The sequence below is a fragment of the Piliocolobus tephrosceles genome, chromosome 3 (assembly GCF_002776525.5).
Source record: "Piliocolobus tephrosceles isolate RC106 chromosome 3, ASM277652v3, whole genome shotgun sequence".
Classification (NCBI taxonomy): domain Eukaryota; kingdom Metazoa; phylum Chordata; class Mammalia; order Primates; family Cercopithecidae; genus Piliocolobus; species Piliocolobus tephrosceles.
Window position 1 is genome coordinate 82934285 of NC_045436.1, and position 130727 is coordinate 83065011.

A 130727-nucleotide genomic window follows, 5' to 3' on the forward strand; every position below is an offset into this window, starting at 1 on the left:
TTGAATGCCTGAAAAATAAAACAAGAGGCACTATTCCTAAAAGTATTTAGCCTCGAAGGTTTAGCTCTTTTGAAGTGTGAAGTGTGAAGATTGCAATATCTATCCAGCTAGGCTTCATAGATTGCTGACCTTCTTACTAGGGTCTTAAGAATCTTCAGAGTCTCATTAGTGAACATAAAGTCCCATCTGGACTCCTCCAATAACCCATCCATCCCTCTTCCTTCCTCTCTGTCCATTTTCCAAGTTGAATAATAATGGTCCTTTCTGAGTAAAGGCTTTATAGTAAAGTATGACTGGTGTACATTAGATATTTCTCAGTAAGCCAGCAGTAATAACTGAAAGTGGGCTCGTTTGAGCCTATCCTTCCCCTGCCAGAGACTAGGTTGCTGGTACCTATACAGTAATGCAGAATTTTGTCTGAGTGAGGGGTAGGGAAGAGCAAGGGTTCTGGAATAAGAGACTGTTTCTATTTGTGAGCTTCCCCTTTATATCATTTCCATTATTTATTAGAAATGACTCTGTTATTCAAAGGTATCCAGTCAAATACATGTATTTCTGGACTAAACTGCAAGGAGAAGAAATGAGGGAGTCAGAAGAAGGGATGACACACTTGAAGGCTAGACATGAGAAATCTGGCATGGCTGGAGCCTGAGAGATACACACTCTACTAGTTACTGAGAAACTCCAAAGAATGTCTAACAAAAGCAGCAGTCATCATTATAAATATATACACATATTATTTATAATGTGCATAATATATTATAATATATAGTAATATAATTTATAATATATACGATGTGTTAATATGTATACGTATAATATGTAATATATGTATAATATGTATATATAATTATTTATAATTTGTATTATATTTTATAATTTATAACATATATTATAAATAATATGTATATGGTTTATTTTATTTTGGGGGAATATAGAAAGAAAAGATTAATAAAGAAAGGGAAGATTGAAATTTTGTTTCAGAAACACTTCCTTATCTCTGTGCTTTCCCAGTGCAGCGGCTTTACTTTGACTTGTTGGGATTATAATTCAACATATTCCAATTCAATTAACTAATTCAGGGAACTAATTGCTGTTTGATTATGTAACCTGTTGTATTTTGCTGGAAGGGTTAACTTTCAAATAGGTTCTCTGTTCTGATGTCTTTGGATAAGTAAACTGTAATTAAAATCCCTTGATGTTGGAGTTTGGTTTAGTGGGGTGAAGAAGTGGTGGTGCATACCTAATAATCTGGGGAATCTCTTAGGATTTCTCATGATGATGTGTGATTTTAGGGCTGAGCTTTCTCCAGTACGGTAGCTACCAGCCACATGTGGCTACTGAACACTTGAAATGCAGCCAGTCTGAAATGAACTGTGCTGCAAGTATAAAATACACATGAATTTTAAAGATTTAGTATGAAAATATTGAGATGTTGGTCAAAGGGTACACTCTTGCAGTTATAAGACTTAATGTACAGTACAGTGACTATAGTGATTAAGAATGTACTGTATACTCAAAATTTGCTAAGAGGGTAGATCCTACGTATTCTCAGCACACACACACACAGAGGTAACTAAATGAGGTAATGGCTATGTTAATTAGATTGACTGTAATAATCATTTCACAAGGTATTTTACAACATATATGAAAACATGTTGAACATCTTGAATATATGCAATTTTTATTTCTCAATTATACCTCAAAGAAGAGAAAATTAAGAGAAAAGCTGCAAAGAAAACTAATGATTGAAGTTTGTAAGAAACTTCTAATAATTTAAATAAAAAATTTAGTAAGAAAAAATTAAAATGTTCCATTAATTTTTTAACTTGAGTGCATGTTGAGATTATATTTTAGATATATTGGATAAAATAAAATATAATATTAAATTAACTTTCACTTGTTTCTTTTTACTTTTTTAATGTGGATACTAGAAAATTTAAAATTACACATGCGGCTCACGTCATGTTACTATTGGACAGGGCTGTCCTAGAGGAGGAGGGCACAGAAGTGAAAAGCTTCATCAAAAGTTCACCTAACAACTAGTAAATTTTCACAATTTTCACATGTAAGTTTGTAATTAGGAACTGAATCCCTCAATGTGTTGGCTAAATAAAGGATTTTTAAATTATTCGTCCTCAAATTTTTTTTATGCATGTAAGTACACAGATTTTTGTCTGTAGGTTCACAAAATATAGATTTCATATCAGAGTGTGCAAATCTAAAAAGCAGGGCAGTGGAGCTCAGTAGCTAAGGAATTTTCTTTCAACATGTGAGTGCCATGCTTTATAATACCTTGCAGACAATGAATCCCAAGTTCAAGCTGCTGAGTTGCTTACCCGGGTACTTTTCCAGTTCCTGAAGCTTGGACTCATTAATGTCTGTGGCTATGACTTTGGCACCTTCTCTTGCAAAAGCCTAGTAGACACAAAGTACAAATACATCCTTTGTTTACTTGAATAAACTATGCTAGTGAATGGAACATCATGTGGTCTTTTTCTCCCTTATCTTATTTTCATTGTTCTTTTCCCCATAAGATAGCTAGAATTTCAAACTATCTAGTCTTATCCCTTCTCCATTGTTATTATTTTTATCATTAATTAGAACAATGTGACATACATTGTACCTGTCATCTGACTTAGTTCCTTTAAGTAGTATGAAACAAAACAACGTTTTTTAAAAAATGACAACTGTTTTTAATACTCTCAAACTACTGATCTTCTATAATGAGACTATATCATTTCTGAGTTTGAGTTACTAAACTCCAGATAATAAGATAAGAATTGGTTGTTTCAACACTTTTCCTACCAAGAGTATGATAGTGGTTTTATAAATGTCAAACGATACCCTGCCATTATACTTAAGGTACAATATTAGCTCAAGAGGGGTACATAATGTAACAGAAATTGATATAAATCAGGAGACAAAGGTAACCTGTCTTATAACTCTGGAGTCACATATCTAAACTGACACAATTTCAGAAAGCTGTGTAACCCTGTTGGCTGTCTGTAGCAAATTTATTATGATGCAGAGAAACTGAAGTAGACAAATTTCTCAGAGTCAATGGTTATCAGTGATGTCATGTACTAAACATGAGGTATTCATTCCTTTATCTGCCTGGGGTCAGGAGTAGGGAACTATTTATTTATTTGTTTATTTCACAAAAGTAAAACAAAAAGCAGAGCAGAAGTAAACAACCATAGCATCAGTCCACATAATTCAGTATGTCAAGAGTTAGCAGGCAAACAACAAAGATAGTAACTTATAACTTACTAAGGCAGCTGCTCGGCCAATCCCCTGAGCAGCAGCTGTCAGGATGATGACTTTCCCATCAAGTCGACCCATAATGGAACCTGTAGTTTAATCTAAAGACATGTGTGTTTAATGGGTTATACTGTAGAACATGGTCTTGAGCAGGCAGTAACATCTAGAATGAATAGTTCAGTGTGTTCTTTTAAGAATAATTTAGTGAGTTCCTTCAGGAACTTGAAGATAGCACCTCTGTGCAAGTAGTCTCATCATCTGAATTCTCCCAGAATGTTTCCTCTACATACATAGCTTTGTATATCAAACACATTTAGCATAACGCACTGAAGTGATGACTGGTGACAGACATTGGCCTTTTTGTTTTGAGATGGAGTTTCGCTCTTGTCACCCAGGCTGGAGTGTAATGGCGGGATCTCGGCTCACTGCAACCTCTGCCTCTCAGGTTCAAGCAATTCTCCTGCCTCAGCCTCCTGAGTAGCTGGGATTACGGATGCCTGCCACAACGCCCAGCCAATTTCTGTATTTTTGATAAAGACGGGGTTTCACTATGTTGGTCAGACTGGTGTCAAACTCCTGACCCCAGGCGATCCACCCACCTCGGCCTTCCAGAGTGCTGGGATTCCAGGCGTGAGCCACCGCACCCAGCCCAGACATTGCACTTTAACCTACCTCACCCTTCAGTACCTGGAGAGGACAGCCTCTGGTGCTGACATTATTCACTACCACCATCATTCTCTCCATGACCCCTGCACACATTACTCTGGCATTATTTGTGTCCTTACTACTCAGGGCTGCTTTTTGATTTCTCTTCCATAAACTTGTTGAGGTTTGCACTATCAATTGCTTACGGTTTTTTCTTGTCTCTTGAAAAGATTTCATAGTTGGTCTCAGATATTCATCGAACAAAAAGGATGGAAAAATCAAATCACATCCAATACTCCCATTTTACAGAAGGGGAAACTGCTGAAACCTGCCCAATGTCACAGAGCCAGTCAATGGGAAAGCCAGAACTAAGATTTCCTGACTCTTTTGCTATGGGAACAGTCCAGCCCACAATGCTGCTGATCCTCGTATAAAGTTTAAGCTTGCAGTAGTAACACATTAACAGGCATAATCAGTAATTTCTAAAAGATTGAGAAACACTGACACAGGGGCTTATGTGCATGAGATATTTCGCTAGTGCTTGGATTGTAGATCACAAGGTGACAGAAAGAGCTAGTGGTGAGGCTGGGAGTGGAGAAGAGTCAAATGACCATCAAAAGAGGCTGTCTTCAAGGACACAAGCTCAAAGTCTTGCCGGGTTCTGTCATTAATGTGTGCCTCTGACCTCATATGAACTCACAAAGTGGCTGCTTTGGCCAAGGCATCATATCCACATTTCAGGCAAAAAGAAAGGGAGGAACAAAAGTCAAAAGGCTTTCAGAGAGGGCTCACCTTGCTACTTAAGAAGGAAACCGCCTTAGAAATTCCCACCTGCAGTTCATTTGCCAGATCTATGCTACTTGGCCACTCCTGGCTGCAAAGAGGTTGGGAAGTTGGGACTTTTGTTTTCAGCTTCGATAAAGTGAGGAACAGGGCAAAGTGAGTTGGATGGTGTTGATGAACCAACTTACAATACATGCACAACTAGCCTACACAAACACTCTGCTCCATTATCTGCCTGATTTTGTACAGGTTGATAGCCTTGCCTGGAGGGCTTCTATTATCTAGTCCATTCTCTTTGAACTTATCACAGTTCTCTCTTTAGCCAAACTTTTTTTCTTTTCTTTTCTTTTTTAATACCCAATATGCTCTTCCATTTCAAACCTCCACACTTGGTCCAATGTGCACATGGTGAAGGGCAGGTTACTCCTTGCCTACTCCTATAGGCAACAGCCACTGAAGGATTTATGGAAAGGGTGTGACGCAATCAGATTCGTATTTTGGAAGGACTGCTGTGGAGAACATACCTGGGCAGGAGCATGGTGTGCCATTAGGAGGCTTCTAGGGTTATCTAGGGGGTCGCTGGTGAAATAGCAGGCTGGAGAAAATAGCAGGGATGGAGAGAGATGTGGATTGCAGAAGTGTTTCAGAGATAAGAGATAGGCAGGGCCTGATCACCAATGGGGCTAATTTCAAAGAAAGGAGATTTGCCCAGTGTTTTACAGCTATAAATTCAAACCTAGGCCTTCTTGTTGCAGGTCCAAGGGAAGATCTCATGGAATTGTCTCATGGTACTCAAAGCCCTGAGGGCCTCTCTAAATCCTCACTGTGGCACCATAAGCCTGTGCCTTGCAGACTGCTGACCCCAGGAAGTAATGGACAATGAGGCGCAGCTGCTGCGGCATCTCTGCGCTTGTGCTTAGGCCACTTTCTTGGGCCCGTTACAGGGCAGTGGCTGAGCATGCAGGCTTACTAAGGCAGACCCATTTCTGGGAGACATAGAGCTCCTCCCCAATGGATGACTGGCTGGAGAAGCTCCTTACTACCTTGCTGAAGTTCTCTTAGACTGCACAGCTGTCTGGGATGCTTCCACTCAACCTGGCTTCCTGCTCTTCCTCCCTCGCAGGTGGACTTGCATCGAGGTCTGATGGCTCTCACAGCCTTACCTAGTTCTCTATTCATTCTCCCTCACACCAGCATTTCCCCTAATAAAATCCACGCATATTTAATTTTATCTTGGAGTCTGCTTCTTGGAAGAGCAGACTAACACAATTATGTAAGAACTGGCTCCAGGGATCAGCTTACAACTCACTGACTTCCTCTGAGTTTGTCCACATTTTTTTAGGCGATGGGGAAGCTGGGCTTTAACAGTGCCTGACCTACTTTGATGCAATGAATTTTTGCTTTTTTTCTTCTTACACAAAAGAGAAACTTTTGCTTTCAACATGGAATGATATACTTCAGAAAGATATACTTTATCTTTACCCTCCTTGAATCCTAAGCATGGTGTACAAAAAACTATTTTACAACACTGTCATTAGTGATATTGGGTGTATGGCCCTGTAAAACCTCCAGTCAAAGGTTTTGCTAGGAATCTTTGACACCGGAAGAAGCATTTCCAGAACCATTGCTGAAGCACAGAGCAGCCTTTCTACGCACTCTGAAAACCTCCTCTTAGCTGGCCTTCCTGTCTTTCTGGGACCAGATTTTGGGGTCAAAGCCTTAACATTTAATAAACTGTAATCTCAAACTAAAACAGATTTATTTAAGAAAACGAGTGCAAACATGGCCTGAAATGGTAAATCAAGGCATCTCTCAATAAATCCAATGTGAAAACCATACACGTTGGCTTCCTTAGTCCAAAAGTTGGAATTAAAATGTTGATTTTTGATTAGCAGATACATAAACAGCATATTCAGGAAGTCATTGTTTTCAAGAGCCAGGAAGAAAAATGTTCACTTAGGATACCGTAAGAATCCTTTTTTCTTGGGCTACTTTATAAAACATACATACGACAGAGTTTCAGGCTCATTAAAAACCCATCTTTACACTGATCCAGCTGCTCAGATTAATTTTGAAATAGGCAACATGCAGAACAAAACAACATCTAAAAATTAAACCTCCCCTCTTTCCTTTCTAAAGTTTCATTTCAAAAGTATTAGGAAATCTTACTTTAAGCAGCGAGGTGATGGCGTTCTCCAGAACCCGGTGGGAGCAACAAGCTTGGGACCTTTGTAAAGAAGAAAGTCAAGTGCTTAATAAAGCATGCTGGGATTTGTAGTTTCCCTGCTTTCAGCGTTTAGTGGCGCCATCCGTGCACTTTATAAATGTGTGTGCTGCCATCTAGTGGAGTTTAGGTAGAACTGTAAATTCCAAGTAGAAGGTGAAAAGTGGAAAAGCACCTTATAGCTTACTTAGGATGTGGAAATCATTTCCCTCACTTCCGTCTCTCCACTTCTCTGTTTTGTTTATGCCTACTATGTGCGGTGCCAGGGCAGACAAGATTGGCTAAGCTGGAAACTGCGTGTGGAAGATAGCAGAGCAACAAAATAGAGGGACCCCAGGTCACTGAAAATCCTGGAGCCTTCTTGGCACTTGGCCTGGACTGCTTTAAGGGAGAGAAATAAAAAAAATTCCTTTGTGTTTAAGATACAGTTGTGATTTTTATTTTTTTCATGCTCAGACTATTCTAACACTAATACACATTTAGTGGCAGAATGCCAGGAGCCTTACTACACTGGGAATGGGGTCGGGGAGAACGTGAAACTTGGATGACAGGGTGAAGGCTTAAAAGGGAACATGTTGAGTTAACAGCAAAAAACCCCAGTTTGGCTGAAGAGAACAGAGATATAAGGCCAAAAAGAAAGGACTAGATCTCATGAGCCCTCTAGGTTAGGAGAGTAACATGTGCTTTATCTGTAGTGCCACTGAGCAAAGTGATTGTGTAGGCTACTTGTATGTACTGTATAAATTGGTTTCCTCAGCACCCCTCCAACTCACTTTCCCCCTTTTCCACTTGTCAAAGTTGGAAAACAAAAGTCTCGACTTCATAGCCTTGTTTGTCGCTAAGGGTGGCCAAGCAGCATAGATCTGGCCAATGAAATGCAGGTGGGAATTTCTGAGGGGGGCTTCCTTCTTAAATAGAAAAGTAAGCCCTTCTGAAAGGCTTTTAGCTTTTGCTCCTCCCTTTCTTTTTGCCTGGAATGAAGATAGGATGTGTGGGACAGAGCAGCCTTTTAGTGAGTTCGTCTGAGGACAGAGGCACACATTAACGACACGGCCCAGCAAGACAAGGAGCCTGTGTCCTCCATGACAGCCTCAAGGTAACAACTCCTCTGGACTTCTTATGTGAGGACAATAAACTTTAGACTAGTGTTTTTCAGGTTTTTTGTTACATGGAGCTAAGTGATTTCTAACAGTCACAGTGGATAAGAACAAAGACTGTGGCGTCAGAAAGACTAGAGCAAGTCCCATATCTTTTTCTCACTAGCTCAGTGAGTAAATCACTTAAATCTCTGAACCTCTCATGTTTCTCATCTGTAAAATGAAGGTAAAATAGCACGTACCTCAGGGGTGTGGTGAGGAGGAACGACTAAGCCTATGAATCCATCAGCACAATGTTTGCCACACAGGTACTTAATATATGTTAGTGATTATTATGATGAATACATTTTTGGAGAAATTTAATTATAATGGATGGTAAAAGTTGCCCTTTTTAGTTCTTTAACAAACTGGACTTTCTGCATGTGTCCATACAAGGTCTTTGGTAAAATTGTCCCTCCTTGTTCCTTGTTTCAGCAACTTCTAACGCTGGCTCTAACAATCTGTAATCACATCTAGCTTTGCTCTTGCTTTACTAATAATGCCCTTTGACTTTTGAGGCTTTTGGAACAGACTATTCATGAGTATGAGAGTTCTCTAATCAAAGCCAACTCCAATGCTTTTTTTTTTTTTGAGACGGAGTCTGGCTCTGTCGCCCAGGCTGGAGTGCAGTGGCGCCATCTCCACTCACTGCAAGCTCCGCCTCCCGCGTTCACGCCGTTCTCCTGCCTCAGCCTCCCTTGTACCATGCCCGGCTAATTTTTGTATTTTTAGTAGAGAGGGGGTTTCACCGTGTTAGCCAGGATGGTCTCGATCTCCTGACCTCGTGATCCGCCCGTCTTGGCCTCCCAAAGTGCTGGGATTACAGGCCTGAGCCACCGCCCCCAGCGAATGCTTGTTGATGTAGCTTTCTTCAGCCTCCCTCTGTAATATTCAGCAATAATGCTTACTTGATGATAACAGCCTAAGTCACATGATATTGCACATACTTGCTTACCCATTTGTACTGTCAGCAGACTAAATTTCTTCAAGGGTGGGGACTATATGTTTTACTCCTTTACATTGTGATTAGGTCATATTAAAAGAATATTAGTGTTTGGACAAACGGAGGCAGGATGGTGCACTTCCGGGTTCTTCTTCACCACCAACTCTTCCCGTGTGTGCGAGAATGCAGCTGACGCCCGGGAAGGTGCAGATTAATCAGGCATGCACCAGGTGATGTCAATCCGAGGAGACCAAGATTTACCTGGTGGCACCTGCGGAGCCCCCCCCCCCTCCCCCGACATGCCTGTGCCCCGCCTATTGCCCTTCCACTCCTAGAAAAGTCGCTCCCAGCAGATGCTCCGGGGGTGGGCTTTCTCAGCCCCCACTCTTGTCGGGACTGTATTAGAAACTCCACCCGCCCCCCAGCTCCTGTCCCTGAAGCTAGATGACCAAAGAATAAATTTGCAGTTTTGCTTTTAGCCTTGCCTACTCGCTGGTTCTTTTGTGCCCACTCTGGTGGTCTTAGAAAAACAAATCAATTAGTTGCTTGTTTTCTTATCTACAATATGAGTTCCACATTGGTAGTGCCTTTCAGTGCCTAAAACAGTAATTGGCAGAGAGTAGATGCTCATTAAATATTTGCTGAGTGAATGGCAGTTTCATAGTAAGTTTCCTGAATATAATTCTGCCAGGCTCTCAAGACAATGTTTGTGATAGTTAATTTTAGGTGTCAACTTGACTGGATTTACGGATCCCCAGAGAGCTGGTAAGCATTATTTCTGGGACATCCGTGAGTGATTCTGGAAGAGATCGGCATTGGAATCAGTGAACTGGGTAAGGATCTTCACCCAATGTGGGCAGGCACTATCCAATTGGCTGAGGGCCCGGATAAAAAGGCAGAGAAAAGGTGAATTCTCTCTCTTCCAGAACTGGGACATCCATCTTCTCCTACCCTTGGATACCTGAACTCCAACCAGATTCTCAGGCCTTCGGACTTGGACTGAGCCACACTCCTAGTTTCCCTGGCTCTCCGGCTTGCAGACAGCCTATGGTGGGACTTCTTAGCCTCCCCAATTGTGTAAGCCAATTCCTCTAATAAACATCCTCTCTCTCTCTCTCTCTCTCTCTCTAAATATATATATATATATATTCCTCAACCTTCAATGGAGTTATATCCCAAAAGCCCATTAGAAATGGAAAATACTGTCAGTTGAAAAATGTATTTAATATACCTAATTCACTGAACATAGAGCTTAGCTGAGCCTACTTAAATGTGCTCAGAACCCTTGTTAGCCTACAGTTAATACAAAGCCTATTTTATAACAAAGTATTGACTGACTCTTGGAATTTATTGAACAGAGTACACTGAACAGTGACAGTTGTTTACTCGTGATCCCATGGCTGACTGAGAGCTGTGTCGTGACGCCACTGCCCATGATCACAGCAGAGTATTGCTAACTTGTGAAGAGCTCAGAATTCAAAGTATTCACTGAGTGCGTATTGTTCTCACATCGTCCTAAAGTCGAAACATCGCAAGTTGAACCATGATAAGTTGGGGACCATCTGTATATATTCTATTGGTTCTGTCTCTCTGGAAAATCCTAAGACAGATTTTGGTACCAGAAGAGGTTCTAGAGGAACGAATTTTTTTTTTTTTTTGAGACGGAGTCTTGCTCTGTCGCCCGGGCTGGAGTGCAGTGGCCGGATCTCAGCTCACTGCAAGCTCCGCCTCCCGGGTTTACGCCATTCTCCTGCCTCAGCCTCCTGAGGAGCTGGGTCTACAGGCGCCCGCCACCTCGCCCGGCTAGTTGTTCTGTATTTTTTAGTAGAGACGGGGTTTCACAGTGTTAGCCAGGATGGTCTCGATCTCCTGACCTCGTGATCCGCCCGTCTCGGCCTCCCAAAGTGCTGGGATTACAGGCTTGAGCCACCGTGCCCGGCCAAGGAACAAAATTTTAAGGATGAGTTTCCTGAGTTGGTTTTGGAGTTCCTGGAATTGGCTCTCTAGTCTGATTAGATTTGAAAATGCTAAAGGCTCTACTTTTTATTTTTGAGAAGGGGTCCCACTCTTGCACAGGTTGGAGTGCAGTGGCACCATCATAGCTGACTGCAGCCTTGAATACCTGGGCTCAGGCCTTCCTCCTGCCTCAGCCCTACAAATTATTACTTTTTTTGGTAGAGACGAGGTCTATGTTGCCCAGGCTGGTCTCAAACTCCTGGTCTCAAGTGCGCCTCCTGCCTCAGTTTCCCAAAGTGTTGGGATTACAGGGATGAGTGACTGTGCTCAGTCTGGCTCTCCTTTCAATAGTAGAGAGCACTGATTGTCCAAGAAATGAACTGTTCATAGAGGTATGCAAAATATCTGCATTGGATACTCCTAATCAACCACTTCTTAGAGGTGAGGCACTTAACTGACTCTGTATATATAATACCTTTTTTTTTTTTTTCGAGGCAGAATCTTGCTCTGTCACCCAGGCTGGAGTGCAGTGGCATGATCTTGGCTCACTGCAACTTCTGCCTCCTGGGTTCAAGCGATTCGTCTGCCTCAGCCTCTCGAGTAGCTGGGATTACAAGCATGCACCACCATGCCCGGCTAATTTTTGTTTTCTTAGTAGAGATGGGGTTTCACCATGTGGGCCAGGCTGGTCTCGAACTCTTGACCTCATGATCCACCCGCCTTGGCCTCCCTATGTGCTGGGATTACAGGCGTGAACCACTGTGCCCAGCCCTGTAATACTTTCAAATATTTATGGAAAACTAAGAAATATACCAATGTTGGTTGGCTGCTCCTAATATTGTTGGGCAAAGTTATTTAAAAAAAAAAAAAAAAAAAAAAAAAGAATGACTTCAGGGATTCAAATTCCTGGCTCAAGCTCCACATAAGTAACCTAAGAACTTCTAGGTGTGCCCTGAAAGAGGATCTTCTCTCCTGTAGACATGAGGCTAAAATTGCTGAAAATCAAACACGGTCTTCATCATTTGATTGATGCAATTGCAAAAGGTGAACTCTGCCTTAGTGTATCTACTGGTAAAATGAGCCACAGTGACTGGGAGAGTGAGATTCTGTAAGTTGGGATGGGGACGTGTGGGAAGACCCTGTAGCCAGGAACACTGAGCTCCATTTTTTTTTTTTTCTTTTCTTTTTTTCAGTTTCACCCTGCAGGCCAGGCTGGAGTGCAATGGCACAGTCTTGGCTCACTACAATGTTGACTTCCTAGGCTCAAGTGATCCACCTCAGCACCCCCGAGTAGCTGAGACTATTGGCATATGCTACCATGCCAGGCTAATTTTTGTATTTTTTGTGGAGACGGCGTTTCACTATATTGCACAGACTGGTCACGAACTGCTAGGTTCAAGAGTCCCACACAACTCGGCCTCCCAAAGTGCTGGGATGACAGGCGTGAGCCACCACGCCTGGCTGGTTCCTACATTCTGATTTTTTTTTTCTTTTTTTTTTGAGACGGAGTCTCGCTCTGTACCCCAGGCTGGAGTGCTGTGGCACAATCTCAGCTCACTGCAAGCTCCGCCTCCTGGGTTCACGCCATTCTCCTGCCTCAACCTCCTGAGTAGCTGGGACTACAGGCGCCCGCCACCACGCCCGGCTAATTTTTGTATTTTTAGTAGAGACGGGGTTTCACCGTGTTAGCCAGGATGGTCTCAATCTGCTGACCTTGTGATCTGCCCGCCTTGGCCTCCCAAAGTGCTGGGATTACAGGCTCACCGCGCCTGGCCCTGATGAGTTTTTTTTTTTTACCAGCTGAAGTGGCCTCTCCAACCTCGTTGGGGTTGGTAATGACCTTTCCTCCTCTGAGGGTTAACCCTGCATTGCCTGAGGAAATAATAATGGCCTCCCCTGAGGCAGCTGCCAAGCAAGACAATGCTGATTCTCCTCAGGACCTACCCCCACCAGCCCTCTATGCTCCTAGACCTGACTAGACTCAAGTCCCAGCAGATCCCTAATGTGAGGTACAAAGTGTGGCCCATGAGGAGCTGCATCACAATCAAAAGAACCACTTGAGTTTTCTAACTTATACCAGCCAAAAAATCTGAGAAAAATGTGTGGGAATAGATATTAAGGGTGTGGGATAATGGTGGCAGCAAAAGGGACATAGCTTATTTGAAGAAATAATGGTCACAAACTTCCCAAATTTGAGGAATAAAATGGACACCCAAATTCAAAAGTTAAAAATATCCTACTAGGCTGGCTACCTGACAACTAGTAGATTTTTAATGACTTTAATGTAGTTTTATCATCCAGGTGAACTTAACCACTACTTTGGGTTACTTTTGTTCGGTGGAGAAGCAGACATAAAGAATCAAACCTACAGGTGTGTTAGTGTTTTGTTTGGATAAGGGTGGAAAGCAGAAGACAGACTCTTAAGGTACAGGTCTAGGGGAAAAGATTTTAGGAAGGGATAGTTTCCCCTTAGTCCTAGTTGATTCCTTTGGTGGTATGTTAAGATATGGGAAAACATGCACTCCACAGACTTTAAAATACTAGATATGATGCAATCAATAATCTCTCCCTTTGACTGAATCTTACCAAAGAGCCGAGAGCCGAGAATGTATTGAAATCACTTTACCTCTGTTCTATAACCTAATGCAACTTAAGTGTTTTTTCAAAGTCATATGGTATAAAAGTAATATCAAATATCCTCTAAAGCCATAGTTCTTAGATTTTTACAGGATCGTGGGCCCCTGTAAGAATTTGATAAAACAAAGTATAAACCCTAGTATCCCCTCCCCCAAAATAAATCCACACAAAAAAGTTCACAAAAAATTTCAAAAGTTTTACAGAATACAAGAAGCCCATCCATATATGCTTCATCTATCTGTGGGGACTCCAGGTTTAGAAAACTTTACTTTGATAAAAACTCTGGTACTGTTTCCTTATGTCTACAATGAAGAGGTAGAATAAATGAGCTATAGGTTCCTCCAGGCTGGGAGTGAGGGGCAACCAATTTAGAGAGTTTGCATAGGGATTGGGATAGGTAGGTTACCAGGAATATGAGAAAGAACTTCAGTGGTTATTACAGCGAAAGGAATATTAGAACTGGAAAGTTAAGAGGACATAGCCTCTGCTATCCTTTAAGAATTTAAATCCAGAAAGCTTGTGTGTATTTTCATAGCAAAATATTGAGCCAACAAGAGAGATTACCTCACCAAGAAACCATTAATATTACATAGAATAGTGGTGATTCAGAACTACTAAACATTTATTGAATGTGTAAGGTATTAAAAATGTTTACAATTTTGTTAATAAAATGATGTTTTATATTAATGTAAGTATTATGCTTTGGAATATGCTAAGTCATGAAGATAACTTTACATTTCTTTCAATAACTTTATTCTTTACAAAATATACAAATAAATAAAACAATCCAACTTTTAAAAGTATTACCATATGCAAGAAGAAGGAGGTATTGCTATCACCATTCTAAATTACCACAATACATTCATTTCCTGTTCCCTTATCTTTCAACTCTAGTGGCAAAGTAAAGACTGAATTGAAATTAAGCTGCACTACAACATCATTACCAGGGACAGACACATAAACAAAGTCATTTCCAAACAAGGAATGCTGGACCTCCAGAGAAGTGACGAAGAGGAGTCTACTGAGTTTTGCACTCAGGCACATCTTTTCCTGAGGAGGCATGCCAAGGACCTGGCTGAGAATCCACGCTCTCTGCTCCTGCATTTTGTACCTCTGAGAAAGAAAATGGAAACATTAATGCTATTATAAAAATACACAAGAACCAAGCACAGCTGGAAGTGGAAAGGACGTTAAGGCAGGAGAGATGTGAAGAATGAAAAAGGGCAACATGGTTCATCATGTTTGGTCATGAAGATGGTGTATTTCACCTTAGAGTTGGAGAATTTGACTCCCCATTTTGTCCTAAAATGAACTATTAGACAAACCATAGCCAAACTGAGAATAAAGTTTTATTTGGAATTCTTCAATTTGAAATTCAAAGTGAATCAAACATGGACTGATTGAGTTTTCTTTCATCCTGTTTCTCAAAATAAATGGTGTGCTAAATAGTATTTTAGAGAATGTTTAGTCATCTTTGGAAAGCTTTCTGTGAGCCTTTAAAGAGGACTTTAGCTGCATCTATTTGCTTATAAACAATATTTATTTTACAATTATTATATTTATAAAAGTAAATCTAGTATAACTGGTCTTAGCAATTACCTTAGTTTGTTAAGGTAATTTAGATTACTTTTTATAATTAAAAGTAAAAACTCACTTTTTAAAAGACTGGTATTAATTCAAGCTGGGACTACCTCATTTAATTCTGAATTGGTCAGTTTTTGATTTATGTATTCTTCTAGGCTACTCTTTTATTTATCTAAAAACAGTACCAGAGAGATCCATATATTAAAAAAGGACTCAAACATTTTTATTTGCAGTTTGATGAATTCACATTATGCATATACCTCTGGCACCAGTAGACAAAACCAAAAGGTGATTACAGCTGGGTGCGGTAGCAGGCACCTGTAGTCCTTGATGCTTAGGATTGCTTGAACCTAGGAGTTCAAGGACAGCCTGGGCAACATAGCGAGACAGTTCCATGCAAGTGTTAGCTAGCTAATAGAAGGTCCTTAAATGTTTGTTAAATACTATTTAATGAAGAGAATATTTCAAACTTTTCTTATTCCAAATGTTTCTGTGCCTACCTATCTCCCTAAGAACACTTTTAGACTGTCAACTTGATCTAATTTTGATATAGTTGATGAGAATGGATAGATTTTTTCTTAATCACAAAGTAGAAGTTTATAAACTCTGGCAAATATTGCTAAAGGTTTTAAATGATTTGGCAACTGCCTTTCTTAGTGTACAATTTTGTTGCTTTAGATTCCTACAGTTGCATAACAGGGTACCTCTGGTAGGGTAGGCAGATACACTGTCACAAAGGGCTATGCACAATAGATGCTATGTGGTAAGAAAGACTACAAGAAATGCCATGTTACAGTTTCTCCTGCAAGTCCCCCCACTTCTGTGGACAACCTCCATGCAGAGTTGGGGTAATCTTTGATACCTCCCCACTCCTTTGTTCAATCAGGTGCCTGGTGTTGCTGATTTTACTCCAAAATCTCTCCTGTCGGTCTACTTCTCTCCATCTCTACTCCAAGTCCACACTACCATCATGTCTTGTTTAGACAACTGTCAAACTCCTGCTACTATTTGCTGGTCACCTTAGAGACGAGGTGATGTTTTCAAAATGTGTGACTCACGTTCTCCTGCCATTGCTTAAGATATTTCAAAGTCTTCCTCTACACAATAAATGAAAAAATTCCTTTATATGATTTATAAAAGTCCAGCATTTCTGGCTCTTAATTCTCTCTTTGGCCTCACTGACTTCACCTACACAAGCTTGTACTCACTGTGCTCTGACCACACCATATTTCTTTCAACTCTCCCCTTGTCATGTTCCCACCTACCCTAATGCTGTTGCTGTTCCATCTGCCTGAGATGCTTTTCCCTCTGCTCTTTGTTAAGATAACTCATGTTAACCTTTTATATCTGATCTCAGTTTCCTTCCTCAATATTCCTCAAATACTTATTATATTCCTCATAGTCTTTATATGAGACTGTATATGTACTTTATGAGACTGTATATGTGTGTGTATATATACTTATGAGTATATATAAGTATGCATATATATAAGTATATATTAGAAAATCCTTGTAGTTTGTAGTTGCACGGCTTGAATTTCACTTTTTTTTTTTTTTAACCACTTGATTACTGTCTGTATCTTCCATCAGAATTAAGCTCTATGAAGGCAGGGACCACGTCTGGTTTTGCTTATCAATGTGCCATCAGGATCTAATCCTTAACACATAGAAGGGGCTCAAAACAATTTTGCTGATTGAATAAATGAATAAGTAAATGGTTCGTCTATTATCTGGCTTGGGTAAAGTAAATATAATGCTATTGGATATTCTGGTCCATTGAATTGATAAGACTTTTCAGTAAAAGTTGCTTTTTAGGGTAGTATCTTCATGTCCTTGAGAAAGTTGCTTGTCTCTCTTTGGACAAAACTAAGGGCTTAAAGGGTAGACTGAAGACTTCACTTGGGGTAAAAGTGAATTGCACTTCATTGCTATGCCCTGGAGAAACCAACTTTCTTACACAGAATCAGCAAATGAAGCCTGACATTGTAGCTTACTTGACTAAATCACTAATCGACTAATAAGTTCCAACTGTTACCTTCTGATTTTAAAGTAACCAGTATATTTACTTACCTGGACAAAGACCTAAATTTGAGTTATCAAAATAGCGAACTGGATGAGGTGATGGTAAAGACTTTGATCGGCTATCAAAAAACCAAGATTTTGGTGATTCCTTTGGCGTAGGATCTTGTAAATTCCGTTCCTTGCATTGAGAGGGTGTAATTTGTTTCTTTTTAGAGGCTGTTCCAGTCACTTTAGGAGACTTCAGAGAATTCTCACAAGTTACTTGTTTGTAAGCCTCTCTTTTAAGGGTTCTTTCCTTCCAAGTTTTGACCTCATTGGAAAGATGCTGATTATTGCTTAAATGTGGGGGAAAAAAAGAGACACTGTAAGATTTCTTGATTCTTAAGATGTATTCACATTTATATTTAAAAATTAAATTGTGATGAAATATGTATAACATAAAATATACCATTTTATCACATTTACATTTTAATTTCAACCTCATGCTTCCTGTTTTGACTATTTCCAAAGTTCAGAAAACAAAATGGATCTATATCAATTGAATACTGTAGTAAGTTTCCATGATCATGGAGTCTTGAAAAGAAAGCTCTAAGTACATTAGGTTTTCAAATAAATCAATTTGATTATATCAAATCCAGAGTGGCTTATCTATTGATGCTTTGCCACAATAATTTGCTAAATTAGTCTCCTGCATAGATGAATCTTTGATGTACCTTTCTTACTGTAAAAGAAAGATTACACTGTGCTTTTCTAGTTACAGTGCTGCTTCTTACAGGAGATGCCACCAGCATTTATCCAGTTCCTCCAGAGAGAAAGCTGGGAAGCAATCCTAGAGACCTCACTCTCTTTCATTTTAACAGTCATCCAAGTCTCTTGATACAATCTCATCCTATCTATCAAATTCACTTCCTTGTTTTTATCCCTATTGGAGCCAAGCTAGTCCATGCTAAAATTATGTTTTGCCTGAATTACCATAAACACATTCTAAGATTGGGTCCCTCCATAATGCTCTAGCAGCCAAAGATGCTATAAGATCTCATCAGGCCACTAGCTTAAAACCCTCCAGTGCAGGTAATCCTGCCATTACATTTAGGATACCACTCCATATTCTTCAAAATGAACTATAAGGGCCTATGTAATCTGAATCCATTTACCTCTGGCACCTTGTCTTGCACTTTATTCTGTCTCATTCTCTACACCCTGGCCACACTGGATGTCTTTCAGTTCCACCAATTAGTTACTCTTCTTCACTCAAAGACCATGAACATGTTGTCCCCTGGCCTGGAAAACTTACCCTTCTTCTTTCATCTAGCCTAATTCCTATTCATTTTTCACATGTATTCTGATATAGGCATACCTTGGAGATATTGTAGGTTTGGTTACAGATCACTGTAATAAAGCAAATTGCAGAAATCTTTTGGGTTCCCAGTGTATACAGTAGAAAGATTAGTGCAATAAAACGAGGTATGCCTGTTTGTTGGCTTCTTGATCAACCAACCCTCTACCCTTAACACCTAGATAATGTTGGATTTCTCTTTCATAATATAACCCTTTTATAACCTCCTTTTTTTGTTTATTTTTTAATAGCTTTCATGGCAAAGAGTCATTCGTAAAATTATTTAACCCTTTTTTTCCCTACTGTATCATAGTAGAGTGCTTGGGGAAAAGATTCTAATCTTCCACTGTGCTAGAAGCCAAATAATTTGTTAGATCTGTTTATAAAGTAAAAAGCCTACAATAATGGACGTAAGGAGTTCCTAAGTAAAGTCTCACTGGCTTGGGTATATGGACTTGTAGTGTATTTCAGCTGCCCCCTCAAAGGTCTTTGTTTCTTCCCTGTTTCTTGGCTTGGTTAGGAATTGTCAGTTGATAGACAGCAAACACTGGAATAGTGTACCCATATTCTCATTTTTTAAAAAAGACACTTATTACATGAGCTCTAAAAATTACTTTCCCCATAATGACTGAAGTGTTACCACCTGCAAAAAATATGTGCATATACCATGTCCCTACATATATGTAATAGCCATAAGCATAATAATATCTGTATCATGTAAGCAGATCTTACCTTAACAAGTCATTCTTTTGCTTTATTAGCTGTTCATTTTGCTGCTTTAACTTAGAAATTTCCTTTTCTAGTCTTACATGTTCACTTTTCAAAATAAGAGCTTTTGTGTTTTGTACAATGCCGCTGCCACCTCCACAAGTTAAGGGTTTATTTGAAGGCTGAGAATCAGTATGTTCTGATATCACTGTAGGAGGAAAATACACAAATAGGTGATAATTTTAACTGTCTCCAAAGTTCAAAATAAAGGAAATACTATTAAGTACAATAAGTCATTATAGAGACCAAAACACCTCAAGTCTTGTTTCCCTGGAAGTCACCCTTGACTTCAGCCTTCTACCGTACTCCCTCTGTTTATCTGACCAAAAGTGCATATATAAGTGTATATGTACTTATAGTATATAAGTGTGTATATATACTTAAGTATATGTAAGTGTATATATATGCTTATAAGCATATATAGGTGTATATATAAGTATATACGTATATGTGTGTGTATATATACTTATGAGTATATGTAAGTATGCATATATATAAGTATATATTAGAAAATCCTTCACAGCAGTTCTGTTTATTCTGTTTATTCTCCTGTAAAAAAGTATATATAAGGAGGCATTAGTATATACCTAATGTAAATGACGAGTTAATGGGTGCAGCACACCAACATGGCACACATATACATATGTAACCTGCACGTTGTGCCCATGTACCCTAGAACATAAAGTATAACAATAACAAAGAAAGAAAGTGAAAAGACAACCACAGAAATTAGATAAAATATTGTCACATCATATATCTTGTATGTGACCTGCATCCAAAATACGTAAAGAATTCTTACTATTCAATAATAAAAAGACAGCTAAATACAAAAAGTATGGTTATAAGTATACTCACATATACATTTAAGTATATATATACACTCACATATACATATAAGTATACTCACATATACATATAAGTATATAATATATATACTCACATATACTTGTAAATATATAGTATAAGTATATATACTTCTTATATATAAAGTATATATGTATATATACTTATAAGTATATACATAAACATATGTTTGTATATGCCTATAAGTTAGAAGATCAGGCGCTAACCCCACGATTTCACACAGCCATTGAGATCTGCACCTTAGTTCAGTACTTGTTCTACTGCACAGCTATCTCAAGTACTGTTCAAGCATTCTTTCTTTTCAAACAGGACAGACATAATATGAAAAAAGGTAGTTTGAGGAATGCATATATATTGAGAAATTTGACCAACAGATCTAAAAAGCATATCTCAGATAAATTTCAAAGACCTTTGCAAGTAAATATTAACTTGGTATTTTTAGTTTCAAGAACAAACAGAATAGTATTTTTACTGCACACCAATTATAACTTATGAAATGTATACAATTAAAATCTATGAAGACGTGTTTCATTTTATTGGGAAGCATAATTCTACATTGATATAGTATAAGTCATTCCTTTATTGCCTGAAGGTATCTTCACTAATAGGTAAAGATTTGACAATACAAAAGCAGAGTTCATATTTTTCAAGAATCTATAATGGATAAGCATCTAAGATTACAACAAACTAAGATGTCACAAGATATCTGGAAATACGGTTCCAATAAATTCATTTAAAAATACATTGGTGGTCAACTTCTGTTTACTCTCGACTGTCACATACTACATAATATTAGTCTTCAAAGTCTGTTGTGTGTTGAGAAGTAAAATTTAAAGGATCTGAAAATATATGCATTTTCTACTTACTTGAGGTATCCTGGGCCTGTTGACTTCTTCTGAGATTTTCTCTCAATAGCCTTATAACTTCCTTTTGATATTCTACAGTGGCTTTTGTAGCACTGATTCTAACAAAAACAATAAAAAGATGTAAAAAGTTCAGCAACTAATTTTTTACAGGAGAATAAACAGAGCTGCTGTGAAGGATTTTCTAATACATCACATTGACATAATGCCCATAAGTGGCAGTCGATAAGCCCTCATGATACCTCTCTGGTGCCATGTGCCTTATGGCATTAATGTCATCAAACTAGAAGCATTCTGCTTGGGTGCAGGAACAGTCTGGTTTTCTTATATTGAGAAACCCCAGTTCTTTTGAAGCTTCTGGAGGCCTAATTCATTGGATATTGAACAAAATTATAACTACCTAATTATTTTTTACCATGGGGTTCTAGAAATATCTTGAAGGTATAAGGAGCATGAAAGAGAAAGTGCAGCTTTATTGCTATACGGTCAGGAAAGCAAATCCTGACTGCAGCTCTGGTCTAAGATACTACAAAGGTCAAATTCTGATCACTGTTCTCTGGTAGAAAGAGACATTTTATGAGAGTTGCTAGTTTAGGCATTAATCAGCAATGATAAATTATGACTTTCTGCCTTTTGTAATGACTATGAATGTATCTGTATCTGCTAACCCTATTCTTTTTTTTTTTGAGATGAAGTCTCGCTCTTGTTCCCCAGGCTGGAGTGCAATAGCGTGATCTCAGCTCACTGCAACCTCTGCCTCCCAAGTTCAAGCAATTCTCCTGCCTCAGCCTGCCGAGTAGCTGCGATTACAGGCACCTGCCACCATGCCCGACTAAGTTTTGTATTTTTAGTAGAGACAGGGTTTCACCATGTTGGCCAGGCTGGTCTCAAACTCCTGACCTCAGGTGATCTGCCTGCCTTGGCCTCCCAAAGTACTGAGACTACAGGCGTGAGCCACTGCACCCGGCCCTGCTGACCCTATTCTACAAGTAAATTTGTTTTTATAATTGAGAATCTAATAGATTTATGTTTCACTAAAACCAACAGGCTGCTTAGAGAGCATGAAAATTCCGAGAGTTATTTCCTGGGCAAAATAAGAGATCATTAAATATTTATTCAGGATCCTTAGGAAGAATGAAAAGTGTTAAAAGCCAGGAAGCATCTTAACAAATCCTCTAATATAAACCTTTCTTTACTGATTATGAGTACGAGGACCAGACAGAATAAACAGTATAAGGTGATGCATTAGTAAGTGAGAACGTATTTCATTTTTTTTTTGAGATGGAGTCTTGCTCTGTTGCCCAGGCTGGAGTGCAATGGTGTGATATCGGCTCACTGCAAGCTCTGCCTCCCGGGTTCACGCCATTCTCCTGCCTCAGTCTCCCAAGTAGCTGGGACTACAGGTGCCTGCCACTAAGCCCGGCTAATTTTTTTTGTATTTTTAGTAGAGCCGGGGTTTCACTGTGTTAGCCAAAATGGTCTGGATCTCCTGACCTTGTGATCCGCCTGCCTCGGCCTCCCAAAAGTGCTGGGATTGAGAACGTATCTCTAATTCAGTTTCCTTGACTCTCTGTTTAGTATTCTTTTCATTATGCTACACCACAAAGAATTTAGGCATGCTGTTATGTATAATGCTACCTATAAATAAATCACTAAAAAGAGGATTTGCTCTTGGGCCCTAGGGAACTATAAACTAAAAGGAAATATAATCTTAACACAAAAACACAGTAAGACCAACAAATGAAATTAAGAGAAACAACAGAAACCTTAGTAAAACTGCTACACACACACACACACACACTCTCTCTCTTAATGTTCACTTTCAGGCATAAAAAAGCCACTTAAAATTGTTTATATTATGTATGACTAAGAAGTGTTCAAAGACATAGTGTGTTAATTGATCAGAATTGTGCTTAGTTTTAAAAACTTTGCATATGTAATGAGACCAGTATATTTAAAATCTATGGATGTTTATATTTTTTAAAGAAGAGCAGTAACAACGTTTTCATAGATTTTATTTTAAAAATTTAACTAATGAAAAGTATATGTAGTTTAGGAAGAAAAGCTATTAAAATCACATTAAATTAAGACAAATACGTACTCCTTTTCAAATTCTTTGGCATTTTTCATTTTCTCTAGGTCTATTTTCACAATTTTCGTTTTGAGATCTTCGATTTCTTCTTTATATGGCTTAGCTCCTAAAGCAACTTTGTCCTAATTTTTTTTAGAGAAAAATAATTATTAGAGGAGCTTCAATTTCTCCAATTTTAAAGAATGGTTAGCTGTCTTTGCTCTAATTAAGGACATTTTAAAATAGCAAACAATTCCAAACATATGAAAAAGCATCAATTTTAACTGAATAGATATTGATATGAAGTCTATTCGAAGCTAATATGCAATTAGAAACACGATTTTCGCAATTAGAAACATGATTTTTATTTCTTAAAATATATTTTTTTCCAATTGAAAATACCTACAAAATGAAAAAAGTTGGAAATAATGAAAAGGGTGGAAAAAGGTAAATCAGAAAACGAAACAAAAAGATGTTGGAGTAGTGATGTAAACATCAAACTAGAACTAAATTCAGGCCACAAAATAGAGCATTACTAGGCATATTTTGTACTGAAACATAGTTCCATCCAGTGATACAAAACACTGTATTTTACAGCAGTAGTTTTAGTTTCCAGAAAAATGGAATGGAAAATACTGGGAGTTCCTACATACCCAGTGTCCCCTATTCCTTTTTCCCCATATTAACATCATGTATTAGTATGGCACATTTGTTTTAAGTGATGAATATTGATACATTATTAAGATCTATAATTTCCATGATAGTTTATTTGTATTGTACATTCGGTGGGTTTTGACAAATGTAAAATGGTACATGTCCATCATTACAGTATCATACAGAATAGTTTCACTGTCCTAAAAAACCCTGTGCTCTACCTATTCATCCCTCTCTTCTGCATTATCCCCGGCAACTGTTTATTTTTTTTTACTGTCTCTTAGTTTTGTCTTTCTAAATATGTCATATACTTGAAATCATACAGTATGTAGCCTTTTCAGATTGGCTTCTTCCACTAAGCAATGTGTACTAAAGGTCCTCTCATTCCTTTCTTTTTTCTTTTTTTAAGACAAAGTTTCGCTCTTGTCATCTAGGCTGGGGTGCAGTGGTGCGATCTCGGCTCACTGCAACCTTCGCCTCCTGGGTTCAAGCGATTCTCCTGCCTCAGCTCCCCGAATAGGTGGGATTACAGGCACTCACCACCATGCCTGGCTACTTTTTTGTATTTTTAGTAGAGACAGGGTTTGCCATGTCGGGGAGGCTGGTCTTGAAATCCTGATCTCAGGTGATCTGCCCGCCTTGGCCTCCCAAAGTGCTGGGATTACAGGCGTGAGTCACTGCACCCGGCCCTCTCATTTAATTGCTGAAAACTATTCCATTGTATGAATGTACCAGTTTATCCATTTACCCACTGAAAGACAGCTTGGGTGTGTCTAAGTCTTAGCAATTATGAACACAGCTGCTATTAACATACACATGCAGCCTTTTGTATGTACATACATTCTCAGCTCATCTGAGTAAATACCAAGGAATACAACTGCTCAATCATACAAGTATGCTTAGTTTTGTAAGAAACTGCCAAACTATCTTCCACAGTGGCTGTAGCATTTTGCATGTCCACCAGCAATTAGTAAGAATTCCTTTTGCTCCATACACCAGCATTTGGTGTTCTCGGTGTTTTGGATTTTGGCTATTCTGGTAGGTTTGTAATTGTCTATTATTTTAATTTGTGATTCTCTAATGACATATGATATGAAGTATCTTTTCATATGGTAATTTGTCATCTGGGTCTTTTGCCAATTTTAAGATTGACTGGTTATTTCTTATCGTTGGTTTTAAGAGTTGTTTGTCTATTTTGTATAACATTCCTTCACCAGATTCATCTTTTGTATATAGTTTCTGCCAGTCTGTGGCTTCTCTTTATTCTCCGGACAGCGTCTTTTGCAAAGCAGAAGTTTGTCTCAATAAAATCCAACTTACCAGTTTTTTTCTTTATGGATTGTACTTCTTGTATCTAAAAATATCGCGAAATCCAAGGTCACTTAGAACTGCTATGTCATCTTCTTTGAGTTTTCTAGTTTTGCATTTTACATTTATGTCTATGATCTGAGTTAATTTTTGTGAAAAGTATAAGTTCTTTTTCTTTTGCTTGTGGATGGATATTTAGTTGTCTAGCATCATTAGTTGATCAGACTAACCTTTTCCCATTGAGAAGCCTTTGTTTCCATCTCTCCCAGAATAGAAATGAGAGTTCTGAAAATAGCTTACAGGGCCTTTATGATCTGGTCCTTGGCTACTTCTCACCTTATTTTCTACCTCTATCCTCTTGCTCATTCTGCTCTGGATGCACTACCTTGCTTGTTGTTTTCAGTTTGCTATTTCCTTTGCCTGGAACATTTCTCCCTGGCCACACAGTTTGCCCTATCACTTCCTTCAGATCATCTTACTGGTGTGACATTCCTCAACTCCCCTATATACAATCATCTCTCTTCCCACACATGTCCACCTTCACCCAGAACCATGTACCCCCTTGTCTGCCTTAATTTTTTTCCATTTCACTTTTCACCACTTGAGATATAATATACCTCTTAATATATATAACATATATAAAACTATACCTTCTATATTTTACATTTTAAGTTAATATTCTGTCTCCTTCAACTAGAATGTAAGTTCTTTGCTGGCATAGGCTTTGTTTTTTAACTGGCCTCTAGAACAGTGAGTGACACATAGCTGGTGCTCAGCAAATATTTGTTGAATGAATAAAAATTGTGATCAATTATTTGTAATATTAAAAAATTACAACATTTTAAAACTTTATAGTTGAATTTTTTAGTTTCCAGCTGTAACAACAATTGTCAAAAAAATTAATTTTTTCTTTTGCCTCTCTACTCATGTATCACTGAACAGACCAGAATTTTTAGAACAATGTTAAATATGAATAAAGCAGGTATTCTTGACGTGTTCCTAATTTTAACTGGAGTGAAAAGACACTGGAGCAGAACAGCAAATTTAAATATGCCAATTCGGATCAGACTCCAGTAGAAGAAATGTGAGAAGTGGCTGGAACTAAAACAAAAGAGAGTAGTGATTAATGAGTGTGTGATTTGTCTAATGACATTCAAGTTGAAAAACATTTAAATTACGGTTTTTTCCCCCCAAAACAGGTCAGATTCAGCCCATGGGACATCAGGTGGGACTCAGTAACAGGAGCAGTAAGTAGAAAGAAAAGAATTTAAAAAATATACTTATCTAACAGTATTATGTATTTTGATATGCAATTTTTTTGAAAAATGAAAAAAATATACACTTTAAACTATAAACATGTATGTCTTTTAAAAATTATTTTTCCAACATAATAAAAATAACATTTTACATGACAATACGCTCCTACATTTAACTTATAAGTTAAGTTGCTTCTGCATGAGTACTGAACTGCAGACACACATAGGTAAACGGAAGTTGTCGTGAGAGGGAAGAACAGAGCACCAAGAGATTTGCTGAATTCAATATGCTAAACAAACAAACAAACAACTTTTATTTTTATGTTTAAGTTACCTGAAGTACTTGAATTGTCTCTTTTGTTGTTTCAAGGCATTTATTTGATTCATTAACTTTGGCTTGAAGTTTTGCTATTATGTCATTAGTCACCTCAAGTTCTTTCTGCATCTTTATAATCTTGCTTTCCTTATGCATAGCACTTTCTTTAGCTTCATGTAGTGAATTTTCCAGTTCTCGAATTTTCTATTAGAAAAAGCACACATTCATAAGCTCTATCATCAAGACAGAATCACAGTATATAAATTTGAGACAGAGATGATCATATTTAGGTATTGTTAACTTTTCACAGATTATATTAACAAAGAGAAGCCAAACATCATTCAATCTATAGACATGTTATTTCCCTCATTTAGATGATGATTTTTGGATTGAAAATGTCAAAGGTTTATATTATAATCTGTCAGCAAATTCTTAAAACATGCAGTTAAAAACAGCACAGTGGTTATGTGATTTATTAGTCAGCATAGTGCTGAGCATATTAAACAGGCACTCATATTTTAAATGAACACTACTTAAACAAACGACATTTGTTAATTGACTCTCTAAAGTAATATATATAACTTATCTTTCCCTTTACTTTTATTAATTTTTATTTATGTTTTTGGAGATGGAGTTTTGCGCCGTTGCCCAGGCTGGAATGCAGTGGCACAATCTTGGCTCTCTGCACTCCACCTCCTGGATTCCAGTGATTATCCTGCCTCAGCCTTCCAAGTAGCTGGGACTGCAGGTCCCAAATCACGCCTGGCTGATTTTTGTACTTTTAGTAGAGATTGGGTTTCACCACGTTGGCCAGGCCAGTATTGAATTCCTGACCTCAGGTGATCTGCCCGCCTTGGCCTCCCAAAGTGCTGGGATTACAGGCATGAACCACCATGCCCACCCTTATTAATCTTAAATAGAAAAACACAAATATGTGGAAAAAAATTCAAAGACATATAATGAAGATTAAGTCTCCCCTTTTCAGACCCCAAGTTGACCCTGAAGCAATCACTACTAAACTTTTTCAAGTGTATTCTTCCAGAAATTTTCTATCTATAACCAAATATACATGAATATAGTTTCTAAAAAGTGTACACACGATATACTAAATATAGTTCTGCTTTATTTTAAAACTTGAGAACATATCTTTCCATTATCAACACATAGATCTCTCCTATTTTTTGTCTTCATGGACATATAGAATCTCACTTCATAGAGGTATCACATTATTCACACGTACACACTCTTTTTTTTTTTTTTTTTGGCAAAATGTCTGGATTTTTGGGGGCCCATTTAGAATTCATTTTTGTTTAATGAGTGAAACAGGAATCTAGTCTTATTTTTTTCCAGTTGGCTATCCTGTTGTATCAAAATCATGCATTAAGCAAACCATCTTTTCTTTTTTTTTTTTGAGACAGTGTCTCACTCTGTTGCCTAGGCTGGTGTGCAGTGGCATGATCATGGTTCACTGCAGTTTCGATCTCCCAGGCTCAAGTAATCCTCCCAGCTAAGCCTCCCAAGTAGCTGAGACTACAGGTGGACGCCACTGCACCTGGATAACATATTTAAAAAACACTTTTTTTTTTTTAGAGACAGGGTCTTACTATGTTGTCCAAGCTCATCTTAAACTCCTAGGCTCAAGTAATCCCCAAACCTCAGCCTCCCAAAGTACTGGGATTACAGACTCACACATCTGGCCAAGTAAACCATCTTTTTTTCCACTGAATTGAATGTTACTGTTATCATACACCTGTACTACATTCTGATACTTAATTGGGTATATTTCTGAACTCTCTATTCTGTTCCACTGCTCTACTTGTCCATTCTTGCATCAAACTTGCCTAATGATAGTAGCATGTATTTTATTATCTGCTAGACTATTTTCTTGGGTCACTGAAGACTGACCGACTTTCCTTTTGTTTCTTTAAATTATTATTTTGGTAGATGGATTTCATCTTTCCTCTATTTTATCTGTACCAGCTGACTGAGGTCTGTAATGCCCTACAAATCAAAACACTGTATACTAGTGATCTAGTTTTCATTAAGCTGGTGGTTGATGTTTTATCATAAGTTTTTGGTAAAAAATGATAAATTTTAATTTACCATTGGGATCCCTACAAAGTCGTTTTGTGTGCTAACAAAATATAACATTTTGCACATGTTGTTAGACTCCCGAGTAAGGGTAGTTAATAAGGTAATTTGTTTATTCAAATAATGTACTGGTTCTTAGATACAAGTTAATCTGCATAACAATGTTGTTATATTTTTAACCTCATATTTTTATTGTGATTACAACATGAAGCTATATTAAATATGCTGGTGATAATAACAGAAAAGTTAAATTGCTATTTCTCTCCAAGCTAATATTTGTTCTGCATACAGACATAGATCACAGTTCAATAAAAAGTCACATGATTTGGAAAACTTTTATGGTAATTGTACCTTAAGCAGTAGTAACTTAAACTATATTTTATGAATTTAATAATCAAATGAAGTTACAATTTATGTTTTATAATAATATCTTACATAATGTCTAGCTTTATAATTAGTTTAGTTAAATGATAGCCAGAGTAGAACTACTAGTAAAAATCAAGCCCATCACTTACAAAAATAAATGTATTCATGTTCGGTAATAAGTAAATACTATAATTTTGCTCTAAACGCTGTGGCAAAGCTGCAAATTGAAGAAAATTTTATAAGAAATTATATACCTCTGTGGTTAACTGTGTAGCTCTTGATGTAACAGGAGGATTCTTATTGTCTTGTGTGGTAGGATTAACCTGGGCACCAGATGCCAAGGAGGTCTTTAATGTTTGGTAGTTTTTAAATAGTTTTTCATTTTTCTCTTTCAATGATTTCAGGTCCTGTTCCCACTCTTTGGATATGGTAGCACTTCTTTCCTCAAACTCTGTTGATTCATTCATTATGGCCTATTGAACAGTAAAATACCATTATAGCTCTAAAACGATTTATAGTAGTCCCCACTTACCTGCAATTTTATTTTCCATGGTTTCAGTTACTCTCAGTCAAAAATGGTCTGAAAATATTAAATGGGAAATTCCAGAAATAAACAATTCACAGGTTTTGAATTGCACACCATTCTGAGTAGCACAGTGAAATTTTGAGTCATTCTGCTCAGTCCTGCCTGGGATGTAAATCATCCTCTTGTCCAGCATACACTACTTGTTCACTTGATAGTCACCCTGATTATCTGATTGCTGCTGTATTGCAGTACTTGTGTCCAAGTAACCCTTATTTTAATTACTAATGGCCCCAAAGCACAAGAGTAGTAATGCTGGTAATTTAGACATGCCACAGTGAAGCTGTCAGTGCTTCTTTTAAGTGAAAAGGTAAAAGTTCTCAACTTAATAAGAAAAAATCATCATATGTTGAGGTTGCTAAGATCTATGGTTAGAATAATCTTTTATCCGTGAAATTGTGAAGAAGGAAAGAGATATTTATGCTATTTTTGCTGTAGCACTTCAACCTGCAACAGTGTGTGATAAGTGCTTAGTTAAGCTAGAAAAGGCATTAAATTTGTGGTGGAAGACACAAACAGAAATGTGTTCTAGTTGATGACAGTGTGATGACCAGCAAGCACTGAGCATCTATGAAGACTTCAGCAAGGGATCCCCTGAAAAAGTGACATCAAGCCTTTTACTGCAAGCAAGAATTATTCATGGATTCAGGAATACAGTAGGTCAATAGCAGTCTAAGACTAAATCAAAATGTCTAGGTCATTCATATTTCTTCATCTTATCAGGTACGCACTTATCATCTCACATCGTAAGAAAGGAGAGTGCAGTAAAATGACATATTTTGAGAGTCCACATTCATATAACTTTTACTATAGTATATTGTTAAAATTCTTCTATTTTATTAGTTGTTGTTATTAATCTCTTACTGTGTCTAATTTATAAATTAAACTTTATCATAGGTATGTATGTATAGAAAAAAACAGAATACATAGGGTTTAGTACCACCCATGGCATCCACTCGGGGGTAGGGGGTCTTGATATATATATTTTAAAAAAACTTTAAAACACCCTAGAATTCTAGGACAGTATATAGGCTGAGGTTCATTATTTAGAACATTCTAAAACAGTACTTTAAAAGAATGTGAATATTCTTTGTAGTTTGCATCAGTTTCTGAAATTTCAGATGTTGGATGTGGATGATGACAATAAAATAAATAATGACTAGAGAGGATTCATATTGATCTGCAAGATGATAATCTCACTTTATTAGATTGTACTAACATATGAAAAGAACATGAAGAATTATGCAGGTTAAAATCATTATATATGCTATGGCTGATAATGAAACACTAACCGATATCTAACAGCAGAGCACAGCTAGAAACTTAACAATTATCTATTTTTCTGCTTCGTTACAAACCTCAATGTTAGCCTGGCATGGTGGCTCATGCCTATAATCCCAGCACTTTGGGAGGCCAACACAGGCGATCACAAGGTCAGGAGTTTGAGAACAACCTGGCCAATATGGTGAAACCCCGTCTCTACTAAAAACACAAAAATTAGCCAGGCCTGGTGGCGGGCACCTGTAATCCCAGCTACTTGGGAGGCTGAGGCAGGAGAATTGCTTGAACTTGGGGGCAGAGGTTGCAGTGAACCAAGATTGCGCCACTGCACTCCAGCCTGGGTGACAGAGCGAGACTGTCTGAAAACAAAAACAAAAACAAAACAAACCTCAATGTTAAAAAGGAAAACAACTCACTGCTTGTTGGCAATTGACCTGAGTATCCTGTATTTCTGTACAGGGAATAACAAACAATACTCTTTTATATTTAAGGCTAACTAACTTTGAAATTACTGATATCTTTTTTACTTCCTAATTCCTACCGATTGTACTTTCTGTTCTCATCATGAATGTCCCATTGGTATCACCTCATTTGTGGCTTTGTGGTCATTCTACCAGGCTCAGATCTTAAATTCGTTGTCTTCCTGACACCCTGGACACTCCTTGGCTCTGGACTACAGACCTCACACCATACCAAGTTATTAATGCCTACTCTTATGTACTGGAAGAAGCCACATATACATGCTGATCCACACAGTAGAAATCCCTACTCTCTAATCACAACTGGGTCCTCAATATTACAAGAAAAACATCAAATTACAAATAGAGATAATCTTATCCAAACATCGGTTTTGTGCCTTTCTCTACTGATTGTGGACTTTTTTGTTTTTTCTTGAAATAGCAAACTGCTATTTTGCTAGCTCTGGCTAATCAATAAATAGGATGAACTCTCCATGGGAAAACTTTTTAAAAAGGGCATTCATTATTCCTTATTTCAACATGATTCCAATATAATTTGCAGATGAAATTAAATTGTCAGAAAAGAACTACCCAAACATATGAACTATAAAATATATTTTGGAAACGATAGTATTAATCTAGCTACCATTGCTCCAATTTAATAAAAAGAAGCAATCTTTTGACTATTACATGTTTTACCAATGAAACAGAGAAGGGATTACTTCTGAAAGCAGGATGAATACTGCAATTACTTTTGGACTCACCAAATACCAATCAGTGAAATGTAAAACAAGTTATTAAACTGGTCTTAAGGAATGTTAGTCCTTATGACTCAGTACATTTGGGCTGATCACCTTGGAAACAATGACAAAAAAAAATCACAATTTTGAAGTTTCTAGTTTAGCATTTTAGGTGTTTAGAAGTTGCCAGTCCAGGACATGTGCAGTGGCTCACGCCTGTAATCCCAGCGCTTTGGGAGGCTGAGGCAGGTGGATCACAAGGTCTAGAGATCGAGACTATTCTGGCCAACATGGTGAAACCCCGTCTCTACTAAAAAATATACAAAAATTAGCTGGTCCTGGTGGTGTGCGCCTGTAGTCCCAGTTACTCGGGAGGCTGAGGCAAGAGAATCGCTTGAACCCAGGAGGTGGAGGTTGCAGTAAGCTGAGATTGAGCCACTGTACTCCAGCCTAGGTGAGAGTGAGACTCCGTCTCAAAAAAAAAAAAAAAAAAAAAAAAAAAAAAAAAAAAAAAAGAAGTTACCAGTCCATCCTAACAACAAGGAAAAAGCAAAACAAATGAAAAAAAATCTACAAGTCTGCTGAGATCCACCAGAGAAGTGAGGTTGCAGGCAAAGGGATGCTCCCAAACTGGAGAGGCAGAGAGGCATACACAGAGAATCGTAACAGAGCAGAAACCTTTGCAGGAACCAGTTATGGGGTAGGAAAACCTGAATTGCAATGATGAACTATTGGAGCTCAGTGTTAACTCTGAAAGTTAAAAACTTTGGGGGACCTAGTCACACAGTGGCCGCCCCACTTTTGTGTTTTACCTTCAGGAGATCTACCAAGTCAGCACAGTTAACATTGGAGAAATCCCTTTGTGAGTCTGGCAGGAGGGGAGAAAAGGAACCATTTTGAAATAAAATACAGCATTTTTATTTTTTCTTAAGGTCTGCCCTCAGCAGAAACTATTTTACCAGAGCCTAACATACTGGGGTTTTATCAGGGCCTAATATATCTGGAAGAGGGGGAAATACTAAGTTTCAGCTGGCTCTTGCCTTCCATGTGAAGGCAGGGAAATATACTCCACCTGCCACACACCACACATACCTTGCCACTACACTACTAAAGGCCTGTTTGCTACAGTTACTTTTACCCAGTAAATCATGCCTGCTTTTCAGCAAAAAAAAATTACAGGACATACTACAGGGCAAAAAACACAGTGTGAAGACACTGAATAAGCATCAGAACCAGAGTCAGAAATGCCAGGAACATCAGAGTTACCAGACCAGAAATTTTTAAAAAATTGATTAATATGCTAGGGGCTTTAGTGGAAAAAGTAGACGACATGCAAGAACAAATAAACAATATAAAAAGAGACATAGAAATTTTGAGAAAAAAATAAAGAGATGCTAGAGATTAAAAATGCTGTTAACAGAAATGAAGAACGCCCTTGAAGAGTTCATCAGTAGACTGGCAGAAGAAAGAAACTCAACTTGGAAATATGACAGTGGAAACTTCCAAAACTGAAAAGCAAAGAGTAAAAATACTGAAAAAAACCCTAAACAACATTCTAGAACTGTGGGGTAATTAGAAAAGGTGTAATGTGTACATAATGGGAATACTAGAAGGTGAACAGAAAAAGAAAGAGCTGGAATACGTGAAGTAATAATTATTAAGAATTTCCACAGATTAACAATGTACACCAAACCAGGAATCGAGGAAACTCATAATGCTAAACGGGACAAATACCAAAAAGAAAAAACAAAACAAAAACTACATCTAAACATATCACATTCAAACTTCAGAAAAATCAAAGTTTTAATATTTGAAGAAGCTGGAAGGGAAAAAACACCTTACCTATAGGGGAGTGAAGGTAAGAATTACATCTGACTTTTCTGAAGCTATTCAAGCTAGAAGACAATGGAGTGAGAAAACATACCAACCTATAATTCTATACTATGTAAAATTATTCTTCAAAAGTGAAGTAGACATAAAGACTTTCTGAGACAAACAAAAATTGAGGGAATTTGTTGTCAGTAGACTGGCCTTGCAAGAAATGTTAAAAAGAAGTTCTTCAGAGGAAAGGAAAATGATATAGTCAGAAACTCAGATCTACATATAGAAAGGATGAGCACAAGAGAAGGAATAAGCGAAGGTAAAACAAAAACTTACTTTCTTATGCCTAACTGAGCTAACTTATGTATGCTTACCAATAAGTGAGATGAATGATGGCAATGATACAATGGATGGGAGGGAGAAATGATAAATATGTTGTTATTATAAGGTACTTATATTATCTGTGAGGTGGAAAGTGTTATTTGAAATTGGACTCAGATTAGTTGTAAATGGATATATTGCAAACTCTAGAGCAACCACTAAAACAAGATAGAAGTATACTTGTATGCTAAGCGGAGAAAATGGAATCATAAAATAATTAAAATCATAATAGGCAGAAAAAATGTGGAAGACAAAAATAGGTACAAAGAATAAGGACAAAAAATAGAAAACAGAAACAATATGGCAGATATTAATCCAATTATATCAATAAACACCTTAAATGTCAATGGTCTAAATACACCAATTAAAAGACTGTCAAACCAGATCAAAAAACAAGAGCTGACTGTATGCTGTCTACAAGAAACCCATCTTCAATATAAGGACACATAGGTTAGAAAGTAAGGGATGGAGAAAGATACACTACATTAAAACTAGTCAAAAGAGATGAAGTAGCGATATAATTTCACACATAGCAGAGTTCAGAGCAAGGAAAACTATCAGGGATAAAGGGACATAGTGATAAAGACATCAATACCCCAAGAAGACATAGCAATTTTTATTTTGCATGCACCTAGCAAAAATGCATTAAAATACTTGAGGCAAAAAATGATAAAACTATAAGGAGAAATAGATCAATCTATTATAGTTGGAGACTTTAATGCCTCTCCATCAGAAGTGAACAGATCCACCAGGCAGAAAAATCAGTAAGGACATAGTTGAATTTAACAGTACCATCTATCAGCTGGATGCAATTGACATTTATTGACTAGTTCATCCAACAACAGCATATTATATATTCTTCTCAAACTCACATTGAATATTTGTGAAGACAGACCACATTCTGGACCCATCATACCATGTCTGCTCTCAGACTACAATGAAATTAAACTAGAAATCCAAAACAGCTGAAAAATCCCCAGATAATTAGATATTTAAACAATACACTTCTAAACAACATATGGGTCACAGGAGAAATAAAGAGAAATTAAAATGTATTTTGAACTAAATGAAAATGAAAATATGACTTACCAGTATCTGTCGAATGCAGTAAAAGCACTACTTAAAGGAAAATTTGTAGCATTGAATACATGTATTAGAAAAGAGGAAAGACCTAAAAATCAATAAATGAGGCTTTAACCTTAGGAAACTAAAAATGAGCAGCAAATTAAATCCAAAGTAAACAGAAGAAATAATAAAAGTTAAAGTAGAAATCAATGAAACTGAAATGGAAAAATTAATAGAGAAAATAAATATCCTAAAAACTGGTTCTTTGAAAAGATCAATAAAGTTAAAAAACCTCTAGCTAGGCAAACTAAGAAAAAGAAAAATAATACAAATTACTAATATCAGAAATGGATGAGAGGGCATCACTATAGAGCCCATGAACATTAAAAAATATTATGAACAACTCAATTACTACAACCCACAATTATGAACAACCCACAAATTTGATAATTTAAATGAAATGGATCAATTCTTTGAAAGATACAATCTACCAATACACAAGAAAGGCAGTTTGATTAGGCCTTTATCTATCAAAGAAATGGCGTCAGTAATTAAAAACTTTCTAAAACAGAACCAGGTCTAGATGAGTTCAATAGTGAATTCTACCAAATATTTAAGAAATTTAAGGAAAAACTACACCCATTCTCTACAATCTACAATCTCTTCCAGAAGATAGAAACAGAAACTCATTCTATGATGTCAGCATTATTCTAATATTAAAACCAGATGATGGATGACATTATACAAGAAAACTACAGACCAATATCGCTCATAAAAATAGATGTAAAAGCTGGGGGCAGTGGTTCATTCATACCTGTAATCCCAGCACTTTGGGAGGCTGAGGTGGGTGGATCACGAGGTCAGGAGTTCGAGACCAGCCTGACCAACATGGTGAAACCCTGTCTCTACTAAAAATATGAAAATTAGTCAGGCATGGTGATGCGTGCCTGTAATCCCAGCTACTCAGGAGGCTGAGGCAGGAGAATCGCTTGAACCTGGGAGGCGGAGGTTGCAGTGAGCCGAGATCGCGCCATTGCACTCCAGCCTGGGAGACAGAGTGAGACTCCATCTCAAAAAAAAAAAAAAAAAAAAAAAACATGTAAAAAAAGATGTGAAAACCACAACAAAATATTAGGAAGTCAAATCCAATCATGTGTAAAAAAGATTATACATGACCAAATGGGATTTATCCCGGGTATGAAAGGCTGGTTTAACATTCAAAAATCAATTAATGTATTCCATCATAGGCTAAAGAAGAAAAATCACATGATCATATCAATAGATGCAGAAAAAATATTTGTCAAAATCCAATACCCATTAATAATTTAAAACTCTCAGCAATAGAGATAAACCTCTACAACTTGATAAAGAATGTCTACAAAAAACTACAGCTAACATCACGGTTAATCATGAGAAACTAGAAGTCTTCCTGCTGTGATCAGAAACAAGGCAAGGATGTCCCCTCTCACCTCTGGTTTTCAACACTGTACTATAAGTCCAAACTAATGCCATAAAACAAGTAAAGGAAATACAAGGTACACAAATCTGTAAAGAAGAAATAAAATAAAACTCTCTTTGTTTACACATGACATGATCATCTGCATAGAAAATCTGAAGGCATCAACAAAAATACTCCTGGAACTAACATGCAACTATAGCAAAGTTGTAGGATAATAAGTCAATATACAAAAGTTAATAGCTTTCCCGTATACCAGCAATTTACAAGTGTAATTTGAAATTAAAAATACATTATCATTTTACTAGCACCCCCCAAAATAAAATACATAGGCAAATCTAACAAATATATACAAGATCTATATGGAAAAAACTACTACCAAACTCTGATAAAAAAGTAGAAGAATCAAATAAATGGAGAAATATTCCATATTCATGGATAAAAAGACACGATATTGTTAAGATGTCAGTTCTTTCCATCTATAAATTAGAAGTAATCCCAGCAAAACCATAGGAAGTCATTTTGTGAATAGGGACAAACTAATTCCAAAGTTTATATGGAGAGGCAAAGGACACAGAATAACCAATACAATGTTGAAGAACGTCAGAGAACTGACATTACTTGACTCCCAGATTTACTATAAAAATCAGCAGTTTCCAGATTTGCTATCAATGAAAGAACAAATAGATCAATGGAATAGAATAGAGAGCTCAGAAATAGATCCCACGTGGTCAAATGATCACTGACAAAGGAGCAAAGACAATATAATGGTGCTGAATCTGGACATCCACAAGCAAAAAAAAAAAAAAAAAAAAAAAAACCTTAAGCACGTCAAAAAAAAAAACACAAAAAGGAACAAAAAAAAAAAAAAAGATGCGAAATCGGGAAAAACAACAAAAAAAAAAAAAAAAAAAAAAAAAAAAACCTTAAGCACTTCAGAAAAATTAACTCAAGATGGATCATAGGTTTAAATGTAAAACAAAAACTATGGAAGACAGCATAGGAGAAAATCTAGATGATCTTGGGTTTGGTGATATTTTAGATACAAACGCAAAGGCATAATCTATGAAAGAAATAATTGATAAGCTAGACTTTTTTTTTTAACATTAAAAATCTGCACTATGAAATACAATGCCACGAGAATGAGAAGACAAGCCACAGACTGGAAGAATATATTTCCAAGACACATCAGATAAAGGACCAATATTCAAAGTATACAAACAATTCTTAAACCTTAACAATGAGAAAACAAATAACCTGACTAAAATAGGGGCAACAGACCTGAAGAGACATTTCACCAGAAAAGATACAGATGACAAATAACTATAAAAAATGTTCAACATATGTTATTAGAGAATTGGAGATTGAATGAGATACTACTACACACTTACTAGAATGGTCAAAATCCCAAACTGACAACACCAAATGCTGATGAGAATGTGGAGCAACAGTAATTTTATTCGTTGCTGGTGGGAGTGCAAAATGGTACAGCCCCTTTGGAAGACTGTCTGGCAGTTTCTTACAAAACTAAACAAATTTTTACTATATGATCTAGAAATTGCATTCCTTGGTATTTACTCAAGTGAGTTGAAAATGTATGTCCACACAAAAATATATACATGTATGTTTATAGCAGCTGAACTCATCATTGCCAAAACATACAAGCCACCAAAATATCCTTTGGTAGGTGAGTAGATAAACAAACAAGTACATACAGACAATGGAATATTATTCAGCATTAAAAAGAAATAAGCTATGAAGCCATGAAAAGACATGGAGAAAATGTAAATAAATATTACTAAGTGACAGTTGTCAACCTGAAAAGGCTATATATACTGTACAATTCCAACATATGACATTCTGGAAAAGGTGATACTATGGAGACGGTAAAAAGATTAGCAGCTGCCAGGGTTTAGGAAGGTGAAGTGATGAATATAGGTGGAACACGGGATTTTTATGGCAGGATAGTAAAATTACTCTGTATGATACTGTAATGATGGATACATGTCATTTTACACTTGTAACTCATAGAACGTACTATGCCAAGTGTGAACCCTAATGTAAGCTACAGACTTTGGGTAATAATGATGTATCAATGTAGGTTTATTGATTGTGCCAAATGTGTCACTCTGATGTGGGCTGTTGATAGGGGAGATTGTTTGTGGAGATGGGATATAAGGGAACTCTCTGTACTTTCTGCTCAATTTTGCTGTGAACCTAAAACTGCTCTTAAAAAAAAAGTTTATTAAAGCACATGAGGCCCAACTAAAGTAGCTGAGCAGGCTTGTCTATGACTTTACCATAGTTGCTGCCCATAGCCTTGAAACAGACTCATGTCTTATGATCTCTAAGGCTACTTGTGTAAAAGGCTCAGTTCTTTCAGAAGCAGTGAGAAGGAGAAGAAAAAGAGAATAGTAAGAGGATTCAAGATTTCACAAGTGGAAACTAAATATTATACAACAAGATTTCGTTACCTTGATCAGTATGAATTGGTAAGGATACATTAGAGGAAGAACACGTTTTACCAAATCAATTTTTTTAAAGCATATACAAATAAAGAAAATATACATAAGTTGCCCTTTTAAGAATGAGTTAGGACAATTAAAGCAAACAGCAACAAAAAAGAAGTAGTACAGCAAAAAGTAATACTTACAATTATTCTGTTATTAAAGAAGTTATTCATTTGACAAATCCTATCATTTTCTTTCTGGATGCCATTTTTAAGCTTTTCTATATCAAAACGAGTATTTAACCACTCTTCCAAAAACTGTGTCATTTCTTTCCTATTACTTAGTATTTGCTGAAATTCAGTCTTTATGGTAGGGAACTCACTTTCTGAGAAATCTTTGAGAATTTCCTGTGTGAAAAATAAGTGTCAAATTGTTTAAACACTAGGAAAGTTTTGATCCAAATATCATATATATATGTATACACACACACACACACACACACACACCATAAAAAGAGGGCAATACGTACTGGACTCTTGCTTTTCTTCCTTTTTACATCACTTCTTAATATTTTAAAGTAAACTAAGAAATATAATTGTAAGTTAAAACTTTATTCTAGTTATTTGCATAATATAATTTTGGCAGTATATGTGATGTAACAGATTGTACCTATTAGAATAAAAACTTGCAAAAATGACAATTTTGTGACTAATTGTACAATACCTGAAGTGTATCTTAATTTTTATTTTTTGAGATGGTCTCACTATGTTGCCCAGGCTGGTCTTGAATTCTTGGAGACAAGTGATCCTCCTGCCTGAGCCTCTTAAGTGGCTGGAATTATAGGCATGCCACAGGGGCTGGCTTCATGAAGTGTTTCTAAATGTAGCTTTTTAATACATTTAGCAGACCTTACATACATGTTGGGAATTGGATGCCAGCCTCACACAGATGAATAAAAGTAACACATTCCATGTGGAGTTGTTGCAATAAAGAGGTTTCTGACTCCCAGCACAGACGTAAGAAGTTTCCTGTATCTGTGGAGGTCTGAAGGGAGGCTAGTCCATTATTTGCCAGTCTTTATGTCTGGTCAGGTATCACTCTGCAACTTATTTTCAATTTCTGGTAAATGAAAATAGCTCCAAGCACATGAAAAAGTACCTTTCTACTTGGTAAAAAGGCTTACAATCTAATTGAATCAATTTAAAATAAATTATACCTCAATATGTAGATCCATATTCTGGTTCAATTTGAGATCCCTTAACTCTCTGGACGGTACATCACAATCTTGTTGAAGGTGCTGTATTTTAATTAGCAATTCCTTTTGCTTTTCCGCTTCATCAATAAAATCCATTTCAAATTTATTGATGGACTCATGTTGTTCTTCTTTTATTTTTGTAACATAGCTTAACACATACTTGCAGAAAAAATTAAACAAATTGGAAAATGAAAATTTTCTCACATTTACAGGAAGTTTTAATCCTTGAGACTGAGGTAGGATGACATCTCTTATTTACCTATATCCTTTCACAAGTGATGAAAAGAGAAAGAGCTTCTCTCTATCCTCATTTTCTTCCTCTTAGTATCTTAGGAGAATAACTAACTCCCAGACCTATACTTCCTTATTTCTCACTTCTTATTAGATATACTTCTTGGATGTCTTACAAGTACTTCAAATTCAACATGTTTAAAATGTAACATGATCCCTTTTTCTACAAGTCCTCCTTTTTCTATTTCCCCGTTTTTGGCTAATTACATTGGCAATCACCTGGGTTTCCCAGTTAAACTCATGAGACTCATTTTCAACATCCTATCCTGCCAACCCTGATTGGGTAACCCCGACTGGGTAACCAACAAGATGATGTTACATGTCTCAAGATTTCCTTGTTGGCCGGACACGGTGGCTCATGCCTGTAATCCCAGCACTTTGGGAGGCCGAGGCGGGCGAATCACAAGGTCAGGAGATGGAGACCATCCTGGCTAACATGGTGAAGAGACCCCGTCTCTACTAAAAATACAAAAAATTAGCTGGGTATGGTGGTGGGCACCTGTAGTCCCAGCTACTTGGGAGGCTGAGGCAGGAGAATGGCGTGAACTCAGGAGGCGTAGCTTGCAGTGAGCTGAGATCGCACCACTGCACTCCAGCCTGGGCAACACAGCAAGACTCCATCTCAAAAAAAAAAAAAAAAAAAGACTTCCTTGTCAAGCATATTTAGGTATTTGGCTTCAACGAGACAATAATTTGAATGCCATATGTCTCATGGACTTCATGAATAATTCTAGATGTCTGATTACCAGGATTTGTGGAAGAATTACCAGGGCCTGAAGGGCAATCTACCCATATAGGGCAGATAACAGCTTCCTTATTCCTCAACTTTCACCATTCCTTAACCTATTATAATCTGGTCTCTTCCTTAACTACTCAATTGAAACTGTTCTGACAATGATCACTGATGAGCTCTATTATCACCACATTGAGAGAACATCTTCAGTCCATATTCTGACTCTCTGAAGTATTTGCCACTCATAACTTCATCTCTGACATGGTTTTCTCCACTGATTTGGGTAGCAGCACTTTTGCTAGGTTCTCTCCTGTATCTTTGACTTTTCCAACCTTTAACCCATGTGTTGCTCACTTTTCTGCTACTGACTCTTAGACATTTATCTTTTCCACAGTTCTGTTTCTATCCTAAGGCTCTTACTCTTCATTATGCTTTCTGGATGATCTTACAAATGTATTATCTATCACTTGTATACTGATCAGTCTCAAATGTTAGTCCTTATTTTCCTCCTGCCAAACCTCAAATTCACATCTAAATGTCTACTTGGTTTCTCTTCTTGGATGTTCCATCATACGTATTTCAGCCCCCAAACATCTCAAATTAAACAATCTCCTGCCTCATCTACCTTGTTTCTCTTTCTATTTTTGAATCTTAGTTAATGGTACCACTATCCACAAACGTCACTAAGCCCAAATCCAAGAACTCCATCTAAACTTCTTTCCTTTATGTCCACTATCAATTATGTAGACCTGCTATTTTAAGCTGCTAAATATTTCTTTAACCTTGTTTGTCCTCTCTAGCCCTATGAAACCTTCCCTAGTAGTACAGTTACATCTAAAATCTCATCTGGACCACTGTAACTGCCTCTTAGTGCTTTCTGCCACTAGGCTTATCTCCCTCAAACTCATTTCTTCTTTATTCTTTAGCTTAGTACCTAAATGGTAATCAGATCCTGTTACCACCACCACTTAAAATAACTGTCTAATGATTCCCCATCTACAAAAAGGACTCCAAGCTTTGTTATTGAGTCTGGCTTCCACTACAGTTTCATCTTCTGTAACTTTATTTAGTACGTCATATAACTTGCATGCACTTCTATCATTGCACTTAATACCTGTTTGTATGTCTGTCTCACCCCAGACTATGAGATCTTTGAGATGTTAACTCTCATCTGCCTCCTGAGCACCCTGACATAATGTCTAGGCCCACAGGCAGAGTTCAGGTGTTGTTGAATGACCAGGTGATAGGTGTATTGATTATCCTACATATTACTGTGCTCAGACTCACATAATCTTTAATTTGGTAGTAAGAATACTAAATAGCAAATATGCCAGCACCTGAAGCAGGACTTAAATACATTGATGTTTATACTGAAATTTACAGCAATATTTACAAGGATATTACTAAAAAAGATGGTACCTTAAGTTTCTTCATGATTCTGTGGAATTCCATGGAACATCTCTGGTTTGCAGTAAAAAGTTTTTCAATGTGTTTGGTTTGTAAATAGGGAAGTGAGAGGTTTGCTTTAACTCTCATTGAAAGCTCTTTTTGGATTTCAATTTCCTTCTCTAAGTCAAGAGACAATCTATTCAAGCACTCATAATGATCATCCATCTCTGAGTATCTCTTCAAAAGCTCCTAAAGGAAATGAGAATTCACTCAATTTATAACAATTCATTCTAATATAACAATAAGTATTTACAACTCTAGAATTGTAACAAAACTCACACTTTAACATTTTCTGTAGGACAGAAATACAGATCTTTGTATTTAAAAACAAAAGGAAACTCTTGTTGTCATTTTGGATTACAGAAATAATAGATAATTATTATGGCAATTTAAAAAATTTAAGCAAATATAACAAAGAAAGCCAGGACCAACCATTCTTAACATTTTGATGCATTTTCTTTTAGTTTTTTGAATATCCATGATTTGAATCAACATTGACAAAGTCTGATGAGAAATTTGAGTAAATTCAATTAAGTATGTATTGTAGTTCATGGTTGAGTGCTGGTTTATGTTTACAATAGGCAGTCGGAGTTAGCAGATAAAACAAGTGATTAAGAATCAAACTACCTATTTGTCAGCTTGGTATAGATACTTCACACAATCCTACTCTCTGCTTAGAGTCTGTTTTCTATCACTTTATCAGATGTAGAGTTCAGGTTCCAGCTGTGCCACTTCTTGACTGGGGAAGTCACTGAGCCATTTTCACAACAGGAAGACCACAATAATTACCACAAATTTTTCTGGGGTCAAGTAAAATATATGATCTATACCTATATATCTATATAATCTATAAAACAGACACAGTCATTTAGCTTGAAGGAGACAAAATTATATTTATAAAAGTGTTTCTATACCCAAGTTTTGAAATAAGTCAAATACAAGTCTGACTTAGTTTAAAATTGAGATTCTACCAATTTACTAGCTGTGTAACCTTGGGCAACTGCTAAATTTCCTTTCTGAGAAGCAGTTTCCTTGTGTATGAATGGAGCAATAAAGCCTATATCATGAGGTAAAACACCCAGTATGGTACGCGGCATGCAGTAGACATGAAATAAACCTGGGCCCATAGACTCAAGTGACTTGAGGCTATGCAGGTGACACACTGGTCAGAACACAGGTAGAGAAACATGTAAAATTCAAGTTGCTGTAATCATGTAGTGGGTAACATGTTTAGTTCAGGGTGCTAAACAATAAAACAAGGCGTTCTCACAAGAATGAGCCCTTTATTTTTAATAATTTAAGAAAAGCTAGATGTTAATCAATCTGGAGTGTTGGAGAGGGGATTCCTGTTTTTGGTTTTAGGATGAATCAGTTACGGTATATGGCAGCATATTGAACACTGACTTATGTCAGGAATGTGCTAAACGATACAGTCATAAACAAAACAAAAATGTCCTTAGAGATCTTGCATTCCAACAGGTGTGACTGCAAATCCTGTTGGCTTTCCCTTCAATGTATATTCAGAATCTCAAGACTTCTCACTACCTCTATTGCTCCCTCTCTGGGACAGGCCAGGATGATCTCTGCCTGGGTGACTGAAATTAGTCTTTATAATGGTCTTCCTGCTTCCACTCTATTTTCAATATAACAATTAAGAGTCATTCCTTTAAAATATAAGTCAGATTATGTTTCTCTTGCAGTAAAAATTCACCAATGGATCTCCATCTCACTTAATAAAACTCAAAGTCTTTTTTCGTGTCCCACAGCTTGCCTCTTCCCTGATAACTCTCTGAACTCATTTGTTAGCAGCTTGCCCCTTTTCGATGTTCCTTGAACTACCACGGAGTCTTCTGCCTCAGGAACTTTGTACTCGCTGTTCCCTTGCCTATAAGGGTCTTTTCAGACATCTGTACGGCCTGACCCTTTACTTCCTTCAGGTATTTGCTCAAGTATTACTTTTCTGGTGAGGACTTAAATTCACAAGGTCCCATTGTTGTTTGTGTATGTGTGCATTACACATACATACCTATACTAGGTTACAATGTTTAGAAAAATACTGAGCACTATCGATTCATTCCAGAGGTTCCTTCAATTCCACTTTAGGTTTCGGTAAGCCTTTGGAAGGGAACCAATAATGATTTGAAGTTTTAACAGGAGGTACTTACTTTTATTCTAGAGCACTTTTCTCTCAGGCTTTCTGTAAGGCGCTGTTGTCCATCACTTAGTAACCTTTTTTCAGGTTTTACTTGGTGGTTCTGTTGGTCCTGCTTTGGTAAAAAGAAAATAAAATAAACAGGGCTTTTGTCATGACTATATTTACATATAATGTCTAACTGGACACTTAAATTACCCGACATTTTAATAATGGAATTAAGTATTACACTTGTAACTCAAAGCAATGTTAAAATGATTAGAAAATAAATAACAGTACCAGTAAGTTTTATAGGGAGTGACTTCAACTCATTGGGAAAAAAGTAGAAAAACCATATAATTTTTGGAGATAGGATTTGTTTTCACAGCTACAAATTAGGTTTTAGGGCCAGGCATGGTAGCTCACTCCTGTAATCCTAGCACTCTGGGAGGCCGAGGCAGGAGGATCACTTGAGTTCAGGAGCCCAAAACCAGCCTGGGATACATAGTGAGACCCTGTCTCTATAAAAATAAATACATAAATAAATAAATGAACAAATAACCAGGAAAACAAACAAATTAGATTTTAATTTCTGATTCCTACCCTTCCAAATCTCTGCATTATTCACTTGTAGTTTTAACAGGGACACTTACTTTTATCCTAAAGCACCTTATTGCCACCAACCAAATATACTTAAAATCACCTGTACTGTCTATTGTGTTTCAAACCCTAGTCATATATTCTTCCCAGCCCCTTGGAAAAGTTCATATTCTGTGTACATTTTGCATTTCTGATTAAAAAGTATAAAGTGAAACAAAAACATTTTCTCCCACTTATTTATCTTGTTCACTACAGTACCTAGAAGAATATTTGTTGAATCAATTAAATCTCTTTATAAACTTAGTTAAGGCCCATATAAAGAAATGAGAATAAAAAATATTTTTACAGATTTTAATCAACTTATTTGTCTGAACTTTGTTACTTTTAAAAAGAGGATTTAATTAGATATTTTAAGATATATGATTCTGAATATCTATAAATAGTCATACCAGAATAACTTAATTTTTATATTTATCTTGCCTTTTTTTCCTTTTAACTTCACCAATAAGAGCCCAACTCTAGAACTCCAGCATGTATAGGTAGAGAAATGGGACTATTTGCTCTTTTACAAATCTAATCCTTCAAATATTTCTTCATTTAGAATAATGCTATCTCTTGATTTAAAAAAAACTTTAAAATGTTATATTAAGGGAAATAGTCTGCTTTAACACACTTTATAAAAATAAAGAATTAAATGTTATTTTCTGAAAATATTTTTGCTTCTTTTAAAACTGTTTTCTATTGTGTGAAAATTATAGTAACCATTTCCCACTATCCTTTACTGTTCATAGAAATTTCCAGAAAGAGAAATAAAAACATTGTAATTCTTTTCAAAAAAGCTTAATTCTTATTGATAGTTACTACACAGGGTAAGATTCTGAACTCACTCTAGCTATCATTTTCCTTAAGGTTGCTACGAATTGGTCCCTTTCCATTTTGAGAGATTCTTTTATCCTCCTTAGCTCATCTCTTTCTTTAGCTAGAATTCTAATTTCTTCAAGGCTTTCATGAAGTTTCTTAGTCAACTGGAAGTTATCCATTCTCACATTTTGCATAGATAAGTTTTGGGCCTCAAATTGCTTCTTCAACTGTTCCATCTCATTAATTTTTTTATGACTCATATTGACATCTTCTTTCATTCTAAGCAGATGAAGTTCTTTTTTCCGAAGTTCTTGGATCTTGAGATAATTGTAAAACAAGTTAGAATGTAAGCAGTTTCTTCAAGGAAGGAAAATAGTGTCTACTTGTGTTCTATACGCACATGTATATCTACATATCTGTATCTATATCTTTTTAATTCCACGAATAATACGGACAAAGTTACTTCCAAAAGAAGAACAAAACAACACATACCTTTTTCTGTAATTCATCTTTTGATTTATCTAAATCCTTTTGAATGTTTGAAATTCGAGTTGTCTTTTCTAAAATTTTTTCTCTAAGTTTATCAATAGTTTCCTTGTGTTCTTTTGATAGCATATGAGCAGTTTTTAGTTCCTGTTGTATTTCCAGATCCTTTATTGTTAGAAGAAATCAAGAAATGTAATGACATAAAAGCACATTACCTTTACTTAATAATTAATAAGTTTAAACAAAATCTTAAAAACTATATACTCATAGTTAAAAACAAGCATTATACAACCTTCCAAATTAGAACAGTAAAGTAAAATTTCCTGCTGGTAGCCTCCTCCATAGCCTTCTCCTTTCACACCACTTGGACATCTTTCTAAATCAGTATCACATAAAGAGTACACCATTCTTATGCTTAGTTTTCCATTCTTATGCTTAGTTATCCATTATACAGATAGTCCCTTATTGGTGGACAGTTAGATTACTTCTAGGTTTTGGTCACCACACACAATGCTGCAGTGAAGACTGTATTTTTGCCCAAATATGTGAATATAATGGTAGGGTAAAGAGAGAACACAACTCACTCTAGCTTTGGTTTCTTGTAGGCTTTCCATGAGTTGGTCTCTCTCCAGTTTGAGTGTTTCCTCTACTCTTCTTAGATTATCTCTTTCTTTCATTACAGATTTCATTTCTTCAAGGTTTTCATGAAGTTTCTGAGCCAAATTTAAGTTCTCCGTTTCTATTTTACTCAGAGTTAAGCTTTGGTCTTTTATTTGTTTCTTTAGTTGCTCCATTTCGGACACTTTTTTCTGTGTCTCATTGACATCTTTTTTTAACTTAAAAAGTTGATGTTCATTTGCCTTAAGTTCTTGAATCTTAAGATAATCATAAAATAATATGTTAGGTGGCTTTTTAGGGACAGATAAATAATAGTTTCTAAATTGATTAAGACAACTGTCTACCCCTGTTACTCTCACTGATATCTTGCACAATTCCACATAGAATTTTACTTTCTTTTGAGGTATAACATATATAAAGCATGCTAATCTTCAATGTATAACTTAATTTATTCTTGACACAGGAATAAATCTATGAAACTACAACCCAGAGTAAAACAGAGAATATTTCCAGCACTTCATAAAGTTTCTGCGTGTCCCTTCCTAGAGACAGCCACTATTCTGACCTTTATCATCCTGGTTCAGTTTTGCCTGCTTTTGAACTTATATATCAAAATGTATGTATCCATTTTCCTGCTGATGAACATTTGAGTTTTCAGTTTTTTGCTAGTTTGAATAAGGCTGCTATAAACATTCTTGTGTCTTTTTATAGAAGTATGTATGTACTCTTTTCTCTGAGGTACATACCCAACAAGTGGAAATGTGGGCCTCAGGCAGGCTACGTCCAGCATTAGTAAATACTGCCAATGTGTCTTCCAATGTGGTTGAACCATTTTATATCCCCAACAATTTTAGGCACAGATACATCAGATATCCAATCAAACAATCCCCCCACAAAAATACCTTTTCTTGTAATTTAGCATTTGAATTTTCTAAATCTTTTTGTATATTTGATATTTTATCTGTCTTCTCAGAAACAATTCCTCTGAGTTTGTCAATAGTTTCCTGGTGCTCTTTCAGATGCATGTGAGCAATTCTTAGTTCCTCTTGTTTTTTCAGATCCTTTATCATTAGAAAAATTTTACAAACAGTGACATATCTTAATATTAGTTTTCTAAAAATAAAGTGATATATTTTCTTAGTAAAAATAATAACAGTGTTACTCTATATCTTTGCTATTGTTTTTAAGTTACAGGTTTTCTCTTCCGCGTCCTCATGTCTTTACACTCTACTTCTGCTTTTCAGAGGCAAACACATTACACATATATTACTTTTTTTAAGTGTTGCATAGTATTTTGACATACTGTTTATATTTACTGTTTCCTTCCGAGGAACATTTAAGATTGTTTCACATTTTTAATTTTAAAATCACTATAATAAATAACCTGTGGTATATGTATATGTTGTGTTTTTATATACACACACACAGTCCTTTAACAGTACATATGTAGGCTAAAGTCCATAAAGAAAATGCTAATTGCAGACTTGAACATTTTCAAGAGCAGTACCAAATTAAAAGGCTGTATCATTTCATTCTTGCCAACAGTCATACTTGGTTCAAAGAAGGGCTCATTGCTGTAAGAAGACAATACATTGAATTGCTAGAGAGAGGAATGAGCTTATTTTAGCTTCTATTTCCCTAAGACCTTCCCTAACTTGGTATCACTCAATTTTAAAGGTTTCCTCTACTCTTCTTAGGCCATCGTTTTCCTTAGTAACACATCTTACATCCTTAAGGTTTTCATGAAGCTTCTGAGTCAATCTTAATTTCTCCATTTCTACACTTTCCAGAGTTACATTCCAGGCCTCTAGTTGCTTCTTTAACTGACCCGTTTGATACATAATTTCCCTAAGATCATTTTTTACTTTAAGAAGTTGAGGCCGGGCTTGGTGGCTCATGCCTGTATTCCCAGCACTTTGGGAGGCCGAAGCGGGTGGATCATGAGGTCAGGAGATCGAGACCATCCTGGCCAACACAGTGAAATCCTGTCTCTACTAAATTTACAAAAATTAGCTGGGTTTGATGACATGCATCTGTAATCCTAGCTAATTGGGAGGCTGAGGCAGGAGAATCGCTTGAACCCGAGATCATGCTCCTGCACTCCAGGTGACACAGAGAGACTGTCTCAAAAAACAAACAAAAAAAATGTTCTTTCTTCTGAAGTTCTTGGATCTTGAGATAATCACACAATAAGTCAGGATATCAGTAGACACAAAAAGATCAATGACAGTTTCTAAATTGAGTAGCCCAAGTAAGTCTTCACTTGCCTTCAATTTTAGGGTACTTCATATCTTGTTTCATTACACAAAAAGATTTGATTCAAACTCTCAGTAACTGAGAGTTTAAAAAAAATATTAAAAAAAATACCTGTGCTTTTAAGGCAGCATTTGAGTTTTCTAAGTCCTTTTGCATATTTGATATTTCATTTGTTTTCTCTGAAACAATCCCTCTGAGTTCATCAATAGTTTCTTGGTGCTCCTTCAGATGCATGTGAACAATTTTTAGCTCCTCTTGTTTTTCTAGGTCCTTTATTAATAGAAAAATAAAAATAATACATCGAGAGTAATACCATTCACATGGTATAGAAAGGTATAGGGCAGGAGGTAAAAAATCTTCCACCCTCTTCTGAGGCCTCCTAGTTCTCACCCTCTAAGCTACTTTTAGATGTCAATACATTCTAGATACATTACTCCTGAACTTACCCTGTTCCCTAACAGGACACTTCACACTTCAAATCAGCACTACGGCTCTACCACATTTTTTATTTGTGGCATAGTATTCCATGATGTGAATGTGCTACACTTATTTAACCAGTCCCCTACCAATGGATGGTTAGAATTTTCCCTGTTTTTGTGCTATTTCATTAATACAACTTGTTGCAAAGAATATCCTACAAATATCTTTATACAGTTGTGCAAATGTGTGGGGGATTGTTACAATTTGACTTGTGGATCAACGAATAAACCTTTTGAAAAAATTGGAAAGTATTACCAAATATACCACCACCAACTTTCCTCAATATTGGACCAATTTTATACTCCCACCAACCCTGTGGCAGATTTTTCTCTTAGGACACAATGCCATAGTTACTAGAGGTATAGAGAGATGGTAACTCACTCTAGTTATAGTTTCTCTAAGGTTTTCCTTGAGCTGGTCTCTCTCTACTTTGAGCGTCTCCTCCACACTTCTAAGGTCATCTCTTTCTTTTGTTACAGATCTCATTTCTTCAAGGTTTTCATGTAGTATCCTAGTCAACCTTATATTCTCCATTTCTATGTTTTCCAGGTTTAACTTCTGGGTCTCAAATTGCTCCTTCAAGTGTTCTATTTCACACATTTTTTCCTGAGTCTCATTGACAGCTGTCATCTTAAGAAACTGATATTCTTTTTCTTGAGATTCTTGCATCTGAGAAAATTATAAAGTAAGTTACAACATAGGCAGAATTTTTTTAGAAAAGGAAGAATTGTTCCTAAAATAAGGCAATCATTTTTACATTGTAATCTAAAGTATATACTGCTTTCTTTCATAAGGGAGATGAGTAACAATAACTAGATGTCATTTTCCAATTTAACAAAACAAGTCCCACTTCTTCCTATAATTCACCATCAGAATTTCCTAAATCCCAATGAATATTTGCTACTTGAGCTGTCTTCTCTGAAATATTCTGTCTACTAACAGTTTATTGGTACTAAGTTGAATATAAGCAGTTTTTGATTCCTCTTGTATTTCCAGGCCCTTTATGAGTAGAGGAAAATCAATAAAACATCACAAGAACACCATCATTATCACCTTAACACTATTTCTGTATCCAAAAAGAGTAAGATGGAAACTTACTTTAGCTATAATTTCTTTAGTGTTTTCTTGCAGTTGGTCTCTCTCTATCTGAAGGGCCTCCTGTACTCTTTTCATTTCTTCTTTTTCCTTAATCATAATTTGTATTTCTTCTTGACTTTCTTGAAGTCTGCTAGTCAACTTGAGCATCTTACTTTCTATACTTTGTAGTGCTGGATCCTTGGCTTTGAGATGTTCCTTGAATTGTTTTAGTTCATTCACTTTTTCCTGAGTCTCACTAATTCGTTTTATATTAAGTTGTTTTTCTTTCTTATAAATCTCCTGGATCTTAAACATAATTATAAAATAAGTTAATAGTAAAAAAAAAAAAAAAAAAAATGTAAACACACATACACAGGGGGAAAAGGTTGTCTTCCAAAACAATTAAGTATGCTAAACAGCCGTCTTCATAATCCAGTTAGCTACTCCACCCCCACCCATTTTCCTCCCACTGTTTCTTCATCCCCAATTTACCTTGTCCTGTAATTTCTCATTGATTGCTTCTAATTCTTTTTGAATGGTTGATATTTCAGTTTCCTTCTCTGAAATATTCACTCTTAACTCATCAATAGTTTCCTTTTGTTCTTTCAGGCAACAATGAACAACTTTAAGTTCCTCTTCAGTTTCCAGGTGCTTTATTATTAGAGGAAATTCCAATAAATTTACAGAAACATTATAACTATGACGCTGTAATTAACTCCCTTTTCCAAATATTTAGGGTTTATAAAAATATTTGGTTACAAAATATTTTTTAAAAACATGGTGAAAAGATGAAACCTACTTTAGCTGCAATTTCTTTTATATTTTCTTTGAGCTGGTCACTTTCAGACTGAAGAACTTCTTGCAGCCTCTGTAGGTCATCTTTCTCCTTAGCTACAGATTTCATTTCATCATGACTTTCTTGAAGTCTTTTGGACAATCTGAGCATTTCTATTTCTATCCTTAGCAGTGCTGAATCTTTGGGTTTGAATTGCTCCATCTCACTCACAATTTTAGTAGTCTCATTGTCTTTTTCTTTCATATTTAAGGACTGTTCTTGTTTGCTTTGAGACTCTTGGATCTTAAGAGAATCATAAAACAGTATAGTTGATATCCAGAGATACTGTGTTTTAGGGGAAAATAAATCAGGATGCTTTCTAAAACAATTAAGGCAGGATTCAATGCCTCATTTACAGAGCAATCTCTCCATTCTCCCACTCTTCCATTACTCAGACATTTAACGCCTTTTAAAAATTGAGGTCTCACTGTGTTGTCAGCATCTTATTTGAAGCTGGAGATAAAATGATGCGACTTACAGGATCTCTCTCTTTTTGACACTTATACTTTAAGGACAAAGATAGATATGATGTCGAATCTTACCAAACAGAGATGCTGGCTTCTCCTAGGGCCCAAGTGTCAAATATAATCTATTGTGAATGATTAGAAAGGGCTTCCTAGGGGAGAGAAAGCTTTAACTGAGATCTGAAGGATGAGAGCATTAGTTAGGCTAAAAGGAGTATGGAAGTACTGCAGGTAGAGAGACCTGAGAATCTGAAAGCCATGAGCTGAGGAAGAGCAATACATGAGTGTGGTTGGAGAACAAAGAATAGGAAGAAGAGTAAATTGAAATAAGACTGGTAAGATCTGCACCTTGGGCCTCATAGGCCACATAGAGAATCCTGGTCTTTATTTAAAAAGTAGCAATAAGATATTAAAATAATGTAAGAAAGGATCATTTAGGCCCAGTGTAGAAACTGGATTAGAGAAGTGTAAGAATGAGTATGGGAAGACAAGTTAGGAGGCTACTGCAGATACCCAGGGAAAGAAATGATGTTGAGTTGGATTAGGGTGGTGGCAGTGTGGAGAGAAAAGCAGGATGATTTTTAAAACACACACTAAAATCAACAAGATTTGGAAACTGGATTATAAAATAAGCAGAGAGGAGGGGATATTAATAGGGATAGTTCCCAGATTTCTGACTAAAACAATGAGAAAAGACAGTAGTGCCTTATGAAACATTAAAGGAACAGGTTTAAAGAAGAAAATAAAACAATCTCATATTTGGTTTCACCCTTTCTTGTAATTTAGAATTATTTTTTCTAAATTTTTTTTTTTAATATTTAAGAAAACAGTTCTTTTCTCTGAAACATCTCTGTTTCAATAGGTTCTTGGTATTTATAAGCAATTTTTAATTGTTCTGTTCTAGTCATTTCATGATTAAGAGACATTAAAAAACTGGTAACACAATTATAAAACATTATAACACAAAACAAACCTTGATTCTTATAAGACACTTATTAAAATGAGAGGAAAATATGAAACTTACTTTAGCTAAAGTTTCTCTAATGTGTTCTTTCAGCTGGTCATGTTTAACTTCAAGGGCTTCTTTTATCATTTTAAGGTCGTCTCTTTCCTTGGTTAGAGATTGTATCTCTTTCTGACTTTCTTGAAATTTTTCATTCAACTTGAGCCTTTCCATTTCTATGCTTGCCAGTGTTGTTGAGTCCTTGATTGTGGACTGTTCTTTTAATAACTCCAGTTCATTCACTGTTTCCTGAGTCTCACTGACTTCTTTCACATTAGGAAGTAACTCCCGTTCCTCATTAAGCACTGGGATCTTAGGACATTCATAAAATACTAAGGTTACTATCTGCAGATTATTATCATATATATATATATATATTTTTTTTTGAGATGGCGTCTCACTCTGTTGCCCAGGTCTGAGTGCAGTGGCACGATCTCAGCTCACTGCAACCTCCGCCTCCTGGGTTCAAGAAATTCTCCTGTCTCCGTCTCCTGAGTAGCTGAGATTACAGGTGTGTGCTACCATGCCTGGCTAATTTTTGCATTTTTAGTAGAGACGGGTTTTCACCACGTTGGCCAGGCTGGTCTCAAACTCCTGACTTCAGGTGATCTGCCTGTCTTGGCCTCCCAAAGTGCTGGGATTACAGGTGTGAGCCACCGCATCCGGCTGGCTATTATAAACGTTTAAAAGGAAAAGATCAGGAAACTTTTCAAGGCAAGGAAAGTCATTTTGAACCCTAAGGTCTACCTTGGATCACAAACTCCTCATTATTCATTTTCCCTGAATTCCTGCTAAAGCTATTCATGACTTTTCTGGTAGTCATATTCTGTCATAATTTTCCTTCTTTCTAGCTCAGACCCAAAGTGAACCAATCCTTATACTTTAGTAGCAGTCTGTTGCATAATTCTTATTTCTCCACTAGTTTCCAAATGCTATAAGAGAAAAACCATAGTTGAGCAAACTATATCCCAATAAGTGTATGATTTCCATTTTCGGATGGGCTCCAATGCTATGTCTTAATTTTTCTATGTGTATAGATTGATTTCTCTTTCCATGATAAATTAGTGGTACCATGTAATTTTGCATATTTCTGCATTTACCATATTGGAATTAAGGGATTTTTTTCTAGCTTATAATGGGGGAAAAGAACAATGTCTTATTTATATCCACAGCCTCAATGTCTGGCATGGAGTAGACTTTTCATATAGGTTGGTCCAGTTATCCCAATGTTTCACTTTCTCCATAGCATTTACCACTATTTGATGTTTTCTTGTTCATTTGAGTGCTTATTTATCAGCTTTCTTTCACTACAAATGGATCAGAGGGATTTTAGGGGTTTTGTCCACCTTGTTCTCATTGTATTTCTGTAACCCAGGAGTATGCCTGCCACATCAGACACCCAGCAAATACCCAGGCAATTAACAAACCACATCCTAGCCACTTCTTATTGCTTATTTTTCCCTCAAAGCAGAAAGGAAGGAAGAAATGACAAAGGATGAAAGGAATAAAAGACATACCTCTTCTTGTAATTTGGTACAGGATTTTTCTAAGTCCTGAATATTTATTATTTGAGATGTCTTCTCAGATACACTTCTTCTTAGTTCATCAATAGTTTCTTGGTGTTCTTTTAGGTGAATGTGAGCAATTTTTAGTTCTTCTTTTGTTTGTAGGCCCTTGCCAAGTGAAATTTAAAGAATATTGTAACATTATTCCAACATTGCTCTCCTCTTTCCAAGTGGCTCAGATTTTAAAAGAAACAATTAATAGATGAAGGAAAAGGGTATAACTTACTGTAGCTTCAATTTCTCTTATATATCCTCTAAGTTGGTCTCTCTCTGTTTCAAATGACTCCTGTAATTCCTTTAGAACTTTTCTTTCTTTGGTTATAGATTTCATTTCCTCATAATTTTCATTAAGTTTCTGAACCAACTCAAGTCTCTCTGTTTCACTATGTTCCAATGTCAATTCTTTGTTCTTTAATTCATTCTTTAAATTCTCCATTTCATTAATCTTTTTCTGCATCTCACTCATCTCTTCTTGTACATTAAGAAGTTGTTGCTGTTTTTCTTGGAGTTGCTGGCTCTTAAAATGCACAATTTTTATAATGACCATTTTATCTATATTCTCAAAATTCTTACATAAAATCATTAACAGCCCTGCCTCCTATCACCATATAAATAGACAAGTAGCATTAAAAGTAAACAAAACTCACAGGCAATAAATGTCTGTAGTGGATTGAATATTGTCCCACCCAAAATTCATGTCTCCTAGGAACCTCAGAATGTGAACTTATTTGGAAACAGAGTCTTTGCAAATGCAATTGGATTAGGATTGAGATATGATCCTACTGGTGTAGGTCTTCATTCCAAAGAGTGTATTTATAAGAGACATAAAAGCACATAGAGAGGCACAGAGAAGGAGGTCATGTGAAACAGTTACAAGCCAAGGAATGCGAAGGGTAGCTGGGAGACACTGGAAGCTAGGAAGAAGCAAGGAATGATTCTTCCTTAGAGCCTTCAGAGGGAATATGGTATTGGTGACACTTCAGATTTGGACTTCTAGGACTCAGAACTGTGACAGAATATGTCTGTATTGTAAGCCATCAAGTTTACAGCAATTTGCTATGGCAGCCCTAGGAAACTGATATAGGCTGATTAAGCAGATAAAATAAACTGATTAAAGAGATAAGGGGAAGATGAGATAAAGTAAAAAAGCAAAGACACTAATTAAATATACAAATACAGCTACCAAATAATTGTAATTCCTCATCCTCTTAAAAACTTTTGGAGAATTTATTTTCACTTCCAATGAGATGCTTATGGGTGGCTCCCCAAAATACTGAGACATTAACCTTCACAGGCTGATTTTACCTTTTTTATAGGAGTATGACATAGACATAGGTTTTAGTAAATTTAGTTAGCTGAGATAGTGAAAGGGATCAGAATTAAAAGAAAACACACACTAAGAAAAAAACAGGCTGGGCATGATGGTTCACACCTGTAATCCTAGCACTTTGGGAGGCTGAGGCAGGAGGACTGCTTGAGCCTAGGAGTTCGAGACCAGCCTGGGCAACATAGTGAGACCTCGTTTCTACCAAAAATACAAAAATTAGCTGGGTGTTGTGGCACAGCTAATTTAGTCCCAGCTACTTGGGAGGCTGAAGTAGGAGGACTGCCTGAACCCAGGGGGGTTGAGGCTACAGTGAGCTGTGATCATGCCACTGCACTCCAGCCTGGCTGACAGAGTGAGACCCTGTTTCAAAAAAAAAAAGGAAAGAAAAAGGAAAAAATATTCCACAGAATAATAATAGAACCACAGTATATTATCTATTATGCAAGTGGCACTGCCCTTACCTTGTATAGAAAGATTTCTATGGGTGCATTTTAGAATCTCTTGGGAACTACAGCTGTTACAGGGGTCTTAGCTCTCACACAAATATCCCAATAACACCTAACTTCTATATAAGAAATGATTTGGGAAACTGCAAACATCTAAGAGATGGTAACAGTGATAAATCTTACATTTCAGAGAATGGCTAATGAGCTCTGCAAGGAAAGAATCTTTGTTTTGTTGACTAATATATCTCAAGTGCCCAGAACAGTGCCTGGCCCATGACAGTGCTCAGTAAATATTTGATGAATGAATACATCATATGATTTGTTTAAATGATACAAAGCACTCTCTCACCTAAAGACTGTAGAATAATATAATCCTCACAAGGTATGTTAGTTTAGATCTCAGTGTAAGTTGAAACTGTCCAAATGCTAGCACTGAAATATGTTCATTTGGGAGGTATGTGGTATTTCTGGATTTAGGTCTACAGAAATAAAAATTAGCAAAAAAAAGTTTAGTTAGGAAAAATGGCCAGGGAAATAATTTAAAAAATTCACCTTTTCCTTTAGTTTTTCTTCAACTTCTGCCAGTCTGTCACAGGTCCTAGAAAGCTCTTCTTCTTTCTTTATGGTATGGTTCTTTTCTTGTGCAACTATCTCTTGTTGCTTTTTAAGTTCATCTCCAAGAATTCTTAATTCTTCCTGGTTTTCAATGGTCTAGAACGAAAAAAAAGTTGAGATTAAAGTAAATATTAGCTAACATTTATGAAATCAGGTAAAACATCAGCATTTCCCTTGGTCTGCAAATGAAGAAATCAGGGAAAACTATATAGGAAAAGACAAATTTCAAAAAAGAGAAGTCTTTAATTTAATAGTATAAGATGCCAAGAATCTGCTTTTTATACTGTTTCTTTACTGCTCAATTTACATTCCTACCATGAGAATTAGAATTGGATTTAACATTTTATCATGAGAACTTAGCTCATTTCTGCCTTTAAGCCAAAAGAGACTTTTTCTGAGCTATCACTGAGTAATAATAAGACTATAGCTATGGTTTTTTCAAACACTGGGATGGCTTCAGTTTCAGCACTGATCACTGCCAGCAAGCTCAAAATGGTAGCCACCCTCTGCTAGTATGACTTGGGCTGATCCTAGTTATTAGGCTCACACAGTGATATTCTCAGGTATCAAGACCACAAAAACATAACAAGCCAGAGACTGAGAAGAAAATACCATTGTTTGTTAGCATGTTTATTTACATTCTGCTCTTTTGACAAAGCAGACATCCCCAAAACTTACAAAATGAAAACAATACAAATGGTCACATTCTACTATGATTCACAGTGAACTTCTCCAAGTATTTATTTCAACCAATACACATTATATCACCCCTAAACACAGAAAAACTAAAGTGTGAAAATATTGGCAGACATCAACAACAAACAATTAAAAATGAAATTTAAAAATTATGACAGCAAAAAATAAAAGAGAAACATTTAGGAACAAATTGAATAAAACATTTAAAAACCTATACACTGAAAATCTACAACACACCTCTTTGAGAACAGATAAATTACAGGGGAAGATATACAATGGTCTATAAACACAAGAAAAAATGTTCAACACCTTTAGTCATCAGGGAAAGGCAAATTAAAATAACAATCTACACACCCATTAGAATTGCTAAAATTAAAAGCACCAATAAATATGAAGTGTTGATGAAGAAGGATGTTTGAGCCACCAGAATTCTCTTAATTTGCTAATGGGAATGTAAAATGATATAATTACTTTGGAAATCAGTCTAGCAAATTCTCATCAGGTTAAACATATTCTTCCCTATGACACAGCAATTCCATTTAGATATTTACCTTATATAAATAAAGATATGTAAATAAAGAGTTGTACAAGAATGTTTATAGCAGTTTTATTCAAAATAGCCAAATACTGAACATAACCCAAATTTCCATCAATAGGAAAAAGAATAAAAAAATTATGGTGTATTAACGCAATGAACTATTCCTTGGCAGTAAAAGGGAGTGTAGAAAGTCAAACATAACAGACGACACACTATATGATTCTATTTGTATAAAGCTTTAGCAGAGACAAATGATTTAAGGTGAACATATCATGACTGATAATCTGGCGGGGAGGAGGTGATGAGTGTCTGTGACAGGGGTGTGAGGAAACTTTCTGGGGGTGACGGAACGTCTTCTATCTTGACTGGGATGAAGAGAAAATGGGTAGAGACATTTGTTAAAAGTCGTCAGACCATACACTTCCATCAGATACATTTATTCCATATAATTTTATTCCATATAAATTATACCTCAATAAAGTTGATAAAAATCTGAAACAAAGAAGACAAAAAGGTATTGCCAAGTATACAGTGCTAAATCCTACCATTTCAATATTTTCCTTTAGGTCAGTCTTCAATTGTTCCTTTTCTGCTATAACACTCTCTAACACTTGTTGGAGTTCATTCTTCTCTTGTATTAAAGAAAATATCTTCCTCTGTTGCTCAATTATCTCATTATCCTTAACATCTGCAGTTAGAGTTTGGGTATTTTTAGCTTCCAAATCCTGTTTTTTATCTAGGCCAACCATCTAAAACATAAACACATTACAGAAGAATTTCTTAAGTAGTTAACAACAACTTTAAAACTAATAAAAATAGCCAACACATCTCTTATGTGCCAGGTACTATTCTCATATCTTAACACATTTAATCTTGACTGTAACTTTACAGGTATTACTGTAATCCTCATTTGACAGATGAGGAAACTGAATTCGAGAGAGGTAAAGTCACTTGCCAAGGTCACTCAGAGGTTTAGCCAGGTTTTGAATCCAAGTGGTCTGGCTCCAAGTTTGTGCCCTTATGTCTGTTCACTAATCAGAACAATATGGACAACTATAAATATTAATAAATGTCTTCATGTATGATAGGTTAACATGATTCTGCATGTTTACTTACTTCAAAATAATGACATTAATACACAAAGGATATCTGACTTTAGTTTGTACATATCTTCCATAAATATTTTCTAAGTTTCATTCTAGTAGCAGTTTGTTTATTTACTCCTAAAGGAGTAAACAATCTTGAACTCTATCGCTTTATCTATATTTCCTTGTAAAAGCTGGGAATCATTCCCTGTCTCCCACTCCCTGCAAATCTTTATTCTCAGAGGCAGTCCTACTTACAAAAGGCTGGAGTTTTATTATATGTAGAGGGCTAAATAATTTTGATAGAGACCTATTTCATCAGGGCGAAATTCATCTTTTCTTAAGGTATGTATATTTTATATACTGCTTAAGAAAAATACATTATATAAATTCATTTATCCATAAATAAGTCATGACCAAAGGTAACCTAATACATGAACTCATTGGTAAAGGGAGACAGAGACTGAAATTACCATTGCTGGTATAAATCTAGGATATTATTATATAACATTACTCTAGTTCAGCAAACAGTCAACTCCATATTGCCTACACAGGTATTTAAAAGTTTTTATAATAATTTATAATCACATTAGAAAACAAGAGAAAAATAAAGGATAAAAATCATCCACTGTCACCAACTTCACACAACAAACTATTAGAATTCTGGTAAATTTACTTCTGGAGTTTTTGCCATTAAAAGATTTTTTTTTTTTTAAACATAGCTATTATAATTAATTTATATATGTGATTCTTCTTAGTTTTTATCTTTTCCACTTAGATCATACATATTTTCACATGCTGTTATGTAACCTACAAATAATTTTTAGTAGCTGCTTGATTCTCTAGAGTGATTCTCTAGAGTAGATATAAACCATACTTTATTTAGCAACCCCCTTATTGTTGGCAATATGCATGAGCTTCTGATAATGGTGAACACAGAGCTAACTACAAGAGAAATTAAGGTGGGGAACACACAGTCTTTTGGAACTAGTCTGTTAGATATTATAATTCAGAATCTCATATCTTTCAAATACAAAGCAGATTGAGACAAAATGTTCTGTAATGATAGTCAAGGTTTATTTCAAATCTGAACTCAGCCTAGAAGGTACTTTGACTATCACAGTAATTAACAAAATCTAATAGATCTAATTATTAAACAAAAAATTGTTAGAACATGTGAAAAAGGAAAAAAAATGTCCTTTATATAAGTTTACTAATCATAAAGTATTTTTGTTGAGATACATTGAAGATACTGCATTTCCAGAAACAGACACATCAAGTAGGATTGATGAATCAAGGAGATTCATGATAGACCTGCTAGTGCAGCTCTCTGGTGCCCAGATGAACAGGGGAGCACCTGAAATTCCCCATTTCCACTCTTTTATTCCCAGGCCAGATTCCAGCATGAGCACGATACAAGACCAAATTGATCTCAGCCTTCTGTCCCAGACTTTAGGATCCCTGATGAACAGAATGGCCTCAGAAAAGCCCCAGTTACATCCTTTTATCAACATGGATAAATGATTCCAGCATAAACTTGGAAACATAGGATCTTAGCTGTTCCCAGTGAGTATAACTCTACTCTTCCCTTCATCTTCTATTTTCTCTATAATTGCATTTTAGATTTTTTAAAAACAGTTATTAATTGTCATATATTGTCAAAAGTCTACTAAAAAAACCTTCCCATCATAAAAGTGGAAGTTATTATTTCTTTCTTTCTTTTTTTTTAGACAGGGTCTCACTCTGTTGCCCAGGCTGGAGTGCTGTGGAGTGATCTGGGCTCACTGCAGCCTCAACCTTCCTGGGTTCAGGTGATTCTCCTAAGGCCTCAGCCTCCTGAATGGCTGAGACTACAGGAGCGTTGCTACCATGCCTGGCTAATTTTTGTATTTTTTTTCTAGAGACGGAGTTTCACTATATTGCCCAAGCTGGTCTTGAACTCCTGGAATCAAGCAACCTGCCCACCTTGGCCTCTGAAAGTGCTACGGTTACAGGCATGAGCCATTGGTGCTGGGGGTAAATTTCAAATTGAGGTCAAATGCCTTTGGCCTATGGTTATTCCAAATTATAAATATGGCTGAGAACATAAGATAGAGAACAAGTGAGAGAGAAGAACTAAAGCATAAGGAGATGGAAATAAAAAAAAAGTTCCTTTTTCCAAGGCAGTATTTTGCCCCCGAGTAAATGGGGGAAAATGCAGCTCATTTTATAGAAGTAATATATAAATGTACAGAGATTTTTTTATATCAATTGGATCTTACTGAATTACTTTGAAATATGTATTTGCTTTTATTTAATAATGTATTCTGTTAAAAATGCATGACTATACAAACATCAGTTGCATTTCTGTACACTAACAATGAACAATCCAAAGAAGAAATTAAGACAATTTTATGTATAATAGCATCAAAAAAGAATAAAATACTAAGAATGAACTTAACCAAGGAGGTGAAAGACTTATCTGCTGAAAACTGTAAATGTTGCTAAGAAGAAATTAAAGAAGACACAAACGGAAAGACATCCCACATTCATGGATTAGAAGACAATATTTTTAAGACATCAATACTACCGAACAATCTACAGATTTAATGTAATCCCTATCAAAATCCCAATGGTGTCTTTTGCAGAATTAGAAAAATCTATCCTAAGATTCATATAGAATCTTAAAGGACCCCAAATAGAGAAAAGAATTTTGAAAAAGAAGAATGAAGCTGAAGGTCTTATACTTCCTGATTTCAAAACTTATAAAGTTACAATAATCAAAACAGTGTGGTGCTATCATAAAGACAGACATATAAACCACTGGAACAGAATAGAAAGCCCAGAAATTAACGCTTGTGTGTATGGTCCACTATCTTCAACAAGGATGCCAAGACTACTTAATGGGGACAGGATGATCTTTTCAAAACATGGTGCTGGGAAAATAATAGCCACACACAAAAGAACGAAGTTGTGCCCTGACCTTACACTATATATACAAATAAATGCAAAATGGATTACAGGCCTAAACATAAGAGCGAAAATCACAAAACTCTTACAAAAAAACATACGGGAATAGATTCATGAGAAAGGTCTTGGCAATGATTTCTTGGATATGACACCAAAACACAGGCAATAAGAGTAAAAATAAATAAACTTGACTACATTGAAATTAAAAACTTCTGTATATCAAAGGATACAATCAACAGAGTAAAAAGACAACCTATGGAATGGGAGAAAATTTCTGCAATATGGCCAAAAAGCACACAAAGACATTCAACATCACTAATCATTAGGAAAATGCAACTCAAAACCACGATGAAATACTGCCTCACATCCATTAGGATGGCTACTATCAAAAAAACCAGAAAACAATGTGTTGGCAAAGGTGCATATAAACCAGAACATTTATGTCCTTTTGGTGGGAAGTAAAATGGTACAGCTGTTATGGAAAACACTATGGTGCTTTCTCAAAAAATTAAAAATAGAATTACCATATAACCTAGCAATTCCACTTCTGGATATATACATATCCAAAATAATTGAAAGCAGGGTTTCGAAGAGGTATTTGTTCACCCATGTTCATAGGAGCATTATTCACAACAGCCAATAATGGGTAGAAGCAACCCAAGTGTCCATGACGGATGCATAGATAAGCAAAACGTAGCCTATACATATAATGGAAATTTACCCATAAAAAGGAAGGGAATTCTAACACATGCTACAACATGGATGAAGACATTATGCAAAATGAGATAGGTCAGTTACAAAAAGACAAATACTGCATGATTCCACTTACATGAGGTACTCAGAGTAGCCAAATTCATAAAGACAGAAAACTAAAATGGTGGTAGCCAGGGTCTGTGGGGAAGGAAAATGGGGAGTTGTTGCCCAGTGGGTATAGTTCTGGTTTTTGCAAGATGAAAAGAATTCTGGAAATTGGTGGTATCACAATGTGAATGAACTTTACACTAGTGAAGTATATACTTAAAATGGTTAAGGTGGTAAATTTTACGTTATGTGTATTTCACTACCAATTTAAAAAATATATACTACTATATACTATTCCAAGCTATAGATTTACAAAAGATTATTTCACCAGTCTCCTACTGAAGAATATTTTAAAATTCTAGCAGTAAATCCTCTGGATAAAATAATATGAACTATAATAAAAATGATATATTATTTAAAAATTACTGTTACCAATATACCATAGAGGTGTTTTAGGAAAGTAGAAAAGAATACTATTAATGAATGAAACCCTGGTATAACATTATAAGGCAATCCCCCCTACAATGGACTGAATTGTAAACTCTAAGTAAGTTTAGTATAGAAAATCTGACATAAAATAAGTATCAGCTATGCAAAATTTGGACCAACACTTTTTTGGGCCCTTTCCTTTTCTAATTGGATAAGTTTGTCAAATTGTTAGTTATTACCATTGTGAATAACAAATAAAATTGAGAATATTACGTTTAAGTATTTGAGGTTAAAGTGTATATATACAAGTATATGAAAACTTTGAAAATAAACACCCTTTACCTTTTGCTGAAATTCATCTTTAGTTTCTCCTGTATTTTCCTCCATATGCAAATTCCTGGAAACTTCCTCAGAAATTTTCAATTTTAGTGTATTAATTGTTTCTTGATGTTGTTTCAAAGATTCAAGAGCATTTCGTAATTGTTCTTGAGTATCTATGTTCTTTGTTAGAGAAATATAAAAACAATTTCCAGTAGAATATGAAACAAAATTATTTTATAGCTACTACATAATCATAAGTAATAAATGATAGCCTCTGCAATGTTTTGAAGAGTCTCCAATTTTTCAAAGTTTAATCAATCAAAACCTTACCATGTTTACAGTATCATGAATATCACTTTTGAGTTGGTCCCTCTCAATTTGTAAGCTCTCTTGGAGTTGTTTTAGGTCATCTTTTTCTTGAGTTAAAGTTTTTACTTCTTCTAAAGTTTGCTGCAGTTTCTCAGTAATCAGTGTTTTCTCCCTTTCTACAGTTTGCAGTGTAGAATCTCTATTTTCTAATAGTTCCTTCAGCTGTTCCATCTCATTTAGTCTTTCTTGAACCTCACATGTTTTCTTCTGAAGTTCTTGGGTCTTGTAAGAAAGCTTTAAAAAAGAAAAAGTTAATGTCACACAGTAAAAGCAGAGCAGTCTGAGGCATACATATACACAGAAACCAGAACCCCAGAAGACTAAGGAGCATTTCTCAAAATAGCATCTTGTACCAACCTCGGTCTTCAAAGCATCCAAACTTGAATCAAATTTTTGTGCTTCTTCAGAGAGATTAACTATTTCCTGATTCATTCTCACATTCTCCTCAAGGACCATCTTATACTTTTGCTCAAAGTCCATATGAAGGGTTTTGAAATTTTGGAATTCTTGATCAGTGCTTTTATAATTTGACTGGGTAGTTGCTAGGTCATCTTTTGTTTTCCCAATTTCTTCAAGTAAACCTTGAACTCTATTCTCCTTATGAACCACTTCAGAAAATAATGTATCTTTTTCTGATGTTATTATATGGAGCTCTTCAGATTTGTCATGTATCTATGGAAAAGAAATAAAATTTAGGGATGTTAGCAACATATGATTCACTGAAGCAATTTTTAGGAAAAAAAAAGCTTTCTCTGCAAAAAGAGAAGTTATTTACATTGAGCAAAAATTTGAGGAAAGGCAATATAGTAGTACTCTTATTATCACTTTTCTGTAACTCAGCTTGTTTAACTCTACCTTCGATGTTTTATTTTCTAATCTCTTTGTATTCTAAAAAGTAAGGCCTGCATGGAGAACAGGCAGTAAAGGCACATAATCAGATTGTCTTTATTTCCTTACCCATCATCCTAAAGTGTTTTCTAACTTTATCATCTGGCAGGCATTTCTCAGAATTTGACATTTTTTTCCCTAAAGGCTTTGAATGAGTCTTAGGTTTCCAAAAACTTAATCAATGAACGATGTAAGTAATGTTTAATCATTTAAAATTGTTATTTAAGAAGTATCTGAAGTATTAGGTATGGTCCATGAAAAAAATAAAAATAATAAGTATTGCTTAATATGCAAATAATTACATAATTTAAATAACCCATATCTTGTATATTAACAGTTTAATCACTGTGAAAGATAAGGGCAGAGGGAGATGAGAAAAAGAGATAAAGGAAGGACAAAGTAAAGAGGGGCAATACAGCATAGTAGCTACAATCATGGGTTTAAGAGGCATATTTGTGTGGCTCAACTATTAGCTTGATAATGGGTTATTGGGGATAAAAGACTACCTACTTTTGAAGAGTTTATAAGATGAGTAAATGAAATAATGTTTTTGAAGTTCTTTAGCATGATGTTTGCCGTATAGTAAGTACTCACATTTTTAACATTTTTCTTTTAGACAAGTAGAAAAAAAAACTGGCAAGCCATGGATTTACAGAAACATTCACCAGCCTGAAAGATTTGCATTAACCTCTAAAACTTTATCAGTGCAACCTCTTTTCCCTCATTACCGTCTTTTATTCAACGTAACGATACTACTACTATCAAAAAAAAGGTAAAGACTAAGGGTGGGCCGTAATACTGAACAAATGCAACATTTGAGGAATGGCTGCTACATGGATTATATTACTAAGTATACAGTTAAATACACTTTGAAAAAATATACATTTTTTAAAATCGAGTAGCATAAGAACAAATTAGAAGATGAACTATATTCATTTCTATTGCTAACTAGTCAAACGTTTACAGCATCTCTTTTGCCTGCTAGTTTAAAATAAACTATACCAAAATATTTAAGGCACTATTATCGCAAAGGTTTATATTTCAAAATAAGGGATAAGTGTTTATAAATGTGTTTACCTCTTTCCTCAGTCTTTCTACTTCAGAAGGTAAAGATTTCAATTCTGAAAGCAAATTGACTTCTTTCCTCAAAGCTTCATTTTCTTCAACTTCTTTATTTAGTTCTTTCTGAAGATCAGTAATCTTTCCTTCCAATTCCAAATTATAGAGCAAATCTAGAAAGTTTTGGTAAATTGTATAAAGATCCAATGTTGGCAAACAGGTAATTAAATTTTTAATAGTCCTTGAATCACCTTTTTCAGGATCAGCTAAAGTTTATTTGAAAAATAATCCTTTATGATTTGAAACCCATGGAAATCTTTATAAATATTAATCCCAAATGACACTAAAGCATAATATTGAGTTTTAAAAAAATAAGAGTATAATGAATTTTTAATCATTGAAATATGCTTGAAAAATTGTTTAGGTACATTTCTAGAAGCAGTCAGATTTGAAAAAAGATGTTTAAAATTACAAAATACCTTTTGGAACTTTGCCATCTATAAGGGAGGTGAGTTTTGTTATCTCATTAAAAGCAGATTGTAATTCTTTCTCCAGATCAACTTGTATTTTCTTTTTTGCCTCCAATTGGCTTTGATATAACTGAATATCATTTTCCATTTGCTTGTATGTACTTGCAAGTTCTTGCTATTGAGAAAAACATTGCAAATGCACAAAAATGCACTGATCATTACAACTACTTTACTATAAATATTACAAAAAATACTTACCATTTTCTCCTTCAGCTCCAGATTTTCACTTCTAAGAAAGGCTGATTCTCTCTTGGCATCAAGGGCTACAGTTTCAGCATCAAACAGAGTCTGTTTCATTTGTTTTTGGTCTTCAATGCTTTCCTAAAGAGATGACAAAAGGGGTTCAGTGAAATCTAATTCTCAGAGTTGGAAAATTCTTAAGAGAATATATATATAAATGTTAACTCTAGCCAACCAAAAAGTGTATAAATATGCTAGTTACCAAATATATAAAAAGAAATCATGTCTTCCTAATAAAAATATTTTTTAAAAATTCTGGTCATATTTTTCAAATTATATAAGCAATATATCAAATTATATAAGCAATGTATCATAATTTAGATCTGTTTTGTTTAAAGGTTAACACAATTGTTCAGCGAGGCTGTTTTCTATGTATTTTTATTTTGAGTTATTATCTTCAACACATGATAGGTAAGTAGTTAACAGCTAAATTAAAGATATTAACTCACAAATTGAAAAGGAAAAAGACAAATGATCTAATAGAAAAACAGAGAAAAGATATGAACAAGACATTCACAGATGAGAAAATGCAAATGAAAAATAAATGAAAAAAATCTACAACCTCATTTCTGAAGAGAAGTGGTATTTTAATATGACTTTTAGCTTATCTGAAATCAATATGTCCTTGGAAAAAAATTAATAAATTAATACATGAATAAATAAGGAAAAAGAAATAGTAATTCTTAAAAAGTGGGCAGTTCTGCTTGCCCCCCTATGAACAGACACTCCAGAATATATAAAAGTGCCTTCCTATCCAGGGCCTCAGAATAGAATGATATAAAATGGTATGAACCCCTTTAAAAAGAATCATTTGTCACAAATAAAAGGCAACAAAAGAACAGAAGGTAACAAAAACTAAAAAACTCAATTGAAAACAGAATAACAGAAACTATAGTCTTTTAAAAGTTCCAGCTAGAAACTGTTACAGTAAAAAAAAAAAAAAAAGGTACTAAAAACTGGAATCAAACATACTTTCTTGAAGCAAGCAGGTATATTGAAAGCAAACTGAAGAGATTAATTGACATCATCATCAGATTCAATGTTATTTAATGCCAAGATCTTACATCAACTAAAATCATCTAGAACTATAAAATTATGAAAAAATATCCAAGTTTAGATATTTAAGACTGACTATATACTACTGCATGCATTTGTATAAAACTACTGAAAAAAATTCAGAATTTTAAAAATTTACTGATTTATTATTATTTTTTTTTGGAGACAGAGTCTTGCTCTGTTGCCCAGGCTGGAGTGCAATGGCATGATCTCGGCTCATTGCAGCCTCAACCTCCCAAGCTCAAGCAATCCTGCCATCTCAGTTACCCAAGTAGCTGGCAGTATATACCAGGCTTATTTTCCCATATTTTGTAGAGACCAGGTCTCATTATGTTGCCCAGGCTGGTCTTGAACTCCTGGGCTCAAGTGATCGTCCCACCTCAGCCTCCCAAAGTACTAGCATCACAGGGATTAGCCAGGGTGCCTGGCCTAAAACTTACTAATTCTTAATGGGAGCCTGTCCTTAACTTTCTTATATTTACTCAAAGGATGATATGATCAACTTTCTACAAATGTAACTTTATCTCTAAAATGGCAAATATACTAACAGTCTCTATGTCATAGGGTTATTGACAGATTTAATAAAATATATATAAATTTATTACAACAATACCCAGCACAAAGTAGGTCCAGTATAAGCATTTGCTAAGATGATGGTATGCTATATATATATTTATGTGATTACATAACAAAATAAGCCTGATTTTTACCAATGAGTATGACAAGTCCATTTTTATATTTTCTAGCTTTTGAGAGTCTATGTATTCCTGTAGCTTCTTAATCTGGTCTTCCTTTTCTCTAAGCAGCTCTACTTTTGAACTTAGTTCATTCTAAAACAATCAAAGGAGAGAGTAACAATTTAAAATCTGATTTGAAGTCTACGGGATAAAAACAGAACTTATATATATTAGTTTAAATCCATAGTAAAATTCAAAGTCATTAATATTTTAAAAACATAATTCCCTTATTTCTGACACTATAATCAGTTACATATGTTGCATGTTTTATAGTTCTAATTGCTTATCAATAGAAATACCCACATGAATGCTCACCTCAAGATCTTGATTATATACTTCTGCATGCTTAACTAAATTCTTTAAGTTCGAAATTTCATGAATTAGTTGCATCTGTAAGAGCATGTGAACAGGTAACAGAGCAAACCAATAGTTAATAAAGCAAAGCAAAGCAAAGCAAAAAAACAAAAAAACAAAAAAACAAAAAAACCAAAAGGTATTGGTTCAGTGCTTCAGAATCACCCAACAGTTAGAAAGGACTGAGATCAATTGTTCAAGCTATTGCAACAAAGCATCTCATTATTTAAAAATACTAGAAATATCACCCAAAACACATCAAACAAATGAGAAAAAAACCTCAGCATGACCCCACCAAGTAGCTATATCATCTGTTAATAAAGCTACAATAATTTGTCAATAGCAAATTAGTCTGCACCACGTGGAGGAGAGATTAAAAAAGTGGTAATCAAACCTTGAAAAATACACATTTAGTAGATTTTTGTTTTCAGTCAGTAAGTACAGAAATGTATTAACACTTATAAAGTTTTTTTTTTTTCTTCCCATAAAGTATCTATCTGGCTCTATATTAGTGTACTTTGTAATAAGCTCTGATTTAGAATCTAGGTTTGGTTTAGGGTTGTTTCATGCAGTGCCTTTACAATATTATTACTTTCCACCAATGTTACACAGGTACGGAATGATCAACTATTACCTTGATTTATTCCAGAGGAAATATTGTACTCCATTATACTGTTCAACCATGTGAAAGTATAAAGGTAGAAGTATTTTTATTGAGGTTTCCTTTCTACCAAAATATCTGTAGCATTAAATATCTGAGCACCAAAAAGTTTGTTGAAAACAAGTAAACCACACATAACCAAGATAAACATTTTCCCTATAATCATTTAATCTTCATAATCAGATGAGCACTTACAGAGTAAAAGCAAATTCTAATAGTATGTAAGGGGCTTGAAAATAGTATCTTAGGCCGGGCATGGTGGCTCAAGCCTGTAATCCCAGCACTTTGGGAGGCCAAGACAGGCGGATCACGAGGTCAGGAGATCGAGACCATCCTGGCTAACATGGTGAAACTCCGTTTCTACTAAAAAATACAAAAAACTAGTTGGGCGAGGTGGCGGGCGCCTGTAGTCCCAGCTACTCGGGAGGCTGAGGCAGGAGAATGGCGTAAACCCGGGAGGCAGAGTTTGCAGTGAGCTGAGATCCGGCCACTGCACTCCAGCCTGGGTGACAGAGCAAGACTTCGTCTCACCAAAAAAAAAAAAAAAAAAAAAAAAAAAAACGAAAACAGTATTTTATTTAAATATTTTCTGGATGTTTAACTGAGTCCTAACTAGTTTTAAATTTCAGACTAGTGCAAGTGTTGACATTACTATTTCAGGTCAGTGCTATCCAAGAGAAACACAATGTCAGACACATATGTAATTTAAAATGTCCTAGTAGGCACATTAAACATAAAATGAAAAAGGCAGAATTAACTTTGATAAATATTTTATTTAACCGAATATATCAAAAATATTTCTTCCAAAATGTTTTTTCAGGTAATCTATCCAACATGTTTCTTTAGGTAATCAATATAAAAAATAAACGATTTTACATTCTTTTTTATATACTTATGCCAATTCAGACTGGTCCCATTTCAAGTGCTTAATTGCCACATATGGTTAGTGGCTAACCCACTGTAGAGCACACTCTTAGACATTTGTACTGCTTTTAATTTAAATTGACTCCATCTTTTACCTTTTCTTCCCTATTTTTAACTTCTGTGAAAGAAAACCACATTTACCAATAAGGAAGAATCAAAAATCAATCCTAACTTTTAAAAATACTTAAAAGAGATTGGGTACATTCAGGGTAGTACAGCCATAGAAAATGAAAGCATTTAAAGAATACTCATTTAGAAAAGAAAATTTTCCTACTTCTTATTTGAAACAGCACTTTATCTTAGGTACTGGTTTTTATACATAGAAAATAATTAGCTTTTGTAAAAATAAAAACATATGATCTGATCTATAGTTAATCCATTGCTACCATTTAATTGCATAAATACTATTTATATTGCAGATTTAAATGGTAATTGTCAGTAGGTGAAATGAAATATTTAACTTAAATCTCCAAGTAGTAAAAAGTATAAAATTAAATACACCAAGTTAAAATAGGTAGATGGTAAGGATTTTTCTTATTCCTTGAGTATGGTGATACTTGACATTTCTCATTCTCCCTCTAAAACATACTATTTAAGCATCTCATGTTACTACTATATTCCCACTAGAAAATTATATACAACTTGGGTGATTTTTGACAAAAGCTTTAGGAAAACCAGGGAAATGACTCCATGTCCTAAGGCCATAATTTGACTTTTATTACCTTTTAGCTACACCTTTCCCCAACATGTAGGTTTTGGAACATATTTTGCTACATACACATAGACTTATATTTTTAACATGGACTAGATACTGCAAAACTGTTTTTGAACAGGATAAGTTTTTATTACATAATCTTTTAAGTAACCATAAAATTTGTGTCTAATTAAAAATAAAGGGCCTAGAGCAGTGGCTCACACCTGTAATCCTAGCACTTTGGGAGGCCGAGGCGAGTAGATCACTTGAGCCTGGGAGTGTGAGACTAGCCTGGCCAACATGGCAAGACCCCCGTTTCTATAAAGAAAAAGTTTTTAAATTATATATTTTTTAGATTAGAAAGCTGAGTGTTTTGTTAAAAAGAAAAAAAAAGAAAAAAATTTAAAAAGAAGGGAGTAGGATTTTTTCTCCCTCAATTGTGGTTAAAATGAAAGAAAAACTGCAGTGTGATACATGTCATATATTCTGTGGTATTTTTGTAATCTTTCTCTGTGTTGACTCAATTCAATAAGCTTCAATTTTTCTTATTAATATATTAATGATGTGAGAAAAATATTAGAGAAATTATTGCCATTTATCCTAAAAGTTAGTTTTATGTCATGTTATTATTACATATGAAAAACACATAAAAATTAGGTGAAATTTTAAAGTCAGAAGGGACCTTGGTGAGCACCTGGTCTCTACCTCAAGGGTGGAGAAATACAGGAAGCCCTGAGATTCAATGACTTGCCCAAGGCCTTGGCAATAATTCGTAATAGGACTGGATCTGCGGTGAGTTTATAAGTGGCAAAACTGGGGCTTAAATCCAGGCAATTTCACTCTGGAGACCATGTTCTTAATGATGACACTAAGCTAGTGCCTTTGATAAAATCTAGTTTTATTGATTAAAGTTCAATGGTTTTGTTATGCATGGCATTTTGCACTTCATTAATATGCATTTTAAAATAAGTTAAATGAAACCCTGTGGAGAACTTACAGACTTTTACCTCTTTGAATATAATACCTATGCAATGAAGAAATAATTTTAATTTGTAGGTAGAATGGAAATAATAGCTTTGGCATAGAATTCTTTTTTCCTTTAAAAAAGAAAAGAGGTTGAGAAACTGAACAATGATATTAAGGAAAAAGGATCATGGCCTTTTGGGCTAGCCACATAGAAGTCTGAAAAGTAGCTGCAAATTAATTCATCTTTTAACTACATAAAACACTGGGTCTTATTTTTTTTTGAAGGGGGGTGTTCATGAATCATTTCGCAAGCCTGATAACAACTACACATTCTTGTTCTAGAAAAATGAATATGCATTGAAAAATTCTGCAAAATAATTTCACAGCATCTGTGGCCTCTAGGTTAAGGACACTTTGCACTAATAACTCCTTTTAATCTTTTGGACAATTTCTGAGTCCCTACAGTCTAATGGTTTCTGGATTAAGTTCTCTTAACATGTAGCCTAATATTTTATACTTAGAAAATGAGTAATCTGTTTCTAAAAATTCCATTAAAACTAGTATTAGTTATACTAATTTCACTACTATTAGTTATACTAATTTTCTAAAGAAAAAGAAATCCATTAATATGTAGCATCCATATATAAAACAGTCATCTAGATATTAAAATTCATACTGATCTCAGTAGGAAACGGCTATGCTCTAGGTAGCATTTATGTATCCTCAATAAAATGTAATATACAAACTATAAGGAAACAATTTCAAGACAAATCCATCAAGAGGCAGATACACCAAACCTTCCCATAGATGCTTTTAATTCCTTCTTCTCTTGCATAAGCACCAGGGAAACAAATATGATTTAACTATTTTAAAAATATAAATGAATAAAATATTTCTTAAATTTTCTAAATTGTATATACATATGAAAAATGGTTAGATCTTCAACACCTCAATCTTAGAAAAAAAAATCTTTAAGACAATACTTCTGAGTGATGTCAAGAAGATGACAGCATAGGAGGTCACCTGTTCATATCCCCCCAAAACAACAAGAATTCTGTACTATTACAGACAAGTCTTTTTGTGGGAGCCTTTGGATTCAGGTAGGAGGTTGCAAAACCCCAATAGAACTCAAGACCTAGAAGTGTTGTTTTTGAGAGTGTATACCAACACCCAGGTGGCAGTCCTGCTAATTGTGCTCCCAGGTTCATATGCAGAAGTGGTCCCATTCCTTGAAGGACTTAGCTACAGCCCTGTTTGGCCCAGAGCCTGCAACCAAAACTATCTGTCAAGGGGTCCGGGAGGAATCACACACTCTAGGGTCTCGGCAGATGGGCTCTTTTGTCTGTCGACATTGGTCTTGGCAGTGGACCCAAATGTTAGCCTGTCACTTGGCTCCCGCCCTCTTCAAGCTGTAGTCCTAGCTTAGTACTGCTTGCATAAGGACCCAGAAGGGAACATGCCCATCTGAGCCACCAGGATAGGCTTGTCGGCCTCTGTCCCACAGCAGATTCTGAAGGGGACATGTACTGGTTCCAGCCCTTCCCTGCTGCAGCCTCTCTGCTCCCACCCACACAGAGAACTGCCAAGAGATGAACCTGTCTGAGCCACTGGGACAGGCTTGTAGTCCTCCATCCCACAATAGATCCTGAAGGGGCGCTGTCTCAGCTTCAGTGCCTCTTTGCTGCAGTCAGGAAGCTATCGCGACTGTTTTGGGAACTGCTGGGTGAAGCACCTGCCCCAGCCACCAGGATAGGCTTGATGCATCTTTTCCATAATAGATCCTAAAGGGATCTTGTCTTGACTGCAGTCCCTCTCTACTGCAGCCTGGCAGTTATCCTGCCTGTGTAGGAAAGGCCTGCTGGCTTCCATCACATAGCAGTTCTGGAAAGAACCTTGAATGCCCCAGCTACAGAATGCAAGCAATCCTCCCTGCATAAGGAACTGCTGGGAGTCTTGACTGCTGGTGCTACCAGGTTAAGCTTACCAACATTGGTTCCATAGCACATTCTGAATTAACTGTGAAGCTTGGTTTCAGTTTCTCCTAGCGATAGTCTGAGAATGGTTTTACTAAGCCAGAGTCCTACCAGGAGACAGATGTATCCAAGTCCCTGTGGCAGGTTTTGCAACCCTTGTCCATCAGTAGATTCTCAAATGGCCCTGGATCTTGATACTGACTCCTGTCATCTGTAGAATAAGAAGAGCTCTGCCCACCTGGGGACCTACAGAGTAAGGTGTCCAGTAATGCCTCAGCAGGATAACACGCTGACCTCAGTCATAATATGGATCTTGAAAAGACCTTATAAAGATGGTGAAGACTAAAACAAACAGCTAAATTTGTCTTAAATGTGCAGACACTGCTGCGTGACAAGCATCATGATCAGGGAAAAATGATGTCACCAAATGTACAAAGTAAGGTACTGGTGACTGATCCTAAAAGATGGAGATGTATAATCTGCCAAAGAATTCAAAACAGCTATTTTAAGCGAGCTCAGCAAATTTCAAGAAAATGTAGAGAAACAATCCAGAAATTTATCAGGGAGACTGAAATAATAAAAAAACCAAACAGAAATCCTAGAGCAAGAAAATACAATGAACAAAATGAAAAATGCAATAAAGAATATCAACAGAAGAATTGATCATGGAGAAGAATTTGTGAGCTTGAGATGGGCTATTTGAAAATATAGAGTCAGGAAGCAAAAAAAAAAAAAAAAAAAAAGGATGGAAAGAAATGAAGCTTATGGGACATCAAAAAACAAATATTTGGGTCACTGCAGTTCAAGCAGAGAAAGACAACAGGACAGAAAGCTTATTTAAACAAATAATAGCAGAAAATTCCCAAACCTGAAGAAAGCAATACATATCCACATATAGGAAGGTCAAAGGTTACCAATCAGATTCAATCTAAATGACCCTGCCCTAAGACATATTATATTCAAACTCAAAAGTCAAAGACAGAGAAAATCCTAAAAGCAGCAAAGTAGCAAGAGTAAAGAGGCAAATGACATAGAAGGGAGTTCCACTATGGTTAGGAGCAGACTTCGAAGCAGAAATCTCACAGGCTAGGATCACTAAAACGTCAGGAAACAACAGATGCTGGAGAGGATGTGGAGAAATAGGAATACTTTTACACTGTTGGTGGGAGTGCAAATTAGTTCAACATTGTGGAAGACAGTGTAGCAATTCCTCAAGGATCTAGAACTAGAAATAACATTTGACTCAGCATGCCCATTACTGAGTATATACCCAAAGGATTATAAATCATTCTACTATAAAGACATATGCACACATACATTTATTGCAGCATTGTTCACAACAGCAAAGACTTGGAACCAACCCAAATGTTCAACAATGATAGACTGGATAAAGGAAATGTGTCACATATACACCATGGAATATTATGCAGCCATAAAAAAGGATGAGTTCATGTCCTTTGCAGGGACATGGATGAAGCTAGAAACCATCATTCTCAGCAAACTAACACAAGAACAGAAAACCAAACACCACACGTTCTCACTCATAAGTGGGAGTTGAACAATGAGAACACATGGACACAGGGAGGGGAACATCACACACTGGGGCCTGTTGGGGACTGGGGGGCTAGGGGAGGGATAGCATTAGGAGAAATACCTAATGTAATTGACAGGTTGATGAGTGCAGCAAACCACTATGGCATGTGTATACCTATGTAACAAACTTGCATGTTCTGCACATGTACCCCAGAACTTAAAGTATAATTAAACAACAACAACAACAACAAAAAGGAATCTCACAGGCCAGAAGGGAGTGCAATGATATAGTCAAACTACTGAAGGAAAACAGTTGTGACATCAAAACTTAGAACATCAAATATTCAGAAGGTGGAAGGAGATCAAGTGTGGAGTTTGTTTGTTTAGTAATCAACGATAATCTGTTATCAGTTTAAAATAACCTGCCATAACTGTAAGACTTTTTCTTGTAAGCCTGATGGTAACCACAAAGGAAAAAAATCTATAATAAATACACTAAAAATGAAAAGGTGTCAAAACATGCTATCAGAGAAAATAATTTAACCAATAAGGAAGACAGTGAAATAAGATAAAAGGATCTAAAAAACAAATAGAAAACAATTAGCAAAATGGAAGTAGTAATTTCCTACCTATGAATAGTTCCTACCTATCAATGTAAATGGATTGATTCTCCAATTATAAGACAGAGTGGTTAAATGGATTACAAAATCCAATTATATGCTGCCTGAAAGAGATTAACTTCACCTATAAGGACACAAACAGATGGAAAGGAAGGGGTGGAAAAAGATATTCCATGCAAACTGAAATTGTAAGACAGCAGGAGAAGCTATACTTATATCAGCTAAAACAGACTTTACATCAAAAAGTGTAAAAGGAGACAAGGTTATTACATAACGATAAAGGAGTCAACTCAGCAAGACGTTACAACAATTGTAAATACATATGCACACTGAACATGGCAGAAAATATATAAAGCAAATAACAATAATCTGAAGGAAGAGAGACTGCAACACAATAATAATAGAGGATTTCGAAACTACACTTTCAGCAATGGACAGATTATTCAGACAGAAAATCAACAAAGAAATAGCAGATTTAAACTGCAGTCTAGACCAAAGAGACCTAACAGATGTTTACAGAACATTCCATTTAACAGCTGCAGAAAACACATTCTCATCAACTGCACATGGAACATTCTCTAAGACAGATAATATTTAGGCCACAAAAACAGTCTTAAAAAATTTAAAATCAAAATTATATCAAGTATCTTTTCTGACCACAATGACATAAAACTAGAAATTAATAATAGCAGAAACTCTGGAAATATTAATTAAACATGCTCCTGAACAACCACTGGGTTAATGAATTAAAAGAGTAATTTTAAAAAGTTAAGACAAATGAAAATGGAAACACAATATACCAAAATGTATAGGATGCAGCAAAAGCAGTTCTAAAAGAGAAATTTATAGTAATAAACACCTACACCAAAAAAGAGGAAAGATCTCAAACTACCTAAACTATTACCTCGAAGAATTAGAAAAACAAGAACAAACTAAACCCTAAATTAGCAAATGGAAAGAATAAAGATGAGAGCTGAAATAAACAAAATAGGGACACAAAAATCCACAAAATAAAGAGTTGTTTTTTTTTTTTAAATAAACAAAATCAACAAACCTTTAGCTAGACTAGGTAAAAAAGCTGACTCAAATAAATAAAATCAGAGATAAAAAAGGTGACATTACAATTGATAACACAGAAATACAAAGAATCATGAGACTAGTATGAACAATTATATGCCAATAAATTGAAAAACCTAGAAGAAATGAATTCCTGTACCACATTACCTCACAAGACTGAATTATGAATAAATAGAAAACCTGAACAGGCCAGTAATGAGAAAGGAGACTTGAATCAGTAATAAAAAGTCTCCTATCAAAGAAAGACCCTGGACCTGATGGCATCACTGCTGAATTCTACCAATAGTTACAGAAGAACTAATACCAATTCTTCTCAAAATATTTCAAAAAGTTGAAGAGGAAGGAATTTTTCCTAACTTATTCTATGAGGCCAGCATTACACTGATACCAAAAATAGACAAAAAAGGAAAACTACAGGCCAATATCACTGAAGAACAGATGGAAAAACTGAACAAAAAATACTACAAAACTGAATTTAACAGCACATTTAAAAGATAATTCACCATGATAAAGTGGGATTTATCCCAGGAATACAAGAATGGTTCAACATAAATCAATAAACATGACATACCACATTAACAAAACAATGAAAAAAGTCATACAATCACTTCAACAGATGCAGAAAAATCATGACAGAGTTCAGTATCTCTTCACGATAAAAACTCTTAATTAGGTATAGAAGTGATATGCCTCAACACAATAAAGGCCACATACAACGAACCCACTGCTAACGTAATACTAAACGGGGAAAAGCTGAAAGCCTTTTACTCTAATATCTGGAACAGGATAAGGATGTTCCCTTTTGCCACTTTTATTCAACATGGTACTGGAAGTTCTAGCTAGAGCTATTCAGCAAGAGAAAAATAAAACATAATAGGAAAGGAGTAAGTTAAATTGTCTATATTTGTAGATGATATGAGCCTATATACAGAAAACCCTAAGGAATCCATCCAAAACTGTTACAACTAATAAAAAACTCAGTAAAGTTGTAGGATACAAAATCAGCATAAAAAAAGAGTAGTATCACTATATGTTAATAGCAAACTATCTAAAAATGACACAAAGAAAAAAATCTCATTTATTACCAAAAAAATACCTAGAAATAAATGTAACCAAGGAGGTGTCAGAAAATGAAATGAATTTGAGGTGTCTCTCAAATGAAAACTATAAATCATTAATGAAAGAAATTGAAGACACAAATGGAAAGATATGCATGTTCATGGATTGGAAGAATATTGTTATGATGTCCATATTGCACAAAGTGATCCACAAATGTAATGCGATATCTATCAAAATACCAAGGACATTCTTCACAAAAGTAGATTAAAAACAATCTTCACATTTGTATGGAACCCCAAAAGACCCTGTATAGCCAAAGCAATCTTGAGCAAAAAGAGCAAATCTGGAGGCATCATACCATCTGCCTCCAAAATATATTATGAAAGTATAGTAACCAAAATAACATGCTACTGGCATAGAAACAGACAACAGGCCAATAGAACAGAGAACCCAGAAATAAATCCACGCATATACAGCCAACTGATTTTTGACAAGTTGGGGAAAGGATAGTCCTTCTTCAATGGTGGTGCTGGGAAAACTGAATGAATATCTATACGCTGAAGAAAGAAACTAGATTTCCTGTCTCTCATCATATGTAAGAATCAACTCAGAATGAGTTAAGGACGTAAATATTAAGACTTGAAACTATGAAACTACTAGAAAACAAGATGGGGAAATGCTTCATAACATTGGTCAGGACAAGGAATTTTTGGATAAGACCTCAAAAGCACAACCAAAAGACCAAAAATAAATAAATGGAATTACAATTAAAGTAAAAGGAAATCATCAATAAAGAGACAACCTACAGAATGGCAGAAATATTTGAATATTTGCAAACTATACATCTGACATATGGTTAATATCCAAAATATATAAGAAACTCAAACAACTCAAAAGCAAAAAAAAAAAAACACGCCAAACAACCCAATTAAAATATAGGCAAAAGACCTGAACAGACATTTCTCAAAAGGAGACATACACATGGCCAACAGATATATGAAAAAAAATGTTCAATATTACTAATAATCAAGGATATGCAAATCAATACTACAGTGAGGTATTGCCTCATCCCAATCAAAATGGCTTACCAAGAAGGCAGAAAAGAACTTCTTGGCAAGGATGTGGACAAAAGGGAATCCTTTTACACTGTTGGTGGAAATATACAGAAAACAGTATGAGGGTTCCTCAACTAAGCAAAAATAGAACTACCATAAGATCCAGCAGTCCTACTACTGGGTATATACCCAAAGTAGGTATATACAAAGTAGAAAACAATACAATATCTAATAACAAAATAATTTTAAAAAGAGTAAAAGCATTATAAGCTGTAAAATACATTAAATGAGTATGTCCAAGAAATATCTGCATTCCCATATTTACTGCAGCACCTTCCACAACAGCCAAGATATGGAACCAACCTAAGAGTCTATCAACAGAAGAACGGATCAAGAAAATTTGTTATAAAGTCACAATGGAATATTCTCCAGTTATTAAAAAAAAAAAAAAAAAAAAGAAATCCTAGCATCCTACCATTTGGAACAATATGGATGAACCCAAAGGACATTATAAACCAGGCACAGAAAGACAAATACTGCATGATCTCATATGCAGAATCTTAAAAAGGTGATCTCTTAGAAGTAGAAAGTATAATGGTGGTTATCGGAGGCTGGGGTGTTTAGCAGAGAGAAGGAAATGGGGAAATCTTGGTCAGATGACATAATGACAGATGGCAGGAATAAATTTCAACAGCTCTATTGTACAGCAAGGTGACTATAGTTAAAGACAATGTATTGTATTCTTAAAAAACATAAAATTTGTGGATATTATGTGCTATCACCACAAAAACAATTTAACTATGTGAGGTAGTACATTTGAGAGCTAGATTTAACCATTCCACAATGTATATATACTTAAAAACATCATTGTATTGTATACAATAAACATAAAATGTTATCTGTACATTGAAAAAAATATAAAAAAGCTTAAATTATAGAAAAAAGAGAATACTACTTTTAAAAGTAGGCTTTTAGTTTAGTTTTACATTTCTGTCTCTCTTACCTCTTGATCTTTTTTAGTTTTTCTTTCTAGAGCCTCAAATTCATCCAAATCATTCTTTTCTTTTAATTTCAATTCCATTTCTTCTTTTTCTGTTCGTAGTTGTTCATAGTCTAATACCAGATTATCATAGTCAGCACGAAGTGAGTTCAACTCACTTTCTATATTCTCCTATTATAAACAAGAACAGATTTTCCAATCAGAAAATTCATATATTTTTTGTTTCCTTAACAAAATTTGGATTATTTAAATAACTAATTTAACTTTGATTTGATATCTTTCTAAAGGTCTACATTTTGGCAAACTAGCTAACTTAGAATAGATTATTTTGAAAGAAGGAGAATTTAAAAAATATATCAATAAATTGTATGTTTGCCTGTGCTTGACAGGAAATTTTGATCATAAATCCTCAAGCTCCTCAGTAATAAAACTGATAATTTAATTCCCCAATCTAACTAAATCCTATTTTATGTCTCAGATGCTTCTGAATTCAAGAACGGAAACAGAGATATTATTTATTGACTTCTAAAGCTAATGATAACTGTTTTACTATACTTAAAGAGGCCTATTTCTATTTTCTATATTATTATAAGAAAAGAGATAAACCATGAGTTTAAAAGATACTTTTCTACACCAGAGATTGTTAAAAAAAAAAACCCAAGAAACTTCTGATGTATGTCTTAGGAACACAAAAATACTTTGTCAATAATACTTAATAGGAATTAACTAACAATAATAAGGAGCACTGCAATTATATTCTAAAATTCAAATGAAAATTTCTTTACTACTTTATACAACTATACATCTTTAAACAAGCAATATACAAAGTAAACAAGGAATCTAAACTTATTGATGTATTCACCAAAATTAGCTCTCCCTGATGTATTATTCTAAACAGTTTAAATGCCTGACAATTGACACTTTTAAAATCAGTCTTGTCACCCTCATGAAGTTTACCAAGGCAAAACAGAAACTTTACAAACATAATGAATACTAAGATCTGCTAGTAAAGAGCTAGAAGCAAAGGTTTAGCTGCTAGCACATGTCTGCCTTATGAAATTTTTAGTCTTCCTCTAGGTGCCTGATGGTTACAGAGTAGAAATGTAAAGAGAGAAGCCTTTATTAGAGCCAAAATCATTACTGAAATTAAATGAGAACAAGTAACAACAATATCTAATAACAAAATAATTTTAAAAAGAGTAAAAGCATTATAAGCTGTAAAATACATTAAGTTACCTGATTTAGTAGCTTTGCTGCTGGATTCCATTCTATCTCATTTAATGTATCAAGAGTGTTACTGAAAACATCAGACTCTGAACAGACAGCTATAATTAGAGAAAAAAAATTTGTCCATAAACATGTTTACCAAATTTCCTAAGTCAAATGAAAGATTACTAAAAAAATTCTTATCAGAGATACTAAGAACTTCAAATTAACTAATATGTGCTCAGAGTATGAATACCAAAAGTACATTAATAGATATGGTGATTTATATTATTGTATGAATTAAGATGACCACTGGTTGGAATTAGTGACACAATTCAGGATCCTTAATGAAATACAGGTTAAAAGGACAAATTCTGAATTTGAGATTTGATCATTATAAGTAGATTTTAAATGCCCCCCCAACAGACTGTACTATTGAAGAAATAATTTGAAACAGATTCCTATGTCAATGCCACTCTTTTAAGATTAGCAAAGGCAGATGCCATATAACTAATAATTTAATTGAATAATTAGAACAAAAATAAAAACACCTGTCTCACGTGTGTTTCAACTAGTGCATCATTCTTAAGAGAATCAGAGTAAAGAACTTATGATTACTTTATATTTATTTATTTATTTTTGAGACAGTTTCACTCTTGTCACCCAGGCTGGAGTGCAATGGATCTTGGCTCACTGCAAGCTCCGCCTCCCAGGTTCAAGTGATTCTCCTGCCTCAGCCTCCCAAGTAGCTGGGATTACAGGCGCCTGTAACCCCGCACAGCTAATTTTTTTGTATTTTTAGAATTACTTATTTTAAATAATAATCTCCATTGTAATCACATTTGAAATACACAGTATTTAAACATGTTTATCACATTAACTGAGCTATAAACATAGTTTCCTTTTATAAGGATGCTTTTATAATTAAACACAGTTCCACTTGAAAAAAGCACTCACATTCATCAATTTCTCCTAATAAATTTATAGACGGCTTGTGTGTTTTTGTTGTTGTATTTGTTGGCATATTAAATTGATCTGCATAGTTTGAGTTCTTCATTTTGTTAATTTTGCCAAGACACCAAGTAACTCTTCGTTTTCTTTTAGCCTAGGAAGAAATTAAAACTATGTCATATAGATCTGTATTCAAACATAATAAAACAAGGGAACTAGGTTCTATTTTTGAAAACCATTGACTTGGTAGAATTCTTATTAAGCCTAGTTTAAATTTTTACTAGTCTAAGGATATTGCTTTAAAAAAGAAATCAAACTCTTGACTCTTGACTTCACTCTAACTACAGTTCTCTTTATTTCCTACTTTGTCCTCCTCATGATTTATCCACTCCTTCCTCAGCACTTCAGGGACCCATCTCCTGGTTCTTTCCTTACCCAGCTGCTGTACTTACTACTCACTCTGGTTTCTCTTCCTGTGCCTGCCTCTTAAGTATGTTTTTCCAGGTTTCATAGTCACCATTCTTCTCGTCTCTTTACTCAGTGCAAGTATCATCTCATCTTATTTGACTCTCTCAGCAACCCTAGGGTTGTAATCACATCTGAAATACACAACCCTAATGTTGTTGAGAGAGTCAAATAAGATGAGATGATACTTGTATCGAGTATCAACCTTACTACATCTTTTTAACAGATGAGCTGGGTGCCCAACAAGTTTGGAGAAGTTGTGTAAGGTTGTATAGCCAATTGGTGGCTGAGCCCATGTCTATTACTTTAGAGCCTTTCCATGCAACCATTCCATCACATTGCCTCTTAAGATTACTTGTTGTCCCCAGAATATACTGCATACTGTCATGCCTGAGTGCTGTTCTTCTGCTTGAAATGGCCAGCCCTTTCCACGTCCTGCTCTGCAAAAGCCCCATCATATATAAATCCTCCAATAACCTTCAGTTTAATGCTAGTTGCTACCAAAGCCACACCTGGACCTTATCATTATCTGAAAGTCATAAACCTAGACTTCTTGCTCTTATCGCTGTTGTTATCCTTCCAAATCATTAATTTAGTTAATCCCACTATAGCTATTTAGCTTACCAGGGGCTATTTAGCTCTGTTCCCTTGTTGCATGACTTTTTTTTTTTTTTGGTGCCATCTCTCTCTTGGTTCCCATCCTCTCATCTTAGATTCCATAGATCACTGTAATCATGTTTGAAATTTGAGGTCGACGTTCTCAAATTATTTGACCCATTCTCTGTCCCTTACATGTACCCGACATGGCACACTCAAATGACACTGTGTTCAAGACTTTATCAGCCTCCTGAGCACTGCCAGAGCCACAAAGCCAGAAGACTGGCTGACAAGATAAACCGGATCTTTAATGCTGCTTGGCAATATTCCCTTCCCCCTTGTCAGCTTTCTTTTTCATTACCTACAAAGGCTAGCCTATTTCAAACCCTTAGTATCTCTGTAAACTTATGACTCTACCATCACCTGCCATCTCAGGAGAAAAATTAAACCTATTTCACAAAGAAAGTATAAACCTAAACTCCTAAGAGTACTACCTGCACAGAGGCCTATCCTTTCCTCTGTGTTTGTTCCAATTCAAGAGGTGTTTCTCCTATGGTAGTCCAACTCTTTCTACTATATTCAAGATCCCATCCATCTAGGCCACCTCAACACACTACAAGATGGCTTTCACAACCCTACTACTTAATAACTCAAATCAGGTTTGCAAATAAGCTGTGTTTCCAAATGCAAATAACTTTTTGTCCATCTTTATCTTATTTAACTTCTCAGCAGAATATGACACTGCTGAACACTACTTCCCTGAAATATTCTCTCCCCTTAGCTACTATATTCACTAGGTTTTATTCTTAACTCTAGAGCTAAACCTGGGCTTCTTTACAAATTCTTCTTTCTCTGCCTTACCCAATTGGAGTTTTGCCTTCTGTTACCTTGCCTTCTGTTGCCTTCTCTCAACATGCAACCAGAACAAACTTTAATTTGGATCTGTAGTAGTTAATGACCAAATTGATATTTATATCTCAAATCTTCTACCTAATATTCACACGTTTGCATTTTCAACTGCCTGACATCTCAAACAAAAGAAATCCCAAATAAAACACCCACCATTTCCACTGCTCTTTATTCAGTGTTCCTTAATCAATATTGTTACCGGCTACCCAGGAAGCCAAAGAATTGCTTGCAAGTCATTCTGGACACCTCCTCCTCCCTTTCTCTGCCCTCAACATCCAAACACCACAAAGTCCTGCTAAGTTTACTTTCCAAACATTTCTCTTAATTTATCCAATTCATTCCAACTCCAGAGTCAGTCTTTGCAGGCCCAAGCAATCTGATGTGCACAGCATCTACGTCTTTCTCAACTATAATTCTGATGTCACACGCAAGGCTGTTCTTTGTTGTTAGCAAAACGTCACATTCAAATCCCTCAAGGGGGTTTAAAATGTCCCTGCTACTACATCTTAAGTGCAAGGAATGCATCATGTTTCTTCACAACTCCAAGCTTTTGCACATGTAGGTCTCTTTTGAAACATTCTTCTCTAGGTCTTTCATCGGGCTATTTCCTGCTCACCACTCAACCAGTAGTTCCTGATTGTCTTCTGTATATCAATGTACATAATGTTTATTCATATTAATAACGTACATTAGTTGAGAATATGCAGTGTGGAAAGTGCTGTGTTGAGCTAATTCTACCTATTATCTCTTTTAATTCTCACACAACACTTATGAGTATCAAGCTCTTCCACACTGCTACTTCCACAGAAAAAAGCAGCAAAGTGAATTCAAGAAATTGTCTAAGGCCAAGAGTTAGGAAATGACAGATTTAAATCCACGCAGTCTAGCTCCAGAGATCATCCTCTTATCCATGACACCCTCACACCCCCAAAAGTCTATTGAATAAATTCCTACTCAATTAAAGACAAACAACAACAACAAAAAAAACACATAAACAAAGTCAGAATTTTGTTCACTATGTTGTTTTTATTTTCTTTCAGCAGACTCTACATTGACACAATTATGTTGTTTTATATTCTACACCAATTTTCCTGAGATTAATATTTCTGTTTAAGTATAAAATAATATTTCCACATATTCTAGAAACCTGTGGCTTCCAATCACCTAGTTTCTTTAGAATTTATTAAGCAGCATATTGCAAATAAATTATTTAAATAAACTCCAAACTTGTTGAATTAGAATCTCTACAAGTGAGAATCAGAAATTGGTATTTTTAATGAATCTCTTAGGTACTGTGAAAACACAAAATCTTCTGGGTTTCTTGAAAATACTGTATCAAAGGATAGAAAGTGCATACAACATAATAAACATATAGAAATACCAATTCTATTCTCTGTACATCAAGTTTAAGCTGTCATCTTTTAATTTTACCTTTAATTCCTGTTGTGATGTGAGGGAAGAAGAGGTCACCAGCATCCGTGTTAAGTTTTCAATTTTCTCATTCTGTACTTTCTGAAGCAAATCTTTTTCTTCCAAAAGTTGGGCCAATTGGTCTTTTTCCATTGCCTGAGCTCGCGTCTCTAAAGAAACCTATAGAATGCAATATTGGATTATGTTAATAATAAATGTGGTTAAGTGTTAAAACCTTAAAAGTAACATAAAAGAATAAAATACTACATTTGTATATGAACTATAAGAATTTTAATTTCAGTGAAATAAAATTTACTCTAACTACAGAACACCAAAATGCAGTTACCATAATCAATAATTTCTCAGACTTACAACACACATTTCTTCTAATGTAACTATTCTATACACCATGTATAAGACAACAATGCTGTTATAATAACTCTATTAATTGTCTAAGAAGATATGAATAGTCAGAAGTCATAAAACAAAGACTTGAATTCCGATAGTAAAGATAGAGATGTTCTCATAAGATTACCATTTGATATTTTAGCTCATTTTAAAAAAGATCACTAATGCATGACTTTTTACAAAATATGGGACCATGATGGTTAAAACAAATGAGTAATTATGCTATATTATTAGATTGCAATCTAAGGGTTAGAAGAGGAATTGAGGATAACATGAAAATACAGAAAGTGGTTCTAAGTAACTGTAGTTTCTCTTTTTAACCGAATTCATATATATTTGTGAAAAATTTTAAGAAATACCTCTACTTGGCCCATTTGATAATCTCAGATTTTGCCCTTTGAAAATAAAAAACAAAATCTAAAATAATTTCAAGAACCAAATCTTATAATTTATAATAAATTAAACTAAAATTTTTATGAGTGGATTTCTTCTTGTTTAAAAATGATTTAAAACTTAAGTTGTAGCAACTCAGATATTCAGGAATGAATAGTCTCTGAGCATTTGGGCAGGTCTCCATTCTACATTGGTTCTTTCTATTTAATGAAATAAATGATTCATACATACCTCCTCTAATTGTTTTTTAAGATCCATTATTTCTTTTCTATACCTTTTCAGGAGAGCTTCATCAGTTGATACCTCATTAACATAAGGAGTATTCTTCATATATTTAGCAGTACTGGCAAACTGGAAAAAAAATACAAAAGTGCTAAGTGTTCAACACTTAAAAAAATTCGAATTTAATTAGTAATATTTAGCTTTCTTATATTCAAGTTTAAAAAAACATCAATACTCTTTCCAGTTGGCTTAATACTTTTGAACAAAGGGAACATTCTATGTGCTTACAACAATGCTCTGTAACTTACCCTGGCTGATAGTCTTCAGGAGAATAAACAAAGATATATTGAGAGAACTTAAAAACATCAGCTTATTGGAATCCCATTTACCCCTCAAGGTCCAGTGCTAACGCTTCCTTTACTCTGAAGTTTTGCTTCTAGCCAAAGATAACTCTCCTTCCTTTAAACTCTATACTAGTTATTAACCACTTAACTACTAAAATTATGTTGCAAGATAAGTGTTCTGTGTCTTGTCACAAAATTCATTAATTCTGTTAAGCCAGGGACTCTACTTTCTCTTTGTACCTCTGATAGTACCTTGATCTGGTGCTCAACATCTATTTAAAGCAATGTTTCTCAGAGTACAAGTACCATAAGTAAGTTTAGGTGGGTACACAAAGATGACCATCAGATAACATTGAATCCTTCATTGAGACATAGTTTCGCTCTTGTTGCCTGGGCTGGAGTGCAATGGCACCATCTGGGCTCACTGCAACCTCTGCCTCCTGGGTTCAAGCGATTCTCCTGCCTCAGCCTCCCCAGTAGCTGGAATTACAGGCATGTGCTACCACACCTGGCTAATTTTGTATTTTTAGTAGAGAAAGGGTTTCTCTATGTTGGTCAGGCTGGTTCCTTTCCTTTTTAAAATAGAAAATGTAGGCCTTAGGCTCAGAGCAGATGAAGGCAACAGTTAACTACCAGGAATTTCAGAATCATTTTGTTATACAGACAGACACACAATTTTTTTGTTACCTTCTATTTGTGGCAAGTAATAATAGTTTCCTACTGATAGGACTAATATTAAAGTTACCTTTTACAATAAATTAAGTACAAAAAGTGAGTTATTTAAAAAAATATCAAGTCAATTTCAGTAAAATAGTGTTGGATGTGGCAAAAATTGTGAAGGTAAGATACAAATAATTGAAGTCTGGTAAAATTAAATTAAGAAATGCTATTTAGTAGACAACATATCGATTGTAACAGGTGTGTTAATTTAAAAAACTTTGCTTAATTTTAGTAGGTAATTTTTTCTGCTTCAAGTTGATCTTCCCCCATATTAAGCTGAGATAAAAATCAAACTCACCTGGAGAGTAGTAAGGGTTTCATCAAAAGATACTGGAGTAATTGTGCAGATAATACGTGTCTTTGCGTTTCCTCCCAAGGAATTCTGGAGAATTCGTGTTAACTTGCTATCTCGATAATTTATGAAACCACTTAGCAAGGAATAAGTTTATGGGAGAAAAAGATTGAGAATGTTTATATAACAAAATAGTTGGTTTTTAATGCAGAACTCTTAAATCAGCCACAGTTTCAAAAATTAATTTACAGGTTACATGAGGCAGATTAAAACTACTAACTAAAAAATATTTAAAACAGAAAGTAAATTCAATAGATTATAGTTGTTATGTATTAGCTTTTGAATATGTGGAAAAAATCAGTACATTTGAGTGTCATTGAAATATTGCAATGTTCAACCTAATGAAAAAGGTAAGAATTAGTAGGTAAGTACACAACGGGATAAACTTACCCAACCTGTCCATCACTAAGTTTCTTGATCACTTGTCCCAAAATAAATAAGCTTCGATTTATATTACAGCCTTCCTTGAGTCGCACACCTGCATTTATTAAACAAATACGAAAACCAAACTTGACTCCTTTTCTAGATGATAAACTTACTTATCACTAAGTTAATGAGAGAAATTGGAGGGCAGATGTTAAAGTCTATGCCCTGGTTTAGACATGAGCCCATCTTTAGTATCAGTGGTAGAAGGAGCTCTTTCCCTATTGGTCCCACTTCAAGTGAATCAGAAAGGTTATTACCTGAGAAAAATAGTAAAAAGAAAAAAATGAAGAGAGAGGGAAGAATGTGAGGGAAAAAAGACCTGTTTCCTGAAAGAGCTTCTCTAGCTCTTCGGTTCAAATCAATTTTGTTTTCCAACATCTAAATATAGGCAACTATGAAGTTATAAGCAAATTAACCTCTAATTTCTCATTTTTAAATTGTTAATATGCTTACATGGTTCAAAAAGTTTTTTAAAGAAAAGTACACTTTGAAAAAGCTCCCTTTCACTTTTATCCCATATTCAACCAGTTCCTATACCTCTGCCAGGACACCACTGTTATTATTCTTTAGAGATTTTTAAAAATACAAGTTCATATATATTTATTTCCTTCTTTCTTCACCGATATCAATAGTAATAGACCATACATACTATTTTGCACTTTGCTTTTTTTCACTTGGCAACATATCTTGGAAAATCTCCATATCGGTAAACATTGATCTTTTTCATTCTTTCTTAAAGTATAAAATTCCATTTTACGGCTGCATCAGACTTCATTCACCCACCCCATCCCCTGCTGAAGGACATGTAGGTTTTCAATCTACTGCCTATACAAAAAAAATTGCAAAAAATAACTTTGAACAGATGTTATTTCACAGGTGCATTAATTAGCTACTGCTGTAACATTACTACCTAACCAACCAGCTAACACAAGCATTTATTTTTTGTTCACAGGTCTGAGGAGGGACTGGTTTGGTGGATGTAGGCTAGGCTCAGTTGAGTGGCAACAGGCTGCAAAACGAGCTCAAGTCTGTTGAACAAACTTCTAATCTTCCTTGGATCAGCAGCTCTTCTAATGGCAAGAGTGCAGGTGCAAGCTAAACCATTTAAGCCTTATGAACTATTCACTTATATCTTTGCCCAGTTTTTGTTGGTTTCTTTTAAACTTTTAAGGCATCCGGACTTTGTATCAGTTACAAAAGGGTTTTCCCACTGTAAGTTGACTTCTAATAATTTTTATAGTTTTTTTAATATTGAAATTTTTGAGCCACTTTTAATGCATTCCTTGGCATATGACATATGGATAATTTTTTTCCCAAATGGCCATCAATTAATGAATAATCTATCTTTTCTTCACATATTTGAAGGACCATTTTTATTGTATTCTAACTTCCGTATGTATTCAGGACTCTTGATGGATTTTCTATTCTATTCCACCAGGCTGACAAGTCACATAGTTTTATTACTATGGCATTATAATATGTTTTACTATCTTATAGTACGATAGTAAAATCTTAAATTCCACTTTCTGCTTTTTGGAATTTTCCCGGCTACTCTTGTCTGTTTTTATGTTTCCGTACAAATTTTAAAATCATCTTACTTAGTTTAAACATGAAAATGTACTCTTCATATTTTTATTATGATTGTGTTAAATCTAGAAATTAACCCAGAGGCCTGATATCCTTGTGATTTTGAATCTTCTACATCTAAGTATGCTTTTCCATTTTTTCAAGTATTTGTTTGTGTTCTTCAAGTCTGATTTACAAGTTTTCTTAGGCTGGGTGTGGTGGCTCACACCTGTAATCCCAGAACTTTGGGAGGCCGAGGTGGGCGGATCACTTGAGGCCAACAGTTGAAGACCAGCCCAGGCAACATGGCAGAACTCTGTCTCTACTAAAAATACAAAAATTAGTTGGGCGTGGTGATGCATGTCTGTAATCCCAGCTACTTGGGTGGCTGAAGCACGAGAACTGCTTGAGCCCAGGAGGTGGAGGTTGCATTGAGCTGAGATCGTGCCACTGCAGTCCAGCCTGGGAGACATAGTGACAGTCTGCCTCAAAAAAATTAAAAAAAAAAAAAAAAACATTTTCTTTATATCAGTCTTGTACAAATCTTTGTTGAGTTTCTTCCTAGGTATCACATCTTTTAGGTTATTGTAAACGGAGTGTTTCTGTCTACTAAATATTTTAACTGGTTTTTATTAATATTTTAACTTTCTAAAACTAGTATCTGTACATTAATTTTGTACCCCACTATCTTTCTTAATTTCCTTATTTTGAAAGTTTAAATGGCTTTTATGGAATTCTCATGGGCTTTCCTGCTGTACAATACCATCAATTGTATAATTTTCATTTTTTAATTGATGCTATTGTAGACTAAAATAAAAATTAACCAGATACAGATGCTGATTTCTATGTTAAAAGACTTTTATCAGAAAAATCATCATTAATGAATATTATTAATAATGAATATAATTACTTTATCAATTTCTAAAAATGCCTGGTAATACTTTTTAATTCTGTAAAATAGGAAGACACTAAGACTAACATATTTCATGAGTTTTAATTACCTTCAGCTCCTGTTTGAGCAGCTCTTTCACTGCCTGCAAGATCAACCAAATTCTGTAAGATAGATAAAAATAAATCTTTAGGGCAGACAATCTGAAATAATAAAATTCAAACTACTGAAAGAATATTTTTAATACATGGTATATCAGAATATTCTATCTGTATCCATGTCTCCCATGCTACTGTTTAGGCATTCCCTTTTTTCTCTGAGTCAAACTGTTCTCTATCCGTTCCTTTCTTTATATCTTCCATAATGCTGCCAGTATAGGTTCTGTTTCCTATACAAACTCCAAAAACTTACTATGGCAAATATAATTCTTTATAAGCTGGCACTTGCATTGTTCCAACTTTGTATCTATCTATCCCTTATTCAACCTATCTATCCCTTAGTTCAACCTCTAGTTGAACTACTCACTATTCCCCAAACACCCCATGTACTTCTACACCTTCAAGCACAAGCTTTTTGCTATTTCCTTTATTCAGTTAGTTATAATGTTCTAGTCGGTCTTTATTCTTTATTCAAGAACCAGGTACAAAGATTATCTCCTCAATGTAGCTTTGCCTACTTTATCCTTCCTCCCTGCCAGATCTCAGATGAACTGCTCCTTGAACTGCATAACCAGAACTCTTTATAAACATGACTTATAGATACAACTTACAGTTATAGCACTTCTTTTGTTGGGCTAGTCATGTATGCTAGCTGCACTATGCTATAGCAATACCATGACTTTACTGTGGCATATTTAAGAGTTGGACCTCTCTTTCATTTCACAAATATTATTGAAAAGAAGTGGCTACTTATCATGCTCCAGGAAGTGCATCAGGTGCTAGGGCTACAAATAAATAAGATCTCTGCTCTCATGGAGCTTACATTCTACAGAGGAGGAGGCTGGTGAGAAGAGATAAAAAGACAAATAAGAAACATGTTGTGATAAGTATAACACAGATTATTTAAATATAGAGCTGGAAAAGGGGCTAGTAGGTTTAGGTTCACGGGATTGGACAGCAGTGTAAGGCTTGTCATTAAGCTGAGATCTGAATGACCAGAGAAGAGGAAGCTGGTCCCAAAAAGATCAAGGGAAACAGTAGTCTAGACAAAAAGAAGAGCCAAAACATTTAAGTCACAAAGCAGAATGTGCTCAGTGTGTTCAAAAAAATAGAAAAGGCAGTGTGGAACAGGTGGTGAAGTGAAGACAGGAAAAGATAGAATAAGAGAAGCAGACAGGGGCCAGATTACGCAGGACTTTTTAAGTAAGATAAAACACTCTGAAATGTTTAAATTCAATGAGAAGCCATTGTAGGGCTTTATGCAAGGGAGTAATAGAACCCTGCATAAAGCTCAGCAATGGCTTCCACAATGGATCCACTACGACTACTGGGTGGAGAATGGAGTGGGAAGGGGCAAGAGCAGCTGCAGGCAGCCCCATCAGGTGGATGGGGCAGGAATCTGGGTGGGAGATAATACCAGCTTGGGTTAGGGAGGCGGCGGAGGAAACTGCTTGTAAGAGAAGCAGTGGAGGGATGTCTTGTTTATTTATTTTTTTAATCTCAGAGCCCCACACCATGCTCAGAACACAATAACGACTTAGTAAATAATGTGAGTGATTTGAAAGAAAGTCAAAACTTTAAGTTACTTCTCTCTGTGGAGATTTTTGAGACTAGGCAGGTAAATATGTATTACCAGTTGAGTCTGATTTTTCTTGCATAGTGTCCACTACAGATGACACAGATACATAATAAAAGGGCAAAGTGGTAATGAAGGCAGCATGAGTGAAGGTTAAAGATGAGAACATGCATTCATATTCAAAGATACTCATAGGCCCAACCTATGAGGGAGGAGTTTATTGAAGCAGAAGGAAATAAAGTTAGATTGGTCAAGAGTGTCCAAATCTTGCCCCAGGAAGTGACATACAAAAGCAGTGGTTAATATATTAGAAATCCTTACTATGACTTCAAGAAACAAAGACAAGAGTCACGGAGACAAGGTTCTAGAAGACTGACGTAATTGAAGAGAGACGAGAAAGTAAACGAGTGTAGCACCCACAAGAATGTTCAAAGGTAGGATCAATAAGAAATGGGACAAGTGGACAAAGAGAAAGGCAGAAAAAGATGAGTCAAAATTGACTTGGGTGTCCAGCTTAGGCAGCTAGGATAATGCTGCTTTTACTGGAAATAAGGAATATTCACTATGGTAGGAAGAAAATAAGTTTTGTTTTAGACATATTAAAGTTTGAGATATTGATGGGACACAATTATAACCATCTTTAGGAAGACATGAATTAGAATTCAGAGACTACAGATACAATATTTGGCAGTCATCAACATGGAAATGATGACAGAATGTTTGAGAGCAAGAACTTAAGTAAGAAAGGCCACAGGATACCTCCAAGTTTTTTTTTTTTTTTAATTTTTTTAGGAGGGTAGAGAAAAAGAAGCCGGGGTAGAAAACAGAGGAGTACAGCTAAGAGAAACTGGATATTATCATCCCACCAACGCCAGGAGATAATCAGAAAAGAGCCACCACTAAAGAGCCAGAGATGACTCCTTAGAGGAGACTTCTTTCCAAGAAGATTCTTATTGTAAGTGTGTAGGCTGGAGGGTTGGAACAGATGGAACACCGATGACAGAGCATCAAGTAACATGAGGAAAATCATCAAGTAGATCACTGAATATGCCAAGAGTATTAAAGCTAAACTATTAAAAGTTAAAATTATATGAAATATCACAGTCTTGGATGAGAAAACAAAAGAGGTTAGGATTTGGTTTTTTATTTTTAAATTAAAACAAGATTAAAGTCTACTAAAATAAGTTATATAATTTTATAGCAAAATAGCTAAGGTGAAATTAGGATTGAATATTAAGTAGTTAATAATCTAACTTTATAAAATCTGAAAATAAATAAACATATCATAGATTGCTTTTTTCCCTGAAGTTTCCTACTGAAATAATCTTAAATCATATCCCACATCAAGCTACAGAATTTAGGCCCTAAAGATGCAGAATAAAGCAATATGGTAAATGGTAGAAAAGGAGCAAGAAAGAGACAGCAATAATTTAGTGTGGCAAGAAGGAAGTGAAGGTTTACTTATGTGTTATATAAGAATGTTTGCATAATGCTTACATTTACTTATTCAACAAATCTATATTAGACATAAAATAGGTACAATGTGTTGGGGCTACAAGGATGAATGCAGTATCACTCCTCAATGGATTTACAGTCTAAAATACTATGTTTATAATACAAAACGTATTTTCTTATTGTACTTAAGTAAAACCTAAAATAATGTGATTACTTTTTAACCATCCAACCTAGATTTTTGTTGATCACGTTAAGTCTAAATTACATTGGCTGATTTTAAAAAAAGACCCTCAAATTCTGAGATGACTTAAATTATTAAATGTGTATACAAAAAAAATTCTACTTCATTAATGGTTAGAAAAAACATCAATCCCTATAACCCTATAGCCCTGACATTTAAATTTTAGGAGACGGCAACCATGACATAATAGGAAGAAAGATCCTCTGAATTTTTCCTACAACATTTTAGCTAAGAATTTGATGATACTGACAAGACTAAGCAGACAAGTTGTAGACTTCCTCCCACATTTAGTTCAGTTAACAGTTCTTATTAAACCAAACATCCAGCAGCTAAATTAAATTTTGTTTTGGCTCATACAGTACATTATTATGGTTCATTAATACTCACCAAATGGGATACCTTAACAGATCCTTCACAATTAGAAGGTTCACCCTTCTCTCTACTTTCCAAAATCTAGATAGAAAAAGCAAGCTGTAGAAAAATTAGTGCATTCTTACTTGGAAGATCTAATAGACAGACAGAGAGAATTACCTACCATCCTAAAGATGGTATGAGAACGACTGCTTCTTTGATTCATTTTTGTTTCTCCATAATGCCTGTTCTCTGTAAAAATGAGTTATATTTCAGCTGCATATATATTAAAATCCACAGAAACACAATAATTTTTAACTTAAAGAAGTGTGATTTGAAGCCTAAATGTGCTTGATTGAAAAGATAGTTTTTACAAGTATTTTAAAGAAATACAGCATAAAGTCTTACTTTCTCCCTTTGTAATCCACTTCAAAGCCATTTCTGATGTATATACAACTTCTTCTGTGAGATCAGCAACATACACATTCCTCTGAAACAAGTTTAATTACAGAAAGATTAGAGAAATAGAAGTCACAAGTTTGCTTTTCAAAACAAGGTGCAAACTATTATAGAATTCATTTGTGAAAGTTAAAAGTGGCAAATGGAATCATAATTCTGTAGAAATATAACAAGTAATTCTATGAATACCCACAATTTATACCATATACCAAAGCACACCAAATTCTAAGCTGATACTTCCCTTCCATCTTGCTATTTTTACACTTAAACCAAAACATTAGAGCTGTCAGTATTTGAAAACTATTCATGTTGTTTAAAAGATGAATATAAATACTTCAAAAAAACCCTCACATACTATAGAAATAGGAGACACTTTAAAAACTATAGAAATTACAGGTAAACGTTCAAGAACAATAAACCCAATAAGTCAGTCAATTTTAAAGCTCCCTTAAGTCTGTTACTCACATTGACATCTTCTCGAATAATAAGAGGTTTCATTTTTTGAGTGCCACAGAGTAAATCTGTAATGGTTTCATTGTATATTTCCATGTAAGATACACGTAAGAGAAATTCTCTATCAGGAAACTAGAAGAAAAAAATTATATAAAAACACCAGGAAGCATCCAATTGTGAAAACCTAATACTAAATGCTCATGTGCTTAAAGAAGTAAAATGTCTGTAAAACAAACTAAGAAAACCCTTGGTTCTAATGTTGACAAAATAATAAACACAAAAATATAAAAGCATCGCTATAGAAATAATGAAAAGTGAAGTACCATAAAGCTGGGAGAACACCAACTCTAGGCTCAAACTCTAGGCTCAAAATAAAATCCTATCAAAAGATGTTCTTATTTTTTTTTCATTTTTGATATAAACATTTAATAAAATAGGGACGGGTGAATTTTTCTCTAATAAGATGGAGCACATCTGTCTCAGCAAAAAAGTCAATATCATGTTTAATGAGAAGACACCAGAAGTATCCCCACTAAAGTTTCCCCACTGAAATCAGGAGCAAGACAAGAATATCTGCTATCACACTATAAGATGTTCTTATTTTAATAAAAATGCTAATTTAAAACCACCTCTTAACTAACTAGGTTGCCTATTCTGGCTTTCTGCTTCCCTTCTTTTTTTTTTTTTAACCTATAGCTACTTTCTACTGTTCCTTTATAGTCACTGATAGTTAAATGGTTAGGTGGAGCTAACCATGATAAAATTTTCTTGTTCCTTAATGCCTACTTTTTGTTCAGAGTATTATTGTTGCAGAATTCAAGGGAAAGAATAAAAGAAATTTAAGTTTTATAAAGTAAGTTGTGGCGATAAAAGTGAATCTATCTTTCTTCTTTCACCATGGATAATCAAACAATAACTGTAAATCTGCTTCCTTTCATCTTTACAAGAGAAATACACTAAGACTCGTACCCAGTTTTAACTAGTTTTACCAGTACATACTAGAAATTCAGTTAAGTTACTTACCTTCTTAATTTTTTGGAAAATGTCATGAATTGCCCTGGGTGTAACTCCCAAATGATCTTCCGAACCCATCATGGTATATGTTTTTCCTGAAGCGGTCTGTCCATAGGCAAATATAGTACCTGCAAAAAACAAAACACACATATGCAAAGATTAAAAACAAACCTATAATGGGTAAAACTATGCATGCTTGTTGCACAGACGCCCAAGACTAAAATGTTTCTGCAACATTGAGTGAATACAAACCATTGTAGCCTTGTATGGCAGAATCGATGATTGGTGCTGCTATTTCTTCATACACATTTTTGGTAGTTTCATTACCATGAAAGACACGATCTAAACAACAACAGCAACAACAACAACAACACAGAAGTTAAACCAAATGAATCAACTGTGTTTTCATTCCAAATTAGTAATTATTCCTAAAAGTAAAACTGTCAGAATGTAGGATGATCAAGTATTTAAGACACAGTATTTTCTTCAACTTTTTGGTTCTCTGAAAATACCCTTCCCTAAGGTAAAATGAGTTCATTTACACACTCAAAAAATCCACTACAAGTCAACTTTTCTATGTTCTTTCCAGAGTCAGTAAGGCATAGTGTTTGCACATGGGGGTCTGGAATCTACCTAGATGAAAATTAGGTAACTGTGATTATAACTGTTTTAAATACCAGTTGGTTACCTTACTTAAACACATGATGGATAAACAATTTTGTTTCCAGTGAAGCAGTTTGTAGAAGGCTTAGTCTAATCTTTAGTGACAACTCTAATATTATTAGCTTTTTGTACTTTTAATAGCAAAAGGATAACACGGTAACTTTTTATGCTAGTATAAGCTTACCAAAATTGAAGGATTTACTTCCATCAACTTGATAAATGGCATTATTGTCAGTTTTCCAGTAAACTTGGGCAGTTTCTCCAAGTGATTCTTCTCTAAAAGAATAAAAACACTGCATTTTAATCAGTCATAAAAGTCATGTCATAGGAGGGATAATTTAAAAGATTTCACCTTCTAAAGGATATTTTGAAAGATAATAATATGAGAGAATGAAAGAAAGTCCATCTTTGAGGATTCAAGTCTTAAATGGAGCTTCAGTGACCTCCTGCCCCCTCAAGTGTTTTCTTGTGAAGGCTTTCATTCTCACCCTCTCCCCCAGTACTGGTAAATTAAGGGATGGTTCAAAATGCAACACTGATTGTGTCTGTCTTGCTTAAAATTCTTAAAACTTTTTGGAAACTTATGAAATCCTCAGCATGGCACGAATCCTAGATCATGTCTTTTCTCTCTTCCATTTTCCTCTGAATTCCTAGATACATCCTAAGCTCTACCTGAAGGTCTTCCCCAAATGACAGATGTAACCTCTCTGTGCCTGGAGTACTCTGACTTTCCTTTCCATTAAGTAACATAGCCATTATTTCACTCTTGAAAAGTGTCAAGACTTTCCTGACACCAGCTCACCCCACGGAAGTTGTCTTCTCTCTGATGGACTAATGACTCCTCTAGCAAACATTCTCCACCTGCCCATCGTAACACTTGTCACAAAGTATCGTAATAGTTTCTTTATGCAGCGGTTTAAGGCATTAGATAACAAGATCCTCAAAAATAGGAGATTCCTGATCTTGGTATTTACATTTATTAAACCCCGTGTTCAATAAAAATTTCACACTCACACAAAGTGTTAGCATTTTGGGTCGAGGGCCAGAAGCCAGCGAAGCAAACTGACTTCATTTAGATTCCTCTTCCTGCTTTTTCTCCATAGTATTTATTACGTACATAACACCACTTAACATCTACATTTTCAACTTTACTTTCTGTCTCGCCCCATTAGAATGGAAGAACCACTGGGCAATGACAGGAGTGTCTGTATAGTACAAAGGTACTAAAAAAATTGATAAATATTTGTAGAATGAATGAAGTCTTGAGTGACGACTGAACTCATTGTGACAAGACAGACTAGCTCCTGTCTTCAGGGGGTCTCAAGACAGCAGTTACGTGTAAAATGACTAACTGTGATGAGGGCTAGGAAGGCACGGTTCCATACGACTTCTCTAGGGCGGGGAATGGGGCAGGGAGGAGCAGACGCGGCAAGGCAGAGCAGCACAGAGGGGAAGGTCGGTAATATCAGTGAGACTGAGTTAAATTTAAGTGAATCTCGCAGCTGGAAAGTATCTTCTAGATCTGATCCTCCCCCGTCACTTTACAGACCCTGAAACGGTGGCCAGCTGCCGAGTTACTAGACAGCAGAGCCGGGAAGCAGCGGCTCCTGGAAACGCCGCAGGCCTCGCCCCTCCGGCTCAGGGCGGCGCCGCAGGCCCAGCGGGCACCGGGCCGTGGTGTGGGCCCCCTACCTGCTGTTCAGCGGCCGCACTCGCACGCAGACGGCCACGGCTCCTTCCTCCGCCATCGTCTTAGGCTGAACAAGTCCCAGGAAAATGGCCAGGACCCTCCGCGGCCGACGCTTCAGGGCGCACGGGCCGCCCCGCCTTTAAATTTAAAATTTCCCAAACGCTGCATCTGATTGAGCCGTGGCCCCGTGACGTCATGGGCCAGTCCACCTGCGGCGCAGCGCGGGGGACGCAAGGCGGGCGGCGGGAACACGAGAGGGGATTTAAAGGGCCTGGCGGAGAGTCGCAGAAGAGGGTCGAAGGGAGGGGCGCCCGGGAGTTGGCGGAGAGCGGTGGTCCTGGAATACCAGAATACTGTAATCTCCCAAAAGCCAGCGAACATCATCCTCCATCCCATCCTTAAAGAGTTTGGAACCCGTAGACGAAACCAGGTAGAGATACATGTATTTTTCACTACCCAAACAAAATTGCTGTCCTTTAAAGAAACTACACCAACAGTTTAAAATAAACTTCAAACAGCAAGAGTTGAAACTCACTGTGCAGTCCAGAAACGTGACAAGCCTGTTGTGTGCCTTAGAAAATCTGAGTTTAGGCTTTTTTCCTGTTTCTTTCTCTCTTTCTGTAACTCGTTTCCATTAGCTGTGGCTTCCTAAGAGGTTGAATTAGGGAAAATAATTAACTGAGGACTGAAAAACTGATTGAGTAATGGATTGATACTTTTTTCTGGAGACTGAGTCTCGCTCTGTCACGGCAGTCTGGAGTGCAGTGGTGCCATCTCGGCTCACTGCAACCTCCACCTCCTCTCTTTCAAGCGATTCTCCTGCCTCAGCCTCTGGAGTAGCTGGGATTACTGGCACTTGCCACCACGCCCAGCTAATTTTTGTATTTTTAGTAGAGAGGGGGCTTCGCCATGTTGGCCAAGCTGGTCTCAAACTCTTGACCTCAGGTGATCCACCCGCCTCAGTGTCCCAAAATGCTGGGATTATAGGCGTGAGCCACCCCTCCTGGCCTGGGTTGTTAACTTTTATTAACTGAGAGGGAAATCAATTCTCAATACAGTAATTTTTTCCCCCAAAATAGTGCTTGTCTTCCTTTTGTCTCTCTCTTTTTTTAATAGACATGAGTTCTTGCTCTGTCACCTAGGCTAGAGTGCAGTGGCCTGTACACAGCGCACTGAAGGCTCAACTCCTGGCCTCAGCTCAAGAGGGGTTCCCGCCTCAACCTGAATAGCTTGTATTACAGGCACATCACCAGCCCAGATAATTTTTAATTTTTTTGTAGAGACAGGGTGGGGTGGGGATTAGGGTAGGGAGTGGGGTCTCACAGTGTTGCCCAGGCATTTCTTGAACTTCTAGGCTCAAGCGATCCTCCTGCCTCGGCCTCCCGAAGTGCTGGGATTACAAGCATGAGCCACTGTGCCTGGCCTAGCTCTTTATGTGTACTTTAGAAACTTATCCAAGATGTTTCATTTATTAAGAGAAATTCAAGGTGCACAGTTATGTACACAGAATATGTCTGGATATACATGCATAATTTCTGGAAAGATAGACAGAATATGCCTAATTTCCTTGCAGAGTGAGGACTGAGTTAGATGGTAGACTGAGTTAGATGAAAGTAGTTTCTTTCAATTTAAAGAAACTAGTTAATAGATAAGAAGAGTAAAGAAAACTGAGTCGATTCATTCAATATTTGTTTAAATATTGGTTATTTAAATATTGGTTAACCAGCTGTGAGGTAGTATAAACAACTCTTCTTTATTGCTAGACTGTAAAGATACTTGGCTATATCTAGTAAGAAAATACAGAGTTAAGGAAGGTATATTTTAACTGTAGTTTTTGTTTTTAATGGTGGGCAGATATGCTACATAGCTGAAAGCAAGGAACCTATGAAGAAGGAGAAGGGAGATGTGATTAATCAAAATTTCTAATGAGACAAGAGGAGATTGGTTCACGAGTAAAGAGAAGGCATCAGCTTTTCATAGTTGTACTTATGACAGTCGCTATGACTGTCTTTTTGTTGTCATCATCACAGCAGGTGACATTTATTGGATATTTACTATATGCCAGGCTTTCTATTATATGCTCTATATCCAATTTCTCATCTGACTTTCCATATTGTTCATCAAGAAATATTCATTGAACAACTATTATGTGCCAGATACAGTTCTAGGGTCAGGAAGCACAACAGTGAATAGAATAGACAAAGCACTTGTTGTAGAGTTGTTATTCTCTTAGGGGAGATGGATAATACTGAAAAATTTCAATCTCTGTCTCTCTCTCTTTTTCTACACACACACACACACACACACACACACACACACAGTAATGATTAGTAGGATCAGGAGACAGAGAGAGAGTGATAAGGTGGGATAAGAGTGCTAGTTTCTTATGAAACACATTCTTGTGGGAAGCAGCAGACAATACATAACAAATATATAGTAAAATAACATGTTGGAAGGAAGGTTTACTTTAGATGAGATGTTCAAGAAAGACCTGAGGAGGTGACCTTTGAAGTGAAACCTATGTGATAAGAATGAGCCAGACTTGGGAGGACAAGAGAAAGGGCGTACCAGACAGAGGAACAAGTAAGTCAAAGAAGCCAAGGCTTGATCGAGTTTGTCATCTGCCTGAGACACAAAGGGGAGGACCCTGTGACTGAAGCATTTATGGCAATGGAGACAGGTAGGCAGGTCCAGGTCCAGGTCCCGTGGGGCCTCGTGGACTGTGATAAAATGTTTGGATCTTATTCTCAAGGGTGAGGGGAAGCCTATGGAGTGTTTTAAGCAAGGGAATAAAAAGGGATTCATTAATTCCTTCAAACAAGACATTCTTCATTTCACTATGAAAATAGAAACTTCCAGAAAAGACTTTGCCCTAGCTCCTGTCAGCCTGGCTACTCACTATGTGCATTTGTGATTGCATACTCGCCTTCCAGACTGTAACTTGATAAGCACCTGTGTGTTTTCCACTCTGGAAACTCTCCATGTGTGCACTGGATCCAGTTCTCTCCTTCTCACTCTCTGTCCTGCATTATCATTTTCTCCTGCTCTAGTAAACCAGTCTTAACAGTAAACATATGCCTTAATTTCTCTCATATTGAGTGTCTAATATATGTGGCAAACTTAAAATGTCTAATACTAAATTCATGTTCTTCCCCTCAAAATCTGCTTAATCAGCAGTTTTCTGCTTCTCAGTTGATGCAAGTCCATCCTTCCGGTTATCCAGGTGCAAACTCTGGAGCCATGCTGCTCAGCTTCTCACCTGAAAATTCTGTCAGGGCCACCTTGAGAATATTTCAGAATATGACAGTTTGTCACAACTTACGCTTCAGCTACCTGGTCCAAAATACCATCATCTAGCATTGAACTCATCTCAGTGTTTCTACCCTTGCCAACCCCCACTGCCAGTCTGTTCTCAACACAGCAATTTGAGTGATTCTTTGAAAATGTGTCAGCTCATGATACTCCTCTCTCAAGACCCCCAGTGCCACACCTTCATCCCCACCCTCTGATTTCTCTCAGAACAAAACCCAATGTCTTTCAGTTGTCTCCAAGCCTTACATGATCTTGCCCTTTGTTTGCCCTCTGGCCTTACCTCCTACCACTGTCCCTCCCCTTTGCTCTCCCTACTCCAGCCACACCAGCCATGGGCAGTTTCCTGAATCCCAGACAAACCCCCTCTTAAGACCTTTGCACTGGCTGCTCTGTCTGGATGGAAGCCTCTCACTCCAGATATCCATGTTTGCCTCCTTCCCATTGATTCCAGCGTCTCCTCAAATGTCACCCTCTCATAGCTCTCTCTGTATAAAATAGCAACTCCATTGTATGTTACTTCTATTTCTTAAATCTTCTTCTTAGTTATAAGATTACTTGTAACTTTTAGACATAATATGTGTATGAGTATTAATTTATGTATATATGTCTCCTCTCACTAGAGTGACATAATTTTTGTTTACTCCTTATCCCCTGTGCATACAAAGGTGCTTGACATAGAGTAAACATTCAATTAAAAAATACTTATTACTTAAGTATTACTCAAATACTTACTGGCATAATTTCTGGGAAGATACACACAATACACCTAGCTTTCTTTGGAGGGAAAGGACTGAGTTGGAAAATAGATTCATCTTTCATTTTATAATATTATTTCATAGCTATTAACATTTTAACCACATGAATATTAGTTTCTCTCAAGTTAAATAAATTAGTTGAGATAAATCAGTGAATAAAATAGAGTCTACTCATTCAGAATTTGTTTTGGTTATCTAGCTATGAGCTCATAGGGATTACCCTTTTTCATGAATAAATTGTGAAGAGGCAGGGCTGCTTCCAATAAGCTAATCCAGAGTATCGTGATGTATACATACCATGGAATACTACTCAGCCATAAAAAGTAATTAAATAATGGGATTCACAGCAACCTGGATGGAATTGGAGACCGTTATTCTAAGTGAAGTAACTCAGGAATGGAAAACCAAACATCATATGTTCTTGTAAGTGGGAGCTAAGCTATGAGGACTCAAAGGCATAAGAATGATACAATGAACTTTGGGGACTTGGGGGAAAGGGTGGGAGGGCGTGAGAGATGAAAGTGTACACATTGGGTACAGTGTACACTGCTTGGGTGATGGGTGCACCAGACTCTCAGAAATCACCACTAAAGAACTTATTCATGAAATAAATAAATTAAAAATAAATAAATAAAATAAAAGAATAATAACCAACAAGCATGGAATTGGAGGCCATTGTCCCAAGTGAAATGACTCATAAACAGGAAGTCAAAAACTGCATGTTGTCACTTATAAGTGAGAGCTAATCAGTGGGTACACATGGACATTGTATTAGTCTGTTCTCATGGTGCTTATAAAGAAATACCTGAGACTGGGTAACTTATGAAGAGGTTTTAATTGATTTACAGTTCTGCATGGCTAGAGAGGCTTCAGGAAACACAATCATGGTGGAAGGCAAAGCAGAAGCAGGCACCTTCTTCACAAGGAGGCAGGAGAGTGAGTGGGAGCAGGGGAAATGCCAGACGCTTATAAAACTATCAGATCTCTTGAGAACTCACTCAGTAATAGAGAACAGCATGAGAGAAACCATCCCCATGATCCAATCACTTCCCACCAGGTCCTTCCCATGAGACATGGGGATTATGGGGATTAAAATTCAAGATGAGATGTGGTGGGGACACAGCCAAACCATATCAGACATATAGAGTGAAAAAGACACTGGCAACTCCAAAAGGTGGGAGAATACTAGGGGACTGAGGGATGGAACACTACCAGTTTGGTACGGTGTTCACTATTTGGGTTATGGGAACACCGAAAACCCAAATTTCATCACGACGCAATATATCCATGTAACACAACTGCATGACATGCACAGATGTAGCCCCTAAATCTAGAAAAAATTTCAAAAAGAGGAAAAAGAAATAAACATGTTCTAATGAAAAAGAGATGGACCAAGTAAATCCAACTAAAAAAATTTTAAAAATATAAAAATAAAAATAGATTGAGTGGTCAGGGAAAGCATACAGATTAAATAACCTATCTAAAGTGATGGAACTTCTGGACAGAGAGGCTTAACATTTGGATGCCTACCATTTCTCTCATAGGCAATCAAAATTTTTTGTTAACTTTTTTTTTTACCTGAAAGACTAATACCTGCAATATAATCAAAAGATTCAAATGAACAGAAGATTCACAGTGAAAAACAAATCTTCCTACGTTGACTCCTAAGGTGTCATTTCACCTCCCTAGAGGCAACTGTACCATTTCCTAAAGTATTCTCTTCAAAATAATTTACAGATATGCACACATATAGATCTTTTTCTGTATTGCCTTTTACGTAAAAAGGTACCTGTCATACATGCTGTAGTGAACTGTGCTTAAATGTGATCTTTATTTAAGTATTTTCATTCAGTTTAAGAAGAAAAGTGAATTTCTGAGGCATATTAATTGCACACACTTTTATCTTGATGTTTCAATTACTCTTTTTTCCCCAACTGTGTTATTTATGCTGAAGCTGCAGAGGGCACTGTGATATTTCCCAAAGCATGGCATCGCCTTGAATGGTGTTTTGAAGAGTGTGAATATGGTGCAAACTATAGGATCTGGAGAAGCTACTGATATTAAAAATATACATCAATTTAAATTACTCACCTCTTCTCACTTATTTTAATGCATTTCATATAAAAGTAATTGTAATATACTTATTACATACAATCGCCTTTAATGGGGTAATTTTTTATTTCAAATTTTATTTTAGGTACAGGAAGTACATGTGCAGATTTGTCACATGGGAATATTGTGTGATGCTGAAGTTTGGGATATGGGTGTCATCCATAGTGAGCATGGTGCCTGATAGGTAGTTATTCAACCCCCTCCCCGCTCCCTCCCTCTCCTTTCTAGTAGTCCACTATGTCTATTGTTCCCATATTTATGTCCATGTGTGGTCAATGTGTAGCTCCACTTATAAGTAAGAATATGCAGTATTTTATTTTCTGTTCCTGCATTAAGTTGCTTAGGATTATGGCCTAAATAGGAGTAATTTTTGTTTAATAGAGAGAATGCCTAATTTTCAAAGCACAATTCTTATTTTTAATTTGGAGATATCTATTTGTAATGATCACAGATATAGTATCTCTTACCTTTTAATCACAGTAACAGGCTGTTTGTATTTGTATGGCATCATGATAACTGCTCTGGCCTGGGTCAGTCCAAAGACTATTTCTAAGCTATGCCGTACTGGAAAATCATTTATCTCTGTGTGTCACCATTTTCTAATCCATACAGTGAGAGAATTGGATGAGAAAATTTCTAAGGTTTTTCTTCAGCTTCAGTAATTCTATAATGTCTTCATTAAAAAAAAAATTGAATTGCTGGGAGAATAGATTCTAAGTTACACAAAAATATGTGAGGTAATGTACATATTAATTACCTTGATTTAGCCATTCCACAAGATATACATACTACAAAACATCATATTGTACCCCATAAATAGAAGTACTTTTTGTCAGTTAAAAAATAATAAAAAGTTTTTAAAGGGAAACTTGTTCAAATTGAGTATGGATGAGTGTAAAATTGAATATAGATTTGTGAGGCAGTAGGAAAAGTGATCTACGTTACCGAGAAAATCTAAGGTAGTCACAATGCGGCAGAGGATGATGGCAGCCCATCAAAATCTATTCTCTTCTTTCTGGCCAGAAGGCAAGATTACATTCCCAGCCTGCCTTGCATTTAAGGGCCGCTTCTAGGCCTATATAAAACTCCAAGGGTGCACTTTTCCTGCCTTATCCTTGGTGAATATCCTTTCTTCTTTTTTTCATTGATTCTTCCAAATCCTGACCACTCTTTTCAAGCCCAGGTTTCATCCTCATCTTTATTGAGAAATCAGGACCATCAGGCAAGATGTCTCGACTCCCAGGTTTCCCACCCTACCTCCTGCACCCCTACTGATCTATATCTCCCCCAACTCTTCCCTCTTTTCTTGCACGTACAGAGTGAAGGGTCTATGGTGTCTGAGATGAGCCTTTCCATGTATGTCCTTGGCTCTTTTCTCTCCAGTCTCCTCCACATCCTTGCTCCAGCAGTTATTTGCTCTCCTATTTCAGAAGAATACTAGAAAATAACAAAAAGAATCATCTGTAATTTCACCTTAAAAATTATCTAAATTGTATAGAAGAATGTTCCTTCTATTACCCAGTCATCAAATTTCATCTTCCCTAAGGTAATCTATGTTAATTAAATTTATCTTTCTTGAATATATGCAATACATCTATGTGGATAATCAGATGTTTTCATATTTTCAAGAATAAAATTATTCTGTAATTGATTGAAAATTTGCTTTTCATACTAACAAATCAATATATAGATCTGCCTTTTATATTGGCTGCATGATATTCAATTATATGGTAGCTTTAGAATTTATTCAATCATTTCTTTCCTTTTTCTTTTCTTTTTTTTTTTAGATGGAGTCTTGCTCTGTTACCCAGGCTAGAGTGTAGTGGTGCGGTATCAGCTCACTGCCACCTCTGCCCGCCGGGTTCAAGTGATTCTCCTGCCTCAGCCTCCTGAGTAGCGGGGATTACAGGCACCTGACACCATGCCGAGCTAATTTCTTTATTTTTAATAGAAACAGGGTTTCACCATGTTGGCCAGGCTGGTCTTGAACTCCTAAACTCGGGCAATCCACGTGCCTCGGCCTCCCAAAGTGCTGAGATTACAGGTGTGGGCCACCGTGCCCGGCCTCAATCATTTCTTTATGTATATTTAGATTATTTCTAATTTTCAATATTGCTTATAATACAAAAATCCATCTGCATATGTCTTTCCATACTTATGCTTTTAGTTTCATAAATTAGATTGCTAGAAGCTAAAATGCTGACTCAAATGATATGCTTGTTTTGAATTATAACGAGTACCACCAAATTACTTCTCAAATAATTTGTACCAATTATATTACAACCAAGAGTCTGTGAGTGTCCACTTCCCCATTTCTTCATCATCACTGGGTACTAATCAATATTTCTAATTTTTGTCAATTTTATAGGAAAAAGATATTTTATTTTCATGTGCAATTTCCTGATTACTAGTAGGATTGAGCATCTCATCATTGCTTATTAGTAATATTTGTCTTATTTTTTGCATTGTACATTTGTACTATATAGTCCTTTGCTCCTTTGCCCAGTTTTTTTTCATATGGATTGTCTTTCTAATTGACATGTTATAAGTCTTTAAGTATTACAGATTACCTATCTAGCAAATATTTCCATTTGGTCAGTCATTCATCTTCTAAATTGTCTTTTTGTAAGGTTTCTTTATAGTATCCTTATTTTTGTCCATTTGGGAAGTACTTCCCTACTTTGAGGTTATAAACATGTTTTATTACTTTTTCTTTTAACTTACATTATTTCATTTCTTTCATTTACAAGTTCAATTCTTGTACTTTTTGTTTTTAACTATCTTGATGGGTCTGTCTACTCAGTTTATAAAAATTTTAGTTTTTTTTTTTTCTATAATTTGAAAGCTTTTCTTTGTGTTACCCTGCATGTATCTGGGAGCCTTTCTCATTTCTTTTTTTTAGTCTATGAAGTAATTATATTCACTGTCTCACTTCTTTGTTTTCTAATCAGTCTTCATATATTTATAATTTGGCTTACAATCCTCCTGTCATGTTAATAAAATTAATCTATGGGCACCACAGTAAGTAAATTTCTGAACAAAATGGACATTTTTCAGTGCTTTGGGGCATTTTTAGTGCCTCTGGGCATTAGGTAGTCTCCAAAGATGGCTGCTCTAATTTTCCCCCCTCGCTGTTGTGCATCCATCACTCCACCTATCAAAAGATGGATTCGATTTACCCTCGTCTTTAATCTGGTCCTCTTTCTTCCTTGCACAGTAGTCTCAGGATAGCTAAACTTCTTACATGATGGCTGGCCTTGCAGAATAAGATGGAAGCTGCCAGCCCTCTTAAAGTTTAGGCCCAGAGCTGGCAGAGTCATTCCCACCATAATCTCTTGGGCTAACTTCACAAGCCCAAGCTAGCCACAGGAAGAGGCCACATGGAGGAGCTCCAACATGCCAGACAGGAGTGAAGCCTCTTTGACCTTCCAGGTTAGCCCAGTTTCTGATCAATGCTGCTTTGTAAATTTCCCTGGCTAATGCAGCATAGAGCCAAAGAAGCATCCGACTAACTCCAGTTGATCCCCTAAATTGTGAGAAATAATAAAATTCAGTCTTTTTGATGTATAGTTCTAATGAAGTTTGACAAATAAGTGGAATTGTGTGACTCTCACTGGAACAGTTCCATCATCCTTCAACAAAATTCTTTTGTGCTGCTCTTTTGTAGTCAACCCTCCCTCACACCCAAGATTTGGAAACCACTGATCTGTTTTGTGTGCTACTTTTGCCTTCTCCAGAATGACATAAATGGAATTTTACAGTTTATAGCTTTTTGAGCTTGATTCCTTTCACTTACATTAATGGATTTCAGATTCATTGTGTGATTGTGTCAGTACTTTGTTCCTTTTAATTGGTGAGTAGCATTCTGTTTTTTGGATGTATCGCAGTTTGTTTTATTCAATCACCAGGACATTTGGGACATTTGTTTTCAGTGTTTAACAATTTCGAATAAAGCTGCTAGAAATATTTATACACCGGATTTTGTGTGAACATCACTTTTTATTTATCTTGGATAAAATACCTAAAATTTAATTTTATAAGAAATTGCCAAACTGTTTTCCAAAGTAGCCATACCTTACATTCTCACCAGTAGTGAGTGAGTTCCAGTTGCTTCACATGTCCTCATTTGAGCTTGGTATTATCATTAAAGAAAACCCCTAGACAGTCTAATAGGTATATAGTAGTATATCATTGTGGTATTAACTTGCATTTCCTTAATAATTAACGATGTTGAACTTATTTACATGTGCTTATTTGCCATATATATATATCTTCCTGGTGAAGTCCCTGTTCAGATATTTTGCTCACTTTAAAAAATTTGATTGTTTTCTTACTTTTGAGTCTTGAGAGTTCTCAATAAATTCTGGATTCAAGTCCTTTATTAAATATAGAATTTGCAAACATATTCTCTCAGTTTGTGTTTTTTCTTAACAGTGCTTTTCTCTTAACAGTGGCTTACACACAACAAATATTCATAATTTTTTATGAAGCCCGGATTGTAGTTTTTTTCTTTTATGAATTGTACTTTTGGTGTAATATCTAAGAATTCTTGGCACGACCCAGAGTTATAAAAATTTTCTCCTACATTTACTTTTAAAGGTTTATAGGTTTACATTTTAAAGTAGATCTATGGTCTATCTTGTGTTAATTTTTATGTAAGGTGTTGGATATAGGTTGATATTTACTTTGGGGCATATGGATAGTCATTTATTCTAGCACCATCTGTTGAAAAAAATTGTCTTTACTCCATTGAATTACCTGTGTCCCATTGTAAAAAAATTATTTGATCTTACTTATCTGTGTATATTTCTGGACTCTCTATTCCATTTCATTGATGTGTATGTCTATCTTTAGTTGTTACCGTTTTAAGCCATTAAATTTCGTATTTGTTTGTTATACAGCAAAATGTAACAATATGTGAGACAGTCACTGTTAAGAACTTTGAAAGGGCTGAAATTTTACTCCTCTTGAAAGCTAACAAGTTAGCCTGCCACAGTTTCATGAATCCTGGTGGAAGACCCAAGACTTCTGGGTCAAAGATAAAGAAAAATTTACTAATGAAACCAATAGCCATAGCCAGAGTATTTGCATTTTTTAATGCTGGTTTTCTAAACCACAATTCCCACAAGATGATGCAAAGAGGGCCAGGTGACACCTGTACACACAGGTATAATTTAATCACTGATGCACAAGAGATATAATAATACCACTATTACTATAAGTGGTAAGTGACATAGTAGTACCACTGATGTATTTCAGCCTCCCCTTCTTTTTGTGGCTTTTTTTTTTTTTTTTCTTTTTCCAGAATCAGGTCAGACATTATCTTCCAAGCAGCCTCTGGTTCTTTATCCTCTGAGTTCCTGTAGCATCATATTGTAGTATTATGACTTCCAGTATTGTGTCTTCCTTATTAGGCAGTGAACTCTTTGAGAGCACGCTCTAACTCATTTTCCTTATACTCCAGTTTGTCAAACTATTAAAATGTTTGGTGTACTTCCTTTTGAAGTATCTATTGATACAGTTACCATGTCTTCAATATCTTGATGTTTTCACAAGAAATGGAACAAATGGAATACTTGTAATAAAAGGCCCTATTTTTCTTGATGATTGTTTCCCAAAGAACTTACTTCTGTACTGAAGGAAGTAGCTGAAAATACCTGTGAAGTAACTGCTTTCCTGAAAAGAGTACTTGTTATAGTATAAGTAGAAGGGGCCTTAACATATAATTTTTAAAAGGCTTATAGCTGTGGGTAATATGAAGTCTCTAAAATATGTGCGTGCCAGTAATATTGAGAACAATGCCATTTTATTCCAGGATCCAAGAAGGGCATTGCATAAATAGCAGAACAAATTGGCAAGCAGGGCACATAGTTTACATTTCCATGGTAGATAAGAATGACTATTTTGATTACAATTTCATATGTTTTGTTTACTTTTTTTTGGTGGGGGGACAGAGTTTTGCTCTTGTTGCCCAAGCTGGAGTGCAACGGTGTGATATTGGTTCACCACAACCTCTGCCTCCCAGATTCAAGTGATTCTCCTGCCTCAGCCTCCCGAGTAGCTGGGACTACAGGCATGTGCCACCATGCCCGGCCAATTTTGTATTTTTACTAGAGACGGTGTTTCTCCATGTTGGTCAGCCTGGTCTCGAATGCCCGACTTCAGGTAATCTGCCTGCCTCAGCCTTCCAGAGTGCTGGGATTACAGGCATGAGCCACTGCACCCAGCCTCCTTTGACTTTTATAGCCTTCAATGTCTTCATCCTAGCACAAGAAGACACAGTGAATTTTTATAATAAAACATTTATTAAATTTGGTGAAGTATGAGGTCTGCTCACTAGTAAAACATCCTGGTTTAACTTTATTATTACTTATAGTTTTGTAAGTTTTAAGCATAACTGGTTTGGTTTTTGAAAGTTATTTTCTGAATATTTTGGCAAATGAATGTGCACCAACATCATGAGTTTTCTTGGTGCACAAAATAATAATGCTACGGGTTTATCTGGGAACCTGTTAGTAAAGCTTGCCATAGCGTAACATGGAGCTCTTTGCTGGAGTGTACTTTCTGTTGTTAATTTTTTAGTTTCTTCTAAACAGGTTTGTAATTTGATTTTTCTATTTCTGAGAAAATCTGTCATCTTAAAAGAAACTTTTGGAGCATTAACTGAAAGTGAAAGCAAGTTCCAAGGAACCCCCAAAGAAATATCATAACTCATCCCTTTATCCTACCGCCAACTTTTGCTGCTTCACACAGAAAAAACCCAGTAATAACTCAACCTTGTAGGAATTTATGCATCTGCTATTTGGAAACATAGAGTTAAATGTGCATAATATATAGCTAAGAGATTTGAAAGAGGTTGCCTCTGAGCGGGGCGGGGGGCGGGGGTGTGGGTAGTAGATGTGGAGTAGGGATTGTAAAGTATGGTTTTTGTTTTCAGCCATAAAACAACTTATAAAAATAAAACATAAAAACAAATGATCAATCCCCAAACTGGACTTACTTCTTGCATTATTTCTAATAGGCTGGATATAGACCCACACAAAGGAGGCTGGATTGACCCTCCTTTAGTGGAGGTTTCCCCAAAGACCCTCCTGGAGTGAAGGGTCCCCAGAGGAGAGTGAAACACAGGAGTTAGGTGGTTGAGGCACGAGTTGGTCATGAACAAACAGTGAGGGTAAGAGAGGATTACTTATACCAAGAGAATCATAGATGAGAGAATCTTCCAACACCCCCAAATAAAAAAAGTCAACACAGTTGCTTCCCAATGCAGTCTACTCCACCCTGCTTTCCAAAGTCTGATGTTCCCTGTTTAAAAGGTAATCTAACTAAAAAGCCCACAGTTTTGGGACCCTTCGACATGTGGCTCCTTCACCAAATCCTGGTATCATCTCTGTGAGAAACGTGAGAGCAGAATCCACTTGCATCATCAAATGTCCTGGGTCTTATTTGCTTGTCAATTGAAAAAATAGTAAGATAAAATGAAAGTATCTCAAATCAGGCTACAATGTCATTCTTACCAATCTTTGTACCTTGACCAAACTTTGTCATTTGAATTAGAGTGTTCTATATTGGGAACAAAGTTGGCCAGAATGACTTAATGGCTTATGATGGGAGCTAGGAAAGATGGGACAAGGATTGCTGCTCACTACATAGATATGACTTGCTATGGTCCATTCCCTTTGGAGGCATTGAGCTCTGGGTTCTCATCAGTGATATTTGTCTGGTTATCCAGAGAACCCAGAGGAGGTCTCCATGTAGAGTAAAAGGGAAAAGGAAAATAGAGCTTTGGTGGACTCTCCTGCATTGTAGGAAGGAGTCAGTCAGATAGAGGGCATCTCATGGAGCTAAATATCCCGTTAGAGCAAGTGCCTCTAGGCAGATCATATCAGCTTTTCCAGGCAGATGGCTATAAATGACATTTTTTTCTGTCTCTACCAGAATCAGGTTGTCTAAAGCTATTATTTTATTTTCATTTCCCTTCAGGATCACTTCAGTTCACTAATGATCAAACAATAAGAAAGATCATGAAATAACAATTAGCCCACCTAATTGTACCACTTAGCCAGTCTTATTTCTTTAATTGTTCCCCCCAAAAGAAGAGCCTTCTCAACTGAATTAATGAAGGAAAGATACATTATGTTAACTACATAACGCTGATTGATTATTGAGTATCTCTTTACGTCAGGAACTAGACACTTGGGATGCATCTTTGAACAAAACAGGTAATAATGTTTTGCTCTAATTATGCATTCTTCATTTTAATCAAATTTGGTAATACCTTAGACCAAGAGATTAAAAATTCCAAGTGCATCTCCATTCCTTGTAGACCTTTGTGCTCTACACACACACACAAACACACACACACACACACCCTTAACATTTGAGGTATTTAATGGTAAATATTGGAGTACAAATGTGCTTTTAACTTTATTGTTTTCTACTACTATTATTTTTTTCTGCTAATGGCCATAAAGTACATTCTTTCTGAATCTTAGTTATATTCGCTGCTTTTTTTGCTAAGATATTTTTTAATCACTGGATAGCAAAAGTCAAATACTCATGTACAAGTTTTTAATTTTATCTCTCTCAAACATATTTTTGGTTTTGAAGCATTGTGTATACTGTTTTATTTCTTTAAGTAGCATTTAAATTCATAAAGTTAGATTTTGTCTTATATAGTAATAAAGATAGTTTCCTTACTCTACTTCCTGTATTCAAACTTATTGTCAATGATAGATAATATATAGAAGAGAAAATTAAAATACAGTAAGAATTTTTATGAACTAGAAATGGCACAGCAGTATAAAGTGAAAAGGCTAAAGCCAAGGATCTGCTGGGAGTTTAGTCCCTATGAATTAAAGGGTCGGGCAAGAAAACCAAGCCAGATTTGAGTTTGAATTCAGGGACTACAATAGAACTTTTCTATTTGGCAGAGGAGACTGATAAAATTTACTATCAGTATCTGACTGGAGCTGTGGTTTAAGTAAAGCCTGAATCTATGAAGGTTTCTGGATATAGTGTTTTGAACAGATGTTGAGCCAAGCTTCCTTCTGGTGTGGCAAATTGATTTATGTTCAATATTACTGAGAGGCAGGAGCTCAGACCAACCAATATGAGATTTGGTTCTGGACTGTAAAACTACTGGGAAAAACAGAGGTGAGCAGAGACAAGAGAACATCAACAAGAACCTTCAATTAGAGAGAAAAAAAATCCAAATCTCAAAACACGTGGAAAATTAAATTTAGGAAACATATCCAACAAAATCAATAAGTGAAAGATCAATGTATCCTAGAGGAATGAAAATAAAAGCATGATCAAAAGGGTCTTTTAAAATATGTTGAGGCCCCTCAAACATACAAATGAAGGGATAATTCACAACAAGAAAAAAACAAAAAAAAAAAAAATGAAGAATATATGCATATGAAAAAATGAAATCTTGGAAATGGAAAGCATAATAATTGAACTAAAAAAATCTTTAACGTTATCTGACTTCAAATTGTACTATGGAGCTATAGTAATCAAAATAGCATGTAACTGGCACAAAAACAGACACACAGACCAATGGAAGAGAATGGAGAACCCGGAAACAAGTCCACACACCTACAATGAACTCATTTTCAATAAAGGTACCAAGAACATACACTGGGGAAAAGAGAGTCCCTTCAATAAATGGTTCTGGAAAAACTGGATATCCACATGCAGAAGAATGAAACTAGACCCCTATCTCTCTCCATATAAAAACATCCAATCACAAAGGACTAAAGATTTAAGTCTAAGACCATAAACCGTGGAACAGTTACAAGAAAACATTGGGGGAAAATCTCCAGGACATTGGTCTGGGTAAAAATTTTTTGAGGAACACCCCACAAGCACAGCCAACCAAAGCAAAATGGACAAATAGGATCATATAAAGTTAAAAAGCTTCTTCACAGCAAACAACAAAGTGAAGAGACAACCCACAGAATGAGAGAAAATATTTGTAAACTATCCATCTAACAAAAGGTTAATAACCACAGTGTATAAGGAGCTCAAACAACTCTATAGGAAAAAAATCTAAAATAATCTGATCAAAAAAATGGGCAAAGGATTTGAATAATCATTTCTCAAAGGAAGACATACAAATGGCAAACAGGCATGTGAAAATGTGCTTAAACATCATGAGTCATCAGAGAAATGCAAATGAAAACTATACTGACATATTATCTCACCCCTGTTAAAATGGCTTATATCCTAAAGACAGGCAATAACAAATGCTAGTGAAAATGTGGAGAAAAGGAAATCCTTGTACACGGTAAATGTAAATTAGTACAACCACCAGGGAGAACAGTTTGGAGGTTCCTCAAAAAACTAGAAGTGGAGCTACCCATATAATCCAGCAATCCCACTGCTGGGCATATACCAAAAAGAAATCAAAGAGGTATCTGCACTCCTATGTTTGTTGCAGCACTGTTTATAATAGCTAAGATTTGGAAGCAACCTAACTGTCCATCAACAGATGACTGGCTAAAGAAAGTGTGGTACATATACACAATGGAGTACTGTTCAGCCATAAAATAGAATGAAATCCAGTCATTTGCAAAACGTGAATAGAACTAGAAATCATTATGTTACGTGAAATAAGCCAGGCACAGAAAGACAAACATCACAAGTTCTCACTTATTTGTGGGATCTAAAAATCAAAACAATTCAACTCATGGACATAGAGAGTAGAAGGATGGTTACCAGAGACTGGAAAAAGTAGTAGGGGGTTAGGGGAGAGGTAGGGATGGTTAACGGGTACAAAAAAAAAAATAGAATGAATAAGACCTCTATTTGGTAGTATAGCAGGGTGAGTATAGTCAATAATAACTTAATTGTACATCTTAAAATAAATAGTATAATTAGATTGTTTGTAACTCAAAGAATAAATGCTTGAGGGAATGGATACCCCATTCTCCTTGACGCACTTATTTTACATTGCATGCCTGTATCAGAACATCTCACTTATCCCATAAATATATATACCTACTATGTAACTACAATAATTAAAAATTTAAAGAATCTTTAGATTGGGGAAAAAAACTATAATGTCTGCTGATGGATGTCCTACATACTGGAAATGTAGTGAAAATGGGGATGGTGATGTAGAATGAGGAACTGGTGGATTGTGAAGCAGGTTCACTGTGCATTGCTTACCACTTCAGCATATAGCATCCTGGGCTGCACTTTTACTATGTACCTGAGTCTTGTGAGATAAAAAACTCTCACACACACGAATTACATAAAGTAGTTTTGTTACTTATAGATGGGCAGAAAGGGAAAGCAGAAGCCTAGGAGTTATGATGAGCTAGTCCCCCAGGGCTCAGGAAATCTGCTCAGGGCAGATGGAGTCTCTTCTGAGTGCCTTATTCCTCCCAGGGTAAAAAACCCAGGGTAGGCTGCTTTCCAGGGTCCCTTGCACCACAGCTGAGGGACCCTAGAAAGCAGCCCACCCTTGGTTTTTCACCCTGGGAGCAATAAGACACGCTGGGCTAAAGCAATGAAGGATATACTGTTTCTAGGGGGAACAAGGACAGACTCTGGGCTCTTCTGGCCAACTCCTCCTTATCTCAGGATGTTGCATGTCCAACCCATTCTACAGTGAATTCTGCAGAACTACAAGTAAAAACTAGGGGAGAACTGCATTGGTTCAATGCCAACCATGGAACTGTCCTGCAGTAATGTCATGTGTGGAAAAATATATGGGTATATGAAAAATCAGTAGAAAGAAAGAAAAAAGAGCTTATTAGCACATAGGATAAACTCTAGACAGGTCAAAATCAAATAGAAAATTAGTAAATTGGAAGGTAATATTTAGAAATGTGCTCAGAATGCAGCCTGGATAAACAAAAAGTGATTTAAAAATATGAAAGATTCATCAAAAGAAATGAAGGATACCTGCAAAGACTACAACATACATACTTATAGACACTCTATGAAACCCTACAAGTTCCAGGAGATGCAAATAAAGGAAATAAAGAAGCAATATTCAAAGAGATCATTTCCGAGGAATTTTCAAAATTTGAGAAAGATGTGATTTCTTAGATTGAAAGTCTCCCCCCAAAAGCATGTAGGATCATTAAAAGTAACTCCATACGTAGTCATAAATTTGTGAAACTAGAGAATATCAAGAATAAAGGGAAAAATCTTAAAATCTTCCCGAAAGAAAAAGAGAAAAGATTACCTAAAAGGACTGACGATTAGAATGAGAGCAGACTTCTCACTAGTAATAGTATGTGCCAGAAGATATTTGTTAATTATCTGCAAATTGCTGCAGTAAGATTACTGTCAACTAGAATTTTATATCCAGCTAACCTGTCACAACAGTGAGGGTAAAATATAGACATTCAGAGACATAGACATAAGATAACTTAACTAAAGCATACTCTAGCCAAAGGGAGGAAGAATGAAATTTTAAAAAATGATAAATGCAGGAAGTGGCAAAATATGTTGATGAATTTTACTAACTATTGAGGGAGGCTGGCTAAGATTGCCAACTAGGAGCAGCTAGTGTGCCCTGCTCTCACAAAGAGAGATAGAAGGGGCAAGTAAATACAGCACCTTCAATTGAAACATCCAGGTACACACAATGGGACTCATCAGGAAAACAGCTAAAACCATTGGGAACAGAGAAAAGCAAGGCAGGATTACTGCCCACCTGAGAGTCACAGGGAGCTAGGGCAGCCTCCCTCTTTCAGTGAAGTGGTGAGTGAGTGAGTGACCCCTGGGACCCATGCTTCTCCCATGGATCTTTGCAACCCTTGGTCAAGAGAGCCCCTTGTGAACCTCTCTACCAGGACCTTCAGTCTGACACACAGAGCTACGTGGAGTCTTGGCAGAGCAGCTGCTCAGGTACGTGTGGAGCCTGGGGAGCCTTAGATACATGGGTTTCCCACTAAAAGTGGCTGCAAGTCCAGCAAAGCAGAAGGTTAGACCCCTATACATATCCATAGGAAAGGGGATGAATCCAGGGGCCTGAGAAGTGACAGTTTGCAGGCCCTGCTTCTACAGCACCTTGCAGGACGAGACCCACTGGCTTGGATCCTGTTTCTCTTCACTGGCCAGAATCTATTGACTGAGGTCTACAGCCACCCTCACCAGTGTTTTCCAGGAGGCATCAGTTCCAAACCTCCCTGGGATGGAGCTTCCAGAGGGAGGGGCAAACCACCATCTTTGCTGTTCTGCAGCCTTAGCCATTGTTGCTTTCATGCTTTGGAGAGTTCAAGGTGACTGGGGGCTGAAGCAGACCCCTAGTACAGCACAGCTGCTCTAAGAAAAAGTGGCCAGACTGCTTTTATGCAGTAAGTTCCTGATCCTGTTCCTCCTCACTGGATCGGACCTCCCAACCAGGGTCCCCTGCCACCTCTGCCAGGGTGTTTGGGTTGGAAATATCCATACCTCCCTGTGATGGAGCTTCCAGTGAAAGGGGTAGGCTGACATCTTTGTTGTTTTGCAGACTTCACTGTTGATACCTTCAGGTAATAATAGAAAATCCAAGGTGACTAGGGACTGGAGCGGAACCCCAGTATCCTGCAGCAGCCCTGTGGAAAAGTGGTCAGACTGTTTTCCGTACATGTCCTGCTCCTTACTTCTCTTCACTGGGCAGGGCTGTCTGACCTGAGACACCACCACAGCCACCCTGCCATTGCCTGAGCACTTCATTCAGAGACAGCCCAGCATTTCTTTTAGGAGAAAATCCTAAAGTCAACCCACAGCCCCTCTGCCACTACAGTTGCAGTGGTACTGCCCTAATAGCCCACAGGCTGGGGAAAGAATAAAGGCCTAGTCACTCCCTGGTACCTCCAGCATACCACATCCACCATATGGAGAGGAGTCCAGCCCCTCTGCCCTAGGAATCTTCCCCCTACACTCTTCACCAGTCAGGGCCCCCACCTTATAACTGCAGAAACGTCTCCCCCATCATGGAGCATACCCACTAGTAGTGGCTTGGAATTTTCTTGTGAGGAGGCTCCCAGAGGCATCCCACAGCCATTCTGCCACTGCCACAGCAGCAGTTCTATTCTTGCTGCCCTTGGTCTGGGGAAGAAGCAAAGAGCCTGAGGGCTATACCTGAGCTTACAGTATACCACAGTCACCATATGGGGAGACCAGTATCTCCTCCCAGTGAGCCCTTAATCCCCTCCTCCCCAACAACAGAGTTCTAAACTCATACCACCAGTGCTGCTGTCCCACCCCACTGGCTGAACCCTCCCAGTAACAGCAGTTCTGTATTGCTTGGAGGTGGGGCCCCCAGAGGCAACACAAAGCCCCTCTGCCACTGCCTCTGCAGTGGTACTACCCCTTCTACCCTTGGACTAACAGGAGCAAAAGCCCTAAGTACCTTATCCACACCTTCAACAAGCTGCTGTTGCCCCAAGGAGAGGAGGCCAGTTCATCTTCCATGAGTCCCACCCACCTACCTGCTCATCACTAGGCGAGGAACCCCCAGCTTGGTCCCACAGCACAGATCCCTAACTTGGGCTGATTGCACTGAGAGCTAGCTGACCCTCATCTCTCTGGAGCAAAGCCCCCAGGAGACAAGTAAAAGGCCCTCATCACAACCACTGTGAAGTTCCCGTCCTCTGCTGCCTCCAAGTTGGGAAGGAAACATTAACCTTGAGATTACCCTAGAACTGTGATGGGCAGCCTGGGAGTGCCAAGCTGTGATCTACAGCCAGTGCTGAAGTGGGAGAGGAGCCCACATTTTTGGAGCATTTAGAGGCAGCATGGCTACAGCTGTGAGGAAATATAGGAGAGTCACAGGACTGAGCAAGAGCCTCCTACTGACCACTATGCCTAAGTGCCACCCACTGGATGACATCCGAAAACTTCAACACCAAAAGTACCTCACTAACATACCCCACTGTGAAACCAAAGGCAAGAAACAACAAATAATGACCCCGCACAAAGCTTCGGTCCTGTGAAAACATCCAGAAAAGAAGTCAAGAAGTCTAGTGACTTTACTCAATCTTCACTGCAGTTAAAGGAATACCCACATGCAGAGATGAAAAGGAACCACCACAAGAACCCTGGTAACTCAAATAGCCACTGTCTTATGTCCTCCAAATGACTGCACTAGTTCTCAGACAAGGGTTCTTAACCAACTAATTGGCTGAAATGACAGAAATAGATGGTTAGGAATGAAGATCATTGAAATTCAGCAGAACAGCAAAACCCAACCCAAGGAAACTAAGAATCGCCATAAAATGATACCTGTGCTGACAGATAAACTAGCCAGTATAAAAAAGAATGTAACTGATCTGATAGAGCTGAAAAAGACACTACAATAATTTCACAATGCAATCACAAGTATTAACAGCAGAATAGATGAAGCTGAGAATAGGATCCTGGAACTTGAAGACTAGCTCTCTGAAATAAGATAGTTAGACAAAAATAAACAAGAACGAAGAGGAAAGAACAAAACCTTTGAGAAATGTGGGATTATATATATAAAGAGGCCAAATCTACAAATCATTGGCATCCTTGACAGGAATGGGGAGACAGCAGACAACTCGGAAAACATATTTCAGGATATCGTCCATGAAAACTTTTCCAACCTCACTAGAGGGGTCAAGAATCAAATTCAGGAAACACAGAGAACCCCTAGGATTCTATACAAGAGATCACCTCCAGGACACATAATCATCAGATTTTTCAAAGTTGAAGTGAGAGAAAGAATATTAAAGGCAGTTACAGAGAAAGGGGCAGTTCACTTACAAAGGAAACTGCATCAGGCTAACAGTTGACCTCTCAGCAGAAACCTTACAAGACAGAAGGGATTGGGGGCCTATATTCAACATTCTTAAAGAAAAAATCTTCAACCAAGAATGTCGTATTCAGCCAAACTAAGCTTCCTCAGCAAAGGAGAAATAAGGTCCTTTTCATATGAACAAATGCTGAGGGAGTTCATTATCATGGAGTTTTGTATTGTTACTAGCCAATAAAAAAACACACGTAAGTACACAGACCAGTGACACTATGAAGCAACCATACGAACAAGCCAACATAATCAGCTAACAACACAATTACAATATCAAATCTATACATATTAATACTGACCTTGAATAGAAATGGGCTAAATGCCCCTTTTAAAAGGCACAGAATAGCAGTGTGGTTAAAAAGCAAGACCTAATAGTATGCTGTTTTCAAGAGATCCATCTCACATGCAGTTACACCCATAGGCTCAAAATAAAGGCATGAAGGAAAATCTACTAAGCAAATGGAAATCAGAAAAAAGCAGGGGCTGGAATCCTGTTTTTAGACAAAACAGACTTCAAACCATTAAAGATCAAAATAGACAAAGAAGGGCATTATGTTAATATAATGATAAAGAGTTCAAGAATACCTAACTATCCTAAATATATATACACCCAACACAGGAGCACCAAGATTCATACAGCATGTTCTTAGAGACCTCCAAAAAGACATAGTCTTGCACACAATAAAAGTGGGAGACTTCAGCACTCCATTGACAGTATTAGACCAATCATGGAGACAGAAAGTTAACAAAGATATTCAAGAACTAAACTCAGCACTGGATCAATGGACCTGATAGACATCTACAGAACTCTCCACCCCAAAACAACAGAATATACCTCCTTCTTATTGCTAAATGGCACATACTCTGAAATCAACTACATAAACAGACATAAAAGATTCCTCATCAAATGCAAAAGGACTGAATTATAACAACCATTCAGTTGGACCACAGTACCTTAAGATTAGAAATGAAGAGTTAGAAAATTACTCAAAACCACAAAATTACATGGAAATTGAACAACCTGCTCTTGAATGACTTTTGGGTAAATCATGAAAACAGAAATCAAAAAGTTATTTGAAACTAATGAGACCCACAATACAACATACCAGAATCTCTAGGACACAGCTATGGTAATGTTAAGAGGGAAATTTATTGCACTAAATGCCCACAACAGAAAGTAAGGAAGATATCAAATTAACAACCTAACATCACATTGAAAAGAACTAGTGAAGCAGGAGCAAACCAACCACAAAGCTAGCAGAAGGCAAGAAATAACCAAAATTGGAGCTGAACTGGAAACTGAGACAGAAAACCCATTCAAAGGGTCAATAAATCTAGGAGTTGGTTTTTGAAAAAAAAAAAGATAAATAGGCCACTATTATCTTATTATTGTAATAAGACTAATAAAGAAGAAAAGATAGATGAGCCAGATAAACACAATTGGAAATGACAAAGGGAATATTAACACTGACTCCACATAAATACAAATAACCATCAGAGATGGCTACAAACAGGTTTATGCACACAAACTAGAAAACCCAGAGGAGAAGGATAAATTCCTGGGCATGTACACTCTCTCAAGACTGAACTAGAAGAAATTAAAACCCTGCACAGACCAATGATGAGATCCAAATTGAATCAGTAATGAATAGGCTACCAACCATAAAAAAACCCAGGACCAGATGAATTCACAGCCAAATTATACCAGATGTACAAAGAAAAGCTGGTACCATTCCTACTGAAATTATTCCAAAAAATTGAGGGGAGGGACTCCTCAATTCATTCTATGAGGCCAGCATCATCCTGATACCAAAATCTGTCAAAGACACAACAAAAAATAAAACTTCAGACCAATATCCTTGACAAATATTGATGCAAAAATCCTCAACAAAATACTGGCAAATCAAATGCAGAAGCACATCAAACAGCTAATTCACCATGACCAAGTAGGCTTTGTCCCTGGGATGCAATGTTGCTTCCACATATGCAAATCAAAAAATGTGATTCATCACATAAACAGAAGACAAAAATCACATGATTATCTCAATAGTTGCAGAAAAGGCTTTCTATAAAATTCAATATCTCTTCATGTTAAAAACCCTCAACAAACTAGGTAGTAGAGGAACAGACCTCAACATAATAAGAGCTATTTATGACAAACCCACAGCCAAAACTATAGTGAATGAGCAAAAACTGGAAGCATTCCCTTTGAAAACCAGTGCTAGATAAGTATGCTCTCTTACTTTTCCTATTTAACATAGTATTGGAAGTCCTGGCCAGAACAATCAGGCAAGAGAAAGAAGTAAAGGGCATCTATATAGGAAGAGAGGAAGTAAAATTATCATTGTTTGCAGACTACATGATTATATACCTAGAAAACCCAATAGTCTTGGCCCAAAAGCTTATTAAGATAATAAACAACTTCAGCAAAGTTTCAGGATACAAAATCAATATACAGAAATCACTAACAGTCCTATACATCAGCAGCAGCCAAGTGAAGAGCCAAGTCAGGAACACAATCCCATTCACAATAGCCACAAAAGAAATAAATAACCTGGGAATACAGCTATCTAGAGAGGTGAAAGATCTCTACAATGAGAAGTAAAAAACAATTCTGAAATAAATCAGAGATGACACAAACAAATGAAAAAACATTCCATGTTCATAAATCAGAAGAATCAGTATAATTAAAATGACCATACCACCCAAACAATTTACAGAATCAATGCTAATTGTACCCAACTTTTAAAGACATTCTTCATAGAACTAGAAAAAATTATTTTAAAAATCATATGGAACCAAAAAGGAGCCCAAATAGCCAAGACAATCCTAAGCAAAAAGAGCAAAACTGAAGGCTTCATGCTACCAGATTCCAAATTATACTCCAGGGCTAGAGTAATCAAAACAGCATGGTACTGGTACAAAAACATACACATAGAGCTATAGAACAGAAAAGAGAATCCAAAAATAAGGCCAAACACCTGCAACCATTTGATCTTTGAAAAAGTTGGCAAAAACAAGCAATGTGGAAAGGAATCCCTATTCAATAAATGGTGCTGGGATAACTGGCTAGCCATATGCAGAAGATTGAAATTGGACCCCTTCCTTACACCATATACAAAAATTAACACAGGGTGGATCAAAGACTTAAATGTAAAACCCAGAACTATAGAAACCCTGGAAGACAACCTGGACAATACAATTCTGGACACAAGAACTGGCAAATATTTCATGACAAAGATGCCAAAAGCAATCTCAACATGAGGGAGAGACCACCTCTAATATTGTCTTATGCCCAATTTCTGCCTCCAAAGAAAGAAGAAGTAAAAATGAAAAGGCAGAAATGAAATCCACAGGCAGACAGCCTGGTGCTGCGCCCTGGGCCTGGTTAAAGATCAACCCCTGACCTAACCAGTTATGTTATCTATAGATTCCAGACATTGTATGGAAAAGCATTGTGAAAATCCCTGTCCTGTCCTGTTCTGTTCTGATTACTGGTGCATGCAGGCCCCAGTCATGTACCCCCTGCTTGCTCAGTTGATCACAACCCTCTCACGTGAACCCCCTTAGAGTTGTAAGCCCTTAAAAGGGACAGGAATTGCTCACTCAGAGAGCTCAGTTTTTGGAGATGTGAGTCTTGCGAAAGCTCCTGGCCAAATAAAACCCTTCCTTCTTTAACTCAGTGTCTGGGGGTTTTGTCTGCAGCTTGTCCTGCTACATTTCTTGGTTCTGTGACCAGGAAGTGAAGTGATTAACAGATGGATGGTCAAGGCAGCCCTTTAGGTGGCTTAGGCCTGCCCTGTGGAGCATCCCTGTGGGGGACTCCAGCCAGCTTGAGCAATGTAGATCCTGAGAGCGCTCCTGGGTAGGCATTTGCCTCACTGGAACACCTCATCAGAGAGGTGCATGGCAGGCCCCCACGGAGGATCAATGCAGTGACTGAACACTGGGAAAGAACTGGTACCTGGAGTCTGGACATCTGAAACTTGGTAAGACTGGTCTTTGGAACCTGTCCACTCCATCTGAGTGGAAGCGTGGCCTGATCACCCACGACGTGCCTGTACCAGTACTTTGGTTTTTGTTTTTGACTTGAATTGGATTGCTTGATGCTTTGGTTTTGGTTTTGACCTGGCTGAATTTCTTGATACTCTGATTTTGGTTTTGACTCTGGTTTGGTGTAAACTGTAAAAGTGTGTGTGTGCCCTTTTTACCCATTCTTTGTTTTGTGGTGTGTGTGTGGTGTGAGCATGGCGTTTTGTCTCGAGAAAGCATGGTTTGGGCACAAAGTAAGCCCCCCCCAACCAGGAACTATGTTGAAAATTTTCAAGAAAGGATTTAAGGGAGACTATGGAGTACTATGACACCAGGAAAACTTAAAACTTTGTGTAAGATAGACTGGCCAACATTAAAGGTGCATTGGCCATCAGAAGGAAGCCTGGACAGGTCCCTTGTTTCAAAGGTATGGCACAAGGTAATCCATAAGCCAGGGTACCCAGACCAGTTCCCATATATAGACACTTGGTTACAGCTGGTTTTAGACGCTCCCCCTGCCCATTCCCCTCCCCTCCCTACACACACAGTGGTTGAGAGAACAACAGCATAAGCAGCTGTCAGAGGCATGGAAAGACCAGCAGAGAGAGAGAGAGGAAAGAGAGAGAAAAAGAGGCAAGGAGAGAGAAGAAAAGACAGAGAAAGAGGCAAGGAGAGAGAAGAAAAGACAGAGGAAGAGACAGAGACAAAGGGAGTCAAGAAGAGAGAGAGAAAGAGAGAGACAGAGAAAGAGGAAGAGACAGAGGCAAAAGGAAAGTCAGAGAGACAGAAAGTCAAAGAGAAAGAAAGAGAAAGAGAGAAATATACAAGTAGTTAAGAAAAATCAGTGTACCCTATTCCTTTAAAAGCCAGGGTAAATTTAAAACCTATAATTAATAATTAAAGGTCTTCTCCATGACCCTACAACACTCCAATACCACCTTGTTGTAAGTGTAAACAAGGATGTAGCCTGAAAGCACTGAGGCCACTGACAACCTGTAGCCTCCCTATCAAAAATACTTAACCCAGTAACCCGTGGATGGCCCAAATGCATTCAGTCTGTAGCGGCAACTGCTTTGCTAACAGAAGAAAGTAGAAAAATAAATTTTAGAGGAAACCTCATTGTGAGCATACCTCACCAGTTGGAAGTATCCTAAGTTAAAAAAAAAAAAAAAGATTTAACATTAACCACTGAAAATTCCCTTAACCCAGCAAGTTTCCTAACAGGAGATCTAAGTCTTAATCACCATACAAAGGTCCAACCAGACCTAGAAGGAACTTCCTTCAGGGCAAGAGGATAGATGGTTCCTCCCAGGTAATTGAAGGAAGAAAAAAAAGCCATCTATACCAATTCTAAGTTAATTTGGACTAAACAAGTTCTTATTAATAGCAAAGGACAATTGAAATCCCAAACTTACAAGGTTTTCAACAAAAGTAAAGTTTGCTAAAAGTTAACAGTGTAACATGTATTATAGTAACTTCTAATCTTGTAGCCTTAGGCAGTCTAGTTCACAGACATAAAGGAAGTTTGCTTTGGAAAAGAATGGTTATCATCTTCAGAAAAAAAAGGGAAAAAAAGTGGGAGCAGAATTTATGTAAAAAGAATGTTATATGGTAAATTCTTGTCCTGAAATAAATTAACTGGTTGTTTAAAGAAAAAAATGTTTGTAATAAGTCAGAAAGTTGAGACATGTCAAAGAATAGTCTGTGAAAGTTGTGAAGAAAAAGTTATAAAAAGAATTTTTACCAGAAATATTATATAATTTAAAAATCATAAGGCCTCCTGAGTACTACTGAAGAAACAGTTTATGTGCAAGCTGTATAAGGAAAGTAAAATATACCTTTGGTGAAAAGGTTAGAAGGAGGCATAAGAATGTAAATTTTTACCTACATTAAAAGGTTAAAAAATTTTTGTTTTGAAGGTTTAAGCAAGTTTTAAAATGTTAATTGTAAAGAAAATTCTGTGTGTAAACATATTAGCTGAAGTTAAAGGGGGATCATCCAGTTTTTCTGTGAACTGGACATTAAAGTAAAAACATAATGGATTTTTCTTAAAGCACTAACCTGCTGTTTAACAAAGATTATAAAAGGTTAGAAAGCGTCTATAAAAATCTTACCTTATGGTCTGACATTAAAAATTAAATAAATATGTCTACAAGTTTTATTGAAACTTGGTTTAACATTAATAGCACACTAATATAAAGGTAAAATTTAGCTTATCTGTTATAAAAATCATACAGGAAGCATTGTCAGATATAAAATGGTGTTTGGCTTCTTTGGTCTAAAAACTAACAAGAATCGGTGCTAAAGGAAATTTCTCAGTAGAAAGGTACCAAGGACTATAAAGTCCACTGCTGATGTTTCCACATTTTAAACAAAAGGTCAATTTCTTAAAAATTATATATTTGGTTTATCTTACACTTTCCTTTCCCTCAAAACTAAAAGTCTTTTAGCACATGTACCACCCCTAGAATTTCCAGTAAACCAGCACCAACCGGAAGATCACATTTTCATCAAAAGGTGAAAAGAAAGGAAACTCGAGCCAGTCTAGGAAGGACCCTACCTTGTGCTGCTAACCACTGAGAGTGCTATTTGTACAGTGAAAAAAGGATGGACTCATAACATCTGAGTCAAGAAAGCGCCACCCCCTTCAGAGTTGTGGGCCATAGTCCCAGGGGAAAACCCTAACAAACTAAAACTAAGAAAAATTTAACTCTTTTGTCTATTCTATTACTCTTTCTTCTTTGCTCGCTCTATTGTTGACCATCTATTATTAACATAACCAAGTCAATTTTGCTTCAAACTGTTGCATTTAATGCTTGCCTTGTTAGACCCTGTGGGGACTTGCCAAGTCAAAGACAGCTCTCTTCTTCAGAAAAGTACCTCTCTCCCTCCTGACTCTCCTCAGACTGGGCATTAGTAAATTAGGACCATTTAATCTGGGGAAATTTCGATAAAAGACTTGAGTGTCAACCAGGAGTCTTGCCCCCCAATGTAGAACTTTTATGCTGTAGTTGGTCCAACATTCTGTGGACAACTAAAGAGCAAGGATGGATGGCCCCAACAGATTTTTGTAATTTCCTAAAATCATACATTAATTTTACTAGAAGATCATAGAAGTTAAAGATTTAAAAGAAACTTTGGCAATTAAGACAGGATACCAAGATGCAAATGCCTGGTTGAAATGGATCAAATATTCCATCTGCATGTTTTATTTATTTATTTATTTATTTATTTATTTATTTATTTATTTATTTTTATTATACTTTAAGTTCTAGGGTACATGTGCATAACGTGCAGGTTTGTTACATATGTATACATGTGCCGTGTTGGTGTGCTGCACCCATCAACTCGTCAGCACCCATCAATTCATCATTTATATCAGGTATAACTCCCCAATGCAATCCCTCCCCCCTCCCCCCTCCCCATGATAGGCCCCAGTGTGTGATGTTCCCCTTCCCGAGTCCAAGTGATCTCATTGTTCAGTTCCCACCTATGAGTGAGAACATGCGGTGTTTGGTTTTCTCTTCTTGTGATAGTTTGCTAAGAATGATGGTTTCCAGCTGCATCCATGTCCCTACAAAGGACGCAAACTCATCGTTTTTTATGGCTGCATAGTATTCCATGGTGTATATGTGCCACATTTTCTTAATCCAGTCTGTCACTGATGGACATTTGGGTTGATTCCAAGTCTTTTCTATTGTGAATAGTGCCGCAATAAACATATGTGTGCATGTGTCTTTGTAGTAGCATAATTTATAATCCTTTGGGTATATACCTAGTAGTGGGATGGCTGGGTCATATGGTACATCTAGTTCTAGATCCTTGAGGAATTGCCATACTGTTTTCCATAATGGTTGAACTAGTTTACAATCCCACCAACAGTGTAAAAGTGTTCCTATTTCTCCACATCCTCTCCAACACCTGTTGTTTCCTGATTTTTTAATGATTGCCATTCTAACTGGTGTGAGATGGTATCTCATTGTGGTTTTGATTTGCATTTCTCTGATGGCCAGTGATGATGAGCATTTTTTCATGTGTCTGTTGGCTGTATGAATGTCTTCTTTTGAGAAATGTCTGTTCATATCCTTTCCCCACTTTTGGATGGGGTTGTTTGTTTTTTTCTTGTATATTTGTTTGAGTTCTTTGTAGATTCTGGAAATTAGCCCTTTGTCAGATGAGTAGATTGCAAAAATTTTCTCCCATTCTGTAGGTTGCCTGTTCACTCTGATGGTAGTTTCTTTTGCTGTGCAGAAGCTCTTTAGTTTAATGAGATCCCATTTGTCAATTTTGGCTTTTGCTGCCGTTGCTTTTGGTGTTTTAGACATGAAGTCCTTGCCCATGCCTATGTCCTGAATGGTACTACCTAGATTTTCTTCTAGGGTTTTTATGGTA

General features: G+C 36.3%; 2 protein-coding genes and 1 long non-coding RNA gene across 10 annotated transcripts in view; 1 reads left to right on the forward strand and 2 right to left on the reverse strand.

Moving 5' to 3' along the window:
- Window positions 1–6983, reverse strand: part of BDH2 (3-hydroxybutyrate dehydrogenase 2) — a 20585-nt gene extending 13602 nt beyond the window's left edge. Inside the window, exons 1-4 of one of the 2 annotated variants that reach the window (XM_023220121.2) lie at window positions 6862–6983; window positions 3274–3365; window positions 2340–2418; window positions 1–8 (exon numbers count right to left, since the gene is read on the reverse strand). The exon at window positions 1–8 is cut by the window's left edge and continues 89 nt beyond it. In XM_023220121.2, the coding sequence (XP_023075889.1) occupies window positions 1–8; window positions 2340–2418; window positions 3274–3345 (159 nt within the window). In that variant the 5' untranslated portion in view covers window positions 3346–3365; window positions 6862–6983. The remainder of the gene's footprint in view (window positions 9–2339; window positions 2419–3273; window positions 3366–6861) is intronic. The other variant, XM_023220122.2, reaches the window with a different exon arrangement.
- Window positions 6984–14186: 7203 nt separating this feature from the next.
- On the reverse strand, window positions 14187–100493 carry CENPE (centromere protein E). Of its 7 annotated transcripts, XM_023220129.3 has the most exons (49): window positions 100349–100493; window positions 98841–98932; window positions 98246–98335; window positions 98003–98121; window positions 96992–97111; window positions 96476–96557; window positions 96252–96319; window positions 96104–96169; window positions 92399–92450; window positions 89796–89883; window positions 89352–89481; window positions 87999–88118; window positions 86988–87146; window positions 83592–83739; window positions 82665–82753; window positions 81432–81599; window positions 69828–69902; window positions 69486–69605; window positions 67678–67800; window positions 67429–67594; window positions 66968–67122; window positions 65360–65674; window positions 64964–65236; window positions 64655–64813; window positions 59594–59797; window positions 57752–57910; window positions 55653–55943; window positions 55379–55534; window positions 53883–54173; window positions 52359–52637; window positions 52052–52210; window positions 51581–51865; window positions 50864–51151; window positions 50114–50272; window positions 48649–48807; window positions 47713–48003; window positions 47135–47293; window positions 46669–46959; window positions 45216–45314; window positions 43021–43239; window positions 40539–40736; window positions 39526–39729; window positions 29342–29560; window positions 26649–26834; window positions 23127–23239; window positions 21029–21126; window positions 19263–19446; window positions 17243–17529; window positions 14187–14701 (listed from the first exon to the last, which is right to left on the reverse strand). In XM_023220129.3, the coding sequence occupies exons 1-49, from the start codon at window positions 100402–100404 to the stop codon at window positions 14607–14609; spliced, it is 8106 nt and encodes a 2701-aa protein (XP_023075897.2). In that variant the 5' UTR covers window positions 100405–100493; the 3' UTR covers window positions 14187–14606. The 7 variants fall into 7 exon arrangements, with proteins under 7 accessions (XP_023075897.2, XP_023075891.2, XP_023075892.2 ...); XM_023220123.3 differs by lacking the exon at window positions 46669–46959 and having other exon boundaries at window positions 45216–45317; XM_023220124.2 differs by lacking the exon at window positions 46669–46959 and having other exon boundaries at window positions 100349–100404.
- LOC116418742 lies at window positions 94306–100860 on the forward strand. Its single transcript, XR_004228880.1, has 3 exons — window positions 94306–94454; window positions 94813–94975; window positions 100204–100860. It is a non-coding gene; the product is annotated as an uncharacterized LOC116418742 (long non-coding RNA).
- The last annotated feature ends 29867 nt before the right edge of the window (window positions 100861–130727 follow it).

Excerpts from the sequence above, each read along its gene's own strand:
- CENPE (XM_023220129.3), bottom strand. The coding sequence starts at position 100,404 with ATGGCGGAGGAAGGAGCCGTGGCCGTCTGCGTGCGAGTGCGGCCGCTG. Across the intron at positions 81,600-82,664 it reads CAGCAAAGCTACTAAATCAG|GAGAATATAGAAAGTGAGTT; the intron begins GTAACTTAATGT and ends TGTTTATAATAG. Across the intron at positions 54,174-55,378 it reads GTACCAAATTACAAGAAGAG|ATCCCAGTGCTTAATGAGGA; the intron begins GTATGTCTTTTA and ends GAATGTCCTAAG.